This window comes from Gossypium raimondii, chromosome 12 (genome assembly GCF_025698545.1).
Source record: "Gossypium raimondii isolate GPD5lz chromosome 12, ASM2569854v1, whole genome shotgun sequence".
Lineage (NCBI taxonomy): Eukaryota > Viridiplantae > Streptophyta > Magnoliopsida > Malvales > Malvaceae > Gossypium > Gossypium raimondii.
The window spans coordinates 49,398,892-49,520,561 of NC_068576.1; the positions used below are offsets into that span (position 1 = coordinate 49,398,892).

The 121,670-nt window shown below is 33.5% G+C and overlaps 12 protein-coding genes, 1 non-coding gene and 2 pseudogenes across 18 annotated transcripts; 9 read left to right on the forward strand and 6 right to left on the reverse strand.

Moving 5' to 3' along the window:
- The first annotated feature begins 11,212 nt into the window (after window positions 1-11,212).
- Window positions 11,213-13,214, forward strand: LOC105764752 (cytochrome P450 736A117). 2 transcript variants are annotated; one of them, XM_052625161.1, is made up of 3 exons: window positions 11,213-12,311; window positions 12,449-13,081; window positions 13,165-13,214. In XM_052625161.1, the coding sequence occupies exons 1-2, from the start codon at window positions 11,295-11,297 to the stop codon at window positions 13,058-13,060; spliced, it is 1,629 nt and encodes a 542-aa protein (XP_052481121.1). In that variant the 5' UTR covers window positions 11,213-11,294; the 3' UTR covers window positions 13,061-13,081; window positions 13,165-13,214. The 2 variants fall into 2 exon arrangements, with proteins under 2 accessions (XP_052481121.1, XP_012438946.1); XM_012583492.2 differs by having other exon boundaries at window positions 11,216-12,311; window positions 12,449-13,214.
- Window positions 13,180-16,790, reverse strand: LOC105764753 (rhodanese-like domain-containing protein 11, chloroplastic). The gene is made up of 10 exons (XM_012583494.2): window positions 16,556-16,790; window positions 16,342-16,437; window positions 16,015-16,122; window positions 15,547-15,643; window positions 15,371-15,410; window positions 15,159-15,233; window positions 14,313-14,400; window positions 14,123-14,190; window positions 13,606-13,678; window positions 13,180-13,517 (listed from the first exon to the last, which is right to left on the reverse strand). Exons 1-10 carry the CDS (start codon window positions 16,694-16,696, stop codon window positions 13,434-13,436), a joined length of 870 nt encoding a protein of 289 aa, XP_012438948.1. The 5' UTR covers window positions 16,697-16,790; the 3' UTR covers window positions 13,180-13,433.
- A 1,152-nt stretch (window positions 16,791-17,942) lies between these two features.
- On the forward strand, window positions 17,943-22,081 carry LOC105764756 (E3 ubiquitin-protein ligase RGLG2). 4 transcript variants are annotated; one of them, XM_012583501.2, is made up of 13 exons: window positions 17,943-18,104; window positions 18,693-18,758; window positions 19,029-19,294; window positions 19,549-19,633; window positions 19,707-19,847; window positions 19,935-20,048; window positions 20,166-20,263; window positions 20,612-20,691; window positions 20,769-20,874; window positions 20,985-21,112; window positions 21,215-21,395; window positions 21,479-21,535; window positions 21,614-22,081. In XM_012583501.2, exons 3-13 carry the CDS (start codon window positions 19,052-19,054, stop codon window positions 21,692-21,694), a joined length of 1,314 nt encoding a protein of 437 aa, XP_012438955.1. In that variant the 5' UTR covers window positions 17,943-18,104; window positions 18,693-18,758; window positions 19,029-19,051; the 3' UTR covers window positions 21,695-22,081. The 4 variants fall into 4 exon arrangements, with proteins under 4 accessions (XP_012438955.1, XP_012438953.1, XP_012438957.1 ...); XM_012583503.2 differs by lacking the exon at window positions 17,943-18,104 and adding an exon at window positions 18,145-18,248; XM_012583499.2 differs by having other exon boundaries at window positions 18,693-19,294.
- Window positions 22,082-22,227: 146 nt separating this feature from the next.
- On the forward strand, window positions 22,228-24,561 carry LOC105764754 (aldehyde oxidase GLOX). The gene has a single exon (XM_012583497.2). It carries the CDS (start codon window positions 22,754-22,756, stop codon window positions 24,452-24,454), a length of 1,701 nt encoding a protein of 566 aa, XP_012438951.1. The 5' UTR covers window positions 22,228-22,753; the 3' UTR covers window positions 24,455-24,561.
- Window positions 24,562-35,987: 11,426 nt separating this feature from the next.
- LOC105764757 (flavonol sulfotransferase-like) lies at window positions 35,988-37,221 on the reverse strand. Its single transcript, XM_012583506.2, has one exon. It carries the CDS (start codon window positions 37,183-37,185, stop codon window positions 36,190-36,192), a length of 996 nt encoding a protein of 331 aa, XP_012438960.1. The 5' UTR covers window positions 37,186-37,221; the 3' UTR covers window positions 35,988-36,189.
- A 3,278-nt stretch (window positions 37,222-40,499) lies between these two features.
- LOC128035520 (cytosolic sulfotransferase 17-like) lies at window positions 40,500-41,499 on the reverse strand (annotated as a pseudogene).
- Window positions 41,500-59,165: 17,666 nt separating this feature from the next.
- LOC105764758 (probable galactinol--sucrose galactosyltransferase 2) lies at window positions 59,166-63,271 on the forward strand. Its single transcript, XM_012583509.2, has 14 exons — window positions 59,166-59,530; window positions 59,624-59,886; window positions 60,029-60,119; window positions 60,215-60,263; window positions 60,347-60,438; window positions 60,536-60,643; window positions 60,799-60,918; window positions 61,103-61,513; window positions 61,601-61,742; window positions 62,013-62,080; window positions 62,167-62,301; window positions 62,382-62,599; window positions 62,677-62,765; window positions 62,851-63,271. Exons 1-14 carry the CDS (start codon window positions 59,352-59,354, stop codon window positions 63,130-63,132), a joined length of 2,247 nt encoding a protein of 748 aa, XP_012438963.1. The 5' UTR covers window positions 59,166-59,351; the 3' UTR covers window positions 63,133-63,271.
- Window positions 63,272-63,276: 5 nt separating this feature from the next.
- Window positions 63,277-65,454, reverse strand: LOC105764759 (protein-L-isoaspartate O-methyltransferase 1). 2 transcript variants are annotated; one of them, XM_052625381.1, is made up of 4 exons: window positions 65,139-65,454; window positions 64,513-64,681; window positions 63,992-64,156; window positions 63,277-63,765 (listed from the first exon to the last, which is right to left on the reverse strand). In XM_052625381.1, the coding sequence occupies exons 1-4, from the start codon at window positions 65,337-65,339 to the stop codon at window positions 63,518-63,520; spliced, it is 783 nt and encodes a 260-aa protein (XP_052481341.1). In that variant the 5' UTR covers window positions 65,340-65,454; the 3' UTR covers window positions 63,277-63,517. The 2 variants fall into 2 exon arrangements, with proteins under 2 accessions (XP_052481341.1, XP_012438964.1); XM_012583510.2 differs by having other exon boundaries at window positions 64,411-64,681; window positions 65,139-65,451.
- Window positions 65,455-85,725: 20,271 nt separating this feature from the next.
- LOC105764761 (leucine-rich repeat receptor-like serine/threonine/tyrosine-protein kinase SOBIR1) lies at window positions 85,726-87,891 on the forward strand. The gene has a single exon (XM_012583511.2). The coding sequence runs from the start codon at window positions 85,798-85,800 to the stop codon at window positions 87,721-87,723; it is 1,926 nt and encodes a 641-aa protein (XP_012438965.1). The 5' UTR covers window positions 85,726-85,797; the 3' UTR covers window positions 87,724-87,891.
- A 747-nt stretch (window positions 87,892-88,638) lies between these two features.
- Window positions 88,639-90,556, reverse strand: LOC105764763 (protein MHF2 homolog). The gene is made up of 7 exons (XM_012583516.2): window positions 90,419-90,556; window positions 90,280-90,328; window positions 90,150-90,196; window positions 90,011-90,050; window positions 89,883-89,936; window positions 89,687-89,792; window positions 88,639-88,863 (listed from the first exon to the last, which is right to left on the reverse strand). Exons 1-6 carry the CDS (start codon window positions 90,449-90,451, stop codon window positions 89,689-89,691), a joined length of 327 nt encoding a protein of 108 aa, XP_012438970.1. The 5' UTR covers window positions 90,452-90,556; the 3' UTR covers window positions 88,639-88,863; window positions 89,687-89,688.
- A 7-nt stretch (window positions 90,557-90,563) lies between these two features.
- Window positions 90,564-90,635, forward strand: TRNAT-UGU (transfer RNA threonine (anticodon UGU)). Its single transcript has one exon. It is a non-coding gene; the product is annotated as a tRNA-Thr (tRNA).
- Window positions 90,636-92,839: 2,204 nt separating this feature from the next.
- Window positions 92,840-95,200, forward strand: LOC105764762 (uncharacterized). The gene has a single exon (XM_052625702.1). It carries the CDS (start codon window positions 94,043-94,045, stop codon window positions 94,859-94,861), a length of 819 nt encoding a protein of 272 aa, XP_052481662.1. The 5' UTR covers window positions 92,840-94,042; the 3' UTR covers window positions 94,862-95,200.
- A 2,316-nt stretch (window positions 95,201-97,516) lies between these two features.
- On the forward strand, window positions 97,517-98,474 carry LOC105764764 (autophagy-related protein 16). Its single transcript, XM_052625534.1, has 3 exons — window positions 97,517-97,738; window positions 97,919-98,045; window positions 98,215-98,474. Exons 1-3 carry the CDS (start codon window positions 97,533-97,535, stop codon window positions 98,383-98,385), a joined length of 504 nt encoding a protein of 167 aa, XP_052481494.1. The 5' UTR covers window positions 97,517-97,532; the 3' UTR covers window positions 98,386-98,474.
- Window positions 98,401-100,543, forward strand: LOC128035521 (autophagy-related protein 16-like; annotated as a pseudogene).
- Window positions 100,405-103,124, reverse strand: LOC105764765 (vignain). The gene is given in 4 exon segments (XM_012583518.2): window positions 100,405-100,820; window positions 101,436-101,576; window positions 101,664-101,912; window positions 102,475-103,124. Coding segments are annotated over 4 exon segments (1,101 nt in total). The 5' UTR covers window positions 102,922-103,124; the 3' UTR covers window positions 100,405-100,556.
- Window positions 103,125-121,670: the final 18,546 nt, after the last annotated feature.

Here is a 121,670-nt window from a genome sequence, read left to right on the forward strand (position 1 = left end):
AGCCCTCATTGTTTACAAAATATTTCATTTAGGTCTAATTCTAAAATTACAAAATATATTTCAAAAGTATTAAAATAATTTTATACTTGTTGTTAAAATTTTTATAATTTGTATTTACTTTTTATACTTTATATTTATCTTTTCTCATTAATCAAACATGTAAAGAAAACCCATAAATTAAAAAAATTGACTCAATTTTTTTATTTGGTCATTTTCTCTCTTTTGTTACATTGTTCATCTCGGTTGCCTAATTACAATTCAAGAAGCTCAAATTTAACTAATTTATAAATCCAAAAAATTGGTTGTGTTTGTAACAGCCTAATTTTCAGTGGTGTCGGAAACAGTGATTCGAGATCACTAAATCCAACCAATGAGTTTCAAATATAAAATACATATGAGTCAAGTGTGATTATAGAAGAATTTTGGATTAGTGAATTTTGTGATTTAAAAAGAAATTAATAAGTAAATTGGGTCTAAAACGAGGTATCGAAACCTCAAACTCATCAACCGAGCCATAAATATTTTTATAAATATTTATAGAGCGTCATTGAGTTGGTAGTAAAGTTTCGTTAGAAAATTCTAACGTTTGGATGGTCAATTAATTAAAAAGAACTAAATTGAGAATAGTGCAAAATTTGTTAAATTATGATTAAATAGCTTAAGTGACTAATAAGGAGGGATTTAAAAGGCAATTAGGCCCAAATTATATGGGCTGGATGGTTTGGGCAAGAAAATCAGCAAGAAAACAAGGAGAAACAAAGACAAAATTGGAAATTTTGCAAATTAAACATATAAAACAAAGACAAAATTGAAAAATCTAGAGATTTCTTCATAATTCATCAGCAAAAACGCCATAGGAGGTCTGAAACAAGCTTTTTTCTCATATTTTTATACCATGTGAGTTCAATTCTTGCTTTTTATTTGAAATTTTTATGTTTTGTGACTTTTACAACTAGGTCCAACTATTGAATTCATTAGTTTTTTATTCCATGGGTGATTTTGTAAGTTACCATGAAGAAGTGATGGAAGTTTATGATGAATTATCATATATTTAAAGTTTTAATTTCATTATATTATGATTTTATTAAGTGATTTTAGTAGAAAATGATTTTTAGGACCTAATTGTGAAAAAGCTAGGAATTGGGGTTTTGTACTGAAATTTAAATATCAAAGGCTATATAATAGCCTAAAATGATTAGATAAAGTGTTATTTGAGGAAGAATTAGTTTAATTAAAATGTTAATTGAGTAGGGACTAAATTGTAAAAACTATAAATTTTGAGGTAAAAGTGTAATTTCAAAATTGAAGGAATAAATTGCAAAGTGAATTAGTATTGAATTAGATGCTAATGAATGGAAAATTTTATACTATAGATCGGGAATCTAAAGATAAATGCGAAAAAAAATATCAAACTAGTCCCTGAACTTTTACAACTCCTACAAATTGGCCCAGGTAAGTTCATATGGCTGAAATTTTATGATTAATTGTTAATGTGGGAATGATTTAACGTATTAATTCGTGTATTGTTGTTGAATTATGATTATTGTAAAAATGTGAAAATCAAATTGTAAGTTCAAATTAAGGGATACGCAGGATTGAGTACGTACGTTCAGTAACTAGTGATGAATTAACGAAAAAGTCCATGGTGGATCCATGGAAAAGTGTGGAACGTAGGTATGATAATTCAGTAAAGAAAACCATACTGAGTTGTGAAAAGTAGGTATGGTATTTCAGTGAAGAAAACCATACTAAGTTATAGCATTGTAAAGGATTCAAACAAATCGTGGCACCGGGAAAATGACTTAAATCCGTAAGACGGTCCTTAATTTGATAAGTATCTGTAAGTGCAATTGAAGCTAAATGTTGGAATATAAGTTAATATCTGATATTAAGCTCGATTGAGTAAATTCATTGTTTGAGATTGTGGTTGGCAGGAAATGTTGTATTATACTTGTTTATTATAATTGTTAGTGAAATTTTGGTGAGATTTTATTATGAGCCTATGAACTTACTAAGCTTTCTGTAAGCTTACTTGTGTGTGTTTATTGTTTCTTGTAGATTGACGTATATATATGTTCGGAGGATCGGATCTACATCAAGGATCACACTATCCAGATTTACTCTGGTAGATTTTGTTAAACAACTTTTTATTTATATGGCATGTATAGGGGTTGAAGTAATAAAGTAATAATATGAATGATTAAGTATGCAAAGTAAATCTGAATGTGATGGTTGAGGTAGATATTGAAATATACATGTTTTAGCTTGAAATGGTTGATTGTGTTTAAGTTCGGTAATGCCTCATACCCTGTTCTGGCGTCGGACACGGGTAAGAGGTGTTACAGGGTTGATGACACTGGACTTGTTCATGGGTTGGGCCACCTGGCCCGCCTGAAAAGTGGGAGGTTTGGGCAAAAATATAGGGTCGAAAAATGGGTTAGGGAAAAAAAATAAGACCCGTTTAAAAAATAGGTTGGGCTTCGGGTAAGTCATTTTTGGCCTGGCTCAGCCATAATTCACAAAAGGACAAAAAAATATGATGTTCTTTTTGTTGTTTTAATGTTATTTTCTTGTTGTTTTCTCCTTATTTTGCTACCATTTCACTACTATGTTGCTACTATTTTATTGTTACTGTTTGGATATTATATAACACTTGTTTTATTGTTAATTTTGTTATTATTTTAGAGGCATTTACTTGTTAAGTTGCATCTATCTTTATGTTATTTAAGTATTCATATTTTTTAAAATTTATTTTCAATTGGGAAATATTTATTTTAATGTTTTGTAACGACCCGATAGTCACGGGTATTGGAAAATGTACTGTCGGGTTTCCGTTTTCGTAAAACGGATTCGTAAATATTTTTAGGTAGTTGTGTTGTTATTTAGGTTTTGATTAGGTGAATTTTTTTAAATTAAGAGTAATTAGGTGTAAGGACTAGACTACCTATAGGGAGAAAGTTGAATTATAGATTAGAGGAAAAGTGAATGGACTAAATAAGCAATTAAGCCATAAATTGACAAGTGGATGGTGTTGGTAAATACATGTGTAATAATAAACATATGTATTTAATAATGAAATATGTATTGCTTATTAATTAAGTAAATATATATTATTATATTATTATAATTAAAACAAAACAAATAAAAGGATTAATTGAAAAAGAAACAGAGAATAGAACGAAACAGGGGAAAAAGAAAGAATGAAAAAGAGAAAAAAAGGAGAAAAATTAGGGTTTCAAGGGTTCAAAGCTCAATTGGTTAGTCAATTTAGTCCCCTTTCTTGTAATTTTTATGTTTCTGAAATCCTAGTATTAAATACTACTTAACCTATGCCGAAATTTTAGAAATTATTGGATTTTTAGATGTTGTCTATGTTGAATAATTTGAGTATTAGGAATTAAATTGATAGATTTTAAGTTAGAATTGAGAAAGGGTTAAATTGTGGAATAAATTATAAGTTTTAAGTAATAGGGACTAAAATGTAAAAATTTCAAAATTTAGGGATTTATGTGAAAATAGGGAGTTGAATTTAGTCTAAAGTGGAATTTGCATGAAAATAAAGAACTAAATGTGAAGAATAAAAGTTAGTCTCGGTTTAAGGCCTAAATTGAAATTTAGGCAATATTTGAGTAAAAATTGAAATATTAAATATGAAATTAAATTGTGTTGTATTGATGAATTTTAATTGTTTTAATTTCGTAGCTAATGTCGTATTGGAATCATCGACTAAAAAGGGAAAAGATAAAGTCGACGTCAAATAGCTCAGAATTTTCTGTTTGTATTTCTAAAATTCGAAACTAGTTATTAATTGTTGTATTTTTAATTTAATGTATATGGTAAGTGTTGAGGTGAGAATTATTGTGTTTTGCAATTGAAATGGATTGATTTAATATGTGATGAACTTATTGAATTTATATTGATTGAATTGGTATATATATATATTGAATATATTGATTATTTGAATTGAAATGAATATTGATTGTATTTGAAAAGTGAATTGGAATCCTATTAACTGCATCGGGCTGAGTCGGATATAGATAGCATGCCATAGGATTGGAAGAGTTTAGGGATTTCTTCGACTTTGAGTCGATGAGACACTAGGTGTCAATTTATTACTTCGGATTAATTCGATGAGGCACTGGGTGCCAATTTACTTCGGTTTAGCCGATGAAACACTGGGTGTCAAATTATTACTTCGAATTATCTGATGAGGCACTAGGTACCAAACTAGTGTGTTTTGATTGGATCCGTGTATCCGTTAGAGTCCGAGTCGTGTTAATAGGGGTCAACATATAATAAAGTTTTATAATTGATATTTAAATGGTATGGTATGAAAAATGAAATTGATATAGTGAATTGAAAATAGAATGTGAAATATGTTGTAAATACATGAAATACATGAATTAAATACTCATGAATTGAATATGGAATGGATAGTGTCATTTAGGGGTGAGCAAAATTCGATTCGATTCGAAAAAATCGAAAAAAAATTCGAATTTCGAGTTAAACGAATCGAGTTATTCGAGTTACTCGAGTTATTCGAATCAACTCAAATTTTTTTTCGAATTTCGAGTTCGAATCGAATTGAGTTTTCGAATTCGAATAACTCGAATAATTCGAATAATTCGAATATCAAACTATAATATTTTACATTTTTACCCCAAACTCTCAAACCTTTTTACTTTTCCCTCAAAACTTTTACTCATTCCCACTTTCCCCCCAAAACTTTTACTCCCCTCCCCTTCCAACCCCCCAATCTACCCAAAATTCATTTCCCACCAAAATTTTACTCTCCCATTTATTTTTTCTCAAAATTTTACTCTCAAAAACCCTCAAAACCTTTTATTTTCCCCCAAAATTTCTACTCCCTCCCACTTTTCCCCTAAAACTTTTATTCTCTTCCCATCTCACCTCCTATCTATCCCAAACCCTCCCCCCTCCAATTTTTTTTAATATTTTCCCTCCAAAATTTTACTCCCCCTATTTACTTTCACTCAAACTTTTATTCCCCAAAACTTTTTATTTTTCCCCTAAACTTTTACTTCTCACTCTTTACTCTCAAATAAAAAATCAAAATTATCCAAAAAATCAATAAACATAAATAGTAATAATTTTATTTATATCTACTATTTATATTATTAAATTAAATTTCACATTTTATATTATTTATATTATTGAATTGTTTAGTCATATTGAATATTTATATTAAAATTGAATTATTAATTATGCCATAAAATATTCGTGTTAAAATTTTATATTGGTATCAATTTCACATTTTATTTTTAAAATAACTTTTATTAAAAAAATCATATTTTTACATTTAATATATTTTTTAATTCTAAAATACATAGTGACAAGAATCTGAAGATAATTGAAACAACTAAGCAAGCAAAGAAGCTAACCAGTATATAAAAAAATTAATAAATAAATTATGAAGTGATGAAAGTTAATAAAAAATTTGATTAAGGTGGACAAATTTTATTACGATAGGTGACAATGGTTACAAGGACCCAAAATTATTTTTTAAAATTTAACTCGAACAAATATATTCGATTCGATTCGATTCGAATTCCATCTCACTCGACTCGATTCGAGAAAGCTTCAAATAAAGTTAGGATGATAAAATGAGATTCGAAAACTCGATTAACTCAAAAATTTTCGATTTGATTCGATTCGATTCGATCGAATGCTCACCCCTAGTGTCATTGTTTAAATGATATGTGAACAAATTATGTAAAGCTATTATATAGCAAGTGATGAAAATTGAGTATGGTATATAATGTATTCATGAATTGAGTATTGCATGACTAATGTCATTGTACGAATAAATATGGTTTGATATGTGAATAACCATTTATATAGCAATTGTGCGAATAGGATATTGTTTAATAAAAAAATGATAGTCATGATACTAGACATTAATATGCCATTATAATTTAATTGTGCTTATTATATTATCATGTCTTTAAATATTCGGATTATAGAAATACCACTGAGTTTTACTCAGCATACGGTTTTATTTTCCGTGCACAGATTAGGTACAGTGATTTTGAAGAGTTGTAATTGAGGTTGTGAGTATCCATCTCATCACATCTCCAAGTGCCAAGAGAGTATGTTTCAAAATTTTGAATAGAAAGGCATGTACTTAAGAATATCAAGTGTGTTCCAAGTATTAGGGACAAAAATATAATTTATGAAAACTTAATTTTTTATTTATTTTAAATGTTCAAATATATTAGTGATTAGCCAAAATCACTTTGGCACCAAATGTAATATTCCTATATCAAGTTCCTCGGATCGAATCGGGTATAGGGGTGTTACATGTTTTTAGTATTTTTAACGTATTATATATTTAAAAATCATATAAAAATAATATAAAATTTTTTAATACGGGTGGGTTGGGTTGGGCTCGGGCCTAACAAACGGGCATCAGATTTTGGTTGGGCCCGACCCATGAACACCTCTAGATGACACCAACTCTAATGGCCTTACTCTTTGCTACAAAGATAGCACCAGTTTCAAGTTTTAGTGTCCTCGTGTTTTTATCATTTCTAACTCAAGCATTAGAGAAAGATTGCGAATCAAGGTCATGGTGTTTGATATTTCCAACTTGGTTAATTGAATGAAAGAACAATGTGGAAGATATTGTTAAAGTGATTTTGAATAAAAAATCTAAAAAGAAAATCATATTTACTTTTTACTTTTTTTATATTTTGTATTTACTTTTTATATTTTTTATAATCGGACTAAAATGAAAAATATTGTAAACATTGAGGGTTGAATTTGTTGAATATTTTAGATTTAAGATCAAGTTGATAGAACATGTAATATTGAAGGGTTAAATTTTTATTAGACCAATAAAAATTTCACATTAGACTTTCATTACTAAGTTAATCGCAAGAGTGACTAAAATATTTAATTTCAAAAGTTGAGAGGATAAAATATTTAGGGTGATTTTTGAAATATTAAATATTAAATTTTAGTCACTCATTAAATATTTTATAATTTTAGTCACTCAACTATCCGGTTAATGATAAAATAATATAAAATTGTCAAATGGTACTTGTTTATCCCATTGCCTAAAATTCTAAATTTATAATTTCAACAGATTTGTTATTATTAATTAATTAACTTAAGAGTAAAGTACAAAATAGTCATTCAACTATTCAGTTTGTTCTATTTTGGTCACCCAATTATTAATTTGTTATATTTTAGTCACTCAACTATCCAATTAATGATAACATGATATAAAATTGTCAAATGGTACTTATTTATCCCAATGCCTAAAATTCTAAATTTCTAGTTTCAACCTATTTGTTACTATAATATTAAAATTAATTTAAGATTAAAGTACAAAAATAGTCACTCAATTATCCGGTTCATTCTATTTTGGTTACCCAACTATTAATTTTTTTCAATTTAGTCACTCAAATTTTCGAAATTAAATATTTTAATTATAAAAATCAACAAATATTTACAATATAAGTATAAAATGAGAAAAAAATATGGATGCTTATGTAACTAAATATTTTAATTACTCTTATCGTTAACTTAGGTCTTATTTGATAAACCGTTGAAAAAATTTGATCCAATATTTTCAATGATTTAATTTTTACACATGTTTGGTAATTCAAGATAAAACAATCCGATAGAATTTTTCTATAAAAAAGTGGAATATGATAAGTAGATAAGAGCTACTTATCACTTAAATTTTAGGATAAATCTCAAAATTATATATGAACTTTGATTTAATGTGCAATTGTGTACATGAACTTTAATCTGTGCAATTATACTGTGAAACTCTAATTGTGGTTCAAATGTATACTCCAAACTTTAATTTTGATAATTATACACATTTAAAGAAACAAATACATCAATTTATTTTATATTAGATAAATATAATTATTTATGTATGCAACATATAAACATAAAATGATGTTATATCAATGATTGTGTTAATAATTTATAAGAATTGGATCAAATCAAAATTTCATGTATAAAATTACACAAAATCAAAGTTCATGTAAACAATTGCATTAAACTATAGTTCATGTATAATTTTGGTCTTTATCCCTAAATTTTATTTTATTTATTTTAATATTATATTATCCTCGTAAAAATTTTACATTTGAAATTTGACTTTTGTTTAGAATAAGGTGAAATGTTTAAAATTAAAGATAAAATGTAAAATATATTATTTATATAATTTAAAATCTATATTTACCAAAAAATTAATTATATTGTGTAATTAATTTTAAGTAATGTCCAAACAAATTTTATAACATACTTTAATTTTTAATACTTAAATTTTCAATATTTATTTATTTTTAATTTATCAAACACCATCTTAGTAAATATTTAATTTTATAATTATTTTTGAATTTCATTAACTTTGTTACACTGGGTGCTAAAGTCTTATTTTATGATTTTATATTAATATTAATAATTATATTAATATTAAAAATTCTCTCCCTATTGTCCCTCTATATCCCAGTATTGACGTGGCACGATATAATTAATTAATGATTTTTTTAACTGTGTTAAGAATTGAGATAACTTAGATAATAATAATAATAAAAAGTATAGTTTTGAGATCATGAATTCATATCAATCTATCGTTTTCTGTCAAATATATTAATACCTTTCTTCATAATTCCAGCACAAATGTGAGGTTGCCATCACATTGAGTGGGGCGATTTTATTTGAAATAAATAAAATAAAATTTATATTTAAATTAATTGAATCAAGTTATTTGAATTAATTCGAGTTAAGTTGAATTTTACAATTTAAATAATTCAATAAAAGATTGGTGTAAATATCCCTTTAATCTCTGTTAATTTTGAAAATAAATAAATTGGTCTCTCTTTCAATAAAATTTCAAAAAATTTTAAAATAATTTTAAAACTTAAATATTTCTAAAGTAATATTTTGAGACATAAATAAGTTAATTAATGATTCAAGTTTATCATACTAGAATATATTATTATTATTATTATTATTATTATTATTATTTTGCTTTGAAATTTTTTTAAATATATATGGTTTCAAATTTATGTGCTCTAACATGTAATTAGTTATACTGTAACAAGATTTTAATTTGACATGTTTAATATTTTAAATTATCTTGAACAATTTGACTCGACTCGAATTTTATTCCAATAAACTTGATTCGAAAAAAATTTTAAATCAAGTAAAGATGATAAAATAGAACTCGTCGACTTGAAATTTTTTTATCCGATTCAATTAAAAGCTGACTTGTATCGGAACTAGGAATCAGCTCCTTGTGATAGATATTACCATCAGCAACAAAAAAGTCCTTACCATCTCTTAATTGCCAATCAAGTCCCTTAATCAACAGATCTCTTCCAAGCCCAAGAATGAATGGTTTTTTCCTTCCTCTTCCAAACCCAATTTATAAATGTTACAGCTAGCGTGGTTTTTTACTGGGTTGAATTATGGTTTGGGGAAAAGAATTGAAAGCAGATTGTTGTGGGGCTGTGCGGACCGTGGGCTTTCTAAAGGGTTTTGGTGGATGCGTTTGAAACCAGAAAATAGAAAATATATAAAATTGGAGACGAATGACTGATTAATGCGAAAACGTCTCTCCTATTTTGTGATTGGTGTTGAGTCTAAAATGTCGATTTGCTAGTTAGTGATCAATAATTGCGAATCCCGATGCTTTAATTCACAATTGCACCACTAGAATATAGGTTATTCATTTTTGGATTATCAACTTAATGGACATACTATCCATTAAATTATAAGTGAAATTTGAACGAGTCAAATTATAAATAGAAATATTATTAGTAAAACGCATTATTAAAGGGGTGGGCATGACTTTAAAAGTATCGTAAGACATCATATATTCCCGAGTCACCCAACCAATAAATTGCACTCTTCACCCGGCTACTTTACCACTCATGGAGATAATCTACGGATGGTATCAAAATATAGTTACTTTATAACTTGTCTCTCAACTGAGTGACTATTATATCCCTACCTCAATTTAAACTTGGTTGGGCTTGGAACCTCCATTGAGCACTCACATCTACTATAAATAACCTAAGATATCACTTAGTAAGAGGATTCCTTTCCGCACAAAACCCTAATATATTAAGCATTCATCTGGAGTCTTTCTACTTGTTCGACTTTCGATCCTAGAATGGGTGAATTGACCTTAATTCTTTTACTCAAGCCCCTTTCCTTCTTCTCCAGTTCCATTAATATTGTGCATCAACTATAATTTTTCTGAGAAATGGTCCCTAAACTAGGGGAAGGGTTAGTTCAATTATCAATTTTTTCATACTGCTTTTAGGTTTTGGCCTTTGGGGTTTATTTTGACAAAATAAGTTTTGTTGAAGGGTTTGGACAATATTTTATAAAGTACTCTATAAAAGTTCCAGAGTTTTTTGATTAATGTTTCTAAAAGAAATAAAATTTTAAGTAATAAAAATAAACAACTCTTATATTATATTTTTAAAATTATTTTTATAGGATTTTAGTTTATTTTATTTGTTTTAAATATAAAATATTTATTTTTACATCTTAAAACTGGGTTCGGTTCGGGTAACTGCAATTTTTTAACTTATATTCTAAAAATTATCCAAACACCTTAGTGCAGATTAGATTTCTATTTCTCGGCATTTATTGCTTAGCCCTACTTAAATGATTTTTTTTTGCCTCATCTTACCTGAAAAGTGTATATATAGCATCTAATAAGAATGTGTCTCATGTCATGTTTTTAATGGTTAATACGTTTTTTGAGTAAACCGAGACAAAATAGACAACTTAGGGATAACTTCGACACCTTAGGTACTAATTTGAGAATTTGGGTATAATTTAAGGACAAATTTATTAATTAAGCTAAAACATATTAAAAGACTTATAAATAGGTTTGAATATTTGATGCATTATCAGTAACCAAACAACAATATAATACCTCATTGGTGAAATAAAAGAAATAGAGAACTTATAAATAAATAAACTTTGTTTAAACCTAAACTCAAATCCTAAACCCTAAACTTAAAATTCAAAAAAAAATATTATTATTCACTAATAATTGAGAAAAACATGGGATATTATCCTTACAAATAAACATCCATAGGCAACCGACTTTTTTTTTTTTTTTGAGTAACAATACATCAGATTATTGACAACAGAAATGTGTGTGTTCCGCATTAGCTGAGATAAACAACAAAGGAAAGAGAACCACAAGTGTTTTCTAACAAAATAAACAATATCGTAGGGACCGTAATGCTGACTTTTTTTCTTTTTTTTAAAAATTATTTAAATTCATGCGCGCTGATCCCAGAATTGCACACGCCCATCTCTTTCATCTTTCATACAGCAATTTGTGGAATATGGTAAGGGATATCTCCAGTTTTCTGCAACTTTTAGAACAATATGAAATCTTTTTCATTTCATGTCCCCTGTTCTTCTCCTTGTTGGCCATCTTCGTGGTCGTCTTCATTCGTACCACTAACAAAAGAAACCTCTTATTGCCACCGTCGCCGCCGAAACTCCCAATCATCGGAAACCTCCACAACATCGGACGCTACCCTCATCGCTCACTCAAGTCCTTAGCTCAACGGTTCGGTCCTCTCATGTCGCTACGCTTCGGCAATTTCCCCATACTCGTCGTCTCCTCCGCTGATGCTGCCTCTGAGATCAAGAAAACTCATGACTTGACATTCGTAAACAGACCGAAACGCAGCCTCTTTCAAAAGCTTCTTTATGACTACAAAGACGTGGCGTCGGCACCTTACGGTGAGTATTGGAGGCAAATGAAAAGTATATGCGTAGTAAATCTTTTGAGTAACAGAAGGGATAAATCTTATCGAGGTGTGCGAGAAGAAGAAACGGCTCTAGCAGTGGAGAAGATCGAAAAGTCTAGCTCTTTGTGTTCCCCGGTGAATCTAAGCGAACTCTTTTCCGCAACCACTAACAACGTCATCTGCAGAATCGCTTTAGGAAGAAAATACAGTGAAGATACCAACAAGTTTGGTAAGCTTTTGAATGAGTTTACGGAGTTGTTGGGTACTCCGGATGTTGGGGATTATCTTCCATGGCTTGCATGGTTAAGCCATGTTAATGGACTCCATGGTAAAGCCGAGAAAGTGGCGAAGGAGTTAGATGAATTTCTGGATGGAGTGCTCGAAGAACATATGAATCGGCATGACAGACACTTAAATGATCATGCAGGGATCCAAGGTGAATATCAAAAAGACTTTGTGGATATTTTGCTGGAGATTCAGAGGGAAAACACAGTTGGCTTCCCTTTAGAAAAAATCAGCCTTAAGGCTCTTATCTTGGTAAGAACTAACAAGTTAATTTTTCATATATGTTAGCATAACGTATCTGCTTATACTGTTGCTTTCACTGTAAAGAGAATTATATATATACACACACTACAGTTCCAGAACTTCTGCTGAAGTGGATATCTTTCCAGGATACCTTTGCAGCCGGTACCGATACGACATACGTGGTCCTGGAGTGGGCAATGACAGAACTCTTAAGGCACCCCAAGATAATGAAGAAACTTCAAAACGAGGTCAGGAATGTTTCTGCTGAAAATTCAAGCATATCAGTGGATGATCTCGATAACATGCGCTACCTAAAAGCAGTGATCAAAGAGACTCTTCGTTTACATCCTCCGATTCCCTTGCTGCTTCCAACAATATCTACAAAAGACGTCAAGCTCAAGGGCTATGACATTATCCAAGGAACTCAAGTTATCATCAATGCTTGGGCAATCGGAAGAGACCTTGCGTCATGGGAGAATCCGGAAGAGTTTCTTCCAGACAGGTTCTTGGATAATTCCATAGATTTCAAAGGACAACATTTCGAGCTGATTCCATTCGGCTCTGGAAGGAGGATTTGTCCGGGAATCTTGTTTGCAATCGCAATAAATGAGCTTCTCTTAGCAAATCTTGTGCACAAGTTTGATTGGTCATTGCCTGGTGGAGCAAAAGAGAAGGATTTAGACATGACCGAAACCGGCGGCCTTACCATACGGAAAAAATCTCCTCTAATCGCTGTAGCGAATAGATGTTCTTTCTAGTGCAAAGCCTCGTCTGTTACAGTAAGTATTCTAAGTTACATGTGCTTGCAAATCTATGCATGTTATTTTCCTTGCCCTAATGCATTAAATTTCTCTACTTGTAGCATCTGAAAACTAGATTTTAAGTGAACGGAATGGCTTTCAATTGATACCATTATATGTATCCAATGCCAATGTGATTGAGTACATATGTAATCACAAGGATTTGCACCTAAGAAACAGGCAACACCATGAAACTCTGCTAACTACTGTGGCTTTCAAAATTGGGATCCTCAAAACATCTTCAGTCTCTTATAGATGATCACAAATTCAACTGCCATCTTTCAGATGGTTTAACTTTTAATCGAATGCCTTCAAGAAGATCAATATAACTTTAGTGAGACCGTATATCCTGAAGATAACGACCCACTTGCTGTGCACCAATGAACAAGGCATCGGCAACCACAAAAACTCCAACCTGACGACAAAATCAACACTGGATTATGTTAGCAAGTAACTACTACACTTGAGCTCGTTTTGCTGGAAAAGATGAAGTGAATATTTACCAGGCGAATCGAGTAGAGTAATCGGTAACCCCAGCCTTCTCTGGCAGCTTGAGCTCTCTGCTGATCCGTCCAACTGAAAGTTAAAATGGAATTAGATAAAATGGCTAGTCTACATGATAACTACAAGTTACATAGTCTCTGGTTTTCAATTTCAAAGTTCAAACTGCACTTGCTACTCAAGATCACATTTTAGATGAGATTTTTCTTCTACTTCTTTTTCTTCTTCTTCAAATTCTTTTACACCCTACAATCAAATAAATAGGACCTATTTCCGTATTAAAAACTTGAGCTATAATAAAATGGTTTTAATCTAACTCTTCATTTTATTCAAATACCTGTGTTTCTACCCAGGTTTAATGCATATCCAAATATAGGTATGAGGGTACGATCGTCCATATAAAATCGTCGGTCCGAGTAGCATAGGTTTTAATATCCTTAAACCAGTCTTTGGAACAAGGTCCCGGCAGGTCAATTTGCCATATTTATTTTGGAGAGAAGGGAGAGATATATCATGTACCCGAGAAACTCTGAAAGCCCACCAATTCCTGCAAACCTCAAAGGCTGAGTACCTTCTCTGGCAAGATCCTGAAGAAAATAAGTTGAGATTTGCCAAATTAATTGAACTTCTTCATGTACAATCGAACACAAGTAATTAGGCAGCAGGAAAATGAGAATAAAAACTAAAAGGAAATTCTGTCAAGCAGTACCTCTTCTTCAGCAGCCTCTAGACCCCCTTGAACCCAGAAAAGATTTTTGTAGCCAGCATTACACAGTAGCTCACAAGCCGCTAGAGATCTGGCAAAAAAGTGCAGTCCAGTGAAGCTAAAGAATTGATGCCACGTTTAGCAGCTAAAAGGTACTCAAAGATGTATATATTTTCGCCTTCAGTCATGGTGACCAAGCAGTGAATTTCTAAATAAATCCATGGAAATGAATTTCAACTCCGGAAAAGAATAAAGTATAGCGTACAAAGTTAGGGTAGACAGACCATTAATCTGAAATGAGAACTTAAAATGTAGTTATCATTTATCTAATTGACCCATGTGCCTACATTGCATAACAACAATATATATTATCAAATTCCATCTATTTTGCTCCATCTTCTTTTTCTTTTTTATTTCACTGAGCTCACAAACTGGAGAGGTCAAGACATGACGCAGACTAATAACTCCAGCTCTGATTAAGAAGAACATTTGCATTCCGAGCACTTTTTGTTATATTAGTAATGAAACTGATTGTTCAAAACTATCATCTAAAGCTTTCCAAAGCATTCATAATCTCAAGTTCATTCTTTTGAGAGAATTATTGCATAAAGATTGAAAATAACATATACTGCCCTTAAAAGATCAAGAGCAAACATTATAATGATAGCTGCATCCCTAAATTGGGTCCAAATGCTTCGCCTAAAAAGATGCTTCAGCATTTTAAGGTCTAAATACATAACATTTTCAGCTGAGATCAAATTAAAAGGAAAAGTAATCCATTAAATGAAACAAAATCAATCCTAAAGTGCAAACACTCTCCTCTGTCACTTAAAAGAAAAAAAAAATCACCTCAATCCTTTCTGGCATGTAACGATAAGCTCTGCATCTTTTGGGAATTTCTCCTCAACTTTTGACAAGAACTGACTGTCAAAGAAAGCAGTTAAAGAATAAGTACAAAATTTATTTTATATACATGAAATGTGAGAATGGACATGGACAAGCACATATGTGTGCAGAGCCACATACGCAAAATAGAGAAGCAAAGGCAACTTATAACGCACCTGTCATAAGACAATGTAGGCACCCCACTCCACCAACCCCCTATAGAAAACATAAAACAGTTTTAATATATGTCCCCACAGTGGATCAAATTGGTTTTATCAAGTAATCCTACACTAGGTAAACCATTAATATGATCTTCCTAGAAGTCGGATGATAGAAAAGAATCGACAGATACCCATCACAAAATTGGTGGCTTTTCTGGAAAGGGTTCCAACGTCAAATTTATTATCAACTTCAAAGATCGGTACCCAGGTGGAGCCCTTAACCCATGCCTTCAAAACAGTGTAAGAAAACATGAATATGTTCCAATCACAAATAAAGTGACACCAACCTTGGAGATACCACGCAACATACAATTCCCTAAATAAGAAAGGGATGAAATGAAAAAAACAAGAATTGTTGTTTTTAGATTCCAATTACTTACCAGTTTCCCAACAATAATCAATACCTTAAAGAAATATGCCTATGTAATGCTTTAAACATGGCATTTCAAAAGAAACACGGATTGAAAACATAACCATAATCTATGATACAATGAATAATAAGACTAGAGTAGCTTCAATCCAGAAGACAAGGGAGCTAAGAGACTAGTTGTAACAATCATGTATGCGAGATTAAAGTTAAAAGAGAAGTGATTAACTACCTTCTCGCGCTCACTAGACGGGCGAACATCGAGTAGAGGCTTGTTTGAAAGTTGAATTGCATAACCTGCCTCTCTAGGTGTAAGCATCTTTACTTTTCCTTCCCTAATCTGTAAACACAATGCAGCTAAAACTTACTGCTAATAAAGCAAGAAGCCCCCACATTAAAGTTCAATTTACTAGATTTAGCATTGTCATGAGAATCATCCTCATTAGACATGTACAGGGGGGGTACTTTATCAAATATGGCAGTGAGGATTCAAGGGAAAAAAATCAGATTAAAGAAAAAAGAAACGAAAACTTAAAGCTGAGGAATAAAGAAAATATACCATAGCATCCCATCTCTTCTTCGCAGCAGCCATATCTCTCATTTGTTTCAACTCAAAATCTTCTTCACCAGCTTGCATTCGAATAACCCCACATTGCTAAATTCACAAGAAAACAAGAATTTAAAAAAAAAAAAGAAACCAAAGGAGAAAACAATAAAACAAATTTGAATGAACCGAAAACCCATTAAATTGACTGGCTGTAAGAGAAGCATACAAAACGATGCAGAGTGATAGTTGGATGTTTGAAGGTTAATATACTTGGAGTTGGAATTGAAGAGTTCAAAGAAGGAGCTTTCTGGCTATGAAGGCGCGAAATGGTTAAAGAATTGAGAGAAGGAAAAGCCAAAGAAGCCATTGTTATGGTTGTTTCGAGATTTTTCTCTTAAAAAAAAAAGGGTCAATTTATCAGTTGAATTTTTGCTTTATCCTTTCTGGGTTGGGTTCCTGGAGGATCATTATCCGAAAATCCAACTATCCAATTCTTAACCCCCTTCATGCACGCCACTAACGACGTCGTTTTTTTACTTCTTTTAAGCCTTATATTTATTTCTTATAAAACTTAAGTTACTTATTTCTCCCTTCACATTTATAAAAAAAAATTATTATAAACATTCATTTATTTTTTTTAATACTTAAATTTGAATTATTTATCAAATATATATATAATATTAAAAGTTATAAAGATTATAAAACCAAAAATAAATTATAGAAAATTTTTGTTATTTGAAAAGTTTAGATTTGATTTTAATAGGAGCTTAGAATATATTGATGATCAAAATTATATGGGTGTCGAGTAAGTAATCTAAAAACAATAAAATTAGTGTTTGGTGACTAAAGATAAATGATAAGTAATAATTTTGATTAAAGAGAAGTGATGCGAGAGAAGTTAATAAGGATGGATTGATGTATGATGTAGGATAGAGTATGAGAGAAAATAAAAATAAGTAATCATTTTTTGGTTAGTATTTGGTACATTAGTAGTACAATTTTCTTATTCCATAAATAATTTTGAAAATTTTGACATGTGTCTCAAGTAGGTTTAAGGGATTGACAAGTGTATCATAGGATATAGTAAAATATTAAAATAAAGATACACACGTTAATCTTTTTAACTCGTGGAATAAAAATGTTCACCTTCAATGTACTAAATACTCACTCTTTTATTATATTTTATAAGACACTTATGAAGTCCTTAATTTTCATTGTACAATCTAAAAACTCTACTCGACTCCATCATCAACATTTTTCTACATCAAATGTCATGTTAAGCCTTTATATTATCAAAAATTTTCCACGCCACATATTATGATAACACTTGACGATACGTTAAGATTTTGACAAAAAAAATAACAATATTTCAATAGCTCAATTGGTTATATTTTTTTGACGAAAAACTCAATTAATTTTTTAATTATTTTAGAAAGATTTTTTTGAGTATTTAAGCCTAATCTAAACTAAATGATTTTAATTAAAATTAAGAAATGTAAAAAAACACAAAAAGAAAAAATAACTGCAGTAACTGAAAATAACGGTGGGTAAAGCGGTTATAAGACAAAGATATGAAAGTAAGACTGAATGGAAATATCTAAAGAGTCATCAAAAGGAAACTTCCAAGAACCAACCAACCAACCAAGCCGACCCAATCCATCTTCTTCGCCGCTATTTCTTTACTTTTACCGCTTACAACGCATGGTCTTCTCCCTCCACTCACTTCTCTTTCTTTTCTCTTTACTCACCCAATACTTCACTCTTTTGCTTAAAAGGTGAACAAATAATTAACCCTTTTCCTTACTTTTTTTTAATATATTTTTAGTTTACAACTTTTGTTCCTCACTTTGAATCTGGGTTTCTTTTCTTTTGTTTTGGTGAATTTTGTTCAATGGATGTAGAGTTTGGAACATTTGAAGGTTTTTATTTGCTTCCTGTGTTTTCAGCTACGATTGTTTATACATCTGAGATCTTGTTTTAAACGTAGTTAGATTCTTAATGCAATTCATTCCCCCCCCCCCTTTCTTTTGGGTCTGGATTATGACAAGATTTATGTTTGTGTGAAGTGTGTCTGTTCAGTTTGGGTTCTTTATGAGTATGCTTCCTTATAATGTCGAAATTATAAGCTTGAAAATCTCATGGAGGTATAATAAGGAATCTTCGGTGTGGCTTAATATCTGGTGTTAATAGTTTAGCAGCATTTCTGATTGTTGCATTTTGAAGCACTAAGTATGTGATTGCTTCTATAATGTTAAAAGCGTTGATCTTTCTATTAATTAACTTAAGTTTATCCGGATAAATGCATTACTGAATTCCAAAGAAAACGGGGCAAATTAATGGCATATAATTTGATAACCTTGCAGATAGATGATGGAGATGGGATAGGCGTTGAGTGATACTGCATTTGCCTCAGAATTGAAGCTTGATAGGTTTTTCCTTTCCTGCTATTTTCATTGTTGATTACTTTCTACTTCTGATCACAACTTGGTATGGAAATGGGCCTTTCTATGTGAAACTGGTACCACTTTTCCAAAAAAGCTGGCCATTGTTTTAATCTTAATAATAGCACATAATCAACTGAGTTTAAACCTGTTATTTGTTTCAAAATTATGTTTAATATCTGCGAAAATACATTATTGTTATTTACAGTTAACTTGGTTCTTTGCTGCATTCATGTTCGCATATGTTGAATCTTGCAGAATATATATCAATTATAGAGCTGATGGGTGGCATAATATCAAAACGATCGACCACATCACAGTCCTCATCTGTAGCTTCTAATTCATATTCATGGGATTCTCATAGATATGCACAGCCATCATATGCTCCCTCAGGCCAAGACTATGTTCCAGAGCAGCGTTATGCCCCTCCATATCACAGCTACGGCGGTTATGCCCCAGAGTCGAAGAGGAGGTTGGAGAGAAAATTTTCGAAGATAGATGATAACTACAACAGCTTGGAGCAGGTATACTGTATTTGTAATTCCCGGTGATTTAAATGCAAGAAATCTTCAGTCAATTTGAGAATTGCTGAGCATGTTCCTCGCAGGAATGCACTTAGAGACACTTATTTTTGTTATTTATAGGATATATAGATATACACTACAAAAAGATTAAAATTTCATATCAACATTGGAATTGGCATTGTTATGTTATTTGGCTAGCCAATATACATACAGATTTGGTAAGCAAAGTTTGTTAAAGTCCTCTTTTCCCACAGGTCACTGATGCCCTGGCCCGTGCTGGCCTGGAGTCTTCGAATCTTATTGTTGGCATTGATTTCACTAAGAGCAATGAGTGGACAGGTCCGACATTCTCTCAATGTATTTAAAGGTTTTCTTATAATGGTGCAACACCTTTTAATGTGCTTTAAAATAGGTGCAAGATCATTCCACCGAAGAAGTCTACACCACATTGGAGATGAGCAAAATCCATATGAACAGGCAATATCCATTATTGGAAAAACATTGTCTTCCTTTGATGAGGATAATTTAATTCCTTGTTTTGGATTCGGAGATGGTATTCATTTCGTAAGATTTTTCCATTGGGTCTCTTAATTTAACCTTTTTCATAGTTGAGATGATATGAGATTCTTTGATCTGGCAGCATCAACACATGATCAAGAAGTATTCAGCTTCTATCCGGATGAGACCTTTTGCAATGGATTTGAAGAAGTGTTGAGACGATACAGAGAATTAGTCCCTAATCTGAAACTTGCAGGTTATAATTCATTTCACTTCTTCATTTTATTCATTCCGTTGTCAGTCCTGTGCTTATCTTATTTTCGGGATATTTTCCTTCATCTCTACACCTACCCGCATTTATTCTTTTTGACAGGTCCAACGTCATTTGCTCCTATAATTGAAATGGCCATCACCATTGTTGAGCAAAGTGGTGGGCAATACCATGTGTTGCTGATAATAGCCGATGGGCAGGTAACTTACCTGCTTTGTGTTGTACAATAATTTGTTTAATTTCAAATGCTTGGTAAATCCTCTTTAAACACACACAAATACTTGGTTTGGGAAAAGGGTTCCGCATGCCTATGCTCGTACTTAATAGGTTAGTATACTGCATATAATTATAAATTACACATTATAATCTAGTCCTAGTATAGAATGACCACAGCAGTAGGCAATTTTGTTTTTCATCCTTTTAACCCCGTTAGTTACTGCAAGACTCCTCCGGTAATGATCTTCTGTTGCTGAAATTTGAGCTTTCTATCTAAAACATGTTTTTAAGTGAAATCTTTGTCGATGGTTTCTATCTGGTAATGGATGCAGGTGACTAGAAGTGTTGATACAGAGCGTGGCCAACTAGGCCCACAAGAAACAAAAACAGTGGAAGCAATAGTAAAAGCAAGGTGCTATATGGTCGCTTGTGTTCCCAAATGATGTTTTCTTCTATGTTCAACTTCCTAACATACCGATTACTTTGCAGTGAGTATCCCTTGTCTATTATTTTAGTCGGAGTTGGAGATGGACCATGGGACATGATGAGAGAATTTGATGATAACATTCCTGCCCGTGCCTTTGATAATTTCCAGGCAAGTGTAGCTTGTCGACTTTTTTCTTTCTTATATTTGCTTCTTGAAGCTGGTAAGGTGACCCATATTATTCATATTCGCCATCTAATTTGAAAAGCTGCTTCCTGTAGTTTGTGAATTTTACGGAAATAATGTCGAAGAATATGGATAGGTCCCGAAAAGAGGCAGAGTTTGCTCTTTCAGCATTGATGGAAATTCCGTCTCAGTACAAAGCAACGCTGGAGCTCAACATATTGGGGTAATAATTAGTATTGTTTTAGTAGGCTTACAAGGCATTTAACCAGTCTTAATGGGAAGATAACATTGAAGTGCAACTTCTTTTATGTTATTGGTTAAACAGTAATACCAGGGGGAAGGCTATTGATAGGGTTCCTCTTCCCCCTCCTCTTTATGGTGCGGGATCTTTTAGCAACTCGAAACTTTCGTGGTCAAGTGGTTTTCATCCAAGTGCACCTTCTTCCGCTAGACGTGAAGCACCAGTCCAAACCGCTCCTCCTGCAAGTTCTGCTTCAGATAATCATGTAATCTATCTTATTTTCAATGACTTAAAAATCACAATTCTCATAAATCAATCTCTAAAGGTATTTGCATGTTTTTCCGACAGCTATGCCCTATTTGCATTTGCAATGCAAAGGATATGGCCTTTGGTTGTGGACATCAGGTAACATAACTAAGGATTTTATTATTATCTGACATCCCTTGTTGAATGGAAGGATTCCTAAATTTCATTTCCATGCAGACCTGTTGTGAGTGCGGACAGGACCTTCAGTTGTGTCCCATCTGCCGAGGCACCATCGATACGAGAATAAGACTCTATTAAGCATAATATGCTTTGCCTGGACTTGCTTATGCTCTCTCTATCGTCCAGCATTCCAAGAGTAAGTCCTTTAAGTTTATTGTGCAAAAGGCTTCATAGTTGGCCATGATTGGATGCGCATTGGATCTTTTCTTTAGAGAGATTGGGCACCCATCATATATGTATCCAAAGTTTTGTACATAGTTGTGGATTTCATCGAACTAAAAAACTTAGTCATATAGCATTATCTATTTCAGTAGATCATATTGTTGTAATGTAATCAGGCACAGAACACCTGGGAACAGACATGTCTCATTGTCGGATTAGCATCCGTGCCACATGCCAACTGTAATCTGTAATGTTTTTCATGCCGTGAGAATGCATTTTCAGCCCCCATTTATTAACTAATAACTGGCAATCCTTACATTTGTTTATTAGCTTTAAAGTTTAAGCCATAATCTGCACAATGAAACAGTTCCACTTGTTGACAGCCTGATCTTTTCTAACCTGGTTGTCCTGGTCAAAAAAGTTCCATAGGTTCTCGCCTTTTATTTGGATGTGCGGATGTGTTTGACACGTGCATATTCATTTTTTTAAAGATTTTTTTTTTGTATTTGGAGGATTTTTGAAATATTATATTCTTATACGCATGTCCGAAAATATGTCATCGGTCGGAGGAATGTAGTTAGGAGTGGCATGCTACTGTCGCTTTCTTTAGCTTTGCCATAAATAACATGAGTATAATAATGAAAATATTAATGTGTCATTTTTTTACACATAAGAAAATACAGATGAATATAGATATTGCAAGATGTAGTGAGTAGTCAGCCAAGAATTGTGCACTTCAGTGGTACGTTGTGTGATGCTTTGCATGAATATCACATTCAGCTCACGTCAAGATTGCTTCGACTAACTTCACGCCATTTTAGGACCCATCGGTTCCAACTTCAGCAAAACTAGCAGCTGCGTCATTAACAGCCGCCTCGAGTCTTGAATTTACCCTAGACCTAAAACCAACCTATAAAATGAAGTTTTATATATTAACTCCATGAACCGCAACAGTCGAACTCCAAGTCCTACACCATGGGTGACAAGAACCATTTGCTTTACGTTGTTACAATTCATGCAATCTTCGCTTTACTGCATTTCATTGTCAGTGATGCAGTCGAGACGCTCGCCCGTGCTGTGGGCCGACAAGAGAGATGGCAGCTGTTACGGAATAATACGGGAGTTGTCGCCATGCACATGGCGTTAACCCATGAAAATACTGTTATTATCTTCGACCAAACTGAAGCAGGCCCCTCTCAGTACCGGCTTCATGAACGGTACAATGGGAGAAGATGCAGCACTCGTTCCCGTGCCGATTTAAAAGATGGGGCGTGTTATGCTCATTCGGTTGAATATTACATTCATGGTAATAACTTGCGGCCGCTTAGGTTTGTCTCGGATCCATGGTGCTCTTCGGGTTCGTTCCTCAGCAATGGCACACTTCTCCAAGTTGGTGGCCATGGTCGAGGATCGCAAAGGATACGATATTTCAGACCTTGCCGTGATCATCTATGCAATTGGCAGCAATCGAAGAGGTCATTGTCGGATAATCGATGGTATGCTTCGAATCTATTATTGCCTCAACATGATCGAGTTATTGTTGTTGGTGGAAGGAATGCTTATAGTTACGAATTTATACCTAAATTACATACCAAGGACAGATCTTTTAATCTTCCCTTTTTGCATGACACTCATGACGAGGATGGTGGCGGAAACAACCTCTACCCTTTCCTTCATCTTTCTTCTGATGGTAACCTCTTCATCTTCGCCAACCGTGACTCCATCCTTTTCAATTATCAACGAAACCGTGTGGTCAAAACCTTTCCGAGGATTCCAGGGGGTGGTTCCAGAAGCTATCCGAGCTCAGGATCATCAGTTATTCTCCCATTGGATCACCAAGACAGGTTCCAAAAAGTCGAAGTCATGGTATGCGGCGGCGCGGCCTCGGGAGCTTACGAAGCGGCAGCCAGAGGGAGATTCCTCCCTGCATTGAGCTCCTGTGGGAGAATGGTGATTACAGGGAACAATCACATATGGAAAATGGAAAACATGCCAGGACCTCGTACCATGCATGACATGTTGATCCTTCCTACAGGTCATATACTAATCATCAATGGCGCTAGACGTGGTTGCGCAGGATGGCAAAACGCAGCGACCCCATCGCTCAGGCCGTACCTTTACAATCCTAAGAAAAGTCGTGGACAAAGATTTACGGTCCTGAAAGCCACCAGGATTGCCCGAATGTATCATTCCTCGGCTCTTCTTTTACCGGACGGGAGAGTCTTGGTTGCCGGCGGCAACCCTTATAATACATACACTTTCAGCAACGTTGCTTACCCGACGGAGCTAAGATTACAAGCTTTTGTCCCTGATTATATGGACCGGCAATTCAATGATTTGAGACCTGGGAATGTAACGATAGAGTATGAGGGGCATTCATCTGGTGTTGCATATGGGACAGCGTTTACTATTCATTTCTGGCTTGGACGAAGGCCAAGTAAAGACGTGGAATATAGTGTTTATGCGCCGCCGTTCACGACGCATTCCATTTCAATGAATCAAAGGTTGCTGAAACTGAGGTGCCGGCACACAACAAGGGACGGCGGTGGTTCGATGAGTGCTGTTTTGGAGGCTCCACCGTCGCCGAATGTGGCACCACCTGGTTACTATTTGCTTACTGTTGTTAATAATGGCATCCCTAGCTTATCTCAATGGATTAGATTCATCCCTGCTTGATCTTTCTTGCACTTTGTCTTCAATATCCAAAATAATATGCTTTTTAATTTCCTGAATAAAGTGTAACCAGATATTCTGTTATTCTTCTGTAAATTCACTCTTAACTTATATTGTAGTTAAAAAATTAGAGATAAAAAAAATAAAAAAAATAATTTATGAATAAAAATTAAAAAAGGGAGCGTCACAATTGGGCAATTTACCAATAAAAGCCATTTTTTTCAAAAATTACCGAAATGGACCCATTATTTTATTATTTACCGGAATGGTCCAAAAACCGCGAAATCGCGTCCACGTCAGCGCAATGTCAGTGCACGCGCCAGGACATCGCGTCCACGTCAGCGTGAGTTGCTGACGTGGACGCGATTTCACAGTTTTTCCCACGTTAGGTTTTTTTGGCTTTTAGGGTTTAAGGTTCAGGCTTTTTAGGGTTTTAGGGTCCTAGAAGAAATAATTTCGAGTTGATGTTTCTGATAAAATAATATAAAATCGCTTCTAGCAGGATGATATTTGAGAAGAATTTGTGAAATCGTGCCCTCGTGAACGCGCTTTTGCTACAGTAGGTCACGGAAGAAATAATTATTTTTTTGACGTTTCTGAGCAAATAGTATAAAATCGCTTCTAGCAGGATGCTATTTGAGAAGAATTTGTGAAATTGCGGCCTCGTCAGCGCGCTTTTGCTACAGTAGGTCATGTAAGAAATAAAATTTTTTTAACGTTTTTGAGCAAATAATATAAAATCGCTTATACCAGGATGCTATCTGAGAAGAATTTGTGAAATCGCGCCCCGTGGACGCGATTTTGCTACAGTAACATGTTTGGGCTGAGGCTATAAATTAGGCAGAAAATGTTCTTAGAATGCATAAGTCACAGCAGAAACAATTTAGAGAGGCTAAGAAGGTTAGAGTTTCAAATATGAGTGAACGTATTAGTGCTGTTATTTACTACGATGGTGAGGTTTGCCACACCGAGAATGGTGTTGTTTTTTTGTCGGAGAATACGGTGCAACTGGTTTTTAACCAGAACATAGATTTGACAGAACTTCGTAAAAGGATTAGGCGTAAAATTTTTGGAACGACGCCAATGAAAGTTCTGTCTATCACGTATCGATTTTGTTCTTCTGTTAATCCGGTTACATATGACTCGTTTGACATAAAAGGTGCTCGTAGCTTGGAGGCAATGGTGCAGACTCATCTTGCTAGTGGAGCAGCTTATATTGAGTTATATGTACAATTTACATCGCCAACTGATGTACCAGCGACCGGTGTTCGAGATGTATACACCACCCCTGGCCGACACTCAGTCAACGGGTTACAAAATACGGAACAGCCCATGTTCGGTAGCGGTGTCAATTGCACATCCCCTGCAAGACACTCTGTCAGTGGATGGGACATGTACATCGATGGCTCGATGTTTGATGCTGGAAATACGTACTGGGGAGCGGCATCAAGTTCTAGCGGGTGGCAATCTACATCCAATTGGGGACGTTATCAAATGCCCAGAAGAAAGGATGATGTACTTCCTACGACGTCAACCGGTAAGGGGACCTCGTACACTGTAGATGATTGTGGGTTAGAAGATGACTCGAATGTGGATCCACCCCGAGAGCCCGGGCCGGATGGTGCAGAAGTTGACTTATTTTCTAAACCAGAGCCTATTCCAACAGAGGCTGAAGATGCTGACAGGAGTTCAGATGAGGAAGAAAATCCACGATTCAGAGCATACTCACCTCCAGCCCACATGTATAATGTCGATCTGTCTGCAGATAATGCGTTAGAGTTTCTAGATCTACCACACCGGTTGCGTGATCGTACAAGTTCGGGGGTAGATTTCGGTGAACTAGAAGTTGGTAATCAGTTTACCAACAATGATAGTTTTATTGGTGCTTTGAAACAACATAGCATCAAAAACAGCGTTAACTACCACGTCGTTAAATCAAAATCTGATAAGTTTGAGGTGAAGTGTGTGGTGCAAGACGGCATATGTTCATGGAAAATCTATGCCTCGTTAAGGAAAAGGACAGATTGTGGGAGATAAAAAAGAACAAAGGTCCACATATATGTGCTGCAGGTACAGTATTGACTGTATCTGAATAATACTTTTATTATGCAATTATTAATTATTTAATGTACTCCCTTTGTAGGTGTTTCACAAGATCATCCGAAAATGGATTTAGCTATGTTAGCTAGCTTGATACTGCCCACGATAAAAGCAGATCCTAGGACTTCAGTACCAGTGTTAATTGCCAATATCCGTAGCCAAATGGGGTACATGCCCTCTTACCGCAAGGCTTGGATAGCTAAGAAAAAGGCGTTGGAGAAGATGCATAGTGGGTGGGACGCCTCATATAATGAAATATGGCAGTGGTGTCAGGTGCTAGAGAGATACGTTCCCGGTGCCATCACAGACCTTGAAACGAAACATGCGTACTACAACGGCCGATTGCTGCGTGGATGCCAAGTGTTCAAACGCCTGTTTTGGACCTTTAAGCAATGCCGAGACGCATTTCCATATTGCAAGCTGTTGGTACAAATTGACGGTACCTTCATGTTTGGTAGGTATACTCATCGGCTATTGCTTGCAGTGGCACAGGATGGCGGTGGGAGAATTTTTCCAATTGCTTTTGCAATAACACTGGGGGAGTCGTCTGATGACTGGGATTTCTTTCTCTCTAGGTTAATGAGGTATGTGTGCCCCCAACCTAATATCTGTGTTATTTCAGATCGGGGCACCGGTTTACTAGTTGCATTTGATCGAGAGAGAAGCTTATGGCAGCGCACACACCATAGATATTGCCTAAGACACGTTGCTTCGAACTACTACAGGCAATATCCATATAAGAGCGAACGACGATAAATGACCAACATGGGTATTTAGTCTATATCTGTGTTATTTCGTTTGTCAATTTGAATTAGTTTTATTGGTAGAAGTGATATAAATTATTCGCTATGATATTATATTGGCAGGGTATGAAATAAATAAAGATCGTTTTCACGAGATGTTGGCAATTTTAAGATCCCAAAACGGCGAAGGGGCGGACTACCTTTGTAACATACATTTCGAACAGTGGGCACAAACATACGACGGCAGCCTACGACATGGCCATATGACGTTGAACCTGGCAGAATGCATAAATTCTGTTCTTAAAGGAACGCGCCATCTACCGATAACATCAATTGTGCGAAAGACATATTTTCATTTGGCGACGCTATTTCCAAAACGAGCAGCAAGTTATGCAGGCCAGATGCAGGGAGGCCATGTATGGTGCAGTAAGGTAGTTCAAGAAATTAACAAGGCCAAGGCGATGGCAAACACCATGCACACAGTGTGTCACGATGAGACAATTTATGGTTTCACGTGACAGAGTTTGATAGACCGCACCAAGGTGTTGTTGGCGGGCAATATCGTGTACACTTGCGAAAAAGGACTTGTGACTGTAGGATGTTTGATGCACTTCGGTATCCATGCGCTCATGTTATTGCAGCTTGCCAGAAACTCCGTCTGGATCCGATGAGTTATGTGGACGAAGTGTACAAATTAGAAAACATGTACAACGTATAGAGACACGTTTTCTCACCGGTCCCAGATGAACGTAAGTGGCCGCCCGTATCTCTTGCTCCTTTTAAGCTATTACCGGATAGAGAATTACGTCGCAAACCAAAGGGTCGACCTTGCTTGACTAGAATACGTAACAATATGGATATCCAATAAACAGCCAGTCAAACGAAGTTATGCATATGGTGTAGGAATCCAGGCCATACAAGTCGATCATGCCCTAATTGCAATAGTTGAATGTAATTGTAAAAAAATTAAGTTTGTGAAATTATTAATTGATAAATTGTATTAAGTCAAAAAATTGTATTAATGGTTAGTAAAATTATCAAATTATAGACAATTATTAATTGTTAGTACCACTCAAAACATTTTTCCAAATCTAACATTATGTGAATGTAAAATTATTAAGTCAAAAATTGTATTAATGGTTAGTAAAATTATCAAATAATGTAAAATTATTATTTGTTAGTACCAGTCAAAATACTTTTCCAAATCTAACATTACGTTAAGGTTAGGGTTTTAATTGAATTAGGTTAGGGTTAGGGTTTTTAATTAAGGGTTTAGGGCTTTTAATTAAATTAGGTTAGGGTTTTTAATTAAATTAGGTTAGGGTTTTTAATTTAAGGGTTTAGAGTTTTTAATTGAATTAGGTTAGGGTTAGGGTTTTTAATTAAGGGTTTAAGGCTTTTAATTAAATTAGGTTAGGGTTTTTAATTTAAGGGTTTAGGGTTTTTGATTGAATTAGGTTAGGGTTAGGGTTTTTAATTTAAGGGTTTAGGGTTTTTGATTGAATTAGGTTAGGGTTAGGGCTTTTAATTAAGGGTTTAGGGCTTTTAATTAAATTAGGTTAGGGTTTTTAATTTAAGGATTTAGGGTTTTTGATTGAATTAGGTTAGGGTTAGGGTTTTTAATTTTAGGGTTTAGGGCTTTTAATTAAATTAGGTTAGGGTTTTTAATTAAATTAGGTTAGAGTTTTTAAGTTAAGGGTTTAGGGTTTTTAATTAAATTAGGCTAGGGTTTTTATTACATGTCATAAACTTCTATTTTATTACATCAAATAATATCAAAATAACTCAAAAAATTTACATTTTTTTACATAAAATAATATCAAAATATTCAAAATATTTGTACAAATAAATTAGGCTAGGCCATCAATGTCTATACCCGGGGAATTCAGTGCCACATGGCGACCGTCGACGGTTACGCGCTGGATTACTCCGTTCTCTAGCTTCTGGCGGCGGTTGTTCTTCCTCTGGTGGGGATTCTGGTTCTTTCGGTTCGGCAGCTGGTTGTCGGACTTGGGACGATGATCCACCTTCAAAGAATAGTGTATGTGGAGGTGTTTGCATCAGGAACGGCAACGGTGTTTGAAACTCATACGTTGGTGGAGATTGATAAAAAGAAAAGCTCCCCGACGGCCCCCCTTGCGATCCCTCCTGCACCGCTGGCCTATACATCGGCGGTCCGATCGGCATAACAGGAAATGGAGCTGAACCAGACATTTGGCTTCAACCTGCCATAGGACTCGAAAAAGGATACATATAAGGGTTAGGGTACATATAAGGGTTAGGAAACGCACCTGGCATCATCTGAAAAGGCGGTTGCGTGGGTATCATTGGTTGAACTACTGCGTCGGGTGACTGCGTCGGTGCTCTCGTTGGGCCTGGTGATTGCATGGCCGCTGATGATAAGCCAGGTGAATGTCTGGGCCTCATTGAGGGGCTACATTCGTCTTGTCGTCTTGGATTTAGAGGCCCGCACCTTACCCTTTCGACACGTATTTGTCGCTGTCTCTCCTCTGGCGTCAGTAAATACGGCTTGCCATGGATCCTAAACCATGGCATGTATTCTGAAACGCACGATAACTCCAGAATAATGATTGGTTCCCGAGTAGGTAGATATTCATACCGATCTTCCCACATTTCCGTGTACTCAGACCAGTATCTCGGCCAATCCGTATTCAATTACCGAAGGTCGATTTTGTGTTGATCATCAAACACCTCAGGATCCACTGAAATCGGTTGTCTACATCCAAACTATCGTAGCACTATGTTTGTCTAGTGCGGCTCCACGGTTGCGTAGTTGACCAACACGACTTTCACGTGCCAAGCTTGTGGATTTTGTAAAAACTCTTTCGAGATTACTGCCCGAATTGCCGGATCCTCGTATGGTGTCCATTGAAACTATATGAACATGATAGAAATATTAGTTATATACATACATAATACTAAATACTAAATACTAAATACTAAATATCAATCGAATAGCGAATGTATGGAAATATCTATTTGCAATAATACTTACTTCTGCTTCCAACCGTTGGTCCAATAGAAGCCGTATATCTTCAAAAAAAGACGGTAATCGAGCATAACTTGCCGAATGGTTCCACCTAATTAAACAAATTTTTAGCATACTTTTATTTTTAAAAATCTACATAATAATTGTAAAATGTAATATAATAAAATTTACCTCGTTATGAGTGGGAATCTATATGGGTGGTTCACTCGAGGACGTAGAAATAGAAATCGAAATCGTGCCCATGACTGTAGTAGTGACAGGCAACCTCCGATGTTTGCTCTCCTCGGTCGCGTCACCCCGCACATCTCCCGATATAATGTTGCCAAGACGGCAGACCCCCAACTAAATTCACCGACTGCTCTAAAATCAACGAGTTTTAGCAGCCATCTTAGATGTACGCGGCTCCGTGACGTGTCGGGCATCAGATAACCTCTAATTAATTGAAGAATGTATGCCCGAGCATATCGGATTCTTTCAATTTCGGTTGAATCTTCATCCGGATCAGGAAATGTGTCACGTAACTAGCCCATCTCGACCTTACCTCCCTCAATTTTCTCCGGAATAGCGCCCAAAAGCTCGTAGCACACCGCCTCCCAATTGCTAGATTGGGCAGACCCGGTGACTGGGTGCCCGTCCACCGGTAATCCCAACTGCAGACTAACATCTTCTAGAGTGATAGTGCACTCTCCACATGGAAGATGGAATGTGTGCGTCTCGAGTCTCCACCTCTCGATCAACGCACTGATCAGTTTCGGGTCCAACTTGCATCCCCGGCCCACCGTCGCCACGTGCCAAAAACCCGCTTCCCGCAGGTAGTTCTCTACCAACGGTGATGGAGGAGCATTCATATTCCGGATATTGCATTCCAATACCCGATCTACAGCCTTTTATAACAAATAATAAATTAATAATTATCTAAAAATGCATAAATAAAAAATTCTTAAATAATATTTAAAAATTAAATTTAACACTTACCATTGTCATTTGTTCCACCGATATGTGATGCCTATCAAGACAAGTCAATGATCCGGCCATTGATGAAATCGGACAAATTTTTACGATTTATAAAAATATAAAAAAATTAAAATTATTTTAAAAAAGGAAATTGAGAAGAAATCGAAATTAAATATAGATTTGAGAGAATTTTGGAAGGAAATTGAGAGAATTTTGGAAGGAAATTGAGAGAATTTTGGAAGGAAATTGAGAGGAATTGAGAGGAAATATGAGAGAGGATTTGTTTGTGAAAAAATAAAAAGGGGTGGGGGTATTTATGGTTTTTTTTACCGTTGGGTACTGTTCACGCGCGGATGACATCGCATCCACGTCAGCGCTGACGTGGCAGCAAATTGCGTTCTTAAGGACGCGATTTGCTGCCACGTCAACAACTCACGCTAACGTGAACGCGATGTCCTGGCGCTTGCGCTGACGTCGCGCTGACGTGGACGCAATTTCCCGAAAAAGGACCATTCCGGTAAATAATAAAATAATGGACCCATTCCGTTAATTTTTGAAAAAAAAAAGCTTTTATTGGTAAATTGCCCGTCACAATTTTCATTTTATTGGTGGAATATCAAGCATGAAAATGATAATTATTTTCATTATCCAATGATTTATTATGATTTAGGGTTGAAATGTTTTTTTATAAACTATAATTTTTATATTTATTAATTTTTATGAATTTTTATAAGTTTTATAAAATATTAAATGTTCTAAATTTTTTTAAATTTTATAATAATTTATTATATTTTTATAATATTCATAAGTTTTATTATAATTTTATAAGTTAATATCAATTTTAATACTTTTAATATTTAATAATCTTTATGATTTTAATATATATTTTTATAATTTTATGATTTTTACACGTTTTATATAATTTTAAATATTTAAATATGTTTTATTAATTTTATAAAATAGAATTTATTAGAATTTATTAAAATTTTAAATGTTTTAAATATTTATAAGTTTTATTATTTTATAAGTTTATATCAATTTTAATATTTTAAAATATTTTAAGTTTAATATTTTTATTTTCTCTAATTTTTATATCATTATTGTAATAAACCAAATTTGCCCGGCCCAAATCAGAAATAAATAAATAAACAAAAATATAAATGAAAACAAAAAATTTTAAAAGTCTATCAGTCCACATTACAAACCCAAAATACATCAGACCCACTAAGCCCAATATCACAACCCAAATTCAACCCAGACCCAACCTAAATTTCTAAAACCCTAGCCCAATGACGAAGCGGCCCAACAAGAAAAATACAGAGCAATCCTAGGGCAAACCCCAACGTCGCAGGAGCTCCTCTCGTCCGCACGTGACCAGCCTCCGTATGTTCTGAGCCTTTGCCCTCGCGCGCGCCTCCGTACATGCCATGTCCCCAGCCCCGCACGCCGTACCTACAAATGGGAAGAAAACGCAGCAGAGAAAACAGAAAAATGGATTCTTTTTATTTATTTTTCTTTCGGCCTATAAAACAAAAAGGCAAGGCCTTTGTAAAGGACACAGAGACAAAAAAATCACACACACATATTGTATAAAAAAATTCATTCGAAGAAATCAAAAAAGTTTGAAAGGTGATTGTTAATCTTTTTTGCTTTTTCTTTTTTCTCTGCTCCTTTGTTCATTGATTAATACTAAAATAGAAGAGAGAAAGTAAATGAGAGGCTTACCTGGTCTCCGTTCGCTCCGTCGCAACCGGGGTAGGACAAGGCTGAGGATCCCCTGAGCAGTCGGTCCACAGATGCGGCGAGGGGATCCATCTATGTTATTTTTTTTTCTTTTCTTTTTAAAAATGAGGAGTTAGAAGAGAACTTACCTGGCCGCAGGATCCTGGTTCTCTCCGTCGCAATCGGAGTTTGAGCAAGGATTCAAAGTTCCTTTTAGAAAGATTGCTTCACAGAACGGCGCCAAAAACAGCAAGCAAATCTTTTAGGTTTTATTTTAAATAAAATAAATTGTTGATTGCTCTAGGGTTCTACTTATAAGTAGTGAAAGAAACAACATCGTTTAGAGCCTGTGCAGTGGCCATGATACGACGCCGTTTAGAGGCTCAGACCAGCGTGGTGACCCGACCCGGGGCAGGATCCGCGCGTCTCTGTTCATTGGTCTATTCGCACGACAAGTCCCTCTTGTTTTGTGATGTTTCGATTTGATTTTCTTCAATTTTTTTTAATTTGAATCGCGCATTTTATTTTGTTTTCAAATTGATCCACAGTTATGCGGTGTCGTTTTCATTATTAGGATTGAATGCCCAGGTCATGCGTTTAATTACAATTTTAGCCCCTCATTTTTTAAGTCGATTACCAATTTAGTTTATCTTTATTTCTTCTTTTTTTATTTCTATTTGTAGTGTTTTATTTTTATTTTTATTTGAATTCCAATATCATTTTTAATCCTATTATTATTATTATTATTATTATTATTATTTCTTTATATTTAAATTATGTCTTAACCTTAACTTGATTTTAATAGTATAACTTTAAATCGAATTTAGTACTTATTTTAATATATTTATTTATAGCATATTTTAATATTTAGTTTGACATTACTTTTAAACTTATTATTAGTATAATTTTAAAATGTAATATACTGTTATTTTAAATTATTATTGATATGTTTTAAATTTATCATATATTATTTTTAATATCTATTATATATTTTATCTTCAAACTTGACATGTTATTATTTGATTCATTATTTATTAATATGTATATTTTTATAAGAATTTGGTATAATTTGTATATATTTTAATGTTTTGTTTAGGTTATATCTTAAAATTCATTTTGTATATCTATATGCTAAATGTTTATATAAAATTTTTTAAGGTTGTTATTATTTTATTTCAAGTTTATTTTGAGTTCATGCGTGCAATTTATTTTAAAACTTTTATACATAGGACATTTTTTCATTTTTTATTATCTTGGTGTATTCTTAAAATTGATGATAGATTTGTTTAGCTTTCGAACATTGATGTTGGTATTAGTATAATATGACTAAAATCATTATTTCTATTTGTATTTATCTATCACCTACTTGTTACGTCTTAGTGTAGGTTTGTGTTGCTATTTATCTTTTATATTATGTATTACTATTCAATCATGTCTCATTTGTAAAAATTGTATTTTATCAAAGCACTACAATCATTTTATTTCATAATTTTCAGAAAAGGCTTGGTGTTCATGGTTCTCGAGTGAGTTGTGCCCTAACTTACTGGGCTTCAATTCTTCTCGATGAATTTAGATAGCCAAGTGCTTATTTTGTTAAAACCCTACAATTTCAAAATAAAGCATGTGAGATTTTAAGATGTTGGGTCCTAACTTACTGGATATGACATCTTGTTGTCTCGATTTTAAAATAAAGGCAATATTTGGTGTTTAGGAATCTCGAGAAATTGAACCCTAACTTATTGGATTCCAATTTCTCGATTCACCCAACTAACCAAATATCCTTATCAAAACATGTGAATTTTTAAAATCTAAAAGGACAAATCTAACTTTAAAGATTGAACTGTCGCACCCTAACTCACTGAGTGTGGCAATTTATTTCTTCGAAATAAATGCGTCTTATTATGCAATTTGGTTTATTCAAATTTAAACTTCAGAGGATTGTATTTCAAAATCTTTTCAAAATTTCGACATTAAAACATTAAACAATCAATTTGGTACCAATTTTGAGTGTTACGAGGGTGCTAACCCTTCCTCGTACGTAACCGACTCCCGAACTTATTTTCTCAAAATTTCGCAAACCAAAATCATTTTAACGGTGAACCGGTCACACATTAATAAAAGATCGGTGGCGACTCCCATTTTATTTTCGAAGTCGATCCTCGTTTTTCAAATTTTATAAAAATGGTTTCTACAATTATGATTTACAATATTCTTTATAGAAATATATTCGATTAAACTAAATGTTGCAATATTACATCACTATCTAATTGGTCTATCGGCCAACTTAATTAACCATAAATTCCGTTAACAAAAAAACTTAATTGATTATTTAATTTAAAATAAAGACTCAATTAGATGCGAATTTAATATAAAAAATTAATTATTTTTTCACAGTTTTTTTATTTTCTTTACATATAAACCTAAATTTATTAATTTATATTTTAAAATGGAGACAAGAATGTCATAGTTCTTTTGGTTAAAAGTTAACAAATTTATATTAGAAAGTAATGAAGGGAAATCTTTATTCAAACCTAACAAAGGAGATAGAATCCATACGCCACCGCTTCCCTTTCTTTCAAATTGGATGTATGTAGGTCCTTTTCTTCCATTTTCCCAATCACTTCAATCTTCCAAAATTCAAAAATCAATCAACACATCCAATTTTCTACTAAACTATATGATAAAACAGGTGACTACCATTTACATTATCTCATTTTATATAATTTTTTATTTTTTATTTTAATGATCTAAAAATTGAATTTATTAATATATTTATATTTATCATCAACATAATTTTTTAATTAATTCTATATCTCTATCATATAGATTTAAAATATTATTTATATATTTAATAGTTATTTTTATATAAAATAAATAGTTAAAAATTTTAATTTATACATGTATGTTTTATATAAATGGAACATTAAATATGATGGTTCAGTTGCTAAAATATGATTCATATAAAATATGATGGATCTCTCTCTATGATAAAATAATTTTAAGAAAATACTAACAAATATTGAGTATCGTGACAATACACATTAATCACTTCTCAAGTTTGATGAAATTACAAAACATAATCCTAATCCTTAATCAAAGGATAGTAAAATAGAGATCAAACCCTACCCATGCTTTAAAAAAAAGAAACTAGGCACCATGCATACATTATTAGTTCTGAAAATGGATCTAATGAAACATTTGCTTCGTATTTAATTAAGACTTAAACCTGAGCTACTTAACTTTTGCTGAGTTATTTCGTCCAACCGTGTGGCCATTTTAGGCGTCAAATAATTCTTCCAATCTTCAACCTTCCCTTTCCGAAAATAAATCTTGTTTTCAATCCCCAAATTTCCTTGCCCTTCACGATGTTTCCCACTTTTATTCACTTCCAAGTTGCTTAGATTCTCAAAACTACACATCTTTACAATCTTTTCAGGCACCCCTTTTTGCTGTTCCTCTGATGAGAAAGGACAACCCATAAACTCTGCCAATTTCTTAAGATACAAAACAATATCTTCATTCATTTCTTCATATTTCAAGAACATAAACTTGTCCGGATGTTCCAACCTTGCGTTCCAGTATCCCAGAACATGGTCCCAATAAGGTCCGTACCAACTTACGCCTTCACAAAATAACTCAAACGCTTCGTCAAGTTCAATGGGTTGAGTGTTTTGGGATTTTGCATACCTGGTAAAGAGGTGATACATTGAAACAAATGTATCCTTGGGGTCCCTGCAAATGTAAATAATTTTACAACCAGAATCAATTATTGATGTGGGTAAGAAAGAATAAGGAGCATGAGTGGCCAAGAGAGGAATTCCAAGATGTCGATTAGCGGAAAAATGGGCATGATCAAGCTCCATGAAAGGCACAACATCATGAGGCATCTTGAAAAGCAAAGGGGTGGTAGAATCATCGAATGAAGTTCTTGTAATAGTGGCGAAAGTGAGAGATTTTAACCAGGCTGTGCCGGTTCTAGGAGCACTACAAAGTATGATATCAGTGGGTTGAGCCTCAAACTGTTGTTGAGCTAACATGACTCCTTGTAGGAAAGGTGGGGTGAGCCAAAAACCTTGATACTGATATAGATGATCGGGAAGACCCCAGCTGTTCCCTTTAGGGAGAGTAGAAATCATCTCTTTGAAAGATTTCTGAAACTCATCTTCGTTATCTTGCTCAACATGGGAATCAAAGTGGGATTCCATGATTAATGAGTGCAAGTAGTATGGAAACAATGGCTTTATATATAGGCTGAAAGAATTAAAATCACATACGCAAATTTTTTGGACGTGGCGGTAGTGAAAGAGATTGGGAGCGAGACGTGGAGGTGGTGGGTCCTGTCTTAGGGCAGTAGTCGGTCCTAAACCAGAAACAACCTCGTCAGCCTAATGGGGGACTCCCATTTAATAAAAATTAATAATTTTCAGTTATTGGATTAGTTTTAAGATTTTACGCTATTTTTTTTTTTTGACTATATTAGTTAGGTAATTATTCAATATACTGGAGGGTTTAAACTCCTTGTACAAGGTTAAAAAGTTGGCATGGGTTTCATTTTCTATATAATTAATTTTTATTTTTTACTATAATTTTATATACATGTTATCCTCTTAATTTTGCTGGTAGAGTTCAATAACTTCACTAGCTATATAGAATTAGAAATTATATTAGGCATGTGAAAATTACAAATATATTTTTAAAAATAATATACAATAAATCATAAATATATAATTTAAAATTAATTAATAATAACATATAAAATATATACATTGTTTTACTATATCAGTTACGTAATTATTCAATATATCTGAAAGAGTTGGGCAATTTACTAATAAAAGCTTTTTTTTTAATTATCGAAATGAGCCCATTTTTTAATTATTTACCGGAATGGTCCTTTTCCGGGAAATCGTGTCCACGTCAGCACGATGTCAGGGTACGCGTCAGGAAATCGCGTCCACGTCAGCATCTCGCGCTGACGTGGACGCGATTTCGGCCCGCGCGTGAACAATACCCAATGGTCAAAAAAATAAAATACCGGGCCCATTTCGATAAATTTTAAAAATATAAGGTTTTTTTGGTATTTTAAAAAAATAAATTTTGAATCTTTTTGTACTTGTATTTATTTTTTAATCAATTAACTCTTCAATATTACATCAATAGCAACAAGTACAAAAAGATTCAAAATTGTTACCAACAAGATTTGAACCAAGGTACTAAGGAAAAGAGCAATCATCTTAACCAACTAAGCTAAACTAATTAATTAACATATTATAGAAATCTGTTATTATCTTAATTATATTACTTACGTTCTAACGATTTATCGGACCTATTCCATTCACGTGTCAAATCAAAAAAATAATACAACAATTACGTAAAAAAAATCGGTGTTTACTTCAAATAAATAAGGAAAATAATGATTTGAATGTTTCAAAATTCAATTTTAAACTGAAAAATCAAAATTTAGGGCAAAAGGATCTTTTTCGACGAAATCATGGCAAACCGCCGGTACTGTTTGTCGTCAGCGAGATCTCGAAAAGTTATTGAAATAAAAAATTTGTCTCAATCGGACAACCGAGCCAAAAGTTATGGCCTTTCAAAGTTTTCCAAGCTAAAAACATAAACTGTTCATCCACGTCAAGAAATTGCGTCCTCAGACGCGATTTGTGTCCACATAAGCAAAGCGCGCTGACGTGGACACGATGTTCTGACACGTCCCCTGACATCGCGCTGACGTGGATGCGGTTTCAGGGAAAATGACTCATTCCGATAAATAATAAAATACCGGGCCCATTTCGATAAATTTTAAAAAAATAGGGCTTTTTTTGGTATTTTGCCTTATTCTTAAAAAAAACGTAAAAATATGGAATTTCTAACACAAAATATTCACTAACCTAACTTTATTATTTATTTTACCACACTAACCTAACCCGGTATTTTATTTTTTGTATAAATTATTCTTTATCTTTTACCATACTCCATAATCATCACATGTTATCTTCTCAATTTGTAGGTTTTAACAACTTCACTAAGCTTTATACGGAATGCTTTTTATATTAGTTTTAAATTTTAAATTTTAATAAATATGTATTTTTATTTCATATAAATAATATAAAGTAGTGTTATTCAAACTATTGAACTTAATTAAAATTATAATGAAATTCAATTTATTTTTAAATAATTACCTAATGATTTAATGAAAATTGCTCCATATTAAATTTCAACTTTATAGTGATAAGTTTTGTCTATTGGTTGATAAACTACACAAAATTAAGGATAGAAAAGAAAAGGAGTATGGAATTTATAATATAAAATTATTTGATATATCAACCTAGGGTCAGGCTATTTATTGTCCCAAGTGTGGCTTGGATTTGAGTTGCTCTAGTTGCATTATTATTAGGATTTTACCCTCCTCTTATAATTCATCGAAAAAATATTTAATATATTAGTAAAAGTTAACTAAAAATATGTTGTCACTGTACCAAGTGCATAACAAGGTATAGTAAAAAATTAATTACATAAATAAATGTGATACTTGTCACACCTTCAAATAATTAGCCTAAATTTTATAGTTTGGAAATAATAAATTTTGATTAAACTAGAAGGTCTTATGTGTTATCATCTGATTAGTCTATATCAATTTATTTTAAGAATCAACTTGATGAACCAAAGATTACATTAACAGAGGAGCTTAATTGATGATTTTAATTAACAAAGGGAGATCAAAACTAAATTCCTTTATTCAAACCTAACAAGACAATGCCACCGCTTCCCTCTATTTGAAATTGGTTTCTAAATAATAAAATCTAATCACTTGAATGTACCAAATTTAAAACAACACAAAATTCAAATGGATAAAATAATTAAAGAAATAATATCAACAAATGTTTTATATTCTACATTTAAATAACTATAAATTTCGAACATAATTTATAAAGCGAGTAAAAATAAAGTTTAATGATAAATTTGATCATTGATGTTTGCATATTTTGTTAAAATAATTTTAATTATATTTTTGAGCATTTTTAGCCATCAACCTTTAATATATTTTTTCAAATTGCTTTTCTAATTGATTTAATAAATAAATTTAAGGTTTCAAATTTTTTCAAAATGTTTCAAGAATTATTTTTAAAATAATTAAAATTTTTTAAAATTATGAGTTATTTTTTAATTTATTGTATTATTTTAATTATAAAGTAATAAACTATCTCTCAATATTTCAATATGAAATTCCACATAACTCCGTTAATTTCATTAAATCTGTTAAAAATAGTTTGAGAAAAGAAAAGAACAAAATTTATAGCCTAAAAGACTCAAAATATAATTAAAATCATTTAATGTTAATAGCCAAATTTATCATTAAATAATAATAATAATAATAATAAAACACCAACCTACACTGCAATCTAGTCACTTTTCAAAGAGAATTGCAAATTAAGTTTGATGAAACTACAATACAAGGTTTAAATATAATCCTAATCCTTAATCAAAGGATAGTAAAATAGAGATTAAACCCTATACCACATTATTAGTTTCGAAAATGGATCTAATGAAACATTTCCTTCATATTTAATTAAAACTTAAACCTGAACCACTTAATTTTTGCTGAGTTATTTGGTCTAACTGTCTACTCATTTCAGGCGTCAAATCATTCTTCCAATCTCCAACCTTCCCTTTCCGAAAATATATTTTGTTTTCGGTCTCCAGATCTTACCCTTCACGATGTTTCCCACTTTTATTCACTTCCAAGTTGCTTATATTCTCGAAACTACACCCCTTTTTGCTGTTCCTCTGATGAAAACGGACAACCCATAAACTCTGCCAATTTCTTAAGATACAAAACAGTATCTTCATTCATTTCTTCATATTTCAAGAACATAAACTTGTCCGGATGTCCCAAGCTTGCTTTCCAGTACCCCAGAACATGGTCCCAATAAGATCCGTACCAACTTACGCCTTCACAAAATAACTCAAACGCTTCATCAAGTTCAATGGGTTGAGTGTTTTGGGATTTCGCATACCTGGTAAAGATGTGATACATTGAAACAAATGTATCCTTGGGGTCCCTGCAAATGTAAATAATTTTACAACCAGAATCCATTATTGATGTGGGTAAGAAAGAATAAGGAGCATGAGTGGCCAAGAGAGGAATTCCAAGATGTCGATTAGCGGAAAAATGGGCATCTTAAAAAGCACAACATCATGAGGCATTTAAAAAGCAAAGGAGTGGTAGAATCATCTTAAAAAGCTCCATGAAAGGCACAACATCATGAGGCATCTTAAAAAGCAAGGAGTGATAGAAGCATCGTATGAAGTTCTTGTAATAGTGGCGAAAGTGAGAGATTTTAGCCAAGCTGTGCCGGTTCTAGGGCACTGCAAAGCATTATATCAGTGGGTTGAGCTTGGAACTGTTGTTGAACTAACATGACTCTTTGTAGGAAAGGCAGGGTGAGCAAGAAACCTTGATACTGATATAGATGACCGGAAAGACCCCAGTTGTTCCCTTTAGGGAGGGTAGAAATCATCTCTTTGAGAGATTTCTGAAACTCATCTTCGTTATCTTGCTCAACATGGGAATCAAAGTATCACATGCACATTTTTTGAACGTGGCGGTAGTAAAAGAGACTGGGAGCGAGACGTGGAGGTGGTAGTCCTGTCTTTCGTCAGCCTGATGGGACTCCCATTTTGAATTTCGTGCATCCATTCTAATATTTATTCAATATTAATAATTTTCGATCTTCAATTTTAATTTGGACGTCAAAAAAGTTATTCGATTAGTTTTAAAATTATTCAAATTATTGAACATAATTAAATATATTAATTATTTTGATGATTAAAATATTACAATAATAAAATGTTAAATTACAATTAAAATCTAAAAATTATAATGAAATTCAATTTACTTTTTAAAAGTTAGCTAATAATTTAATGAAAAATTCTACATATTATTTTTGAAAAATATAGTGCTTGTAAGGCTTTTTTACAAAATGGCATATTAAAGATAGTGGAGGGTGATGTATAAGTGGCACCACCTTTTTTTCAAAAAAATATTTTTTTAATCTTTAAAAATAATTTTATATTAGTGGTGCATTATTGGTAGGTGGCACCACAAAAAATACAGGTTTCGAGTTTAGACCTGCTTAGATATACGGGAATGGTACATGGGGGTGGTGCCATATTAATAGGCGACACCAGTGACCTGTATCTAATAGGCGGCACTGGTGAAGCAAATTTGAGGGTGCTTTTAATGGTCCCCTATGAAAAAGAGAAGTAGTTAAAAAACAAAAAGATAACATAAAAGAAGAAAGAGCAGAGGAAGAAGAAAGAAACAAAGAAAGGAGAAGATATTTTTATTTTTTAAATAGAATGGATTATAATGAGGATAAATTATTTTGTTAGTATTGTGTAGTTTGTTTGTTGTTATTTTTATGTTGTTTTTAATTTATTTTAAAGTTATTTTTGTTAGTAACTATTGTTGACACCATTTTTTTGATAAAACGGGGTCGACTTGAATTTTGAAAACGAAAATTAAAATGGGAGTCGCCATCGGTTCTTTTTTGATGAGGTGTGATCGGGTCACCTTGAAAAGTGGTTATTTTTAATAAGCGATTTGATTTTATCAAAACAACGGTTTTGATCCACGAAATTTAGAAAATGGGTTCGGGAGTCAGTTACGTACGAGGAAGGATTAGCACCCTTGTAATGCCCAAAAATTGGTACCTAGTTGATTAATTAATGTCTTGGTGTCGAAAATTCAAAAACTCGAAAAGAATTTAAAAATATGATCCCTCTTTATACTGTGTTATTTTTAAATTACTCGAATAAATCAAAAATAGAAAATGCCTCCTTATCTCGAAGTAATAAGATGTCACATCCAGTAAGTTAGGACCCGACATCTTGTATTTTGAGAGTAAGTTTACCTTTCATTTTTTCATTTAAACCTCATTTGTTTTAATTTTAAAAGGATATTCGGTTATTTAGGTTCAACGCGAGAAAAAATCGAAACTCAGTAAGTTAGGGCACGACTTCTCGAATTTTCAAATACGGAATATTGCCTTTATTTTTTTTTTTTGAAAAATCCTCATCTCGAGAAAACAACGTGCCATATCCAATGTATTAGGACACAACGTATTGAATACCCGATAATGAGTTTTTTATTTATTTATTTTATTAAAGAGCATTCTCGATTATTTAGATTCAACGAAGAAAATCGGAACCCAATACGTTAGGGCTCAATCCTCTCGAAGATCCCAAATACCGAGTATTGCATTTATTTTCAAAATTTTCTCTTTTTTACGAATCTGAGTAAAAATTGATGTAATGTTTAAAAAAAAAACAAATGCGTGCAATTTTGATTATATTTGAAAAGAAATTGTTTAAAACGGAAAGAATGCCGTACACAACCTATAATGAATATACAACATACATTTAAAATCCATAACATAATATGCATCATAAAATATACTCATAACATTGATACAAATAAATCGTAATACATGAATAATAATGTAGGAAACAATATAAAATAACATTAATATAATAACAAAACACATACAATTCTAATAGATCTAGATTTGAAAACATGTGAGGATAACAAATAAATAATTAATAGAATGAAATTGCAATAACAATGGCAAGAATTAAAATAAACAAAATCAATATTTAAAATAGTGAATAAATAAATAAAATAAAACCTGATGTAAGTCTGATCAAAAATTGAAATAAATAAATAAATGGAATATTAAATAAAATTGTTTTGTTTTTTTCTTAAAGGAAAAAATAAAAATAAAAATAAAAATAAACAGGCTAGGGATCGAATTGAAAATATACTGAAATTCGGGGTCAAAATTGAAAATAAATAAAATAGGGTTGCTAGGGGACTGAAATGAAACGCGCTCAAAGCGAGAGGGACTTTCAGGGAAATATTCCCCAGTCCCGAAACGTGGCTTTTCAATTGAGGGATTGCATGTGGTCTAAGGACCAAATCGAAACGGAAGCAAAATTCGCAGCCCAAAATCAGAAAAACTAAAAAGGATCAGATCGCGCCATGCTGCAAAATCCGAGGGACCAATCGCGCAAAAAGCCCATTCACCGCAAACACGCCGATCCTGTGGACTGCTGGGTCGGGTCGCAGGTCAGAGGTCGAAAACGACATCGTTTTGGCCTCTAAACCCAACCCCCAAAACGGCTCCATTTTATTACATTATAAAAAACAAAAAAAATCAAAAACCCTCATTTATGTCAAATAATAATAATAATAATAAAGCTAAACTCCTCTTTTCTCTCATCTCCCCTCACCCTCTTCGATCAGTGGACCGCGCCGCCGCCATAGCGCCTCGATATCCGATGGGCGTGGCCGCATGGCGTTCGACCGGCCGCTATGAAGCGCGTTCAACAGCTAGAGCTTCGGGACGGAGAGCCGAAGGAAAGAAAAGGTTTTTGGCCCTCCCCTGAGCCCGAATTCGCCGACGGCAGCGGACCAACGACGGCGGGTCAATGAGCTGATTCAGGTGCGTTTTTCACTTCTATTTTCCTTCTTTATTTTCGTAGATAAAAAGAAATTAAAAAATAAAACACTAGATCTAAAAAAATGAAATATCACATTGAAATATTGCTTTTTTTTATTTCTCTTCTGTTCGTGAAAAGAGAGGAAGAAGGATTACAGTGATGATCTTTGGCCTTTTATAGCCGATTACAACTGTTAATCTCTATTTTTTTTGTCGTCTTGCTATTTGGATTATTCATTGTTGCGTGTTGTTCTTCGTTTTGCAGATGTCAGACGCGTGGATGCAAGCGGCGGCAGAGGCGTGCGAGGCTACAGTAGCAAGGCGTGCGGCTAGGGTTCCAAGGCTTCTTTTTTTTCTGCTGAAATTGTTTAGGCTGTAGGCCTATTAATTGGGATTAGGGTTTTTTACTATTGGGTTGGAATTTTGGGTTAATTAATTTTGTTATAATGGACTATTTAATTTTGGGCTTTTATTTGGTTTTTTTTGTTTTGATTCTTGGGCCCCGGGTAAAAATGGGCCATTACAACTATTATAAATTGTTTGTTTAGTTTAATGTTGATTGTGATTTGTTAGGTTATGAATATGTAATCTTGTATTATTTTTAATTTATCTTAAAGTTATTTTGTTAGTAATGTTGTGATTAGGTTAATTGGTTGTTTAGTTTAATGTTGATTGTGATTTGTTAGGGTATGAATGTAATCTTTTATTATTTTTAATTTATCTTAAAGTTATTTTGTTAGTAATTTTTGTGATTAGGTTAATTATTTGTTTAATTTAATGTTGATTGTGATTTGTTAGGGTATGAATGTAATCTTTTATTATTTTTAATTTATTTTAAAATTATTTTGCTGTTGTGATTAGGTTAATTGGTTGTTTAGTTTAATGTTTGTAGTGGTTTGTTAGATTATGAATGTAATTTTTTTATTATTTTTAATTTATTTTAAAATTATTTTGTTAATCACTTGATAAACATGATTAATGCCTATGGTGGAACTATCATAAACATGTAAATTAAAGTCTGCATCACACAACTCTATTTATACAAAAAAAAAAAAAAAGTCTACGGGCCTATTAGCTTCACGAAAATGTGACAAATCTACGGTCCCTTGTAAGGTTCTTTGATCCCACGCAAGGGTTTGCAGCATCATTATTAATTATCTTGCTTGTCAGCTAGATTATTGCGGTTTGCTGCTGTAGTTGTGGTCATTATGCTTGACAGAAATAACTCAGTTAATGCTCTTTGCCAAAACATCCTTCGAGCCGAAGTTTGTTTGTTGGGAAACCAGGAGTTTTGAGACACTAATAACCTGCCACTCTAGTGATTTAGGGTCCCAAGATTTACAAGCAAGATAATCATAAGCACTATCCACTATAACCCATCCGCTAAATGCATATGTCGGAACCAACTACACTACAAGGCAGCCTAATGCCTGCTATATTCATAACGGCTTCGTGGATTTGTAACCAGCAAACCGATTCCAGTCCCAACAACCGTTAACATCAAGTATATCACATGCTAAAGTTGATCCATCATAATCGTGCTCAATAATTCGGTATCTCCAGAAAGGGCCTAGCTGAGGTATCCAATTGTCAACCCAAATCTTAGCTTGTTACCATCACTGACTGACCAGGAAGTAACTATGTCCCAAATCTCTGTTAGTGACCTCCAATCAAAGGAACATCTCTGCTTCGGGCTATGCTCATAGGGGAGACGTTCGTAATCTTGTACTTTGCACGCATAACTTGCACCCATAGGAATCTCAAATGGTGATAAGGTGAAATACCAACTTGATTAAGAAAGACTTGTTTTGATCATGCAATCTCCTAAGGCCGATACCTCCATTAGCTATAGGTTGACAGCATTGACTTCAATTAACTAATGTAATTTTCCGCTCTTCATTTGAAGCTCCCCATATAAATTATTTAGTAATTCTTTTGCTCTCTTTACGCATGCTCATCAGTATCATTTGTATAGAGTCGTTGGGAATGACAATGACTAACCTGACCTAGCCAACCATTGATATGAGGCGTGCATCCCATCCATTAAGGTGCTTTTTGATTTTCTCAACAATTATGTGAAAGGTGCTAGTAGTGACTAAAGCTGATCATAGTTTGACTCAGGCTAAATTTTAGATCCGTTTTTAGTTTTAGACTTAGTTCAGTTTAAAAAATAGGTATAAAATTTTGTCTAAACTCAATCTAGATAAAAAAAATTAAAATTCGAGTTTGGCCCGACCGCTTATCTTAAAATTTTTTATATTAATTTTTTATATACAAATAAAGTAAAAAATATATAATACATCAAATGCATTAAAAATATTAAAATAAATATTTCCCAATAAATTAAAAATAAATTAAAAATCTTTATACTTAAATAACACTAATATAAGTGTAACTTAGCAAACAAATGTGTCTAAAATAGTAACAAAATTAATAATAAAACAAGATTTATACAATATCAAAATAATAATAACAACAAAATAGTAGTAATATAATAATAAAATGATAGTAAAACAATGACAAAACATCATAATTTTTTTTTTTGTAAATCCAAATCGAACCCGGACCAAATAATTTTACTCGAGGCTCGACCTATTTAAAAAATGAACCTTATTTTATCTGAACCCTTTTTTTAAATTTATATTTTTACTTAAAATTTATCACATTTTAAACGGACCTTCGAACTGACTGAAGTGGCCAAGCCATAATCATGTCTAGGAGACTTGTGACCACCTATACACCCCAAGTCTTCCACTTGTTCAAACCCAAGTAAATTCCTCACTGCAATACTAGTAGAGGGTTCAATGTTAGAGAAAAAAACCAATGTCTTTCTTGCATTCACCTTATGGCCCAAAAAGAGCGCAATTGATTAAGGGTATTTTGCACAACCTGCGCTCGGGTCATGTCAGCCTCATTGAATAAAACCCGTGTGGGATAAAAAGACCGTCAACTTTCACCGTAAACGGATTCCAAGCTCTATTTACATTCTTTAGGAAAAATAGTTTACAAAATAAATCCTTACTTAAAATTATACATGTACTTTGTAGGAGGTAGTTAAGTTAATCCCAGCTTTCTATCATATATACCTTTTTGATATTGTCAAATTACCAATTGCTTTGAATATAGGCTCAAACAATTCGAACCAATTGCATAGAATAAAAATTTTAATTAACTTTTATTGGAAAAGGTAAGTCTTTCTATAACTGGAAAATAAAATTTATTTTATAAAATAAATTCTTACTATTTTTAACAAAATAAAACTCTCGATAATGCATGTGTATTTCTTTTAATAGTCCAACACATAGTTCCTACTTATAGAGAAACGGTACAAAAATTCTGTATGAATAAAATCTAATAATCTAATAATATTTTTATACAAAATACAACTTCTACTCTAAGTAAAAGACATAAGGGGTAGCGGCATACCCTATAGGATACTAGGGTTTACCCCTTGCATGTAACATGGCCTAATTGAGCTTTTCATGTATTGGGTCAAACTATATATGGTATTTGGAGTTTTATCTAACACTTATAATTTATTCAACTCAATAAATATTTTTTATTTTCCAAAATTTTATTCATTTAATAAATTAATATTAACTAATCTAATTTCTTAATTTAATTATTTTTCAACCCAATTCTAATTCTATTAAAGTCATGACAATTTTGACGTATTAAAATTTATGAGTAAATATATTTAATTGTCTTATTCCACAAATCCACCATGACTAATTAATTTAATTCTTATTTCAAATTTCAATTATTTAATTAAATTAAACAATAATTTAAAGAAATTAAATTGATTTTTAAGTCATCTTTTGTACTCAACGAGAAAAAGTATTCACTACTGATAGTGATACATGTAATCTATTTCTCTTACTTTATCATTTCCATCCATTTCATATGATTAGATCTATACACAATTCGCTTTTGGTTGTCTCGAGTTAGCGGAGAGGCCAAATGGACATAAATAATTAGACCTCAAATAATTTGTAATTAAGTTTTGGCTTGATCTCACACGTCAGTGTTCATGCACCAAGCAAAAAATTAGCACAAATATAAATATTTAAAAGCAACTTTGAGTGCAAGTGTGACAAGTTAGTTGTAATATTTATGTGTTACAATTGAAAACGTAATATTTCAAGGATCGAACTCAAAGGATTATTAAAATGGTAAATGCTTTTATCAAGTTAATTGAAAATTAAGCAATTACTAATATAATTTATTCAAGAATTATTAGTGCAATCAAATAAAGAGATATATTTAAGATAATTCTCGGTTAATAAATTAAACAAACTAGTTTTCTTTTATATTGTTTTAGACGATGTAAATGATGAAACAATGGTTGATTGATTAGTCAGTTGCAAATTAAATTAATAACATATTCCAATTATATTGCTTGCTACTCGAATGAAGAATCTTCTCTCAGTCTCATCCTAACTCAAAATTACCAATTAAGCTTTCCTCTTGGTCTCACTACTCAACACGATTATCTCGAACTATCTAATGATAAACTCTCCTCTCAGTCTTGTTTATCTAAATTTTTCAATAGATGCGTCATTTCTAGCGTATTAAGAATTCCAATATAAAAGAATAACCAAACAATCAAGCATAAAACGTTAACTTAATCTAACAATCAACTCATCCATTAACTAACAAGCAATATCAACACATTATAAAGTTTAACACCCAAATAGAAATTTCATTGAACAGTTGATATGCACAATATAAAGATAAAGGTAAGAAATGCTCATTTAGATGTGGAACCAATGACACCCAAAGGTTTGATCCATCTCCATTTACAAAAGTCATTAACAAGAAAGAAAAAATAAAACAACAACAACAAAATTATTATAAAAGAGAAGAGAAAATCTAATCTAAAAAATGAGAAGAAAAATAAAAGAAACCTAATCTAAAAATATGAAAAGTAAAGAAAATATTCTGCCTCCCAAAATTTACTCTCAAAAGCTTATAAAGTAGTATTTATAGTCTAATAACATTTAACCTGCCAAAGACAATTATATCCTTAAATGAGAAGTGACCTAAGTTTGTTTGGTTACAGAATTGTCCCTGTAATTTTTAACTTGTCAGTCTTCAATGTCACAACACCCATAACACAGCCTTGCTGGCGTCATGACATGAACAACAAGCCACTAGGTTCCCTTCACTTCAACATTTGGTTTGGAGCCACAACCTCGAGAACTTAAAATCACGACTTTGAAGTTCAATGTTGCAATACTCTATATTTAATGTAACAACCTTCACAACATAGTATTCCAAAGTTGAGTTTTGGTGAAATTAAACATCCTCAAAATGATAAAAATATTAAATTTTAGTTGATTCACATAAAATTAATTAAATTCGGATATTAAAATATATGTACCGTAAATAGCAAAGTGATAAAAATGATAAATTATAGGATTAGAAAAAGTGAATTAATGTACTAAACGTTAAAGAAAAAAGACAATAATATTACATAAAAATATGGAGGTATCTGTTTATCACTATACTACGTTTGTTTTAATTTTAAATTGAATCGGAAGAAGGTCATAGTTTTGGATGTAGGTGGGATTTGCAAGTATTATATATATATAAGCCCTCATATTTGAACCACACAAGAATTGGAGACAGTAATTAGGAGTGAATTTGATTCAAAAAATTGAAAAAATTTGAATTTTAAGTTAATCGAATTGAGTTATTCGACTCAACTTGAATTAGTAATTTAAGTCGAGTTAAATTTTTAATTGAATAACTCAAATAATTGATTGGTGTAAATACTCCTTTTGTCCCTATCAATTTTGAAAATGAGCAAACTGGGTCTCTCTCTCAACAAAATTACAAAATAAATTCAAAATAAAGTTTAAAACTCAAATTATTTATAAAAATTCCAAATTTTATATTTTAAAAAATTATAAAATAAATAATTAATTAATTTTAGGACCTAAATAAGTTAAAATTTTAAAATTTTCTAAAACAATAATTTTGGGATCTAAATAAGTTAATTGGTTATTCAAGTTTATCATACTAATTTTTTTTGCTTTGAATTTTTTCAAATATATAGGGTTTCAAATTTATGTGCTATAACATGAAATTAGTTATATTGTAAAATATTTTAGTTTGACATGTTTATTTTTTAGTTATAAGAACCATTTTAGATAGACGGTGCGTTTACTTGTGGTTAATATAAAACAATGATGACAAGTAAAATTAAATACTATAATGTGAGAAAAAATTAAACGTACCATACTAAAAATAAATGTCCATCTAAAAGAGTCCTAAGTCTTCAGGTGGGTTTTTTACAATAATATTATAAAAAAATAAAAATTTACCAAACTATTATAACTTTTTTTATTTACCAAAATATATAAATTTTTTTATTTACCAAAATATATCAAAAAACAAAACAAAAAAAACCTGCAAAAAAAAATCAGATCGATGTGACAATTAACTGGTGACGCCAATGGTATTGGCGGCACCAAAGGTGCCAATGCCATTGGCGGCACCAATGGTGCCATACTAATTGGCGGCACCACTCGTATTATAAATACGACCTCTGTCCAGCTGAAGAGAGAATCAAAAGAAAAAAAAGAAGAAGAAGAGTTGGCGCGGAAAAGAAGAGAAAAAGAGAGAAAAGAGGAGAAAAAGGAGGTATTTTTTTAAAAATAATTGATTATATTGTTGTTATTATTTTGTATATTTTGTAATAATTTTTGTTTTAGTTTAGTTATTAAGATTAATAAAACTCAAAATAATAGTATTATTATTATTATTATTGTTGTTGTTGTTGTTGTTGTTGTTAGTATTAAAATGTTATTAATGTATTAAGATGTAACTTAGTAATGTAATTGTTAGCGAAAACTAGTATTATTATTATGGTTACTTATTATTTTTATTTACGAAAATAAACTAGTTAGTAAAAAACTAGTATTATTATTATAGTTAGTTAGTTAGTTATTATTTTTAGTAAAATTAATAATTTTAGTGTGTATTATTTTGTGTATTATTTTGAGTATAATTTTTTTTTAAGTAATTCAGTTACCGTTCGAGATTTTTTATGAGATTTTGTTTTTTTTATTTGACAGATTAAATATTGAAGATGGATGTTAAGTTTCTTGTATGCGTTTATTTCGATGGAGTCATATTGACAACAAGTGTTGGATGTGTATTTGAATGTCGGCAACAAATAGCAATGAGATTTAATAGAAATGTAGCGTTCGATGAAATGAAGGCAAGGATTAATGCAAAAATCCATAAACGTTGTGGGAGAAGGATATCAAAAATTTTCTACAAGTTTCTAGTTTCGACAAATCCGGTCAAATTCGTCGAAATGGAACTTGTAGACGACGAAGACGTGGAGACAATGGTCGATCTCTACTGTGGGAATGGGAGTGAGAAGAATGCACCGATTCACTTATTTGCTGAGTTAGTCGGTATGGAGCAAAATGCATCTGATGAACAAGACGGGGCTGAAGAACCGCGGATGGTGGCTCCAATATCATACGTTGATAGTGAATCAACTATAGGTGGGATCGGTATCGACCTGAATATTACAGCCGATGTTGACATGGTTGGTGGTGAAGAAGAATGTGCCGGCGAAGAAGAAGGTGGTGGCGATAATTGGGATGAAGAGGTCATAGTGACGCTGATCCCGATGTGGACGATGTACCTGATGATATTGACGCTGAAAATGTCAACAATGATGAAGGCATTAACGCTTCTTCGGTCGGGGAGCAGATGCGGCGTATTGTGATACACAATAATCCTGGGCCACACATGTCGCTCATAGACCTCGACGCAGCGTATATATCTAAGTTTTCGGAGTACCCTGAAATAGTTCATTCTCACAGACTGGCCGTAACATCTGATGATGATGAGTTATTCATAGGCCAGAGATTCAGCTGTACAGAAGAGTGCGTATATGCCATTAAACGGTACAACATGAAGATATCAGTGGATTATCGGTACAACATGAAGATATCCGTTTCTACTCCGACAATATATGTTGGGGAGTGTTAGAAGGCAGTGGAAGGCTGCAATTGGCGGGTACGAGCTGCATTCATTAGAAGTTCTCAGATGTGGAAGATATGAAAATTTTTTTGTCCTCATATATGCACATCAACACGTATGACAGAAGATCATGGAAAACTTGATTCGAAAACTATTTGTACGTGTATCATGCCAATGGTGAAGGATATGCCGACCATTAGAGTTTCGGTACTCATTGCGAAAATGCAAGCACGATTCCAGTATCGAGTCTCATATTGGAAGGCATGGGTAGCTAAACAGATGGCGATGGAGCAACTGTATGGGGATTACGATTCGTCTTATAACGAGCTTCAAGGTTGGATAGCTGCTATGCGGGAGTACGTACCGGGGACTGTGATTGAGTTGCAGACAAGTCCATATTATGGCCTAGATTAGCAGTTATAGCTGGCAAAAAGGATTTTCCATCGGATGTTCTGGACGTTTGATCCATGTGTGCGGGCATTTCCCCACTGCAAGCCACATGTGCAGGTGGATGGGACCTGGTTGTATGGAAAATATACGAATCGCTTCTTGCGATTGCTCAAGACGATATGAACGCGTTCTCGATAGCATTTGCTATCGTAGATAAAGAGAACATAGAGTCTTGGGAATTCTTCTTCACAAATCTGCGGAGGTATGTGATTAGGAACGATAACATTTGCATCATCTCCGATAGAGGGAAGGGTTTAATTGCAGCTATTAGGCGTTCCAGTGTGCCATGAAGATCCGTTTACTACATTCGTCACATTGCGTCAAACTTCCATAAAGATTATAAGAATGCAGACTGGAAGAGACAAGTCGTGGCAATGGGTAAATGATAATCTTATCTTTTCAATCTAAGTTGTAATGTTTGATGTTATCGACTTATTAGAACTTATTTTTCGTTAATACGTATGCAGCGTACGAGTTAGAGCCACATATTTTCCGGAAAAGAATGAACTAACTTGAGAGTGACATGGAGGGGCAGATAAACACATCTTTCCGGCAATGGTTGCGCACAATGGAGCCGTGGCAGTGGGCTCAAAGTTTTGACGTGGGCTTTCGTTATGGCCACATGACCACAAACTTAGTCGAGGGGATCAACGCTGTCTTGTTGAAAACACGTCATCTTCCGATTACATCGGTATTTTCTGCTACTTTCTACAGGTTGGCTACGTTGATGCCAAGAATGGGGGGCAGCAAGTGGACCAGATTCAGGCGGGACATGTGTTTGTTGAACATGTGAGGGATGCAATGGTCGTAAACCGTCGGTTGGCGAGGTCAATGAACGTGAAAATATATTCACGACGACTGGAAACGTTTCGAGTTACTGAAAAAATCGGTCGTCGAACTAGGTCCTACGGAGTTGATCTCCGGAACAGACGGTGCGAGTGCAGGAAGTTCGAAACACTTCATTATCCCTGTGCACATGTCGCGACAGCGTATGCTAAAGTCAACCTTAATGCTGAACAATATGTCGATGATGTGTACACGCTGGAGCGCACATTGCGTGTCTGGAAGAATGAGTTCCCCGTCCTGCCGGACCTATCTACGTGGGAGGTGCCGCCGATCACTTTTGAGTTTCTCCCAGACGCAGGGCTATTGAGGAATCCAAGGTCGTCTGTAGTCAAGCAGAATCCGTAATGAGATGGACATTTGGGAGAAATCTGACGGAAAGCGTTGTGGAATATGTAGGTTAAGTGGTCATAGCCAGAATAAATGCTCTAACCGAAACTTTCATGTCGGGCAGTCATCGAGATCGGGGCGAAATTGAGCTACTGACCCAAAATTTTTATGTATATTGTTATAAAAGGTAATTTTAAGATTATATCGATTTTTTTATTCGGCTTATGCTTACGCTTAAATTGTATCCAAATTGTAACATTACTATTTAAATGTTAAAAAAAACCATGTGAGCGTTGTGGAATTATTAAGATTATATCGAAAATAGAGGCATTCATAATTTGATTGAGCTTTAATATAATGAAAAAAGTCGTGGCAATGGATATTTATACATAAAATTCAGAAGTAAGCAATAACTAAAATACAAATATGGCATTTATGGAAAAAGTGCATTAAACCCCTAAATTTGATGGTTCGATGGTGTTGTCCGGGGGGTATACCTACGCGGAGGTCGACGCTCACGGCCTGGGCGACGACTAACATCCTCATTGTCCGCAGGTGGGGGCATGGAAAACGTAGAGGAAAGGTCCTGTTGTTCGTTCGCCACCGACGAACTTGAACCATCATGAGTCCTATAATGCTGCAGATACATGTCGGACGGGCCGGTCATGCCGTACTGCGGTCGGGGGGATCTAAACAGTTCAAAGTCGTAGGCGTATTCGCCCTGTGCGAAGCTCGGATAATATTCATCACCCACCGAATCCGGACGATAGCCATGTGAATCCATATTTAACTGTGATTGTCCGGAATCTGGTAGGGGTCCTACTCGGGCTCTGCCTGTTGCGGAGAATAATATGCCATCGGCTCCGCATCCAGCGCGCTCGCTACGTCCGATCCCCAAACTTGCTGCACGTAGGGGGGATTACAGTCGATTGCGCTCCAAGTAAATACGGCTTCCCGCAGCTATGGTACCATTATGCATACTCCAATGATGGTTGCAGGTCGGTAGCCATAACCATGTGAGGAATTCGGCGCAATCGATCGTTCCACAGTGCGACGTATTTCTGGTGATATATTCCCCAGTCCAATTGAACTCTTCCTCTCTTTGTCAAGCCGTGATCATCCCCCAACTGGCACGGCGGATCCGGGATAGGTTGGATGCACCAAAACTGCCGAAGCACCCGATCGCCATGATACCACTCGACGATGTTGAAATTTATTATTGGTGTGTTAGTACACCATATGTGGGAATCAACGAGTGCGGACGAGGGTACAACATTCAAAATTTTTGGCCTCCGATACGGCATCCATAAAAACTGCATGAGTAATAACATTGTAACGAGTTAGACCGATAACATGTGAGTAAGATATAGAAATAGAATAGATGTCATTAATAATAGAATAGCAGCTTACCCCTTCCCGGGCATGCTGTTCAATCCTAAGGCGGTATATCGGGACATCACTCGACTTCTCGATGCCTGGACGGGTCGCCCACCTACAAAAATTAGTACAGGGTTTAGGGTTGGTAACATTACCATATATATTATTCAGGACAACTAATGACAATTTGTAATATTTTTATCACCTGAGTGGCAGTGGATACAGATAGGGTTGGTGAGTAACGCGTGCCAAAAGCGGCATCCGATAAAGCGCCCATGACTGCAGCAGTATGAGGCATCCGCCGATGTCTTTAACTTGCAGCTCTGTCGCCCATACAAAGCTCCCGGTACAGCGTCGCTAGAACGGCAGAACCCCAGCTGTACGATCTAGCAGTGGAGAAATCAGCTAGCACGGACAAGTATGACAAATGCACACTGTCGCCGTTTGCATCAGGCATGAGTACTGCCCCTATCATATGCATGATGTTCGCTCGAGCAGCGCACATCAGCTCACCTTCACTGGCGGTCGCTGATAATTCACATATTTTGGCTTTTAGCCATGTAAATTTTATGCCGGAAAAATATTTATCACCATCCTCTGGTGACTCTCCTAGAGTTGATAGCAAGCCGCGGTAGGATCGGTGAATGAAGATACTCCGTTCACGGGACTCCGTCAATTGGGAGCCCAAGCTGCACTGCAACATCCTCCAAGGTCACCGTGCACTCCCCGCACAGAAAATGGAAAGTATAGGTCTCCGGACGCCACCGCTCTAATAGCGTAGATAATAAATCAAACCGCAAGTCGGAGGACCGGATCAATGCTCTTCGACCCAAATCGGCTAGCTCAGTGCGGCATAAATCGTGCATTCGAGCTATCTTTAAAGCAATCGACACGACCCTTAATACTCGGAACGAGTCCCGATAGTGTAAAATTACGAAAAAATATTACGATAACATAATTTATTTGTATATCTGCGTATATCGTTTTAAATAAATAGAACTCTTGATTAACAAATAATAAATCATACCGCGTTATTAGCCGCATCAGATATGTGTCTAATATCGGTTCGTATCAATCGAGCCATTGCGATGCCTGCAAGTTGAAAAAAAAGTTAGTAAATAAATCTTACTTCGGCCATTTATTCGTATTTTTTTCTTCGCATTTTATTACTTTAAAAAATATCATAATTTCTAATTTTATAATTTTACATTATTTCAATGCATAATGTTTGAAATTTATTACTCTAGTGTGTTATTTAAATTAATTTGGTGTAAAAAAATAACCCTTACCCCTGCCCTTTGCTCGTATTATTTTCTCGATTTTTATTACTTTAAATAAAATTATATTATTCTCGTATTTTATTGTTTTATATCATTTCAATACATTTTTTGAAATATTTTGTATTAATTATTTCTGAATTTTATAAAAGTTAGTAATACACTCTTACTTACGCCATTTGTTCGTATTTTTTCTCCGCATTTTATTACTTTAAAAATATCATAAACTTAGTCTTTTATAATTTTACATTATTTCAGTGCATCATGTTTGAAATTTATTAATGTAGTGTGTTAAGGGGGAGTAAAAGAAAATAATAAATAAGCAGGGATTAAAAGGTAATTAGCCACATATTTGTGCCGCCTTTTTTTCCCTCCATCACCCTTTTTTTTTCCTCTATTATTTTGGTAAATAAAGAAAAAGTTTATAAAATTTTGGTATTTTTTTTGTAATATTTTGCTAAAAAAGCCGCAATAAACTCTTTCCCCTGCCCTTTGGTCGTATTATTACTTTTTCGATTTTTATTACTTTAAATAAAACTATATTATTTTCGTATTTTATAATTTTATATTATTTCAGTACATTTTGTTTCAATTATTTGTATAAATTATATTATTGATGTTTTTAAAAAAAGTAATACACTCTTACTTGACCATTTCTGCGTATTTTTTATCCGTATTTTATTTTTTGTAAATATCGTAAATTTTTATTTTATAATTTTACATTATTTCAATTTATTATGTTTGAAATCTATTACATGTGCATTTTCGCATTTTTCCGCATTTTATTATTTTCGATAAATATACAATTCCGTTTTTTCTTTTCGTATTTTATGTTTTCTTAAACATACTTCTTTGTCATTTTACTTTTAATGCTATTTTCCTAAAATTTTAATTTCAAATTCCTAAATAAATTTCATAAAAAAATCCCTAATCAACATACAATGTTCATACCATTATTTTTCTTTCTAAACATTTTTCATAAAATATATATGCTAAATAAAATAATAAAATAACTATAATGAAATAACATAAATTTTAAATACACAAATATTACAAAAAAATAAATTTATAAATAAAATTACCTTTTTTTTCTTTTTTTCCTTCCTTCCCTCTTCTTCTTCTTTTTTTTTCTCTTCTCCTTTCCTTTTCTTTCCTTATTTCTTTCCTTTTTCTTCTCTTTTCCTTCTCTTCTTCTTCTTTCTTTCTTTTTTTCTCTTCTCCTTTCCCTTTCTTTCCTTCTTTTTCTTTCTTCCCTCTCCTTTCTTCCTTTCTTTCTCTCTTTCTTTCTTTCTTTCCCTCTCCTTCTGCCCCCCACCACCGACCCCCCCTATTATTAACTGGTGCCGCCAATGGTATTGGCACCATTAGTGCCGCCAATGGTTTTGGCACCTTTGGTGCCGCCAATCTCATTGGCGTGACCAGTTAATTGTCACATCGATTTGATTTTTTTTATTTTTTTTATATATTTTGGTAAATAAAAAAAATTATATATTTTGGTAAATAAAAAAAGTTATAATATTTTGGTAAATTTTTATTTTTTTATAATATTCTTGTAAAAAACCCGTCTTCAGGTTGAATTGGATTTGTTATGGCTTATTCATGCACTATAAACTTAGGGTGAGTTTGGATGGGCGGTGCGTTTACCTGCGATTAGTGTAAAAACAGTGGTGGCGGTGCGATTAGATACTGTAGCGTGAGACAAAAAGTAAGCTAAACGCACCGCACCGCACCCAATCGCCCATCCAAACCCACCCTTAGACATAAAAAGAATCCAATTTGTTGAAAGCTTATAACCCTCGTCAAAAGTATCATATATATATATATATATTAGATTTTGTCACATCTACAATTTAGGTGAAAAAATATTATATGTTAAAAATTCATTCAATAATGAATATAATTGAAGAGGTAATAAATTTGTATTTAATATTATTAAACACATATTTGATCCTTAATTTGTAATTTTAAATGTTTTATTTTAAAACAATATAAAAGTATAAAAAATAAAAATGTCGCAATGTTACTTAATTATAATTTTTTAAAAATATTTTATAATTTTATAATTAAATTGGTGACCGAATAAAAATAACACTAACCTAATAAGTGCTTAAATATAATAATAAGATATAGATTAATTATAAATTTAAAAAATAAATTTCAGTATTTTCATAATTAAATTAGTAATTAAATAAAGAGTAACATTAACTCATTAAAACAATAAAAGGATAGATATTTTGATTGGTTGTTTGATTAGAGTTAAAACTAAATTTCATCCGACCAGATAAAACCGAATCCGATGAAAGCATGTAGATAAACATCTTACCAAAACTGATGTGTTTGACGTGGCATTGCAAGCTGTAACTGAAGAGGACCCAAACATGCAGCAGACCAAACTCTCGACAACATCGCCTTCGTCATCATCAATCCAAGTCTAACCACACGCTTTCATTCTTGGAGTTCACATTTTACTTGGATAACTATACTTCGCCGTTTGAATTACTTCAACATATAAATAGCTGAGCCCTTTCCATTGAAAAACCTGTCAAACGCTTCTTCTTTCTTCTTCATTTTGATTTCCTCAAACAAATGACAATCACAGCAGCGCCCTGTGTGAATGATGGCTGCCTCATGGTGCGGGGAAAGGTGGTTTTAACTCATGTTCCCACCAACATAATCCTTTCTCCGGGAATTTCAGGGGCAGCTTTTCTGGGTTCAACTTCACCCATTTCCACTTCTCGCCATGTTTTCACTCTTGGGATCCTTGAGTAAATTCCCAGTTTCCTCCACTTTGTTCATACGAATCTGCCTCCTTTTTCATGAACTTTGGTTTCATCTTTTTTTGGTTTTGATTATTACAGGGGATACAAGCATCTATGTCTGTATAGATTCAAAATATGGTGGATGATTCCAGGGTATGGGAAATCTGGCAGTGAAATTCCATTGGAGACTCAATTGCTTCTTCTGGAAATAAAAGAAGAATCGATTGTTGAAGATGACGATTCTTCTGGTCCTCCCACACCCACCACTTTCTATGTTCTTTTCTTGCCCGTCTTGGATGGTGATTTCCGAACAAGTTTGCAAGGAACTCCTGCAAATGAGCTCCAATTTTGTGCGGAAAGTGGTTGGTATTTTATCTATAATTTTAAGTTTTCTATTCGTTCAATCGTGTTACGATCTTCATATTTCTTAAAATAGGACATATTCGTATTCCATGCTCACATTATACAGTAGTAGCCTATAGGCTTACTGTTTGAATGTTCCAGGTGATGCCAATGTCCAGAACTCACAAATATTGGAGCCAGTGTTCATCAGTTCAGGAGATAATCCATTTGAACTCATTAAGAATTCCATAAAGTAAGCTAAAAAAAACAAACACGAAACTGATTACCAATGTCTTATCTGCTGCAATTTGTTGTCATTTGACATTTACATTGTTTGTGTTTGTGTAGGATATTGGAGAAGCACAAGGGCACTTTCAGACATATTGAAAACAAGAAGGTATTTTATTAATCTTACACTGTTGAACATTGTACACATCAACATTTGTTCCATTCATAAATTTGGGATGTTTTGATGAACAGATCCCTGCACATTTGGACTGGTTTGGATGGTGCACTTGGGATGCCTTTTATACTGAAGTGAACCCTCAAGACATCAAAGAGGGTCTTCAGAGGTATTAAAAGAATAAATAAATAAAACTCAACTTTCGTTTTTCCAAATTCATTACAAACCTCATACAACATATGATCTTTGTTCTGTAACTTGGGCAGTTTCTCAGATGGAGGCTGTTCTCCAAGGTACCTAATCATTGATGATGGATGGCAAGATACTGTAAACGAGTTCCATAAAGAAGGAGAACCACTCATTGAAGGGACACAGTAAGTAATGCTAATGTGCCCAGACTCGAGATGAGTGTTGGGTATTTTTTTTCATATATTTGAAGGCTCATACCACCATACCCGTATTTGAATATGTACCGAGCTCGAGCCTTGTTTTATTAATCATGCTTCTTGCTGCTTTTGTTCTCTGTAAGGTTTGCAACTAGATTAGTAGATATCAAAGAAAACAGCAAGTTCAAAAGTTTGGAATCGGAAGCCGGGTGCAACAATCTCCATGAATTCATCAGCATGATCAAAGGAAAATATGGGTTAAAGTAAGGTTTCAATTCTGGAGATGAAAACTTCTCTATTAGTAATATTCTATTGCTATGTTACTACAACTCTTCATTTTCCTTGAAAGTACCCAAGTCTGGCACTCACCCTAAGTCTGACTAACACAGGATTTATGCTGTTTTTTGCTGTATTTTTATGATGAAACTTACATGTTAATGCATGCAGGTATGTATACGTCTGGCATGCTTTAACTGGCTATTGGGGAGGTGTACTTCCATCATCTGAAACAATGAAAAAATACAATCCAAAGATTGTTTATCCAATCCAATCACCTGGTAATATAGGGAACTTGAGAGACATTATCCCGGACAGCTTGGAGAAGTATGGTGTGGGGATCATCGACCCTCAGAAAATCTTTGATTTCTACAATGATCTCCATAGCTATCTCTCCAGCAATGGCATCGATGGAGTCAAGGTAGATGCCCAGAATTTGATAGAGACCTTAGGTTCTGGCTTCGGTGGACGAGTTTCACTGACTAGACGATATCAACAAGCACTCGAACAATCTACATCAAGAAACTTCAAAGATAATAATCTGATATGTTGTATGAGTCATAATTCAGACTCAATTTATAGGTAAAATTATATCATCAAATCAAAATATTTCCCAAGTTGCTAAGTTGAATGTAAGTACTGATAATAAAATGTTTGTATGATTTTCAGTTGGAAAACCAGTGCGGTTGCAAGAGCATCGGAAGATTTCATGCCACGAGAGCCAACATTTCAGACCCTACATATTGCATCTGTTGCTTTTAACAGTCTACTTCTTGGGGAGATTGTGGTGCCAGATTGGGACATGTTCCATGTATGCTGTTTTTCTTTTGCATTGAAACTTTCATTTGAATGCACATTTAACATCTGAATCACATTCAGAACTCCGGGTTTAACCTAGTTAGTTCATATAATCACCCTCAGGACTTAAACTGTGGCATCCAGTAGGTTCGGGCTTAGAATCCCAATATCTGTAATCCCTTCAGTATCCCCTATCTTCTACCCTGGATCACATAGAAGACTTCCTCTCGCTTATCACATGGCACAACCGAACTTCTATTGTTCTTTTTCTTGTTTATTGCAGAGCAAACATGACACAGCTGAGTTCCATGGTATCGCAAGGGCAATAGGGGGTTGTGCAGTGTATGTAAGGTTAGCCACAACTATTTGATAATTTTTTGTTCTTGTTATGTTTGAGAATAGGAACATTGTTATAATTTCTCCACTTATTATCACAGTGACAAGCCAGGCAATCATGATTTTGAGATCCTAAGAAAGCTGGTATTGCCTGATGGATCGGTTCTAAGAGCTAAACATGCTGGCCGTCCCACTCGAGATTGTTTATTCAGAGACCCTGTCATGGATGGAAAAAGGTAGAAGAAAATGCTGAAAGCTTATTACAGATTTCACTTTCAATATATATATATACCAACAAATATGAAGTGTTTTGCAGTCTTCTGAAGATATGGAACTTGAACAAATTAAGTGGAGTGGTGGGTGTTTTCAACTGCCAAGGAGCAGGAAGTTGGCCATTGAAACAAACAATTAAAGACATGCCAAGCACACCTTTGGTCATTTCAGGCAACGTTAGTCCCTGTGATGTCGAGTTCATTGAAGATGTTGCAGGGGAAAACTGGAATGGAGATTTTGCAGTATATGCCTTCAATTCAGGTTAACCTTTAAGCTGAATCTGAAATTAAAACACAGGCGCACACATATATATTAACCTTTTTCTTTTTCAATTGCAGGATCTCTCTCCAGATTGCCAATGAATGGAAATATTAAAGTGACATTGGCCACTCTTAAATGTGAAACATTTACCATTTCCCCAATCAGAGTGAGCAAAATCCATCCACCACTCTTTTTCTTTTTCTTGAAATATCTGACATATCTGTAGTAATCTTTAAAACGATGTCAAACAGGTATTGGGTGAGGGTGTTCATTTTGCCCCCATAGGATTGCTTGACATGTACAATTCAGGAGGAGCAGTGGAATCCATTGATGAAAACATGAAAAATTCTTCAGAGTTAATCAAAATCAAAGTTCGAGGGTGTGGCAGATTTGGAGCTTATACAAGCTTGAAACCAAGGTCTTGTATGGTGGATATGGAAGAAGAGGAATTCATATACAATTCTGAGAACGGATTATTGACACTTGATCTAACAGGTGATTGCAATTTTAGAGATATTGAGTTTATATATTGAGGTATCATTTAACATGTCAAATGACAAAACTTTCATACAGATATCTCTTAACTCTTTTAAGCAATCTTATTAACAAATTCTTTGTAAATCTGTTTTTCCTTAAATATATGAGAAATGAGAGTTGTACTGTGTTCTTCAAGTCAGTTTTAGATAATATCGGCAGATGTTATTAAAATATTTATATCCGAATAAAAGAAAACATAAGAAGTGAAACAGTAAACATACTCATATCCCATAATGGGGATATATTCCTAGCATTATGGAAAATGAACCATTAAACTAGTAGCATTATGGAAAATGAACCATTAAACTACTAGCATTCTGCAGCACAATGGATAAAGTTTCAAACAAGCTTTAAGCCAATTGATGCATTTTCCGAATTCAATTAACTCTGCAACTGAGCATCACGACTCGTCAAAGGAACATACCGGACAGAACTCTCGCTTCGGATGCTAATCGAGCCATCCGGATTTTTGTCAACTACTTTCAAATCTTGGAATATATTTCCTACAGGAATCACCATCCTGCCACCGGGCTTTAATTGATCGAGGAGTGCCTGAGGCATTTCCGGTGCTGCTGCCCCGACATGTATAGCATCATAGGGTGCACATTCTGGCCAACCTTCCCTTCCATCTATATGTCAATGAAACATAATCAGTTCATAAGCATTCAATGAAACATGGAGTCACAAACAGATTTAGATGATCCAATTTGTAGCCATGACAAGGTATAAATGAATTCTTTATGAAAAGATCCAGTCTCGAACCAAGAGATGCAATACCTAGGTTGAGAATTCGAATTACAGTTTAGTTTAGAGCACAGTATGTTAAAATACTGCAAGTTCCTGATAAGTACATACCGCCGACATGCATCGAAAGAGAGCCTTTTTTCAACAATGGAGCCGCCGCAGATTTTTCAATATTGTTTATGGAAGAAGCAACCAGTTCGGGAATGTGTTCAACACCGATGGCTCGGCCCTGTGGTCCAACCATCATTGCAAAGCAAGCAGTCAAGTAGCCAGTTCCTACAGAACAAAGAAATTAGAGATGCTAAAGTTGATAGAGACTGCATACAATGACAGTAATAACTCTTTTCAATGATCCTCCCAAAAACCCCAACTCCCCCCATTTAATGCCCCTCTTTTTGCCTCAAAAGTCATAAACCACTCGTGAATGGATTGCTGATGGTTTTACAAAAAGAAATATTGCGTTTGTTACTCAGATTCAAAAGAAAAAAAATATATATATAGTGAAAAAAGTGTGGAGTTGCAAAAAGGACCTGAGCCAACATCTAAAGCATGCATGCCAGGCTGCAATTTTTCCTCCAATAATTGAAGGCAGGTAGCATGCATATGAGGTGCAGAAATGGTAGCATTGTAACCTATTTCCTGCGGACAGTCAGCATAAGCTGGGGTCCTATCTGGTACAAATAACGCCCTATCGATAGTCTCCATTACTCGAGCAACTTTCTCGGATGAAATCACCCCATACTGCTGCAAATGCTCCACCATTTTCTTGTTAGTGTTCATCCCACTTCGACCCCACAAGTGCTACAAATTATCAAGACAAGGGTTAAGCACTGAATCTCACTCATTTGAATTGAACAAAAGAACAGCCCAACTCAATGAACAACTTCTCCTCTACTTTTACCACCGAATCAAAAGCTGTGTCATTCATGAGTATCATGGGTATACAAGTCCATTAAAGGTTGCAGTCAACAATTCCAACAACACCACTCAAATGTGCCTTCCACATATGAGCATAGCTCTTTAGACTCTTTAACCAGGTTCTGTTTACAATTCATTGATAATCATTGCTTATATAATTCTCAAAACTGTCCCTTCAATTCATAGCTTTCAAACACCAAAAACAAACTATATTATTGTAAAACTCAATAAAAAACTCTTTACCAAGGTCATCATTTCTGGAAAAACCCACTTCCAACATGATCACATTAAATAACCCAGAAAGCAAAAATGATAAAGCCAGAGAGGGAGAGAGGGATACCTCCGTGGTGAAGAAGAGAGAGTTATAAGTGAGAAGAAGATTAAAGTTAGGGAGCTTAAGATTGTTAAATGAAGAAGAGAATAAGGGAGGAGAGCGTGGTCGAAAACGGAGATGGTGATTAGTGGTGTGTAAGAGATGCTTTAATGGTGACACGCAATAGCGGCATCCATATGCCTTCATTGTGGATGATAGATTCATCATTTTTTAAAATTCTTTATACAGTTTCTCGGCCTTTCCATCTCAACATATATTTTCAGTGCTAATCCTCATTCACACTTGTAGGGCTCTGCTCTCTCGGTGAAGCCCCAGTCAACTTCAATTTCTCTACGCTATTTTTCTGATCTGATAGATGTTTCTCGTGATGCTAAGCGGCTTTCAATTCGATATTTTCATTTCCTTCATTAGTTGGGCCATCGCCCCATTCATTTGGGACCGAATCCTGTTGGCCCCAAGAATACTGAAAACTTTTTAGGCCTAATTTCTTTTTTGAAAAAAAAAATTGCTAAAATTATTCTTAAGGTTAATAAATATATTGTTTATAATAATTTATAATTTTATTTCTATTTGTAATCAATTAAAATAAAAATATTATAATATATGATAATTTTAAAACGGACTATCATTTAGTATTTTGTTACTAGAAAAAAAATTCCACAAGTAAGGTTAAGATGATTTCTCGTGTCCCTTAGAGTGTGTTTGGGTGAAGAATTTGTAAGAGGGATTTCATTTTTACTACCCGAAATGGATGGAAAAGTTATTGCTTGTTAAATTTGGGGTGATTTGACAAACAATGCAAGTTTAAAGGTTAAAAGAGACAAAAAATAAATAAATTGAGGGCTAAAATGAGTTTTTTTTTTGTAAAGTTGAAGGACCAAATAAGTCATTATGCCAAGAAAAAAATTGGTGAGTATCAAAATCACATATATGAAAATTACCACGTTTTTATTTTAAATTTTGGTAAATGAAAATTTTAATAAAAGGTTAAACATATTATTAATTTTTTATTTATCAAAATTAGAAAATGATCATTTTCATATATTTGATTTTGATACTCACTCAATTTTTTATTTTGAATATTTACTAATTTTTATTTATAAAAAATTGAACGATGAGATAAAATAAGGAAAAAAGTGGCATTTAGAGATTTGATTTTCCAAAGTAAGTCACATTCTGCCATGTTTGATTTAGATATAATTACGTCAATTTCACCCCAAATCGCCAGTCAACATGACAATTTGGGAATCCTCAATACAAATCCATATTATTCAGGTAAATAAAATTTTGTATGTTATTTAGGTAAATATATTTTTTCCATATTATTCCATAAAAAGTCGACCTAGACATTAGTCTAATGGATACTTTCTTTCTCTCTCTAGAAGAGCCTTTCTATCTATCTACCTTTACCCCTTGGATTCTTTTCCACTTCCCAAAATTATTGTCTACCTAATTGTCGCATGACTCAACTTCATAATCGCCTACGCTTTGTTTTCCCCCTTAATCATTACTTAGACGATTTATTTTACCATTCATGCTTTTTCTTTTTCCTTATGATGCCCTAATATATGTCATTTGGATTGGGCATCACCCCTCGTTTCTTTAAATCTATCACAATCCTAAACATGAGCCTTCATCATTTTAAGTGGCAAAAATATCCAAATATGTTTCCTCCATCAATATTTCTCCTTCTAACTATGCATGCAACACTTCCCTTGCCCCATTCTCTTTACATTCGTTCTCGCTTCGTCATAAACCCAAATCTATCTTTTTTACTCCTTTAAACCCACATGAGATTGAAATTGGTATTAGAGCATAAAGTTAAATATTTCTTCTAATGAGGATAACAATATGCAGTACTTTATTCAGGTAAAGTTCATCCACTAAATAATTGTGTAACACCCCTTACCCGAGACCGTCGCTGGAATCGAGTACGAGATGTCATCCAATTTAACTTACCAATTCGGAGCATAAAAATTTGCTTTTAAAATTAAATTCATTGTTCACAACAAAACTATCCACCTGCGTGACTGTCACTAATTTAATTATAACTCGAGTTACGAGACTCAAAATTTAAATCCGTAAATTTTCCCTGAAACTAGACTCATATTCCTACTTACCATAAAATTTTCAGAATTTTTGACTTGACCAATTAGTACAGTTTATTCATTAAAGTATACCCTGTTTCACAGCTCGACAGATCTGACCTCTTGCCACTAAAAATCAATTATCTCATTGTACAGAATTCATATAAGGTTACCGTTTATTTCTTTTGAAAATAAACTCACTAAGGAATCTATACATATAAATTATGACCTATAATTCTTTCTGTACAATTTATAATGATTTTCCAAAGTCAGAAAAGGAGACTTCAAAAACCATTCTGACCCTGTCTCACTAAAATTTAAATATCTCAAAATAAAGAATTCCTTTGCCTACACCGTTTCTTTCATATAAAATAGACTTGATAATATTTAATTATATATATAATTCACTCTCTAATTCCATTTCTACTATTTATGGTGATTTTTCACATTTATGTCACTGCTGCTGTCAAAGAAACTGCTTCTTTGTATTAGCTACCATTTACACATACATAATACCAAAACATAATCTTTACTAACCATTTCAATAGCTAATCTTAGCCATATCATATGAACATACTCAAAATGATTAAGACTCTATACATGCCATAGTTTAAACATTTTGAAAAGCACATAATACCGAGATGATTATGATAGTGTGATCGAGCTCAAGCGATCCCCAATTCGATCAAGTTCAAATCACTATAAAACAAAGGAAATGAGAAAATGTGTAAGCTACAAATAGCTTAGTAAGTTACATGTAAATAATAGGTACTCATTTAATAAATAACACTTTTAGCATATAACTAATCAAAACATTAGCAATTTCAATCACTTACACATGCACAATCTTACCAATTCACTTTCATATACATTTTCACACTTAACATTTATCACATATGCTCATTCTTTCAATTGTACCTGTATACACACTTCATTTCATATTCACTTTAACTCATTATTAATCCCGTTGAACACTCGGAATATACACAGATACGTAGAGATTTAGCACATAAGTGCAACACTGATATGTAGCCGAAGCTACCACTGTTATGTAGCCGAAGCTACCATTGAAATGTAGCCGAAGCTACCACTGTTATGTAGCCGAAGCTACCACTGAAACGTAGCCGAAGCTACCACTGATCAATAACATTGGAAATGTCCACGGGCCTGCTCACACAAGTTGTCAGGTGTCTGCAACACATGCTAGATCACCCAGCACCCAGGACTCACTGTAACACTGTAACACTGTAACACTAATCTCTAGTGACATGTCACTTGTATCCACTTCTATTCCTAAGTTCAACCGGGAATTTACACTTAACATTTTATCACTTGAATAATTCATGAACAATTTTCCTTCCACATTCAATATTGATTCACATATCAAATAAAATTCACAATTTATAAAATATATTACTATTATTTACACATAACTTACCTCGGATGCAAAACGACTATTTTTGTAATTTAGTCGATAACTTTCTCTTTTCCCCGATCACTTCCACTATTTCTTCTTTCTTGATCTATATTAACACAATTTAATACATTTTATCAACATTTCATTCAAATACAATTCATACACAACATTTTGGCAAATTTACATTTTTCCCCAAAACTTTTCAAAAATTCCACTTTTGTCCCTAAGCTCGTAAAAATAAAATTCACTAAATTCTTAAATTTCAAACTTCACTAAATCATATTTCATGCTCATAACAGCCCTCAATTTCACAAAATCACAACTTTATACGCACTTTACCATTTTTCACAATTTAGCCCTTTTTCAACATTTTCATCAAAATTCATCTAGTAAAACTTGTAATTAACACTTCAAACATTCATTATCTAACATCACTAATCAATTTACAATTATATCATGAATGGGTCAATTTTTAAACTTTAATTTCATTTAAATTAAATAGTAGAAATATGAAATTCAAGCATCAATAAGCATAAAAATACGAAAATAATTAAAAACGGGGCAAGAAATCACTTACAATTGAGCTTAGAAAAATCAAGAACCCTAGCTATGGTAACATGAAACTTTCGGCAGCAAGCTTCTGATTTTTAAGAAGATGGACACATTTTCTCTTTATTTTGTCTTTTTCTCAATTTGGACAAAAATGCCCTTGACCCATTACTTAGATATTTTTCTAGAATTACTCTTTTGTGTCCATATCACTAATTTATGGTCTAATTGCCACATAAACACTTCCAATTTCATGCAATAATTCAATTAAGTCATTTAATCACTAATTAGACACACTTTGCATTTTTCTCAATTTAGTCCTAAAAATTCAATTAGTCACTAAATCATTAAAATTTTCTATTCATATTTTCACACAATATTTCAATCAATCAGTAACTAATAAAAATTTATAAAATTAAACTATTTCCCTTCGGATTTGTGGTTACAAAACCACTATTCCGATTAGGCCCTATTTCGGGCTATCATAAATTGTAACACCTCTAACCCGTATCCGTCGCTGAATTAGGGTTACGATGCATTACCGAATATAACACAGTTCAAAACAGACATTTATTTGAATACAAACACTAAGCAAACTCGTGTATATATATATGGATCACATAATCAACCAAAATCGATTTATTTTATTTTATTTTGTCATAACACACATATCAATCATGCTTCAATAATTAACCAAATTATTTTCATCTAAATAATCACGTATTCAATTTAACAATGTGCAATAAAACATATTACAAGTACTTAATACATAAAGATGTCCAAACCACATGACTTAACATTAATGGCATTTATACACTTAAGACATATCTCGGCATATAACATTATATAGTATATATCAAACATAAATCAAAACATATATATCATAAATTGATTATCAATCATTTTACTTCAATACTTGTGCAAATTAACCAACCGAACCATTTTATACCATTTAATAATCAAATGTATATTCAAGCATAGTAATATTTTATCATAGCCGAACCTATATAGCCAATATACAATCTAATACATCATAAACCCATTGTTTACCATTCATTAATCAAGTATATAAACAACTTTGGTGCAACTCATAAGATCTAATATACATATATTATTTCATAATGAATAATCAAAATGAACTATCATTCCATCTATAATATAATTATCATACCAACTTGTCTTTATTCGACCAACTCATTACAATAGCCATTATGACATATGCATATATAAAATATATATATATATATATATATATATATATATATATAATTTCAATTAACATGTCATGACCAACATTTATGTATATCATCTATCATTTCCACACCAATTCTTAATACAAAGCATACATCTCCATCAATTCAACATCATACCACAACGAAACTTATCCAACAACCAATTTATAGCATAAACACCACTTCAAATTAAAGGTTAGATCATAATCAAATATACATCATGTTTCTTCATACTCTTTAGCCGATTTGTTTAGTAAAACTTACAAGCATACTTACTATGTTTTAAACTTACTAATATAAACTAATTCATAAATTATTCATGACGTAACCAATCAAGACATATAATCAAGATACCAATCATACTAATTATCAACTATACCAAATAGACTTAGACCATGGTCGAACCATTGAAACCAAACATATTGAACATTCAACTGAGAACATATAAAACCAAGCTTAAACATAATGATTAAGCCATTTTTAACCCAACCGAATTTAAGCATGGAAATTAGGCCATTTTCGCATGGCCATATATATACATGATCCAAAACTAACCAACATAAGCAAGCCTATACATGCTATAAGATCGAATTCAAAATTTAACAAAATACCAAAAAAAAGTCGATAGTGTAATAGACTTTGCTGACAATCCCCGAGCTCGAATCGATATACCAAAATCTATAAAACAAAGATAAACAAGAATACACACACACAGTAAGCTATTTAAACTTAGTAAGTCATAAGCAAAACAAATATAATAACGATTACATAATACATTATGTTAACCAGGTCGAATGTGCATAATATCAAATACTAGTTATCATTTACAACTAGGTCACATTATAACCTCCTATACATATACCACAAGGCCGAATATAATCAATCAAATACACATATATATTTATTCAATTTTATTACCACAAACATATAAATAAACCGAAACACATGTATGTTCAAATATGTTAACCCAAAATTAATATTCACATAACTTAATATCATTTCCAGTAATCTACTTACCTTATTTCATATGAACAATTAACTAACACATACCTGAATTTTTTTATTCAATTTCCCATTCGATATTTGTTTCACATTGCCCGTTGAACTGTTTAGAATTAAAAATGATACGTAGATAATCGAAAAGTCCGTACAATGCCAACATCCCAGACGTGGTCTTACATGTAATCACATATCGATGCCACTGTCCTAGACAGGGTCTTAAACGAATCACAAGTCGATGCCAACGTCCTAGACGTGGTCTTACACGAAAACACATATCGGAATCCTAAGTCATGACAAATATATCCTAATTATTCCTAAGGTTCGTACGGGGCTTTCGAACATTGAATCTCGATCGAATCAAACACGAAATAAAACTTCCTGCTTAATACACATTCTACCAATACACATATAATCCACAAAATTCAATTCAACCAATAACATTCATATATTTGCAAATTTAACATCATTTATATGCTTTTAGACTTACCTCGGATGTCGACGGACTGTATAATCGACTATTCGACTACTTTCAACTTCCCCCGATCTATTTCCGTTTTCTTCCGTTCTTGATCTAAATAAATTCAAATTTAACTAACTTAAACACACATTCATTCAATTTAATCCAAAAAACACATAAATGGGCAAATTACCATTTTACCCCAAACATTTCACATTTTTTACAATTTAGTCCCTATTGCATAAAACACAAAATACACAAAATTTGCATATACCATAGCTAGGCTGAATCTTTCTATAGTCCATCTAAGTCCACACATTTTATTTATTTCACAATTTAGTCTCTAAAAATATTATTTTTGCAATTTAGCCCTAATTACTCAATTTTATCAAAAATTTCAATACAAAACATATTAATCTAAAAAATATCTTTCATTATTCATTATCAAACATCACAAAACACAATTATTCATCAATGGCATAGCTCAAAATATTCATCAAAATCAAAAATTCAAGCATGGGTCGGATAGTATTCGAAGCAACGATCTCAAAAACATAAAAATCATCAAAAATTGAACAAAATCCATACCTTAATCAAAACTTGGAAGTGCTGAATGAAACAAAGCTTTAAAGCCTTTTATTTTCTTTCAAATTCGGCCAAAAGATGAAGAACATGGCTTTTAATTTTTTATATTAAACATATATTAACCTTATTATTAATTTACTATATTAACATTTACTAATATATATATATATAACATATATAATAAGGTTACATTAGTCCTTTGCCACCCACTAACTTACTTAGTGGGCTAATTACATCATAAAACCTCTAAATTATAAAGACAACAACAATTAGGCACTTTCATATTTAACCATTAAATTTTCATTTTGCGCGATTAAGCCCTTTTCTCAAATTAAGCACACAAACAATAAAATAAATTCACGAAACTTTCACACATGTAAATTCACACATAATTAACACAGAAAATAATATTAAAATATTTTTAACACTCGGATTTGTGGTCCCGAAACCACTGTTCAGATTAGGGTCAAAATCGGGCTGTAACAATAATGCTTTGGTACGAAGAGATCCAATTTTGCCTTCAGCAAACGTGAATTGGAAGACAACAAAGCCCATTGGAACATTTTCCTCATTGGAAATATTCATGACTACAATCAATTTTTCTTCTAATCCTTTAAAGACTATTAAAAAAAATTGAAATCTCTAAGGTCATGTAACAATCTCCTCAAACGACAATGTGTTTGTTTCATTCGCTTTGACTATATGGTCTAATCCAATGTTCATCCATTAAGAGGGCCCTTGATTGTTGATGGGATAGATTCTCAACACATACCTCAACTTTGATCTTTTCACATCGCTTCCTATCTATATCCAAATTTAAGGCTTATCGGTGGAATATCTCAAGTCTTCAATTGCACCTAATTAGGGTAAGTTGCAAGTGACATACTTCAAGTGGGTGACAATGTTAGTCACCCATGCAACATCCACTTCCTAAGGGTCTGTGTTGATAAAATCTTTAGAGGTCTCTTATCGTAGGTTGCACTATCCAACTGGAGGGTGGCACCAAGAAGTAGATTGACTTCCGCTATGAACGCATCTGCAAAATCTACATTCGATGTGGAAAAATAGGAAACTTTAGGAATAGTTACCCTCATGACAACTTAGAAATTGAAAACATGATAAATGCTCAAATTCAACATTCAATCTACATTCAGCATGTACCTATAGTTCCAGATTGTTTTTATTCCATGCGCATGTATAGGTTGTAACACCTCTAACCCGTATCGATCGCCAGAATAAGGTTATAGAGCATTACCGGAGTTTACAAATTAATTTACAGACATTTCATTTCATCAAGCATCCATATTTATAACCAATCAAAATCAAAACATTAATGAGCTAAAGTTGGCCAATTTAACTTATACATGCCATTATAACCAGAATTAACTCATCCAAAATTACCGATAGAACCAATGGATAGCGTGATATATCTTCAACAAGCTTCCAACCTAATCGAGCTTCCGATAATCATTTCAATGCATCTAATAATTATACATATTACCAATAATAATTCAATTCCAATAATAAAACACATATTTATATAATATTCATCACCAAATAACATTCACTTTAATTAAAATTATACAGAATATAGTTCATACGAACTTACTAGGCTAAATTACATAAATACCATAATTTAGGGATATTTTGGTAATTTTTTTTCCATGAATTTCCACCAAATCTTGATCTAAATTAGTATTTCATTCACTTTATTAATTTTAAATAATAAAAAATTCATTTCATGCAATTTGGTCACTTTTTGATATTTTTACAAAATTACCCTTAAAATTTTTACTTTTATTCAATTCAGTCCCTGAACCTAAAACATGCAAATTAGCCATTTTTAATGAAAACTCATGCTATTTGATTAATCATATATTTTCCTCCTACCCCTCTCCATTCCACATCCTTAGTATATACATAATACCACTATTTACTTGTTTACTCATAACAAGCTGTTCGCTTGAGTCATGGTCACTAAATCAATTATATCTTAAGCTACAGAACTTAGAATTGAAATCCATTAATTTTATTTGAAACAAGACTCACATATATTCTTACCATAAAATTTTCAGAATTTTTGGTTTGGCCAATAAGTACAGTTTATTCTTTAAATTCATCCATGTTCTATTGTCTTATAGTTTCGACTCTTCTTCACTAAAAATTAATTATCTCCTCGTACGGGATTCGGATGATGTCACCATTTGTTTCTATTGAAAATAGACTCATTAAGAATTTAAACATATAAATTTAAGCCCCTAATTATTTTTATCCAATTTTTTATGATTTTCCAAAGTCAGAACAGGGGAACCCAAAATCATTCTGACCTTATCTCAAAAAAATTATTATATCTCATGATTTGCAATTCCATTGCTTACACCGTTTCTTCTATGAGAAACTAGACTCAATAAGATTTAATTTCACATTTTATTCATCTTCTAATTCGATTCCAAAAATTTTTGGTGATTTTTCAAAGTCAGACTATTGTTGCTATCCAAAACTATTTTACTGTAAAATTTTGATAATCAAATTTATAACACCCTCCTTTCCTTTCTCTACAATATTTCCCATCACTTCCTCCTATTTCCTTCACTAACATATCAAGACATATAATCTTATATAATAAACTCTATTTTAACATCAATTTCATACTTATTCAATAATATCAAACTAAAAATATATATTGAAATCTTGATGTTCATACTTGTCCTATTGATTTCAATCTTTAACTTGATTTTGTAACTAATTCCCTAACACTTAACATTCCATTTAAACTTCCTAACACAATACTTTTATTCACACATAAAATTTTTACACTTTACAGTTTAGTCCTTATTGTAATTTGAAATTTTCCACACATTCACTTTTTATATCATCACACTTCATTTGTATTCTCTTTTAAACATTCAAATTCACATAACTTATTTTGTTTACTTTACAATTTATTCTCTTTTCTACTACTTCAATATACCATTTTAATTTTCATACATAATATTAGCACATTCACAATTAATTCAACTAATTAAGCATACTCTATACTTGATTAAAATTAACTAAAGTAAATTTCTTGAAGTACTTACCTTGTCTCTTTAATTTCCTCACTTTTTCTACCATTTTCTTCACTTTCACTTCCAATTTCTTTCTTCCAAGATGATATTTTAACTCTCTAATGTCTCTACTTCACTTCTTCTTTTGGGTGGTTATGAAAATTTCCAAAGAATTTGAAAGAAAATGTTAAATTTCATAGTAAAGGACCAAATTGTAAATAAAGCAAAACTTTCTTTCTTTCTCTCTTCTTCTCACGTTGGTGCATGAGAAAAATGGTGGGATGATGATTCTTCATCTTCCTTTTCTTATATATATACTAAATAAAATACTAATAAAATATCATTTAAAAATCAAATTAAAATTTTAATAAACTAATATTTATTTAATCTAAAATATCTCCAACACCATCATTATCTTCTAGATTTCTCTCTTCTAATTGACCATTTTGCCCTTCATAATCTTTAAAAATTTCATCCTTGAGTCATCACTTAATTTGATAAAATTACAATTTAATCCATCAAAATTGTTCACTTTTTCAATTTGGTCCTAATTCATCCATTTTCCTTAGTTTCTAGATTATTCCACCCTTAAAATATTTGCACTATTGGTCTTTCAACTTTTTCATATTTACACTTTACCCCCTCAAATTTTGAGTATTTACTCTTGATCAACAAAACTTTTCTCACTTTTGCGATTTAATCCTTTCTTGAATTAATATATCATAATGTACTTCCCAATGTTGCCATAACTCAAAATTTCCTTTTTTGTCACTTTATTTCTTTATTTTACTATATTAAGGATACCTACTTTCTTACTGTAGTAATTTTCGGGATATTACATAGGTGGATTTTAAAGTTTCGGGAAGTGATTCGACATTCAATCTGCAGCCCTCGACTTAGCAAAGTTTGTATAGTCTCCCTATGTTTTTTTATAAATGGCATGGACCTAGCTTTTGAATTGGTTTTTGTAATGTATATGATCTCTTGGAATATTGAATTGTAACACCCCCAAACCCCAAACCGTCGTCGGAACAGGGTTACGAGGCATTACCAGACATATCAAACAATTTACAAATAATTCTTAAATAAATAACCAACATATTAAAATAAATCATGAATTCATATAAATTGTACTAATTGACTTCATTAATTTTTTTTTATAAATTTCGGCAGCATTTTTGCTTATTTTTACATAAAACCCCTACAAATTTTAAATCGCAACCAAACCAATCCCAGTAATTCAACCAATACATTTATACACTTAAATTATACTTGACATATTGACATAACAACTTAATTAATGAAAATCCTATTATCATTTCTAATTAATTCATAAAACTAATCAAGCCATTTCAATTCGATACCAATGCTATAAATAAATTCTACCATTTTACTAATATAATCATCAAAACATCAAATATTTTTTTTTACAACAAAATTATATAACATACCAAAATACCCATTATAATTCTTATGTACATGCCACTTTCAATTAAAGGAAGAAAACATCACCAAAATCTTTATGCTAGAGTCGGGATTGTCCTGGATGCTGAACCGAAACTCTGACCCCTTTTCAACCTGCGCACGGAAACAACCGTACGCTGAGTATTTTATACTCAATGGTATTACCATAATTCAAATTATAATAGCAATAAAGAATTATAATTACCAAGCATGTAACTATCCGATTTTTTTTTAAATATCAATTAATTCATAAACTTTCATTATTTAACAATAACAATACAATTTTTAGCTATTCTTCAATCTCAATCACATATCACATGTAGCAATTTCAATCACTACATAAACATTAAATTCATGCCTTTCATTTTCAATCTCAATTTCAATTCACAATTTTAAAATTTAAAATTTCTCATATTTAATACCACAATCGATCAAATTCATTTGGTTTCCTCATTTCAATTATTCACCCTATTAACAATATGGACTTTGACGGATACACGGATTCCAACCCAAACACACCAGTACGACACATTGTGCCTAAAATGGTACATAGTACCTGATCAGTATACGACACATAAGTGCCTGAAACGACACACGAGGTGTCTGATACGACACATAAAGTGCTTGATGTATGACACATAAAGTGCTTGATCGGCAAGGCTGATAAATCCTGTACTCTTCCAAATCTTATGGCATGCCAATTATATCCGACTCAGTCCGACTAGTTAATAGGGTATTTCAATTTCACAATCCAATTTTCAAGAATTCATTTTCAATATCAATTATACTTTTTCATCCACTAATCAAAACACAATTCAATACCAACACATACTTTTCAAATTCACATTTCAATTCAAATTCACTTTTTCATTTTCAATCACAATTCAATTCAAATTTACTTTTTCATTTTCAAGTCAATATTCATTTCAATTCCACACATATATCCATTATTCAATTGAATTTCTTTCAACTTAATAATAATACTTACCTTATATTTCACTTACCTTATTATTTACTTACCATACACATAATTTAAATTTAACTTTAAAATAATAAATAATTTGAATTATAGTAATACAAACCGTGATTTTCTCGAGTTTACTCCTCGATAATCTTCTCTTTTCCTTTCTGTGCCGATGCTTCTGGTTCTTTGCTAGCTACGAAAATAATAATAATTTACACTATTAATTTCAGCACTAATTATGATAAATAATTGAATTTCTATTCAATTTCTTCCTTATTCTCAATTTAATCCTAACTAAGTTCACTTACTTTCCTAATTCAATTCACACTCTATTTCTATTCAAATTTCATCCAAACTCAAATGTAACTATTAAAATTTCAGCATATTTTCCTAATTTCGAATTTGCCTCAATTTAGTCCCTAAAACATAAAACTTATAGTTTCTTTTACAATTTAATCCCTTCATCAATTCTAACTTAAAATTCATTCAATTAAATCCCTAATTCAACAATTTATTCAACATGAACCATGCTTAAAAACCTATGAACTTACAAAATATCAGCTTAATTCCATCAAAACTTTGTTTTAAAGCTTCTAAATCATCAAAACTAAATAAAAGGGCTTAATTGACTTACCAATCAAAGCTTTAAACCTTAAACATTTAGTTTTTCCTTTTTCTTTTCTTTCTTTCTTTTTCCTGCCCTGTTTCGAATGCCTCTGTTCTTTCTTTCTTTTTGTTTCTTTCTTTTGTTTTCTTTTATTTGTTCTCTAATTTAATTACTTTAATATAATAATAATTAAAACAAATATCTATTTAGTAATTAAATATAAGTATTACAAATGTATGTATTTTATTAATACACTTGTATAAAATTATCACAATACATTTGTCTTTATTTAATTTATTTCTTAATATAATATTTATAGTATAACTAATTTAATAATATACTTTATAATTAATTTATATATTTATATAAATAAATAATATAAAATCTAAGATTTTTACAATCTTATGCCGCCTCAAACTCCAAATGTGACTTAATTACCCATTTGGTCCCTATAATTTTCCTTTAATTTATTTTAATCTATAATTAAACTTTCACTTCTATTGTAATTTAATCCTTTTTACTAATTACTCTTAATTAAGCTAAATTCACCTATCTAAAACCTAATTAAACACACAACTAGTCTAGTAAATATTTCTAATAATTATTTTTGAACTCAATTTACTAAGACGGAGGCCCGATATTATACTTTTTCGATGCTCGTGAATTTTTTGGGTCATTACATTTCTCCCCCCTTAATAAATTTCGTCCTCAAAATTTACCTAAGAAGAGATGAAGATGTTGTGCTCTCATTGTCTCTTCCGGTTCCCAAGTCGCTTCTTCCACACTATGACTTCTCCATAAAACTTTGACTAAAGGAACCCGTTTATTTCTTAATTCTTTTACTTCTCGTGCTAATATCTGAATCAACTCTTCTTCATAAGTTAAATCAGATCGAATTTCAATGTCTTTAGTGGGAATGACATGAGAAGGATCCGATCTATATCTCCGAAGCATCGAAACATGAAAAACATCATGAATTTTCTATAATTCTGGAGGTAAGGCTAATCGATAAGCAACAAGCCCAATTCTTTCCACAATTTCATACGGCCCAACAAAACGAGGACTTGATTTTCCTTTCCGACCAAATCTCAAAATTTTCTTCCACGGCGATACTTTGAGGAATACTTAATCACCAATGGAATATTCAATATCTCATCGTTTCAAATCTGCATAAGGTTTCTGTTTGTCGAATGCGGCTTTCAGTCTATCTTTAATCTTTTTAACTGTGTCCTCTGTCTCTTGAATCAATTCCGGTCCAATCACTTTTCTTTCTTTTAATTCTGTCCAACATACTGGTGATCGACACCTTCAACCGTATAAAGCCTCATACGGAGCCATTTGAATACTAGATTGAAAAATATTATTATAAACAAACTTGGCCAATGGTAAATAACATTCCCAACCTGATTCAAAATCAATGACACAAGCTCGAAGCATATCTTCTAATATCTGAATTACCCGTTCGGATTGTCCGTCAGTTTGTAGAGGAAATACAGTACTAAAATTAAGTCGAGTTCCCAACGACTCATGTAAATGCTTCCAAAATCTCGATGTAAACCGAGGGTCCCGATCTAAAATTATCGATACAGGAATGCCAGTAATCTAACAATTTTCCGAATATAAACCTCGGCAAGCTTTTGTAGTGACCAGTCGATTCTAATTGTTATAAAATGAGCTAACTTTGTGAGTCGATCAAAAATTACCCATATGGCATTCTTTTTACTTATCGACAATGGCAATCCCATAACAAAATCCATGGTAATGCAATCACATTTCCACTCGGGAATAGTAATGGGCTGTAACAAACTTGTCGGTACCTGATGTTCTGCTTTTACTTGTTGACAAGTTAGGCATTCACCAACATACTCGACTATATCTTTCTTCATCCTTGGCCACCAATACATCTCTCGTAGATCAAGATACATTTTTGTTCGATCAAAATGCAAAGCAAAAGTACTATCATGCGCTTCTCGAAGAATTAGCTCCTTAATCTCAGAAGTAGCTGGGATACAAATACGGTTCCAGAATCTGAAACAATCATAATCATCAAAACTAAAATTTTCCACCGTACCATGTTGTACCATTTTTCTTTTCTTCATCAACTTTTCATCTTCTAGCTGTGCTACTCTGATTTGATCAAACATTATCGGCTTGACTCTTAACTCAGTTAACAAACTTCCATCATCATTAATACTAAGCCGAGCAAACATTACCCGTAATTCAACCGCTGCTTTTCTTCTCAATGCATCTGCTACCACATTTGCCTTTACTGGATGATAATCTATAACACAATCATAATCTTTCAGAAGTTCTATCCATTGTATCTGTCTCAGATTCAACTCCTTTTATGACAGAAGATATTTGAAACTTTTATTATCAGTGTAAATATAACATTTCTCACCATACAAGTAATGCCTTCAAATCTTCAATGCAAAAATTACAGCTGCTAGCTCCAAATCATGAGTCGGATAGTTATGTTCATGTGGTTTCAACTGTCGAGATGCATAAGCTATTACCTTTCCATCCTGCATTAATACACAACCCAAACCATTCAAAGAAGCATCACTGTACACTATGAAATATTTCCCCAACTCTGGTAATGTTAGAACTGGTGCCTCTGTCAAAATTTGTTTCAATGTCTCAAAACTCCTCTGACACTGATTATCCCAGATAAATAGAACATTCTTTTGTAGTAACTTGGTCATCGGTAAAGCTATGTTCGAAAATCCATTTACAAATCTTCTATAATACCTAGCTAAACCAAGAAAACTGTGTACCTCAGATACATTATTTGGTGCTTTCCACTGAACAATTGCTTCAACCTTCTTTGGGTCAACTCTAATCCCATCAGCAGATACGACATGTCCCAAGAATACTACCTCTAATAGCCAGAATTCACTTTTACTCAACTTCCCGTACAATTATTTTTCTCGCAAAATCTGTAACACAGTTCTGAGATGCTGATCATGCTCGAACTTTGACTTCGAATAAACTAATATATCATCAATGAAAACCACTACAAACTGATCTAAATACGGTTGAAAAATACGGTTCATCAAATCTATAAAAGCAGCTAGAGCATTAGTCAACCCGAACGGCATCACCAAAAACTCATAATGACCATATCGAGTATGAAAAGTAGTCTTTGGCACATCACTTTCCTTTACCTTTAGTTGATAATACCCGAACCTCAAATCAACCTTTGAAAATACTGATGCTCCATTCAACTGATCAAACAAATCATCTATACGAGGCAATGGATATCGATTATTGATCGTTACTTTGTTCAACTGTCGATAATTAATACATAATCTCATAGATCAATCTTTCTTCTTAACAAATAACATTGGAACTCCCCAAGGTGAAATGCTCGGTCTAATGAATCCACGATCTAGTAAGTCCTGTAACTGTACCTTTAACTCTTTTAATTTAGTGGGCGACATTCAGTAGGGAGGTATAGAGATCGGTGCTGTATCCGGATACACTTCTATAGCAAATTCAACCTCTCTGTCAGGTGGTAAGCCCGACAGTTCTTTAGGGAATACATCTGGAAACTCACATATGGTCCTGATCTGACTACACTAATTTGCAACTGAATCAGAATTAATAACATATGCCAAATATGTTGTACAGCCCTGCTGAAGTAATTTATTAACTTTTATCAATGAAGCAATACGCGCCGGTCCACTAGTACTAGTACTATTTACTTCAATTCGATCTCCATCATCTATCTGGATATTAAACCTCCTTTTGTACCAATCCAAAATCACCCCGTATTTGGATAACCAATCCATACCCAATATTATATTAAAATCACCGAAAGGCATAATCAACAAGTCAACAGGAAACATTTTATCACGTATCATCAACGGGCATCTCCGGCATACTCTATCTACAAACACAGTTTGTCCCAAAGGGCTAGACACTTCTATTAAAACTCTAGACGTTTCAAATTTTAACTTTCCCAACTCAACCAGTTTTGAATTAATATATAAATGTGACGACCCTGGATCAGTTAAAGCATAAACAGACTCAGAATGCAATAAAAATATACCTGTCACAACATCGTGGGCATCACCTTCTTCTCTTGTCCGAACTACATAGGCTCTGGCCGGTGCTCTTGCCTCTGACTACTGTGAAACTATGTCACTACTTCTCCGAACACCTCCACCTCTGGATACAGAACCACCTCTGTCAGAACCTCTACCTCGAGCAGTAGATACTGATCTTTGTGATGCGTCGGAAGTATTATTTTTATTTTTCGGACAGTCTTCAACAAAATGTTCTGTTGAACCGCAACGAAAGCAGCCTCTAGTCACTTTCCAACATTCACCTAAATGTTTCTTCCCGTAATATCCACATTCTAAAATTTTCGCGTCCCTGGGTGGAGCTCTTACACTACCAGTGGATACTGTTATCTGTTTCCCCTGACTTCTATCCCCTCGATCAGATCTGAAACTTGACCTCCAACCACCTCTAGATTCTCGAGATCTTTTCGGTAAAGGATTGGAAATAGTAATGTCAGCTCGTTTCCCAGTTAATCTAGCTATCTCAGGCTTTTTATCCAAACCCAACACCTGTTCTACCATATTCGCTCTCTATACTAAATCTACAAATTCTATAATTCAGTGTGACACCGGCTGTACCCTGATCTCATCTCTCAAACCCCGAAGAAACCTTTTACAACTATCAGCCTCTATCGGTATGAACTCGGAAGCATATCAGCTGAGTCTAGAAAATTCACGTTCATAATCTATAACTGACAGATTACCTTGTTTCAACATAAAAAATTCCTGCGTCTTATCTTCAATATACAGTTCCCCAACATATTTCTTTTGGAATTCTTTTTTGAAATAAGTCTCATGTCACATGTTCTGTAGGCAGATGTCGTATTACAGATTCCCACCACAAATATGCTTCTCCTTGCAGTAGAGAAACAACACAGATCAAGCTCTCTCGGGGCGTACATTCTAATTGCTGCAAAACTCGTTTAGTTGATTCCATCCAATTCTCTGCAGTGGATGGATCAATTCCCTTAAAACCCAAAAATTCAGTAGCACCGTATTTCTTTAATTCTTTAATTGGGGCTTGTCTAGTAGTAGGAGTATATGTCGTAGTAGGTACAGTTCCCGCTACTCGTTACAAAGCATTGGCTATAATTCTTAGTAAATGGGATTCATCTCTGTCTCTAACATTTTCCCGTTCTATATTAGGAGGTTGGTTACCTAATGGATTTACACTCGGTGTAGCTGATCTGTTTCATCTAATTCTCTATCTCTGATATACATTTCTTGATCTACATCTTCCACGTGTTCATTCGACATTTTAACTATAAAACAAAACAAATAATTATATCAGCTTCCAAAGATCCCGACTCAGTTTGAGTCGACAGTGGCATGTACATCTAGACTCAACTCCGAGCCCGATTTAGTTCAATAATTGGCTAAACTTGATAGCTCTGATACCACTAAATGTAACACCCTCTAACCCTAAACCGTCACTGAAATAGGGTTACGAGAAATTACCGGACATATAAAAAATTTACAAATAATTCTTAAATAAATAACCAACATATTAAAATAAATCATAAATTCATATAAATTTTACTAATTGACTTCATTTTTTTTTTATAAATTTCGGCAGCATTCTGCTTATTTTTACAGAAAACCCCCTGCAAATTTTAAATCGCAACCAAACCAATCCCAGTAATTCAACCAATACATTTATATACTTAAATTATACTTGACATATTGACATAACAACTTAGTTAATGAAAATCCTATTATCATTTCTAATTAATTCATAAAACTAATCAAGCCATTTCAATTCGATACCAATGCTATAAATAAATTTTACCATTTTACTAATATAATCATCAAACATCAAATAATTTTTTTTACAACAAAATTATATAACATGCCAAAATACCCATTATAATTCTTATGTACATGCCACTTTCACTTAAAGGAAGAAAACATCATCAAAATCTTTATGCCGGAGTCGGGATTGTCTCAATTTACTAAGACAGAGGCCCAATATTATACTTTTCTGATGCCCGTGAATTTTTTGGGTCATTACATGAATAGGTAAATGTCAATTGAAATTTATGTTTATGAAATGTTAAGTTGTCAAATGCATATATGATCTATAGTTTAAATGGTTCTAAGGTTGAAATTGTCTTGTGTATTATGGTCAGTTTTGAATGTTGAATGGTTATGTTGTTGAATTTGATGATGATACAATTATGGTAGTTTATTAGGTGGCTACCATGTGAGACTTTTGAAAAGTCACGTCGCGAAGTTGGACTCTTAACGTCATGACGAGGGGAAGGAAGTGAGTTACGCTACGACCTGGAACTCCCGAAGTCGCGACATTGGATTATCAAAAGAGTTTTCATAAGCTCGTATAAGACTCAAATATGAATGTATAATATACTTAATAGCATGTGTAAATAGTTAAAATTGAATTATAATTGATCGTAGTTGTTCCGACAACAAATGTGACATATCGTAACTTGGACCCAACAATTGTGTCGAATATGGTGCTTTACAGAAACATCAAATACTAGAATCAATTTGTTTAGTTTGAGGCATTAGGTTATTGCATAGGTTAATGGTTTGTATAGATTAGTATTGTGCATTTTATTTGCTTATTTGGATAAATAAAACCAAATAGAATATTAATAAATAGTTGATTTTGGTGAAATGGGTGGCTATGGTTGTGTAGCTGGAAAGATTTTAATAGCATTGAGGAGTGTCGACTTCAGCACAGCAGTGAAGAGAAAGAAGATCCAAGGGCTAAAAATAAAAGGAAGACTTAAAAGACTCATAGGGTTGACTTGACTGACTCAGCCAGAGTTGACTTGTATATTTCTTTGAAATTTCCCTGTAGTGTGTATTCATGGCATGGCGTGGGGTATACGATGGAGAAAAACAACCAGTTGCAGCGTCTGCTTTGGTTCCATACTTCACTTTAAACAATCCAATTTCTCTCTATCAATATTAACATATTATCACGCACGTTCAAAGAAATTACAAAAAACTGACCTAAATATTACATTTGGAAAAAAGAGAGCAAATGACAAAAGGCACTATGTGGCCATCAAATAACATATTAAAAGCAAAGGCCCAGTCAACACTAACCATGAATATTCCACACGGTTATGAGCTTATAAAACATATCAAAATATTAGTTCTATTTAATTATGAACTAATTAAATATCCAAAGCTTCCTTCACATCCCTCCGCCACAACAATGGCATTCTCTCCCGCCAAACGCCACCCCCACCTCCTCTTCTTCACTCTCCTCTCTCTCTTCCTCATCTCCCATGCAAGGCTAACTCTCCACCATTCAGACTTGAAAGCTCTTTCCACCATTGTTAAAAACCTTGGCATCAACGCTCAACCATTCCCTTCCACTAATCCTTGTACCGCGGCCGGAGTTTTCTGTGAGCGAAGGCTCACCCACAACGAAACTTACGTTCTTAAAATCACCAGGCTCGTGTTCAAATCCAAAGGGTTGGATGGGTTTCTGTCGCCTGAAATCGGGAAGCTTACTGAGCTCAAAGAGCTAACTGTTTCTCACAACAATATTGTTTATCAAATCCCCGCCCAAATCGTTGACTGTAAAAAACTTGAAGTTCTTGACCTCAAAAACAATATGTTTGATGGTGAGATACCATCGAATTTGTCTTCTTTGATCCGTCTTCGAGTTCTCGATCTGTCCTTCAATAAGTTTACCGGCGACTTGAGTTTCCTGAAGCATTTTCCCAACCTGGAAAGCCTTTCCCTTGCAAACAATCAATTTTCCGGGAAAATCCCACCATCTATACGTTCATTTCGAAACCTTCGATTCTTCGACTTCTCCGGGAACAGTTTCCTTGAAGGTTCAGCTCCATTGATGAGCAAAGCTGACGAAGCAGCAGTGTCCAGGTACCCCAAACGGTACGTTTTCGCCGAGACAAGGAACTCAACAAGCAATAATGGAGGTCCAGCTTCAGCTCCATCACCATACGGAAGCAGTGAAGCTCCCGCCCCCAGTCCAGTACCATCACCTAAACACAAACACAAAAAAAGTATCAGGAAACTAATGGGATGGATTTTGGGGTTCCTCGCTGGAGGGACAGCTGGCAGTTTATCTGGGTTTGTCTTCTCAGTGATGTTTAAGCTGGTGATTGAAACTGTTAGAGGAAGAGGCAGCGACTCAGGTCCATCCATATTCAGTCCATTGATAAAGAAAGCTGAAGATTTAGCATTTCTAGAGAAAGATGATGGGTTGGATTCACTAGAGATCATAGGCAAAGGAGGGTGTGGGGAAGTTTACAAGGCTGAATTGCCAGGAAGTGATGGCAAAATGATTGCTATTAAGAAGATTATTCAGCCTCCAAAAGATGCAACTGAATTGACTGATGAAGATAGCAAGCTTCTGAACAAGAAAATGCGCCAAATCCGATCGGAGATCACCACTGTCGGTCATATCCGCCATCGGAATCTTCTTTCTTTGTTGGCTCACGTTTCTCGACCCGACTGTCATTACCTTGTGTACGAGTACATGAAGAATGGAAGCTTACAAGATCTCTTGCAACAAGTTTCAGATGGTACAAGGGAGCTTGATTGGCCCGCTCGCCACAAGATCGCCGCCGGAATTGCGGCAGGGCTGGAATATCTTCACATGCATCATAGTCCCCGGATCATTCACAGAGATCTGAAACCTGGAAACATCCTTCTGGATGATGATATGGAAGCTAGAATTGCGGATTTCGGGCTTGCCAAAGCCATGCCTGATGCTAACACCCATGTAACCACTTCAAATGTGGCCGGAACAGTGGGATATATAGCACCGGAGTATCATCAAACACTCAAGTTCACTGATAAGTGCGATATCTATAGCTTCGGGGTTATACTGGGTGTTCTGGTGATGGGAAAGCTTCCATCCGATGAGTTCTTTCAATTCACTGATGAAATGAGCTTGGTGAAATGGATGAGAAACATCATGGTTTCGGACAACGCCATCCAAGCTATCGATCCTAAACTTCAGGGAAAAGGGCATGATGAACAGATTGTTTTGGTCCTGAAAATCGCCTACTTTTGTACTTTGGATGATCCAAAGGAGAGGCCTAGTAGCAAGGATGTGAGATGCATGTTGTCTCAAATCAAGAGCGAAGGTCAAACCAATAATTAATGTCAGATCATGATGATGCAAGAAGATCAAGAATATTTGAATAATTTTTAGTTTATGTAACGTGTTTTCTCTTTCCAGCATATGATCCTTATGCTTTGTAACTGTAATTGTAATGCTTGTAAGAAATATAATCTATCTGGCTTTTGGGTTGTGCACCTAAATTAGAAATCTTATGGGTCAAATTTACATATTTGTAGTTGTAAAGAGAACAACTCGAAAACATTGAATCAGAACACATGGGTCGCCAATGGGGGAGCAATACCATCGTGAAACATGTTCTTCTTCGGTGCAAAAGCGGCCGTAACTTGAAAATAATGGTGCTAAACCCCGGAACCTTTCCAGGAATACGACAAATATTAAATCAATCATTTCTTCTGGCCGACAAAAGCAGCAAATAACGTTCCCTTTCATGACATGAACAGAATTTCTTAGTAGTTCCCTCTTTAAGAAAAGCTTTGCTTTTCAAGCATTGAAAGGGTAAAATTCAAAGAGAAATTATATTAACAAGAAACCAATTCCATTATTATTATTGCACAAATTAATCAAATTTAGTTAAAATTTTGGGTTATAAAATCACCTTAAAATTGAGTTAAAAACTTAAACAGGTCCACAACATAAAAAAAAAAGTCCATGTTTTTTAGTTTAAAGAAGTCCACACCAAGAATCTGGTTTTACCGATTATTAATTGTTTTAGTCAGTTTATCAATTTTCCAGTATAATATATTGTTAAACCGTCTCAACCTGGTTGAACTGGCCGGTCCGTTCTTTTTTACCTGTGAACCTAGGTTCATCTGTAAACCCTTTTCATGAATGAAAACAAAAAAAGTAGCGTGATGAGATCAAGAACACGATCTGTACACTATCAATATATCAAAACAATTACTGTGGTTCACCACTGTGTAATCAAATGTCATGTCAACTAAAATCGACCTCGGTCATATTAAGCCATTAATACTGTAGTAAGTTCATAGGAATAAAACACTTGGAAGATCTACTTGATACTAAAGTACTACTAGGCCAATAAAGTCTACTTGTCTACTACACAATCAATAAACAATACGATAATACTACCTACAAGCCGATGTAGAGAAACTGCATAGATGTCTATCAGTTCCAACAGATTAGTTAGCGAGCTGAACCCTGGTCAGATGTTAAGATACAAATAAAGTTCAATCAGCAGTCTAGTTGAATGTTTCAACTTTCTACAATCAAAGCTGTCGGCAAGACAATCCCAACATCTAGTAACTACAATCAGATAACTCCAGGTCTATGCTTTATTTTCTATTAAACAATCAATAAAGATGATAGAATAAAATGTCAAATATCAGGGATTTGTTTATGATATTGTTCCACATTATGGATCACAATTAGCCAAGTTAGTAAGTAGTACCAACTTGCTTGATGAATGAGAAACCTATAGTATCTTGTGTGGTTTTGGGAATAGTCAATTAGTAAAGCAGAAGAAACAAATATGCAACATCACAATAAACCAGTACACATATTCTTCAGATAAATCAAACTACAGAGTAAAGGAAAGTATGGCATTCTGAATCACCACACTGACCTATATACTATTATGCAACTTCACAATGCAATAGGTTTAATTTCGATCAACTAAGCTTCAATCGCAAAACAGAATTCATCAGGTTCAAGCTATGTTGCTCTGACTCTTCATTTTTCTTTAAAGACCAATATCCAACACCTATGTCCAACTATATTCCAACATCGATATAGAAATTTTAACACGGAAACCTTGAAAATTTTGTAGGACACTTAAACCCCAGTCCACATAACATAGTATTCTAGTACTTCTCAATTTTCGAACAATTTCTATTTTTACCAATTGGATAAAAAAAACAGCCTAATTAAACAATTTTCTTCCATTTTTTCCCCTCATTTGTACAACAATCATACATAAAAAGGAAAAAAAAAAAGAAAAAAAGGGGCATTCATTAATAAGTACCCTTAAAAATCCAGAAGTAATTGAGGAAGAATCCTTTCTAAATGAGTTGGTTCAATCATGGTACTACCCTCAGCTTCAGCAATTGTACCAGCTCGCTGAATAGCCTCTGTGTTCAAAACAAAATTGGGGTTTTATTTTATTTTAAAATTATAATCAAAGTTCTAAAACAAAAAGAAATTTTCGAGAAAAAAAAAACCCGTGATAAAAATCCGAAGAAGTTCACAACTCAGCTTCAAGGCATTTGTATTAGCTGCAATCGAATAGAGTAAATAGTTTAAAATTCAGTAACAACAGATCATATTTTCTGTTGATCCAAAACGTTACCGGAAGTGGGTCGATTCTTCTTTGATGTTCCAGCTCCAACCTATAATTGAAGAATCCAAAAAGGATAAAAGAAAGAAAAACAAAAGATTTTACTGAAGAATTTGAATTTGAGAAAATTTTAAAGAAAAAGGAAGGGTACCTCGGAATCTCCGGCCTCAGTGTTTGGGAATCCGTTCCTTTCACGCTCTGGAAGGGAATCAGTCACAAACCCTTAAATCTTTGGAGAGAATAAAACTGGAGGAGGAAAAGGGCGAGAGGGAATTGCAAACCTTGAGCTTTTTTTATCCAAATGTGCTTGAAAATGGCTCTAATTAAATCCTTAAAACAAGGAAACAAAAAAATGTATCAAACAAATTGATTCTGATAACCCAAAAGTAAGGAAATATTTTGGGAAAATATAGCGATTACTGGTTCGAAAGTGGGAGCTTCATTGTCATCCATGGCCTAAGTGAATCCACTTTCTGCCTTCTCGCTTCTTCTTTATTTGAATCCTTTTGCTTGGTTAAATTAAGTAAATTTGTATTAATACAGCCTATTAGACTGGCAACAGCTAGCCCCTATAGCTCAGTGGTAGAGCGTCAGTCTTGTAAACTGAAGGTCCGTAGTTCGATCCTGCGTGGGGGCATTAATTTTAAAATCCCTCGGGACTTGGGACTTGGGACTCGTAAACCCCTGGCCTTCATCCTTAAACCTTTGAGGGTTCTTCGAATCAAACCTTAAAGAAACACAGCTAAAAATTTGTACCCAAATCCCAACTTTCTTCACTTATTTTTTGGAGTTTCAAGAGTCAGGCTCACTTCTTTGGACCTTTCTTCTATGCAAAAATGGCATATCTCATGCACAAACTCTTCAAAAACAAATCAACTCAAAGATTCATCCTATCTCTCAAAACCCCACAACACCAACATCGACTCTCAAAACTTAGCCCTTCACTTATCTCTCAACAAACCCACCATTTTTCATTAATCCAACGTGAAAATTCCCTTGAAAATGACAAATCTACTGAACCCTTGAAGTTGTACCCAAGTTTCCCGTTTGGGTATTTATTGAACCCCGTTAGCTCAATTGGGTTTGACCCAATGGCTATCATGGAGGTCGAGGAGGGGGAAGCAGAGACTGAGGATGATAATGCCGGCAAAGTATGGGGAAGAAGAAGATGAACAAGCATAAATACAAGAAACTCAGGAGAAAAACATAGGCTTTTTCTCTGGTGAGAATTTCACGGAGTAGTTTTATTTCGTGTCTTTTTTTTTATATATATAATTTATTCAAATATTTTGGAATTAGATGATCTGGGACTAAATTTTCCCTTCGTTTTTTTTTTGAACAAAACTTGATTTGAGTTGAGGATAGGAATGGAATGTTTGAGAATTTTCACATCCGATGACAATAAATTAGCTCAGCTGAAATGAGTTAGCTTACTAACATTGACAGGAACGATTACCATCATACAATTTTCAAAGATAATTGCATACAATGAGTTTGGCATTCGAATCTTAATATCCACAAAATCCTTTTATCTTGCCCTCGGACTACGACTTCCTTTGTAAGAACTTGACTATTTCCTTCTCTTGAGAGTGTGCATTGTTGTTTAATTTTTTTTACTAGTATGAATGAATCCTACCTCACATATGGTGGAAATTCTTATCATAGTTGAGTATGAGTTAAGATGTCAAATATCATAGGATAAACAATGAACAATTGACTTGAAGTGATTTATGCATATGATATGATTGATTTCTTCTTTATTGGATATGGGACTAGGATTGACTGGAGATGAAAAAGTGTGTATCAGGCAAAATCATTCTCAAATATTGTTGTTTTTCTGATATTTTTCTTATTTTAATGGTGTGAAGTTGATGTCCTTTCTTTAGATGGATCTCATCCACTTTGGTTTCCCTTTATTCTTTTATGAAACTGATACTTTTGTTGTCAATTAAACTTTTTGACAAAGTTTGTGTTGCTAAGTTAAGGCTATTTAGAAGGTAGCTTGGAAAGAGCTAACTCTTAGGACTGATGCCTGTTGGTCTTCAAGTAGAATGAAGATGGTTTTTGTTAGATTCTATGTTGCTCAGATTCTTCATTTTGTTAGAAGCATTTGTATCCGACAAATATCGGGATATGGGTATGGGGATATAATCCTTCAATGACTATTCAAATACATGGAAAAACTTAGGGGGGAAATGGGCATACTCCTGTCGGAATATACCCAATCTGACTCTCACACAAGAATCCAAGTAACATAGGTTGAATGAGTTAAGAAATTGGTAGAGAATGTAGGTTGAGGCTTCAGGTAATGTAGAATTTCAATTCAGCTATGATTGTCTGTTTTCCAAATAAGGGAAAATGACACACTTGAAGTTTAGCTGATTACACCGGTTGGGTTAATATAGTCTATTGTCTTTCTACTCATGCAAGTTTCGAGTGTTGCTGTCTTACCAAAGGAAGCTAAGCCAAATAAGATAGAATCACCATTGTGAATTCAGCCCTCATTAACCCCGAGTGTCACTGCCTTATTAATGGAAGCTAAGCCAATTAAGTTAGAATCACAATTGCAAATTCACTCCTTGTTAACCCCTTGACTAATAAAAAAAGATCAGATTTCTTTGTTTTTGTGTCCTGGATTAATCTATTCATTCAGTATTTATATACTTGGCATTTGGTGTTTTCTTCATGATTATTTGATTGGTTCTCTCTACTTTCTAAGGTCTTTAAATGTAGAACATTTGGGTTTTGCCCAAAGCAGATTGAGATTGAATTTCAGAATTTGCATGCTCGTCTGTTCTTTGGATTGTGTAACTTGTAAATGACTAGTTTTTTTACTGGTATCTTATAATATACGAAATGATAGTTTATATTTGCCTCTTATTTTGGGCATAAAGCAGACATATTAACATCAAAGTTCATGCCGGGTGGTTTAGACTTTGAGAGGTTTCCTTGTAGAATTTACGAAAAGATTGAAGTCTCTGTTTTTAGCATCCATGGGAATCATTTACCTGCAATTAGTTGATGATTTGAACTGAATCACATATAATAAAGCATTTATATGTGACTTGTTTATTTGTGTGTACAAGTTATTTGGATTGATGAAGAGGTTGGGCATGGGGAATTCCATGATGCTCAGACATGATCTTCAGTGATAATATCAAAACTTACCCTTAATTTCTGTCATCACTTGTATTTCCAGCACAGGCATGCTAAATTTTTTTCTAAGTTTTTCCTATATATTTGGAAGATCCTACCTCCATATGGCTGTTCACGTGTATGTTAGGGATGAAAAAGCACTTTGGTTCTTGTTAACAACCTCTGGAAGATGAGCTTGAATTCTATTAGAATGAATCATGGTTATACACATAAAATACAAAATGGTATGATATTGGTCGAAACTCTTTTATAGAGATGGGGTTAAGGCATTTAAGCACCAAAGTGACATTAAAAGCAGCCAACATTGAATCAATTTTAAAGTAGTCATATATATCCATTAGACTATTCAATGAAAACGTAACAGCTCTGATTTCTTTGTTGGTTACTAGTTTGTCTATATCCGGTGGTGCTTCACTGGATAAAATCTCTTGTGAACAACCACTAACCTTTGTGTCTGCAGTTCCAAGGATGAAGCATAACCAGCTGTAATTCCATTAATAAGTGTAGGGGCTTTTTCTAACAAACTGTAATTCCAGAAGTAAATGATCTCCCGTTATATTTATATATGCATCACCCACCGGCACTCCCAGTGAATTATGTATTCAAAAGCCTTCAAATAAAGAAGCAATTAAGCATCGCTTTGTTGATATGTCTAAAACTCATGAAGTTGGAGAAGAAACCTGTGAAAACAATATGTATAATCATTTGTCATGTGATCTCTTTTAAAGCTATTTATTAATATTGTAGATCTCCAACTATATCACCCTAAACCGCTCCAAATTTAATCCATTCACGTTTTAACTACCGATTTATTACACTTTTTCTTTATGCTAAAAAGTTGGATTGAATTCAAACCCTGTGTGATAATACTCTCAGTTCATCGACACCATGAAAGATCTATCCTTCTTCATTTTGAAGAACTCGGTTGGGGCCAAGATGAAGAAAGGGATTCGTAATTTTTGCAGTGGTGATGGCTCCACCTCCACTCTTAACCAAAACCGAACCGACCATGGCGGGGCCGGTATTATTACTTCGTCCGACTTGGTCGCTCCGCCATCGGTTGTTGCCTCGAACACCACGGCGCAAAGCCCTCCCACAACGTTGGAGGAGATGATCTTAAGGTTAGAGCTGGAAGAAGAGCTTGCTAGAAAATCAAAACTGAATGAATACTACAGTGAGAATTTTCGAGGTGGTCGGATGTCTTGCGTCAACAACTCCGACATACTACGGTCTGCAAGGAATGCATTGAATCAGTACCCTCGTTTTTCCCTCGACGGGAAAGATTCCATGTACCGATCATCGTTTCGAAACCCTGAAAAAATCAATGGAAGGAACTCGGTTTGCTGCGATCATGGATTGAGAGAAAGGTTTTACAAAGCTTCATGTTTGCCATCAACTTTGGGTGGCGAAACTGTGATTTGGTGCGAACCAGGAGTGGTGGCGAAGCTGATGGGATTGGAGGCGGTGCCGGTGACGATTAGTCGGAGAAAAGATCGGAGTAATAAAAAACTTGGTTCTGTGATAAAGAGACAGAATCTTCGGAGGAGAGGTGAGAGACATGAAATGGAGCGAAGAGTGGGCGTGGAAGAAGATTTCAAGAGAGGTAAGGTGGGTGGTTGTTCCAACACAGGCTACTGTGTGATGAAACCAGTTGTTGTTGGGGCAGCAAATGGTGAAGGTGGATGGCCAACCCGACGTTTCCTTTAGATTATGCCTTATCTAATCCGGGTTATAACATCTAATACCAGTTGTTCTCTTATTTATATCAGAATATATAGATATATAACTTTGGAAATCAATCTTCCTCTTTATTTATCTATAGTTTCTTTTTCTTTCTTTTTTCCCTAAACGATGACGGATTTTGTTACATTGTAAGATATGTCTGGCCAAAAAAAGATGCACTGCAATAACACACACTCTCTCTCCTCATTTATTGGAAAAACCTCAATTGTCATGTCATGGTGGATTAATTGGTGCAAGAATTCAACGCTTGATTGTAATCGGATTTGTTTTACTTAATACAAAGAAATTAGTTGTATTAAGCCATTGATATTTGTGCGAATTAGACATTGTGATATCTTTGTAGATCAAGTACAAAATGTTCCCCTATTAGTTCACGGTGGCATCAGCCCCACTTTCGCTACACCTTTAAATTCTTCACTAATAAGATGAGATAGGTTATTCAATTTTAGAATATTTCACTCAACCGTTAAATCTTTAACGGCAATTAACTTGTACACATCACGTCATGTTCACACATTTATTTTGGTCACCTAAAAAATATATTACTTTAATAATTGTCAAATTGTACTTGTTTATCCCCTTGCCGAATGTTTTATTTTTTTCAATATTGAATTTTAAATTTCAAAAATTATTGAAAAAAATTTATCCCTTGATAGTGTCGATCAATTTTTACTATAATATTGAAATTAATTAATTTAGTCTCTTTCTAAATTTTTAATTTTATTATAAATTTTAAATTTTATAAAATAAAATTTTAAAATTTAGAAAGAGGTTAATTTAATTAATAATTTTACAATAACAAATAGGTTAACATTATCAAAGGAAAAAATTTCTAACAATTTATGTAATTGATTTTTGTCTTGAAATTTAAATTTTAATATTGAAAAAAAAGAATTTAGAATTTTGGCAATGTGATAAATAAGTACATTTGACAATTTTTAATGCATTTTTTTTAGTTTCTACCAGTTTTTCACTTTAATCCTTTAAATAATAATAATTTTTTAGTGACCAAAATGAAAGCAACCTAAAAGTTGGATGACCAAAATGAAAATGTGAACATGATATGGCGTGTATAGTTAACTATTGTTAGAGATTTAATGATTGCGCAACTAAAATGAAAGCGTCCTAAAAATTGAGTGATGAAATTGCAAGGATTTCATTTTAGGTGATTGAAAGCACCCTAAAAGTTGGGTGACCAACTAGATAGTTTACTCATAAGAAATTTACATTATTTTCTCTTTCTTTCTATTATACCCTTATTTGACTTGGACATGTTGCGACCTGAGAAGTGACTTAAGAAGTAACCATGGATGACCCTTCACCTTTCATTATTGACTAGTCATCCAATGACCAGCCACCTACATGCCTTGAACCATAAAGCCAATCATCTTGGGCCACCTGCTATTAATGGGTCTTCCATTAAGCTACCAGTTATTAGCAAGTACGCATTTGTCCCCAATAGAAGACCACTAAGGACCACCCTTGCTTGACGACAACCAACAAGAACAAACTTACCACCTAGTCAACCACACGACTGGGCCACCACTCGTACTATCAGTGACATGGCACCACCAGGCATAGGGGTCTTCCCCTTATAAAAGCCTTAGGCATGAGGATAAAAGGATCCATTCCCTTCCTTTAGCAACCTTAAGCATATTACCTAGCATAAAGTTTCCCTCTCCTATCCTTATCCCCTTCACTCCCCTTCTATACATTGACTCTCGCATGATTTAGGCGAATTGACCTCCTTATTGTCACCACCATCTCTTCTTGTTTCCTCCCTTGTTAAACACCAATATCAGCACTTTCTTTAATAATGGACCTTTAAATTATTTTAAACAAATTTTATATTTATAAATGAATAATTTAAATAATAAAATAATAGATTATAGAGAATCAAAAGTATATTAAAATTTATTTATAAAAAATATTTAACAAATGAATTGTAAAGCGGTGAAGTGTTTATATAAAAATCCTTATGGATATTGGGTTTAATTCCAACGTTTGATTCTTTTTAAGTTGTAGTTTTTAGTTTATATAAACGTGTAAGAATAAAAATATTGTAAAAGTATTAATTTATTTAAAATGGCTTTAAATTGATGTTGAATTGATTTAGGAAACTAAATTCAACAAGAGATTTTATAAATGAAAGAAAAAATAAAAATAAAAATAAAAATATATTTATAAAATGATTTATTAATTAAATTATAGATAGAACAGTAAAGTACTTATGATTAAACGCTCGTCATTTTGGATTCAATCAGATTTTAAATTTAAATATTTTATATAAAAATAATAAAAGATAAAATTATTATTATATTGATAATTTCATGATCGAGTTGACTTAAGATATTAACCCAGTTAATCATGTTTCATACAACATAGAAACATATCATTAAAAATTAAAAATATTTTTATTTAATTTTAATTTTTTAAGTTATTAAATGTGATGAAATTAACAAATAATATTATCATTTTAATAAACAAAAATTATATAATCTATAAAATATTATGTAATATTATATAATTAACAATGGGCCGAGTGCGAAATGTTGAGGTCCGAACCCTTTTTCTTTGTACCAAGCCCGTTTTGTTGTCCAAACGGTGACGGATTCGGAAATCTTGGATTGGATGGATGGTTGAAGTGTGTGGGAAATTGAAAGCGTGCCGGGAAAAGTTTCATTTGCCTGGAAAATACCATCGGATCCGATTTTCCTGGAAAAGTAACTCATCGAACAATTCTCTCTTTTTCTCCATATCGCCTTCACTTCAATCTCTTGCTAAAGCAGTTCCGATTTATGAATCGATTCATCCACCATATAAACTCAGCTACCTTCCGATGTAAGTCAAATCAATTGGACTGAAGAAATTTTAAAACATTCTGTTCTTTGAGCACATGGAAATGTTGCGAATTCGATTCAATCCAGTTGAATTATGTTTTCTTTCGTTCAATGTTTATTGAAATTAATCTTCGAAATACTAATTGTTCGAAACAAATTTGATGTTCAATCTTATTTTCAGGTCGCAAGAGGAGCTAGCCAAGCAAGCTATAAAGCACGCATTGAAGGCGCTTAAGAAACGACATTTAGTCGAAGAAGGGGCTCATGCTCCTGCTTATATTGCTCTTTCTCGGCCAATCATTTCCCAGGTTTTCTTTCTTTTTGGGGGGCTTATTTGATCGTTGACGATGTGTTAGTTGATAGTTATAAAAACAAATCTATCTGAAATTAGGAATTGGATGAATCTCTGAGTTTTCATTATAAAAGATAGCCGCTAAGCAAATAGCAATGTTAGGTTATTGGTGAATTTTGTTATAGGGTTCGGAATGGAAAGAGAAAGCTGAAAAATTGGAAATAGAACTTCAACAATGTTATAAAGCGCAATCAAGATTATCTGAGCAGCTTGTGGTGGAAGTAGCTGAATCCAGAACATTAAAGCTTTTCTACAAGAGAAAGAAACTGCAATGGCTGAATTGGAGAAGGAGTTGACCCAAACGAGGTTTGATGTATCCTTTATGGCTTGGCTTGCAAGGGTTGGATTTGGAGTTGATTTGAACATTGTTTATTAGGACAGAGATGAATACTCTCAACTGAAAACGGATTTTGAAGAAAAGCTTAGAGCGTTGGAATTAGTGTTGAGCGAGTGCAAGGAACTCAAAGCTCAACTAGAACAACTGACTATTAGAGCTACGAATGCAGAGGCTGAAAATAAGAGGTTAGTTGATCTTTGGATGCTTCAGAAGATGCAGGATGCTGAACGGCTTAATGAGGTATGGTATATTGTTTTCATAGCTACATGAAAACACAGAATAATGTATATATTGATCAGTTGTCTTTGAATGATGAAGAACTGGATTGTTATGTGCTTAACAAATAAAATATATCAAGCATGTGACTCATTAAGAGGTAGTTCATGCAGTAGTTAAGTTAGAACATTATACAATTCTCACCATTGGCATTCTTTGGGACTTTTTCTTTTCAAAATTTGATGGAATAAAGGATCTTAGAACAAACATAAATTGAGAGTTGCATTCCCAATGGATTGCACAACACTTAAGAAAATGGAATAACAAAAATGAAATGGAAAAGAGGGCCTGAAGGATTGTATTTAATCTTTAGGGTTTTGGTGAATATGGCCAATAAGCTATAAAATTAGGTAGTAATGTTTCGATGATTATATTTCTTACACTTCTTCTAGGTCCAATATTTTAGCATTCATTTAACTTATCACAGTTGATAGAATATTATGAGAAAAACTGTCACTCAGAATGGTATAGCTCAACAGTCTAAAGTTGAAATCAAAATGCCAAATATTTGTGGGGTATGAGGTTTGGCTTCTGCCCCTTGATTTTGACAGAGCATAATACTTTTCAATTTGCCTGCTTTAGATAATTGATATTAGTGGTTACCTCTAGTTTTCCTTTATTTAATTTAGGCAAACGCACTCTATGAAGATATGACTGAGCGGCTTAAGGCTAGTGGTTTAGAGAAACTTGCTCGAGAGCAAGTAGATGGTATTGTCCGTAGAAGTGAAGAAGGTGCTGAGTTCTTTGTGGAATCAACTGTTCCCTCTGTTTGCAAAGACAGGATCAATGCTCATGATGGTGGTTGTGCTTCTATAATGTTTGAGTACAATTCAGTGGGGGGCAGGATCGATCTATTAAAATTTGGAATTCTAGCACTGGATCATTAAGTCATAGTCTTTTTGGCTGTCTTGTTTCTGTCCTTGATCTTGCAATTACACACGACAATAGATCCATAATAGCAGGAAGTAATTCAAACAACTTGTTTGTGTGGGATGTCACTTGGGACGTGTCCATCATACTCTCACCGGTCACACAGATAAAGTGTGTGCCGTAGATGTGAGCAAAGTTTCAAGTCGTCTTGTTGTGAGTTCAGCTTATGGTCGCACTATAAAAGTATGGGATTTGCAGAAAGGTTACTGCACTAACACAATAATATTTCACAGCAACTGCAACGTGCTTTGCTTCAGCGCGATGGACTGACTATATGTTCAGGTCACGTCGACAGGAATCTTCGTTTGTGGGATATCCAGACAGTAAAGTTGCTTAGTGAAGTTTCTGCACATTCACTTGCTATCACATCTCTCTCTCTGTCATGAAACGGAAATGTAGTATTGACTAGTGGCAGAGATAATTCACACAATTTATTTGATATCCGATCTTTGGAAGTTTTTGGTACATTCAGAGCAACCGGAAACAAAGTGGCATCAAACTGGAGTCGCTCATGTATTAGTCTGGATGACAATAATATTGCTGCAGGCTCTGCTGATGGGTCCATCTACATTTGGTCAATTTCCAAAGCTGACATAGTTAGCACTCTGAAGGAACATACTGCTCCCATCCTGTGTTGTACATGGAGTGCAATTGGAAAACCATTAGCCTCTGCTGATAAGAATGGGGTTGTCTGTACCTGGACATGATCCGCACGGGTTGCGCATGGAACAACTCAGAAAGCTGAAGTAGATGTTTGATACAGGTACATTCATTCTTTTTAAAGCTTTTTCATAAATTTGAAGATCTGTAGTCTCATACAAATGTCTATATATATATATCAAACATAAGCGTCGTAACATAGTTGAAGTGTAAATTATTCAATCATAATTATGAGAACGAAGTTGGAATCAGTTGGGTAGAATTTTAGAGTTCATCTTTGGGATAAAAGGAAGGTGTTGTAGGATTAGAGGAAGAGTTCTTGATGGGATATGAAGCTTCCATTGCTATACCACGGAGACCTTGTTTGTCTTTGATGCCACGTTCCATTCTTATGTAACCTTTCTCACCCCAATCAGGTCCCCATGAGTTCTTCACTATCCAATACTTAGTTCCATCAAGGGTTGTTCCATAGCCCACTGCTGCAACCCCATGGTTCTGCTCTATTCCACATTGTCCAGTGTATACCCCCTGCAGACCGAATTTTGCTAAAATTTATTATGATATTCATTTTTTCTGCAACTTTACAGAGGGATAAAAAATTTGTCCGAGATCTTTAAATCCTTAGTTTCCCATTCAACAAAGTATTGTAGATATAGTATACTTATATTACACTCAAATAGTCTTTTACTCTTTTAACCTGTGCCAAAATAAGTAGTTAGCATTTAACAATATCTAAATGAACTCTTAATATAAATCAACATTGTGGTTGAATATAAGAGCTTGTGTTGGTGAAAAATCAAAAGAGAATGGTTTGATAGACTTATTTAAGAAAAGTGAAATAGTTCAAGAGTCCGTTTAACCTTTTAGCCTTTTAATACTTTTCTTCGGTTCCTCCATATATCAGATCTTGGGAATCTCATTGAGTACTCTAGTCACTGACCCCGAAAAATAAAGATATTCTGACCTCTACCTTGCCCACCCCACATTTTTTCATTTATTATATTAATTTTATAAAACTAAATATCTAGGGACAGGGTGAATTTAATCTAAAACCACCACCCACTTGACCCCAAAAACTTCAGATTCAGTTCCGAATCTGAGGGCTTGGGATATTTAGTCAACCCTACATTCAGATAAATTTACCTCCGAGTAGAATTGCAAATCCGTACCACCAGCATCAATGGCCACTGATACAGGCTGATTTGCAACTGCTTTACGCAGAGCCTCCTCATCATTAACCGGCACGTTCTCGTGCCCATCGATCGACACCACCGGAGAATTCTCCTACACAAAACGGTCAACAGCTTCGCACCGAGTTAAATCAAATCTTAAGATGAAGTATGTTTCCTTTTATCTTAATATTCATTTTACCTTGGAAACGTCGCAAGTGCCTTGTTTAGCGGCGTAAGGATAATGAATCTCTGAAGTGATCCCACCCTTCTTGTTGATGAAATCAAATGCAATGTCCATTAAACCTCCATTGCACCCTTGATTTTCTTCAGTGTCACAGTCTATCAACTCTTGCTCTGATAAGGACACTAATTTATTCGTCTTTATTTGATTAATTCCTTCAACTGCTACAACACTTGAAAATGCCCAACAGCTACTTGTTAACACTTACTCCACATGTAAACATATATATATGACTAGCATCAACAGGAGAGGTTAACAATTTTAGGATCGCAACACTAGGAGAGAAGCGGTTTTTTTTCTGCTTATCCCGATTTTAGCTCAACTTCTATCTATCTATATACTCAAAATCTTACTCAAATTCGATTTTATTTAAGATTTTATCTCTGACTCTAAAAATATATATATTCAATCTTGTTCCAAGATGCAAAGTGTTACTTGATGCTTTATATTATATTAATTTACAAAATTAAATCAAATTCATGTGATAGATCTTGTAAAAGTTAAGGCATGCTAGTTAAAATATATAAAAAATAGTTACAAAATTAAAAGAGAGTTATTTTAGTGAATATTTTGAGACATGTTAGTGTATCTAAAATCATCGTTTAATCAAAAGTTGAGGCCATTTTTAAAATAATAATAAAAAATCTGTAAAAGATGGGGTTAAAACGCGATGATTCTGATAATTTTGGCAACCTAAATTTCCAGGGTACACAATCAAAATGGATGGCGATGGTGATTAAAAGAAAAATGCATGGTGATGGCGTACCACATGGCCTTGGTCCTTAACAGCGGTGACAGCACCTCTCTTTCTCCAATCAACGGAGGTTGGGACATTATTCACGTTTTCATACATGAAACTCCTTGTTCCACGGGGTGTCCCTTGGAACATCCTATGATATCTGATCTTGGAACTGGCATATGCATTTCGAAATTCATGGTTTGTCATGTCTGCAAACTTGTTCAGCTTCAACTTGTAAGGCTTGTTGTCATTGTTGGTGTGGAGCACATGTTTGACATTTTGTTTAAACACGTTGAAACGCTTGTGTTTCTCATCTAGACTCCGAGAAACCATGAGATGGCTTCTCCACCTCTCGTACAAATCCCACAGGCTCTCCTCCGATGCTAAATCCTTGTCATGGAAGTCGAAACTCTCGGCTATTCCGAGCACCAGAGCCATCGCGACCACAACTGATAACACGGCATTAACCGTCTTCATAATTCCGACACAAACAAATTGTGGGAATTGGGAGATGTTTAGTATAAAGCTTATATAGAAGAATGTAAGGAGAGGATTGAATAGAAGATAGAGATTGAAAAGTAGGAAGAAAATAAAAAATGAACAAGTTACAGGTTTCTTATGGGCATCAAACAGACAATGGAGGGGTGGGGGAAGATATTAGAGATGAGGTTTTGAGATTAATGGGGGAAAAGAAGTAAGTTTCACGAACAAATTTGAGGTAGACAAGCAAAAGGAAGTGATTAAAAAAAGAGTGAAAAGGAAGGGGAAAAGATGCGTCTTATTAATCAACATACTAAAAAACTTTTGTTGCAACTGCTTTGACATTAGCTCAGAAACTAAACCTAAATGCAGTTTGAGTTGAACCTTTGCAACCAGACCTCATCAATTGTCTCTCTATGAAAGGCTAAATTCAAATTAGATTTTAAGATGCTTTATTGTTTTCTTTTTTCTTTTAAACATAAACCATATTGCTCTATCTTTTCTGTTTTTGTTCAAAGTATTTCTCTCCCATATCTTCACTACTTGGAACATAATCCTTCAATTATAGAAATTTCAAAGAAAAAAACAACACATTAATGGTATCACCTTTGTTGAAAGAATTGGAGTTCGAATCTCTCTTACCTCAAATCCAAACTGCCTTTGAAATATAAAATTTGAAAAACGAGAATGTCAAAGTTTTTTTTCTGACTAGTTTTCCAATTACTTGTCAATCCAACCGGTTCGATTTGGTTCAAACAATATTGAAAAAGGATTGTATTTGTATAAAAGTGTTTATAAATACGGTTTTTTAAAATATTCGGGTTTTTTATTTTTAAAAGTTAAATTACAAATTAAAAAAATGAGATTACATCAACTAAACTTGTTATTAATGTTATTTGAACCAAATTGGGAACTAGCTGGGTTATTGGTCCGAAATGTGCTTTTGAACTGATTAGATCGAAAACCGGTACGAATCGATTGAATTGGATAAAAAATCGATTGAATCGACGGCCGAACTGATTGAACCAAGATTTTTTTAATAATTTTTTAATCGAATCGATTAAACTAGTAACCTGATTGATTCCACTATCAATCCAAATTAAAAAATCGCTTGAAATGTAATCGAAACACTTAATTACTCGTCTCTTATGTTATGTACAAATATAACTCTTTAAATATATTAGTATTATGTACTTGTCCTAATTTAAATCTAATCATTTATTGGTAGTTTTACAACAAATATTGGATGCAATGTTAGTCTCATTTTCAAAAGATAATTACCAATTTACATGTTTATATTTACGTAACAGTTGCTTGAAAGTAACTGTTTCCTTTAGTGGATTGCCCCATTTACTATGGTATTCATCAGTCTACTTCTATTTAATAAAGAAATTCATTTTAAAATTTACGTCAAATTTTTAAAAAAATTTATATAAAGAAGGGATTACAAGAAAAAAAGCACTTCTTAGAATAGTCTAACTCCCCAATGGAAATCTTACAAACATTTGCAATTCTTGACTTCCTGAGTGATTCAATTTGGTGTGATTATCAACTTCTTAAAAATGTGATAAATATTTTAATGTAAAATTAGAGATAATAACTAAATAATCCTCCTAATTAGAGCTAAAAGGGTCAAATTATTTTTAATATATAATTTTTTATCCATTTGACTCTTAAAGCATATTTAGTTCTAAAAGAAAAACTAAAAAGTATGCATCCTTATTTTAGATTTTAGTAAGGCATGGAAATCCAAAACTTAATTAATTCATCCACTAATTTACTTTTAAAAGGAGAGGAACCCATTTGTGTTTGGATAAATTATCAAAATAGTCACTTTTATTTACCTCAAGTTACATTTTAATCATTTATGTTTGAAATATTACATTTTAATCACTTACGTTATCATGTTATATATAACATTTTAGTCATTGAATCATTAATTGTCGTTAACGGGTAACGATAAGTGACATACCACATTAAATCATCATTTCAAATAAAAAGTTAGGTTAAATTATATAATTGGTCCCCATATTTTTCGTTTTGAGTAATTTAATTTTTTTCTTTTATGTTTTTAAGTTTCCTTTTTTTTTTTTCATTCTCTTTTGCTTCTCCCTTTGTTTCCTCCCTTCTCCATTTCTTTTAATATATTCTTTTTATATTTTCCATTTGTTAAAACTTTTTTATGTTTATGAAAAAAGAAAAGGCAAAAGTTTAAACCAAAATAAAACTTGTTTCGCATATTCTCACCCCATAATTACAAACTCTCATCAACCATCACCACTTTAATGAACCAATTTGGATCTCTCAATGACCTAGTCCACAAGCTCACCTCACTCGAAGACCTCGCCAGTCGTGACTTACGGCAGTCCACCCTCAACAAAGTTTCCTGAGCCCGTTCCCTCAACCTCCTAACCAACCCCCACGACCACCTTATCTATCTTACCTACAACATTCTCACCCTTTCGAAATTGTATTGTTTCACGGATTCTTCAAGGAACTCTCCACTCTCAATGACTAAAACATCCACCATACAAAACTCACCCTCAACTTTACCCAAACCAATTTGGTTCCATGCTCCCTTTCTCTCTTCGGTTCATCCATGCTTGACTTCCAATCAAGCTTGCTTAGGAATATCCAAGAAGGTTTAGATTAATTTTATTGTTTGCTTAATTTTATTCGTCAAAAAATAAAAGAAAAGGAAATGAATAATCCACACAATTCTGTAAAAATTTGGAAACGGAAAAATTTTGTTTTGAATATAAGGAATTCAATTTATGTTTAGATTTGATTAAGGTTATGATTTTTTATGTTGATTAGTTAGATCCAATTTTAGTTTCAAATCGAGATTTGATTAAAAATGATTGATATTCGTTTTGAGTTAAATTCAATTCAAGAATAATGTGAAAGAAACAAGGACTTAGTTTATTTGGTGAGCATTATGTTTCTGCGGTGAAGAATACGAGAAGAGAGAAAAATAAAGGGAAGAAGAAAAGGAAAATAAAGAAATAAAAATAAAAAATTAAATTGTTCAAAAAAATAAAAGTACAGGGACTAGTTTAATCAAATGAAAAACATAGAAAAGCTATGTTAAAAGGAATGGAGAATGGGGGAAAACAAAGGGAAAAGCAAAAAAGAATGAAAAATAAAGAAAAAATAAAGAAAGTTAAAAGAACATAAAAGAAAAATAAATAAATTGCTCAAAATGAAAAAGTATAGGGACCAATTGTATAATTTAACCTAAAATTTTCGTTTGAAATGATAATTTAACGTGCCACGTCAGCTTATCAGTACACTGTTAACGAGAATAAACAGCTCAATAACTAAAATGTTACAACACGATAATGTAAGTTACTAAAACATAACATTTCAAACATAAGTGACTAAAATGTAACATGAGACAAATAAAAGTGACTATTTTAGTAGTTACCCTTTATATTTGTATAAAATTAAAATTTTAATTTTTAAATATTTTTGTTTGATTAATATTTTAATAATATAATAGTCATATTTATATAGATTATGTATCTCAAATTTGACATGAATTAAAATTTTCTAGCAATTTGTTTTATGTAAACAAACTTTCTTTCATTAAATATATATAATATTTTAGGTTGATATGATAGAGATATCGATTGGTTTGAAAATTTATATACATGACAAGTACTTATATTGATAAATTCAACAATTGAATCATTAAAATATTAATCATACAAAAATATATGAAAATGTGTAGTGAATCCTCTTCTTTTAAAATGTATAATTTAACTAATTTGATATTTAAATTTCAATATTGTCAACTGAGTGTAACTCAATTGACACAATTATTATAACAACTAGGAGGACATGAGTTCAAGTACAAATATTTCTTTTCCTTTAATGTAAAGGTGGTGAATGATTATGGATTGTTGATATCAGGTATCAACAAGGAAGGAGACACGGAGCAGAAAGTGGTGGTACAAATGGAGGCCGGTTCATTCTGTCTGGGTGGAGAGCCAAAGGAGGTAAAAGAGCAAGGAGGTTGAGATTGCAAAGGAGTATGCTGAGGACAACAAGGAGGCTTGAATGCTTGAGGGTTGATCTTATCTTCATCACACAGATGGGTGTATATAGAGGAGGGTTTCATGTTTGGTAGTGCTAATATGGTGAACTTGCTATCATGCCATCATTGTAGGATGCATGGGAAGGATATCCGTGATGGGACACATTCTATCATTCCTACAGAGTGGTCAGGCACAATAGGGTTTGGTGGCCTAAGGAGTCACATTCCAAATAAAAGAAATGGTGTTGAATGAAGACATTCCATAGAAAACGGATGATTAGCTCAAAGGGATGATGAACTAAACCCTTTCGAATAAAATGAGAGGTCAGCTAGAATCAGCCTTCTAAGCCATAAGTTTCTTGATGATTAGCCAATCAATATTGAGCAACTATCTTACTATAATTTATGGTTTATGATTTACAGGGCGTTGCGAAGGAGAGCCCATTGAAAAGAAATCTTCGGCCCCTAATTTATTCTAAAATTGGATAAAGCCCATAAATATAGTTTTGTTAATGTGTCAATTCTATTTTAAAGTCAATCCAAAACGTGCATAAATTTTTTTAAAAATTTAAGATCATAGCTTTAATTATGTGAAGAGTACATGAAACGAAACATGGAGAAAGATATGATGCAATTAAATGGTAAAGCTATTACTTTTTTACCTATAGACAGACATAATCATTGATTAAAGGTAATACAATTTTATGGTAAGGGGCAAGAAGCTTTGGGTTAAAACTTGTATAATGACAGCTAGCTACCAAAGGCAAAAAGGGGTAACGTCATTTATACAACACCCATTGCACATGCCTACCAATTTTATTATTCATCTCCCTTTTTACCTTATTTTCTTTAATATATAAGTTCAAAATATGGATTTGAACCAAAAAAAAATAGGCATGTTTAAAATATAGATTAAATTTAGGTTTAAATATTTAAGTTGGATCGAGTTTGGTAAAATTTTAGACCTATTTATAAATACGGATGAGTTTGGGCAAAATTTTAAGCATATATTTCAAGTTAAGTCGAGTTTGGATAAACATAAAATATGTTAATATCATACTTAAGTTTGACCAATCCATGAACATCTTATATTTTAAATCGGGATGAACTTAAATAGACATAAATATATTAACATCATGCTTAAACTCGATCCGACCATAAATATGTTTTTATGTAAAACCTCTTACAACTTGCTTGATTAAGTTGTTAGCAAATACAAAATTTATGATTCTTAAATAAAAAATTTAATGTACCAAAATTTTAAAATTATTAATATTTATTTGTTTTCTCTAAATTGAATCACAAGACTACTCAATAAATTATAACATAATGAAACCCACAGCATGCATACAAAAATGTCCAAAATTTGTATAAAATAAATTATTAATTAAAATTTAATTATTATATATGTAACCTGATAAAAGTATCATAAAACACCCTATACTATATTTTGGATTATATTTTAATTCCTCTATTGAAAAATAGACAAATAAGCCCTATACATTAGGCGAGTGAGCAGAACAACCCTCTGTTAAAATTTAGTGTTTATATATAATGTATAGTAATAAATTTAGCCCTCAACTTTTATGCATTTATTCAATTTGACCCCACTCTTTTATTGGAAGTAAATTAGAAAGGGTATTGTTATTTTTAATAAAATTGTATAATTTTAAATGTTTTATAACTTTCTTTTATAAATTTTGTTTATAATTTTATTGACTTTTAAATACTTTTAAATTTTAAAATGGCTTAAATGGTTTCTTTTTAAATTTTGTTACTAAAGGATCTTTTGACCCTTTAGTATTATTAGTTTCAAATTTTATAATTTACTTTCAATAAAAATGTAGGGATCAAATTGAATAATGCGTAAAAATTGAGAGATACAATTAATTATTATACCTTAAATATAAACACCAAATTTTATCTGAGAGATTATTTTGCTTACTCATTTAATGTGCATGGACTAATTTACCTATTTTTCAATAAAAAAGTTAAAATGCATTTTATGATACTTTTATCAATGTAACCATTATATCAAATTAGATTTTACAATATATAGATATTTATTACTATCAAAGAAGTGTATAAATATACGCATGAGATTTATGCTTTCCATCTACGCAAACAAGTTGATAATTAATGTAAATTCAACCCATCATGATCTATGAGTAGAGCTCTCATGCTTCCAGTTAGATTTGGATAGTAAAACTTTTGTTGGTTAAAGCATGGTTTGATCTGTCATATTAATTTATTCTTTTTCTTTCATTCAATAATTGAAAGCTGCTGGAAGCGATGCTTAGGGACCCTAATTCAATCCTTGTAGGCCTTAAAAGAGAGAAAAAGAGACTATTTATCTGATTATGATTGGATTATAGTATTTTAATATTTTACAACTCAGTTAATTATCCTATTTGAAGAGGTGATAAGTTCACAAGTAATATGTCATATCGAGTTTTTGAAAAGCCAAATCATTCATATTGTTATGGTTAGACTCGAATTTGTGTCCTATAACAATTATGACACTGATGGGTGAGAATATTGGCTTGCCTTCTCAAGCATCCATCGTAACACTTCTATGCGAACCTATCATCTTTTTAGACAAGCCTCTTTAGGTTCTCAGTAAATTTGAGAGATAAAACCTCCTCTAAGAACAATATCGAACTTGTTAAGGGGCTTCCCAATTTTGAACGCCCAAAATGTAAAGGTTCCTTCTACAATCTCAAAAACAATAGTTAAAAAAAATACCACTTCAGTTGACCGCTTTCATAAATTTATCCCATAAATATTATGGTAAGTTTTTTTTTTCTAAAATAACTATGACCTAAAACTAAACTATATGGATCTTGGTTTGAATGGAGCGGTGATCAAAACTTTTGTCAGACATCTGTTTGATACAGGTTCGAAAATGATAAAATTATTTCAATCATTTGATACGCAAGAGGTGGAGTTTTTTTAACTCCACAAAAAGAGTTAAGAGGGCGGTCTCTTATCTTTGTATATCAAGTTAAAAATACCCTATCGCTTATGTATCAAATAACAATCCTTCTTTAATTCAATTCAAAATTATATTAATTTAAAGGGATAAATATCAAAACTGTACATATGAACTTTAATCCAATGTACATTGTCAACATGAATTTCAATTTTATGCGATTTTATACATAAAATTTTAATGTGATTTAAATTTCACAAATCACTAACAAAATTATCGAATTAACACAATTTTATGTTGACATATTACATACACAAATAATTATATTAACCCAATATGAAAATAAATATATGTATTAAGTTTTTTAAATGTATACAATTGAATAAAAATCAAAATTTTATGTATATATGAACTGCAATTCAAGTTTCATGTGAATAATTATACTAAATTAAAAATTATAATTCAAGTTTTACGTGTATAACTACACCAAACTAAAAATCATATATCAAAATACACATGGGATGAAAGTGATATTTAACAACGCAAACACTTTATTATTATTGAAATAAAATAAAATTAAGGAAATTAAGAAAAGGAGTGGTATGTGGGGAGGAATTGAGTTGGTGCGGAGTCTAGGCGTGGGTCTTCTTATTGCGGTTAAGAAATGAAAGAAAGGCCCTTCTCTGCCCTTCATCCTATTAAATCATAGTTTGTTAGACCATTTGCTTTGATTAGTGGTTGATGTGTAGGCCCATCCTTCCACCCCTCTCACTGCCATTCTTGCCGACGTTATTCCTTTTTCCTCCTTTTTTTCCCAAGTATCCGCCTTTGACACATATTAATATCTTTTAAAAATATGAATGCACCAATGAAAAATGTGAAAATAGCTGTGTGAAAGAGAAGAAATTATTTTATGAATCCTTCTCATCATATCATTCATAGTTCTTTTCCAATTCCTTTTGTAAATTCTTTTATGTTATACATAATTTTGGTAAATTTTTTAGTCTGAACCTTGAATCTTGGACTCTAAACTCAAAACTATGAATTTCAAACCCCAACTCCTAAACTTCAAACCCTAAATATTAAGTGTTGAACTCAAATCATAAACTCGAATCTGAAACCTTAAACTTATAATTTAGGGTTCAAGATTCAAAGTTCACAGTTTAGAGTTTGGGATTTGGGGGTCAAGATTCATGGGTCAAGGTTCAGCGTTTGAGGCAGAGGGTTCTAGGCTTAATGTTTGAGGTTCGAGGTTTAGGGTAAATTTTTTTATCAAGATTATGTGTCATTGACATAAAAAATATTGAAATATAATTAAATAATTGAAAAGAGATCATAAATGATGTGGTGAGAAGAGTTCATAAAATAATTTCTCGTGAAAAATACATAGGCTTGTAAGTTCAATAATAAATAAACTCGATTCAATCATAGTTGCATTATGATGAAGTGTTTGAATTTTACCATTTTAATATATTTTTAATAATGTAAAAAATCTTAACTATATTCCAAATTCTATGATAAATAATAGAGTTTGAAGTCTACTATTATTATTAAACTTATGTTTTACAAGATCAATAAACTTATGGTATACTTTAAATTTTTTTTATCTCGAATCAAGTTTAAATTATATTAAAAAAAAATTATAAGTTAAGTTGAAAAAGATATAGGATTCAAAGGTTAATTGAATGACGTACTTATCCCCTTATCTCCCTCAACTTGTTGGATGAATATCATTATCCAACATGCATTAACAAGCATGTTTGAGGTTGGCGATAAGAAGTGACAAATGCAGACATAAAGAAACCCAAACATACAAAGATAAATACGTTACACCTTTCTATTGCAATATGAGGATGGGCTGCGACCATATCATTAATTATGCTTCTTCACATCTTTTAACTCTTAATTGCGGAAATGGCTACTTATATAACAGCAAATCTCACATAATCATATCAAACTTTCTGACCAAAGCATTATTTTAATAGTAATACTAGCAATTTTTATTTATTGGTAATTCCTTGTTTGTTGTATTGAATATTAAATATTTTTCGAAAATTAAAATGTAGCTTTCAAAATTCCCAACAAAAATGTATACAAAATTTGACCAAAGTTAATTAATTATAGACTATCACCTAAAAACTTGACTATTAATTTTCAATATGTTTAATCATAAAAACTATTAATACTCTATTTATACTGGTATGGATCCAAATTTTTGTTTGAATATAATTATAAATATACGGAATGATTAATAACAAAATATTATATCCCAATTAATCATTAAAAACATAAATAGGATAAATTAAGAATTTGGGCAACATAAATAGTGATAAAATCGACTCTAATATGAACATCATTCAATTTAATCTTTAATTCTCACTACCCAAAATTGTATTGAGCTATCGATTCAAAAACTATTAAGGATGATTTTTCAAATCCTAATCCCATGAATTAAGCAGCAAAATATGAAATAAAGACATGAAAAAAAAAAGAAGGAATAAACTACTGAGTGTGAAATAACATGATACCATACATGTGCAAAGGAGGAAAACTATTGGCTAACATAGCATGACACGTAATGAACAAAAAGGTATGGTGTGACACGTGGCATGAAAAGCGCAGACCACGTGTTAAGTGGATGAGGGAGTTGCCCCATTGTTTTCACTCACTATCCCTAGCGGAAAAGGAAATGAAAAAAGCATGCACGGACCAATCACTCTTAAAAATGCCCAACTAATAACATGGCTGTGCCTTTCTAATATTCTATTTCATTTAAATTTTTAATCTTTTGATGATAACAATTCAAAATTCGTTAATATATGATAAAATTATAAAAATATTTCTATTTAATCCCTTCAAAAATATGAAATTATAAGTCAATACAAGTTTAAATTACTGTCAATATAAATTTATAAAAAGAATTGGATTTCACCCTTAGTTTGTGCATTGTAATGAGATATTTATATATTTATTAAATATTATATTTTTACATAAAAAAGTGATTGACTTATTTGATATTAGTTTTGGAAACGCACCACGATTTAACATTTTTGTCATATATCTGGGTAAATTACATATAAAAACCTTTTTTTTTTTAAATTTATCGAAATAGGCCCAGTAAATAATTATTTACCGGAATGGCCCAATTCTCCGAAAGCGCGTCCACGTCAGCGCGATATCAGGGGACGTGACAGGAAAACGCATCCCTGAGGAAGCGTTTTGCCTACGTGGACAGAAATTGCTCCCTCAAGGATGCCACGTAAGCGCTCCATTGGGGACGCGTTTTACCCGCATGTGAACATTAGCAACGGCTACTTTTTTTACCGTTGGTGACCCCCCAACAGTAATATATATATAAACCCCCTTTCATTTTTTTTCACAACTAAATCTTTTCTCTCAATTTCTCTCTAATATTCTCTCAAATTCCTCTCAAATTCCTATTTAAAAGAGCTTTAATTTTTTAATTATTTTTAAAAAAGTTTTAAATTTTAAATTTTTGATTTTTTTTAAATCGTAAAAATTTGTACCAATTTAGCAATGGCCGGAGAATTGATTCGTCTTGATGACAAGCACATATCCGTCGAACAAATGAAAATGGTAAGTGTTAAATTTAATTTTTAAATATTATTTAAGATTTTTTATTTATGCAATTTTAAATAATTATTATTTTATTATTTGTTATAAAAGTCTGTAGATCGGATATTGTAATGCTATATCCGTAATATGCATAGTCATCCATCACCGTTGGTAGATAATTACCTGCAAGAGGCGAGTTTTTGGCACGTGGTGACGGTAGGCCGGGGATGCAAGTTGGACCCGAAACTTATCAATGCGTTGATTGAGAGGTGGAGACCCGAGACGCACACATTCCATTTCCATGTGGAGAGTGCACTATCACTTTGGAAAATGTCAATTTGCAATTGGGATTGTCGGTGGACGGGTACACAGTCACCGGGTCTGTTCAATCTGGTGATTGGGGAGCGATATGCTACGAGCTTTTGGGCGCTATTCCGGAGAATATTAACGGAGGTCGGATCAAGATGGGCTGGTTACGAGACACATTCCTGGATCCGGATGATGATTCAACCGAACTAGAAAGAATTCGATAAGCTCGGGCATACATTCTTCAGATAATTAGAGGTTATATGATGCCAGACTTGTCATAAAACCTCGTACATCTAAGTTGGATGCTAAAACTCGTTGATTTTTGAGCAGTTGGTGAATTTAGTTGGGGGTCTGTAGTGTTGGCAACATTGTACCGGGAGATGTGCGGGGTGACGAGACCGAATAAAGCAAAAATTGGAGGTTGCCTGTCACTACTGCAGTCATGGGCACGGTTTCACTTTCTATTTTTACGTCCTCAAGTGGACCACCCGTATACATTTTCACTCATAACGAGGTAAATTTTATATTAGATTTTACAATTATTATGTAGATTTAAAATATAATCGAATGCTATAAATTTATTTAATTAGGTGGAACCATCCGGCAAGTTATACTCGATTACCTACCTATCTTGAAGATATATGGCTTCTATTAGACTAACGGTCGGAAGCACAACTAAGTATTAAATAAAATAGATATTTCCATCATGAGATAGTCGATTGGTATTTAGTATTTAGTATATAACTAATATTTCCATCATGATCATATAGTTTCAATGGACACCATGCGAGGATTCAGCAATTCAGGCAGTAATTCCAGACGAGTACTTCCAAAATCCAAACGCTTGGCATATGAAAGTCTCATCGGTCAACTTTGCGACTGTGGAGATGCACCAGTCAGACAGAGTATTACGGCAATTTGGATTCTGACAACCGATTTTCATGGCACCTGAGGTGTTGGATGATCATCACAAAATCGACCTACGATAATTGCATACGGATTGGTTGAGATTCTGGTCATACTACATCCAAATATTAGAAGATCGGTATGATTATATACCAACTCGGGAACTGATCATCGTTCCAGAGTTAGCGTGCGTGTCGGAATACATACCATGGTTTAGGATTTATGGCAAGTTGTATTTACTATTGGCAGAGGAGAGGCAGCGGCAATTACGTGTCCAAAGGGAACGACGTGGCCCTTTAAATCCAAGAAGAAAGGACGACGACGTAAGCCCATCACGAGGCCCAAACATTCATCTGGCCTATCATCATCGCCCATACAATCACCAGGCCCAGCAACAGCACCGACACAGTCACCCGACCCTGCATTTCAACCGACGATACTAACGACACAGCCTTTTCAGTTGATGCCAGGTCCGTATCCTAGCCCTTTTATGTATCCTAACCCTTATATGTTTCCTTTTTCTAGTCCTATGGTAGGTTAGAGTCAATGGCCCGGTTCATCTTCATTTTCGATTACTCTGAGTGGACCGCCGATGTATAAGCCAGCGTCGCACGAGGGATCGCAAGAGGGGACGTCGGGGAACTCTTCTTTTTACCAAACCCCTTCACCGTATAGGTTTCAAACAGCTTCACCGTTGGTGATACAAACACCTCCACAGTCACTATTCTATCAAGGTGGCTCATCGTCCCAACACCGACAACCAGATCCCCTACCAGAGGAACTAGAATCCCCGCCAGAGCAACCACAACCCCCGCCGAAAGCGAGACAAAAGAGGAATCCAGCACATAACCATCGACGACCGCCATGTAGCACTGAATCCGGTGGGCACGGAGATTGATTTTTATTTGTACAAATATTTTGAATATTTTGATATTATTTTATGTAATAAAATAGAAATTCTTCTATATTATTTCATGTACTAAAATAGAAATTTACTTATATATTTTTAATATAATAGAAATTCTTTTAAATAAGGCAATATGTTGAATATTTCTATATTATTTCATTTAATAAAATAAAATGTTGTTTTGAATAAAGTAATTGTAATTTACTTTAATATTTTTAATAAAATAGATTTTCTTCTAAATAAGTTAATATTCTGAATATTTGTACCAATTTTTTATTTAAAAATATAAATAATACAAAGTTTTTTACAATAACGTTCAACTATTGCGATTTGGGCATGATCGGCTTGTATGGCCTGGGTTCCTACACCATCCGCACAACTTCTGTTGACTGGCTGTTTCTCAAATATCCATATTGTTATGTATTCTAGTTGAGCAAGGTCGACCCTTTGGTTTGCGACGCAATTCTCTATCCGGTAATAGCTTAAAGGGAGCAAGCGATACAGACGACCGGTGAGAATACGTGTCTCTAGACGTTGTACATGTTTTCTAATTTGTACACTTCGTCGACATAGCTCATCGGATCCAAACGAATATTTTGACAAGCTGCAATTACATGAGCGCATGGATAACGAAGTGCATCAAACATCCTACAGTCGCAAGTCCTATTTTGCAAGTGTACACGATATTGCCCGCCAATAACATATTGGCGCGGTCTGTCAAACTTTGTCACGCTAAACCATAAGTTGTCTCGATCATGACACACTGTGTGCATAGTGTTCACTCGCGCCTTGGCCTTTTTAATTTCTTGCACTACTTTACTGCACTATACATAGCCTCCCTGCATCTGGCTTGTATAAGTCACCACTCGCTTTGGAAATAGCGCCGCCAAATGAAAATATGTCTCTCGCATAACCGATGTTATCGGTAGATAGCGTGTTCCTTTTAGAATAGAATTTATGCATTCAGCCAGGTTTGAGGTCACATAACCATATCGTAGGCCACTGTCGTATGTTTGTGCCCACTGTTCGAAAGGTATATTACAAAGGTAATCCGCGCCTTAGTCGTTAATTGAACACAAAACTGCCAACATCTCATGAAAACGATCTTTATTTATTTCATACCCGGCCAATGTAAGTTCATAGCGAATATTACATATCACCCTTTCAATTAGAATAAGTCTAAAATGACAAACGAAATTATATTAATAGAGACTAAATACCCATGTTGGTCACTTGTCGTCGTTCACTCTCAGATGGATATTGCCTGCACTAGTTAGAAGCAACGTGCCTTAGGCAATACTGATGGTGTGTGCACTGCCATAAGCTTCCTTGTCGATCAATTACAGCTAGTATGCCGGTGTCTCGATCCGAAATAAAACAGATATCAGGTTGTGGGCACACATGCCTCCTTAACCTATATAGAAAAAAATCCCAGTTATCAGCTGACTCCCCTGGTGTTATTACAAACGCAAGTGGAAGAATTCTTTCACTGTCATCCTGTGTCACTGCTACCAATAGCCGATGGGTATATCTACCAAACATAAAGGTACTGTCAATTTGTACCAATGGCTTGTAGTATGGAAATGCGTCTCGGCATTGCTTAAAGGTCCAAAATAGTCATTTGAACACTTGGCATCCATGTAGCAATCGGTCGTTGTAGTATACATATTCCGTTTGAAGGTCTGTTATACAACCTGGGACGTATCTCTCTAGCACTTGACACCACTGTCATATTTCATTATATGAAGCGTCACACCCACTTTGCATCTTCTCCAATGCCTTTTGCTTAGCTATCCATGCCTTGTGATAAGAGAACGTGTACCCTATTTGGCTACGAATATTGGCAATTAAGACTGGCACTGAAGTCCTGGGATCTGTCTTCACCGTGGGTAGTATCAAGCTAGCTAACATAACTGAATCCATCTTGGGATGATCTTCTGAAATACCTATAAACGGAGTACATTAAATAATGCAATATTACATAATAACAATATTATTTAAAAACCCTAAATACTGTACCTGCAGCACATGTATGTGGACTTTTATACTTTTAATCTCCCACAACCCTGTCATTTTCCTTAACGAGGCATAAATTTTCCATGAACATGTACCGTATTGCACTGCACACTTTGCCTCAAACTTATCAGCTTTGGACTTAACGACGTGGTAGTTAACGTTGTTATTGATGCTATGGTATTTTAAAGCACCAATAAAACTTGCCTTGTTGGAAAACTGATTACCAACTTCAAATTCACCAAAATTTAGTACCGAACTTGTACAATCACGCAACCGGTATGGTAGATCTGAAAACTCCAACGCATCGTCTGCAGACAGATCGACATTATGCATGTGGGCTGGAGGTGAGTATGCCCTGAATCGTGGTTCTTCTTCTTCATCTGAACCCCCTTCAACATCTTCAGGTTCAATTGGAATAGGCTCTGGTTCAGAGAATAATGCAACTTCTGCACCATCGGGCCCTGGCTCTCGAGGTGGATCCATACTGGAGTCATCTTCTAACCTACCATCATCTGCAACGTACGAGGTCCCCTCACCGGTGGACGTCTTAGGGAGTACATCATCCCTTCTTCTGGGCGTTTCATAACGTCTCCAATTGGATGTAGATTGTCAACCACTAGAAGTTGACGCCGTTCCCCAGTACGTATTTCCAGCATCAAACATTGACCTACCGAGGTGCATGTCTCATTCACCGACAGAGTGTCATGTAGGTGTTGTGTATTCCACACCATTACCAAACATGGGCTGTTTCGTGTTTTGTAACCCACTAATCGAGTGTCGAGCAGGGGTTGCGTATACCTCTCAAACACCAGTCGCAAGTGCATCATTTGGCGATATAAATTGTACATATAACTCAATATAGGGTGCTCCACTAATGAGATGAGTCTGCACCATTGCCTCCAAGCTACGAGCACCTTTTATGTCGAACGAGTCATATGTCATTGGATCAACAGAAGAACAAAATCGATACGTAATAGACAGAACTTTCATTGGTGTCATTTCGAATATTTTACGCCTAATTCTTTTACGAAGTTCTGTCAAATCTATGTTCTGGTTAAAAATCAGTCGCACTGTATTCTCCGATAAAAAAATAACACTGTTCTCGGTGTGGCAAACCTCACTATCATAGTAAATAACAGCACTAATACGTTCACTCATCTTCAATTTCTATCCCTTTTAGCCTTTCTAAAATTTTTTTGCTGTAACTTACGCAATTTGAGAAAAAAATTTGCATCATTTATAGCCTCAGGCCAAACATGCGCTACTGTAGCAAAAGCGCGTCCACGTGGGAGCTTCTTTCAGTATTTCTGCTGATAAAGCATCCTAATTAAAGCGTTTTTGACACTATTTGCTTAGAAACGTCTACTCGAAAATATTTTTTCAAGAGCTACTATAGCAAAAGCGCGTCCACGTGGGAGCTTCTTTTAGTACTTCTACTGACAAAGCATCCTGCTTAAAGCGTTTTTGACATTATTTGCTCGGAAACGTCTACTCGAAATTATTTTTTCAAGAGCTACTGTAGCAATAGCGCGTCAACGTGGGAGCTTCTTTCAGTACTTCTGCTGACAAAGCATCCTGCTTAAAGCGTTTTTGACACTATTTGCTCAGAAACGTCTACTTAAAATTATTTTTTCAAGAGCTACTGCAGCAAAAGTGCATCCACGTGGGAGCTTCTTTAAATTAACAAATAATTTAATTACGTAACCCTAAACCCCAAACCCTAATTTATTTGAGTTCTTACTTAAAAACCCTAAACACTAAACCCTAATCTAACTTTATAAAAATTTATAATTAATTTACTCAAGTAACCCTGAACCCTAATTTATTTGATTTTTTCTTAAAAACTTTTAACTCTAAACCCTAATCAAATTTTTAATTTTTTAATTAAATTACTCAAGTAACCCTAAACCCTAATTTAATTGCTTTTTCTAAAAAATATAAACACGAAACCAAATCTAATTTTAAAAAATTATAATTAATTTAATTGACAAATCCTAAACCCTAATCCCTTATTTATTTAATTTTTTCTCTAAAATCTTAAACTTAAAAACACCAAAATCCTAACCCTAACCCTAAACCAATAACCTAAAACCCTAATCGCAAGAGACACGGGCAAAACGCATCCTTGAGGAAGCGTGTTCCTGCCACGTCCCCTAACATCGCGCTGACGTAGACGCGCTTTCGGGAAAATAAGACAATTTCGATAAATTTAAAAAAATGGACTTTTATATGTAATTTACCCCACACATCTAAATTTTTCTTTATAAAAAAGAAAAAGACATTCACTATTAAAAGAAAAGGGGTTTGACGTTTGGCAGATATGGACTGTCCAGTGTCCAGCTTTTTTGTAAAAGTGGACCAGGCCCCCTACCAACGGCGGCGATCGTCCTTAGAATTCGAAATCAACGGGCATGATTCTCCGATGAAGGAGAAAAGTTAAGAATCGACGTAGCTTTCAATGGAGATGTGTCGGCTAATTATTCAAACAAGTGGCAGATTGTGTGATTCACAGTAGCTTATATTTTCTCCTTTTTCATTATGTTATTATCATTTATGCGAACTTTGCGGCCATAAAAGCATATATTATAAGAAGAAAATATAAGGTCCTACCAAGTTTGAATTATAGCAAAAAAGCATGTGCTGTGTCACTAATAATTTTTAATGCATTTTAACTGTCATCTATTTTTAAGAGAACAAGTTTTTAAGAATGCAGACAGTCTGACACGTGGAAGTTTATAGTTAACTACTTCCTACCAACATAGTTAATGATGAAAACCAAAATAACTGTAAAAAAAAGTTTATTCATATTTGTAAAACCCATATAAAATATTCCATTTCTTCATTGCTATTTTAAATTTTGATAAATAAAAAAATTTAGATATAGGATCGAAACATGTGATTTTTAGGTCATTAGTTTAATCAGCTCAACTTTATTCTTTGTAGTTTAATTTAATTAAATTATTAAAACTCTAAAACAATTAAATTAAATTTTAAATTTTTAAAAAAATTAGGTACATGAAATTGAAGATATAATATTCTTTTGTGGTGGATGTAATAAACCTTTAGATATCTCATTAGTCTAACAGTTTATGAAAGATTTAACATGTGTCTAATGGTCGTTACAACTTTTATATGAATCATTATATTATAAATGTTATATTAAAATCCTTGAAAGATTTAGAATGCTAGAAGCATATAAAAATTCTTGGGAAACTGTTCAATACGTTTGAATAAATATTTATATAAATTGAAATTCTTGTGAAATAACAAATTGATATAAGATTACACATGCATAATATGTTTGATGCATTAAATTTTGGAAATATTAACCGTTATCATTTGATTAAAATTGAAAATTGAAAATAACTAAAATAATCAAATTAAAATATAAAATTAAATTTACAATAAATACAAATAGGAGAGTAATAACAAAATTTAACCTTTAATTTAATAACCAAAAAGCAGATAAAGACATTGTCAATATTTATTTATTTTTCATCACACTCCAACTCTAGAGACAAAATCAAGCCAAATGTTAAAAGGGGACCCATAAAATCCATAAAATTTATTGGCCTACTTCTAAACAAATCAACCAATGGTGCTTCAAAGTCTTCTTAGTTTAGGCTCATTTCTCCCCCACTGATTTCCTTTGTGTATGAAGTGATACCCATATCCATCATTTGGACCAACTCTCTTCAGCAAATTAACTTACCCTCCCCCAACGAATCCCTTGCTCAAATTAGATTCGAAGTTTCATATCTCTCTATCATTTTCTTTTTTTTCTATTCTATTTATAATAGTAACGATTTGACATTTTAAATTTTAATTTTAGCATCTAAAATCAATCTTAATCTCGAATCACTTTAAATTTTGGTTAAAAAAAAGTACCAATTAAACCAAATACAATGATAAAGTCTAGTAAAAGTCAATGAAATGTGTAGATCAGTAAATATTGAAAAACAGAAATAGTGAGATGATCATATGATAGGAAAAGCTGAGGATTTTGAATTACCTTACCAACCCTCGTTTTATTTGCATTATTGTAGTTGTGTGATAGTCAG

Coding starts and splice junctions, on each gene's coding strand:
- LOC105764752 (XM_052625161.1), top strand. CDS start 11,295: ATGCGCGCTGATCCCAGAATTGCACACGCCCATCTCTTTCATCTTTCA. Junction 12,312..12,448: donor GCCTTAAGGCTCTTATCTTG/GTAAGAACTAAC, acceptor ATATCTTTCCAG/GATACCTTTGCAGCCGGTAC.
- LOC105764753 (XM_012583494.2), bottom strand. CDS start 16,696: ATGGCTTCTTTGGCTTTTCCTTCTCTCAATTCTTTAACCATTTCGCGC. Junction 16,438..16,555: donor CTATCACTCTGCATCGTTTT/GTATGCTTCTCT, acceptor TTGTGAATTTAG/CAATGTGGGGTTATTCGAAT. Junction 14,401..15,158: donor ACATGCCAGAAAGGATTGAG/GTGATTTTTTTT, acceptor CTTTTTTGCCAG/ATCTCTAGCGGCTTGTGAGC.
- LOC105764756 (XM_012583499.2), top strand. CDS start 19,013: ATGTTGAATCTTGCAGAATATATATCAATTATAGAGCTGATGGGTGGC. Junction 19,848..19,934: donor TTGTTTTGGATTCGGAGATG/GTATTCATTTCG, acceptor TTGATCTGGCAG/CATCAACACATGATCAAGAA. Junction 20,692..20,768: donor GAAGCAATAGTAAAAGCAAG/GTGCTATATGGT, acceptor ATTACTTTGCAG/TGAGTATCCCTTGTCTATTA.
- LOC105764754 (XM_012583497.2), top strand. CDS start 22,754: ATGGGTGACAAGAACCATTTGCTTTACGTTGTTACAATTCATGCAATC.
- LOC105764757 (XM_012583506.2), bottom strand. CDS start 37,185: ATGGAATCCCACTTTGATTCCCATGTTGAGCAAGATAACGAAGATGAG.
- LOC105764758 (XM_012583509.2), top strand. CDS start 59,352: ATGACAATCACAGCAGCGCCCTGTGTGAATGATGGCTGCCTCATGGTG. Junction 60,439..60,535: donor ATCAAAGAGGGTCTTCAGAG/GTATTAAAAGAA, acceptor TAACTTGGGCAG/TTTCTCAGATGGAGGCTGTT. Junction 60,644..60,798: donor CCACTCATTGAAGGGACACA/GTAAGTAATGCT, acceptor GTTCTCTGTAAG/GTTTGCAACTAGATTAGTAG.
- LOC105764759 (XM_012583510.2), bottom strand. CDS start 65,339: ATGATGAATCTATCATCCACAATGAAGGCATATGGATGCCGCTATTGC. Junction 64,682..65,138: donor CTCTCTTCTTCACCACGGAG/GTATCCCTCTCT, acceptor GATAATTTGTAG/CACTTGTGGGGTCGAAGTGG. Junction 63,766..63,991: donor TCTTTCGATGCATGTCGGCG/GTATGTACTTAT, acceptor ATTGACATATAG/ATGGAAGGGAAGGTTGGCCA.
- LOC105764761 (XM_012583511.2), top strand. CDS start 85,798: ATGGCATTCTCTCCCGCCAAACGCCACCCCCACCTCCTCTTCTTCACT.
- LOC105764763 (XM_012583516.2), bottom strand. CDS start 90,451: ATGGATGACAATGAAGCTCCCACTTTCGAACCA. Junction 90,329..90,418: donor AAGCTCCCACTTTCGAACCA/GTAATCGCTATA, acceptor CCTTGTTTTAAG/GATTTAATTAGAGCCATTTT. Junction 90,197..90,279: donor TTGGATAAAAAAAGCTCAAG/GTTTGCAATTCC, acceptor ATTCCCTTCCAG/AGCGTGAAAGGAACGGATTC.
- LOC105764762 (XM_052625702.1), top strand. CDS start 94,043: ATGAAAGATCTATCCTTCTTCATTTTGAAGAACTCGGTTGGGGCCAAG.
- LOC105764764 (XM_052625534.1), top strand. CDS start 97,533: ATGGTTGAAGTGTGTGGGAAATTGAAAGCGTGCCGGGAAAAGTTTCAT. Junction 97,739..97,918: donor AAACTCAGCTACCTTCCGAT/GTAAGTCAAATC, acceptor TCTTATTTTCAG/GTCGCAAGAGGAGCTAGCCA. Junction 98,046..98,214: donor CTCGGCCAATCATTTCCCAG/GTTTTCTTTCTT, acceptor ATTTTGTTATAG/GGTTCGGAATGGAAAGAGAA.